Genomic DNA, 144,179 nt, shown 5'->3' on the forward strand with positions numbered 1-144,179 from the left:
TTTCAAAGTAAGATTTTGCCTTAAAACTGCCTTTCCTAAAAAATCTTCTCATACAGCGTTTATCCTATCGACTTCAAACTTGCACAGATTACAGATCAACTCCTTCTAATCAAAAGTTGTGCGTAACTTTTCCATTACTCGCTGTTTGGATTTTGTGGCCTCCATAAGGTGAGATGTCAGAAAAACGCCCTGACGATCTTCCAAAGCTGTCCCATAGGAAATGAATGGCAGCGGGGGGGAGAAAGAGACCAATCTTCGGGCTTTTTCTAGCATTTACAGCGTCTCCATACTTTGTGCTACAGACTCCATTCCAACTCTCAAATGTTGCCACAGGTCTCATCTATTCACTCATGTTTTCATCTTTTTCATATCTTTTACCGTTTTTGATCTGTGCCTCTCAAAGTACCATGAGCAAAAGTGGAGAAATTCTCACTTTACAATGGGTGTGTATTGCATGGAATGCTGTGAGCTAGAGTGGAGAGGGCTCTAAAAATCGTCTAAAACTTTTGTCTTTAACTCGCTGCCATGGCCACAATTTTCACTGTACAGACACAATTTATACCACAAAACGTAGGAAAATTTGTCCTGCTCGCAGATATGTTGACATGGAATCTCTCACACGTACACATTTTTGCTGAGTGGCTCCAAAGCGAAGGGAGCGCCGATTTTTCTCTCATTCACTCCCATGTAAACTCAGAGGAGAAATTTCTGGAAACAGCTTAGGTGCAACACATTTTAAACTCGCTCCCCTGACCACATTTTTGACTCGAGAAATATAAAACGCGACACGTGCGTTCACGAGAAGTGGCTGTCTCTCAAAATCACTTTAATTTCTTGCTTGGACCAACGGTTTGGGCATGCGAAGCATTTGTTCGAGGAGTTAAAACCCATTATAAACAGCCTTTGGTGAGCTGCTCTCCTTAGCTGTCTGTGTGTGCCACAGGTGCTGACAAGTCATTAATCGCCATGACAACGGCTGCACACACACACACATAACCACACGGCTCTCTCTGTCTGTGTGTCTCACAATCTTTAAAGGACAGATTACAGCAGCAGAAACTTCATTTGAAACAGCAAATACACATTATTAACCCCTACAGTGCCAAAATGGGCTCTCTAGCGCCACCTAGACACACTAAAATGGCCACTACAGCCCGTAGGAATGTCGTATCAAGATCAAACCAAAACTGGTGTGTTTGACTTACAAATCACGCATTGACACCCATGACCTGATTCCAACAGGAAGTGAGCTATTTGACCTTTCAAAGTAAGATTCCGCCTCAAACGTGGTCTCAAGAAAACACATCTCCTCCTACACCGTTTATTTTATCAGTTTTAAAGATGCACACATGCCACCTCAACTGCTACTAAACAGATCTTCTGTATAACTTTATCTCTCTCATCATCACATTATTTTCAGGATTGGACCAACAGTTTGGACCAACATTTACACAGTAGATTTATTTTGTTTTGTGTTGTTTTTGTCGTCTCTTCCTCAAAATAAAGGAAGAGGAATCTGATGGGAAGAAATTCGCTCATCTAATTTGCATAATGTGACATCACTTGTACATACCTAGAGCTGCAGAAAGCATTCAAACATCAAAACGTTCAGCTCTGTAAGGATTTTCTGATGTTTGTGGCAATATGTCGACATAAGCTGGGGGCGGAAATGGGCGCGAGTGCGAGGTCCCGCCAAACGCTGCTTGCAGCTTTAATTATTATTGTTTCTTTCTTTCTTTCAGCGTACGCGACTTTCAACTGGAATTTGACCCCCTAAACATGCTCGAAAACTCACCAAAATTGGCATGCCTGTCAGGACTGGCGAAAAATTTTATAAACTGATGAAATTAATCTGAAAAGTGCCAAAATGGGCTCTCTAGCGCCACCTAGAAACACAAAAATGGCCGCTGCAGCCAGTAGGAACGTCGTAGGAAGATCAAACCAAAACAGCCTCGTTCGTCTCATCAAGACCTACAAATCACGCGCTCGCACCCATGACCTAACTCCAACAGGAAGTGAGATATTTCCCTTTCAAAATAAGAGTTTTCCTCAAAAAAAAAAAAATTCCTTTAAAAATCAACTAGTCTGACACCGTTTATCGTATCGGCTTCAAACTCGCACACATTATTCTTCAACGTGTCCTTATCAATTATTGTGCGTAACTTTTTCAATCCTTGACTGGTTTGGATGTTATGACGCGTTTCAGGTGATGTGCGCCAAAACCTCCTGAGGATTTGTTGTGCCACCTAGACACACTAAAATGCCCGGTGCGACGGGTAGGAACCACTTAGAAAGACCAAACCAAAACTGTCTCGTTCGTCTCATAAAGACCTACAAATGTCGCGCTGCAACCCTGACCTAACTCCAACAGGAAGTGAGCTGTCGGTCTTTGAATGTAAGATGGCGTTTTTCACAAATTCTGTCGATCAAAAATTATTTGCTCCTACACCGTTTATCATAACTGCTTCAAACTTGCACAAATTACAGCACTACCCCTGCTGAACATTACTTGTGAAGGACTTTGTCATAACTTGAACGGTTTGGATTTTAGAAGCGTTAGAAGGTGCAGGACACAACTCCTCATGATGATCTCTGGAAGAAAAGATGAGGGCCAACACACTGTAAACCTGTGATTAAGGTCACATTTTTCAGTCCATAGACATACAAGCTTTATATGTTTGCGTTCAGAACAAATTTATCTATCTGGTGATGTTTTCAGATTGAAGATGGGACCCACGGTTTGGCATCTGGAAGCATTTGTTTGAGAAAGTTTCAAGCCATTCTGCTCTGTGTCTGAGCTGCATGCAGTCCTTAATTAGCATAACAAAGGCTTCACTCTGACAGTCTGTGTGTCAGAGTGAAGTGTGTATGTGTGTGGTCACACACACACATGAGGTTTTAAATTACTTTAAAAATGACCTTTAAAGTATTTCCATGTATTTTATCAATTTTATGTCTTTGAACCCAAGAGACTGACCTGGAGGGTTGCAGTAAATCACCTCATTTCAAGTACAAGTCAGTAACAGTGTTACAAACATCAGGAAAGAATATACATCTTTGAGGAAATGTTACATTCAACAATACAGTAGTCTCATCAAACACCTTTCTTTTGATGTAATTGACAGAAAAATTAAATGCTGTGTTTTTGATGCATACAACATTATGTATACTTCGTGCAATCTGTAACTTTGTCTGCCACAAACAGGAAGTATGTGAACATGTGAGATATGTCAATATGTCAGCAAACTCTCTCTCTCTCCCTCCCTGTCCCCCATCTCTCTCTCTCTCTCTCTCTCTCTCTCTCTCTCTCTCGTGTCCTGTTACTGCATGTCAGTAACTCGGCCTCTTCTTCAGAGCCTTTGTGCTCCACTGTCTTGCAGGTTAACTTCTATCACAAACTGTCAAAGTTTCATTAGGTCACATGGCTTATGTCTACAAATTGCAAAATATACGCTCACACCACCTTCATAAGAACCCTTTACAGTTTTTAAAATTGAGTTTGACTTATGATTCTGGCTATTGTGGTACAACATGTGGGAAGTATATATTAATATCTGATGGTATACATATGTGACAATAATCATATGTGTGTAATAACAGGAGAAGTATGGCACACACAGACAGAAACGGACACACACACACACACACACACACACACACACACACACCAGTCCCTATCCTCCCTCTCTCTCTCTCTCTCTCTCTCTCTCTCTCTCTCTCTCTCTCTCTCTCTCTCTCTCTCTCCCCCCTCTGTCCTCTTTCTCCCTCTCTGCATGTTGAGAACTCGGCCGTCTATGTCTGTCTGTCTGTGTTTCTCATACTTCTACTGTTATTATACACATATGATTAGTGTCACATATGTATACAATCAGATATTAATTCAACATATTGTACTATAGTTGCCAGAATTATAATTATAATATTATTACTTTTATTAATGTTGTTGTAAGCTACATTATGTGCAATAAACATTTGGGAGCTGCTATGACAGATTGCCAGTCTGATCCTTGTGCACAGTGTTATTAAATCAAATAAATATAAACACGACAGAGGTTTGATTTGAGCTGAGGATGAATTTGTGCAGTGTAATATTTGAACGTTAAGACAAAAAGTGATGCTCAAAGAAATGACTGATCTGCAAAAATTCAGTAACTTAAGACAGTCCTGAGTAACAAAGAAATGTGCAGCAGGTTAACTTCTATCACAGCGGTGCCTGGCTGGTGACATGTGAGGTTGTGTTGCTGCTGTAGTGTGAAATGCCTCATGCTGATTTTGTTATCATTACTTATTAGTCAAACTGAGCTTGAAGTCACCTAATGACATGGTCATTAATTAGCATAACAATGGCTTCACTCTGACAGACACAAGCCTGTGTGTGTTTGTGTGTGTGATGTTATTTGAATGTAAGGTGACGTTTTTCACAAATTCTGTCGAACAAAAATTATTTGCTCCTACACCGTTTATCATAACTGCTTCAAACTTGCACAAATTACAGCTCTACCCCTGCTGAACATTACTTGTGAAGGACTTTGTCATAACTTGAACAGTTTGGATTTAAGAAGCGTTAGAAGGTGCAGGACACAACTCCTCATGATGATCTCTGGAAGAAAAGATGAGGGCCAACACACTGTAAACTTGTGATTAAGGTGACATTTTTCAGTCCATAGACATACAAGCTTTATATGTTTGCGTTCAGAACAAATTTATCTATCTGGTGATGCTTTCAGATTGAAGATGGGACCCACGGTTTGGAATCTGGAAGGATTTGTTTGAGAAAGTTTCAAGCCATTCTGCTCTGTGTGTGAGATGCAGCTCTCATCAATTAGCATAACAAATGCTTCACTCTGACACACTGTCAGAGTGAAGTGTGTGGTCACACAGACATGACAGTATAACATTTACCAAACTCATTCCTAAAACTTTGTCATACATATGTGACAATAATCATATGTGTATAATAACAGTAGAATTATGGCACACACAGACAGACACGGACACACAGAGACACACAGACAGACAGACACACACACACACACACACACACACACACACACACACACTCCACTCCCTTTTATTATACACATATGATTAGTGTCACATATGTATACAATCAGATATTAATTCAACATATTGTACACCCACTCCACTCCCTGCCCCCCCTCTCTCTTTCTCTGTCTCTCTCTCTCTCCCCCCTCTGTCCTCTTTCTCCCTTTTCTCCCTTTCTGCATGTCTAACTCGGTCGTCTATGTCTGTGTGTGTTATACTTCTACTGTTATTATACACATATGATTATTGTCACATATGTATACTATCAGATATTAATTCAACATATTGTACCACAATTGCTAGAATTATAATTTTAATATTATTGCTTTCATTAATGTTGTTGTAAGCTACTGTCATGATCATCTCTCCTGCATGTCTCTCTGTCTCCCCTTCTGTCTCATGGGGTCCTGAGGACAGAGGGATGTTGTATGCTGTAAAGCCCTGTGAGGCAAATTGTGATTTGTGATATTGATTGATTGATTGATCGATATTTGTTTCTTGACTCAACAGCATTCAGTGACAGTATTTCAGTTACAGATGTAGTAAATTTAAAGACTCTGCAATGTTGCACCATTGCTCACTCAGAAATATTAACAAATAATTTGCAATATTAGGCTATAGGAATTATGTTCCATCAGTGTGACTAATAACATCATTGATAGAGATTATTAGTCATTGATAGTACGTCTTGAAGGCGTCATAAAGATTTTTAAATTGTAAAAAATAAGACATACATATTATGAGAATTAAAATTTTCAGCTATGATCTGACAGAGTTACAGTCTGGTCCTTTTGCAAAGTTTTATTAAAACAAATAAATATAAAAACGACAGAGGTTTGATTTGATCATCACACATGTCAAAGTTTCATTAGGTCACATGGCTTATGTCTATAACTTTCAAAATATACGCTCACACCACCTTCATAAGAACCCTTTACAGTTTTTAAAATTGAGTTTGACTTGTGATTCTGGCTATTGTGGTACAACATGTGGGAAGTATATATTAATATCTGATGGTATACATATGACAATAATCATATGTGTGTAATAACAGGAGAAGTATGGCACACACAGACAGACACGGACACACACAGAGACACACATACACACACACACACACACACACACACACACACACACACACACACACACACTCCACTCCCTATCCCCCCTCTCTCTCTCTCTCTCTCTCTCTCTCTCTCTCCTCCCTCTGTCCACTTTCTCTCGTCTCTCCCTCTCTGCATGTTGAGAACTCGGCCGTCTATGTCTGTCTGTCTGTGTGTGTCATACTTCTAGTGTTATTATACACATATTATTAGTGTCACATATGTATACAATCAGATTTTAATTCAACATTTGTAGGTGTTAGTATATATTTGTGTCTGTTTGCTGCACTTAGATCCTCAAAGCAGCCAGTACACATCACTCAAGCTTTCACTAGGTCACATGATTTCAAATGAATATGGATGTGTTGTTTGATCATCACACATGTCAAAGTTTCATTAGGTCACATGGCTTGTGTCTACAAGTTTCAAATTATAAGCTCACACCACCTTCATAAGAACCTTGCATTTTTAACCCTGCGGGCCCCCCTTCGGAACGGTGTGAACAACAGAAAAATATTAAATATTAACATATTTCTCTACATTTTTTTGCTTAAATCTTTTAAGCAACTTGTTCTCAGATTATGCATATCTAATATTCATTCCTTTTGAGGATTTTCACAATATATTTGCCATTTTATTTACATGAAGTCACTGTTACTTTAATGAAAAAAACATGAATTAAGATTAACTATATAATAAATGTTGGATGGATTTTTTTATTTTATTTATCACAGTCTGTGATATGTGAATGATAAATAACAACACCAATTTTGATGCATTATCATTTTTGGGGGCAGTTTCTATTTTTCAATAAAAATAGACACTGTTCCCCTTCAGGACTTTTTTTTGTCTTTGTTGAAAAACAACCATAAAAATATTAATTTTTTTTTTTTGATTTTTAACTCCTAGTCAGAGTATACATACCAAATATTCATTGTGGGTGTATGTATGAGAGAGAAAGACAGGGAGAGAGAGATAGACAGAGAGAGAGAGACAGAGAGAGAGAGAGAGAGAGAGAGAGAGAGACATGGAGAAAAAAAATAATGTAACCTTAGAGCAACCTGCAGCTCATAATTTGCAAATTTTAGCGACACAATAACACTCACACACACACACACACACACACACAAACACTCCACTCCCTCTCCCCCCTCTCTCTCTCTCTGTCTCTCTTTCTCCCCCCTCTCTCCTCTCTCTCCCTTCTCTCCCTCTCTGCTTGTCACTAACTGCCGTACTGCATATCAGTAACTCGGCCTCTTCTCCAGAGCCTTTGTGTTCCACTGTCTTGCAGGTTAACTTCTATCACAGCGGTGCCTGGATAGTGTGGTGTGTGTGGTTGTGTTGCTGCTGTGGTGTCAAATGCGTCCTGCTGATTCTGTTATCATTAGTCATTAGTCAAACTGAACTTGAAGTGCCTGTGCTGTCACCTAAGTACGTGGTCATTAATTAGCATAACAATGGCTTCACTCTGACAGACACAGGCCTGTGTGTGTTTGTGTGTGTGTGTTGTTTGATCATCGCACATGTCAAAGTTTCATTAGGTCACATGGCTTAGGTCTGCAACTTGAGCTGGGGGACGACGGCGGGGGGCCGAGGTCCCTCCCAACGCTGCTTGCAGCTTTAATTATTATTATTATTATTATTATTATTATTAGGGACCTCGGCCTGAAAGGGCGAGGACCCTCTTGTTCTTGTAGTGTTTATTATTATTATTATTAGGGACCTCGGCCTGAAAGGGCGAGGACCCTCTTGTTCTTGTAGTGTTTATTATTATTATTATTATTATTATTATTATTATTATTGTTTCTTTCTTTCTTTCAGCGTACGCGACTTTCAACTGGAATTTGACCCCCTAAACATGCTCAAAAACTCACCAAAATTGGCACGCATGTCAGGACTGGCGAAAAATTTTATAACATGAAAAAATTAATCTGAAAAGTGCCAAAATGGGCTCCCTAGCGCCACCTATCAGTCTAGGCCACTAAAATGGCCGTTGCAGCCAGTAGGAACATCGTAGGAAGATCAAACTAAAACAGCCGTGTTCGTCTCATCAAGACCTACAAATCACGCACTCGCACCTTTGACCTAAATCCAACAGGAAGTGAGCTATTTCCTTTCAAAGTAAGATTTTTCCTCAAAAAAAGAAATTCCTTTAAAAAACATCTCCTCCTACATCGTTTATCGTATCGGCTTCAAACTCGGACAGATTATTCTTCAACGTGTCCTTATCAATTATTGTGCGTAACTTTTTCAATCCTCGACTGGTTTGGATGTTATGGCGCGTTTCAGGTGATGTGCGCCAAAACCTCCTGAGGATTTGTTGTGCCACCTGGAGCCACGAAAATGCCCGCTGTGACGGGTAGGAACCACTTAGAAAGACCAAACCAAAACTGTCTCGTTCGTCACATCAAGACCTACAAATGTCGCGCTGCAACCCCTGACCTAACTCCAACAGGAAGTGAGCTGTCGGTCTTTGAATGTAAGATGGCGTTTTTCACAAATTCTGTCGATCAAAAATTATTTGCTCCTACACCGTTTATCATAACTGCTTCAAACTTGCACAAATTACAGCTCTACCCCTGCTGAACATTACTTGTGAAGGACTTTGTCATAACTTGAACGGTTTGGATTTTAGAAGCGTTAGAAGGTGCAGGACACAACTCCTCATGATGATCTCTGGAAGAAAAGATGAGGACCAACACACTGTAAACCTGTGATTAAAGTGACATTTTTCAGTCCATAGACATACAAGCTTTATATGTTTGCGTTCAGAACAAATTTATCTATCTGGTGATGTTTTCAGATTTAAGATGGGACCCACGGTTTGGCATCTGGAAGGATTTGTTTGAGAAAGTTTCAAGCCATTCTGCTCTGTGTCTGAGCTGCATGCAGTCCTTAATTAGCATAACAAAGGCTTCACTCTGACAGTCTGTGTGTCAGAGTGAAGTGTGTATGTGTGTCACACACACATAAGGTTTTAAATTACTTTAAAAATGACCTTAAAAGTATTTCCATGTATTTTATCAATTTTATGTCTTTGAACCCAAGAGACTGACCTGGAGGGTTGCAGTAAATCACCTCATTTCAAGTACAAGTCAGTAACAGTGTTACAAACATCAGGAAAGAATATACATCTTTGAGGAAATGTTACATTCAACAACACAGTAGTCTCATCAAACACCTTTCTTTTGATGTAATTGACAGAAAAATTAAATGCTGTGTTTTTGATGCATACAACATTATGTATACTTCGTGCAATCTGTAACTTTGTCTGCCACAAACAGGAAGTATGTGAACATGTGAGATATGTCAATATGTCAGCAAACTCTCTCTCTCTCCCTCCCTGTCCCCATCTCTCTCTCTCTCTCTCTCTCTCTCTCTCTCTCGTGTCCTGTTACTGCATGTCAGTAACTCGGCCTCTTCTTTGGAGCCTTTGTGCTCCACTGTCTTGCAGGTTAACTTCTATCACAAACTGTCAAAGTTTCATTAGGTCACATGGCTTATGTCTACAAATTGCAAAATATACGCTCACACCACCTTCATAAGAACCCTTTACAGTTTTTAAAATTGAGTTTGACTTATGATTCTGGCTATTGTGGTACAACATGTGGGAAGTATATATTAATATCTGATGGTATACATATGTGACAATAATCATATGTGTGTAATAACAGGAGAAGTATGGCACACACAGACAGAAACGGACATACACACACACACACACACACACACACACACACACACACACTCCCCCAGCACCCCACACCCACTCTCTCTCTCTCTCTCTCTCTCTCTCTCTCCCCCCTCTGTCCTCTTTCTCCCTTCTCTCCCTCTCTGCATGTTGAGAACTCGGCCGTCTATGTCTGTCTGTCTGTGTTTCTCATACTTCTACTGTTATTATACACATATGATTAGTGTTACATATGTATACAATCAGATATTAATTCAACATATTGTACTATAGTTGCCAGAATTATAATTATAATATTATTACTTTTATTAATGTTGTTGTAAGCTACATTATGTGCAATAAACATTTGGGAGCTGCTATGACAGATTGCCAGTCTGATCCTTGTGCACAGTGTTATTAAATCAAATAAATATAAAAACGACAGAGGTTTGATTTGAGCTGAGGATGAATTTGTGCAGTGTAATATTTGAACGTTAAGACAAAAAGTGATGCTCAAAGAAATGACTGATCTGCAAAAATTCAGTAACTTAAGACAGTCCTGAGTAACAAAGAAATGTGCAGCAGGTTAACTTCTATCACAGCGGTGCCTGGCTGGTGACATGTGAGGTTGTGTTGCTGCTGTAGTGTGAAATGCCTCATGCTGATTTTGTTATCATTACTTATTAGTCAAACTGAGCTTGAAGTCACCTAATGACATGGTCATTAATTAGCATAACAATGGCTTCACTCTGACAGACACAAGCCTGTGTGTGTGTTTGTGTGTGTGATGTTATTTGAATGTAAGGTGACGTTTTTCACAAATTCTGTCGAACAAAAATTATTTGCTCCTACATTGTTTATCATAACTGCTTCAAACTTGCACAAATTACAGCTCTACCCCTGCTGAACATTACTTGTGAAGGACTTTGTCATAACTTGAACAGTTTGGATTTAAGAAGCGTTAGAAGGTGCAGGACACAACTCCTCATGATGATCTCTGGAAGAAAAGATGAGGGCCAACACACTGTAAACTTGTGATTAAGGTGACATTTTTCAGTCCATGGACATACAAGCTTTATATGTTTGCGTTCAGAACAAATTTATCTATCTGGTGATGCTTTCAGATTGAAGATGGGACCCACGGTTTGGAATCTGGAAGGATTTGTTTGAGAAAGTTTCAAGCCATTCTGCTCTGTGTGTGAGATGCAGCTCTCATCAATTAGCATGACAAATGCTTCACTCTGACACACTGTCAGAGTGAAGTGTGTGTGGTCACACAGACATGACAGTATAACATTTACCAAACTCATTCCTAAAACTTTGTCATACATATGTGACAATAATCATATGTGTATAATAACAGTAGAATTATGGCACACACAGACAGACACGGACACACAGAGACACACAGACAGACAGACACACACACACTCCACTCCCTTTTATTATACACATATGATTAGTGTCACATATGTATACAATCAGATATTAATTCAACATATTGTACACACACTCCACTCCCTATAGGAATTATAGGAATTATGTTCCATCAGTGTGACTAATAACATCATTGATAGAGATTATTAGTCATTGATAGTACGTCTTGGAAGCGTCATAAAGATTTTTAAAATGTAAACAATAAGACCTACATATTATGAGCATTAAACATTTCAGAGCTGATCTGACAGACTGACAGTCTGGTCCTTGTGCACAGTGTTATTAAAACAAATAAATATAAAAACGACAGAGGTTTGATTTGATCATCACACATGTCAACGTTTCATTAGGTCACATGGCTTATGTCTATAACTTTCAAAATATACGCTCACACCACCTTCATAAGAACCCTTTACAGTTTTTAAAATTGAGTTTGACTTATGATCCTGGCTATTGTGGTACAACATGTGGGAAGTATATATTAATATCTGATAGTATACATATGACAATAATCATATGTGTGTAATAACAGGAGAAGTATGGCACACACAGACAGACACGGACACACACAGAGACACACATACACACACACACACACACACACACTCCACTCCCTATCCCCCCTCTCTCTCTCTCTCTCTCCTCCCTCTGTCCACTTTCTCTCTCTCCTCTCTGCATGTTGAGAACTCGGCCGTCTATGTCTGTCTGTCTGTGTGTGTCATACTTCTAGTGTTATTATACACATATTATTAGTGTCACATATGTATACAATCAGATTTTAATTCAACATTTGTAGGTCTTAGTATATATTTGTGTCTGTTTGCTGCACTTAGATCCTCAAAGCAGCCAGTACAAATCACTCAAGCTTTCACTAGGTCACATGATTTCAAATGAATATGGATGTGTTGTTTGATCATCACACATGTCAAAGTTTCATTAGAGGTCACATGACATGTCTTCAAGTTTCAAATTATAAGCTCACACCACCTTCATAAGAACCTTGCATTTTTAACCCTGCGGGCCCCCTTATAAAAAATCACACCTGTCCCCTTCGGAATGGTGTGAACAACAGAAAAATATTAAATATTAACATATTTCTCTACATTTTTTTGCTTAAATCTTTTAAGCAACTTGTTCTCAGATTATGCATATCTAATATTCATTCCTTTTGAGGATTTTCACAATATATTTGCCATTTTATTTACATGAAGTCACTGTTACTTTAATGAAAAAACATGAATTAAGATTAACTATATAATAAATGTTGGATGGATTTTTTTATTTTATTTATCACAGTCTGTGATATGTGAATGATAAATAACAACACCAATTTTGATGCATTATCATTTTTGGGGGCAGTTTCTATTTTTCAATAAAAATAGACACTGTTCCCCTTCAGGACTTTTTTTTGTCTTTGTTGAAAAACAACCATAAAAATATTAATTTTTTTTTTTTTTGATTTTTAACTCCTAGTCAGAGTATACATACCAAATATTCATTGTGGGTGTATGTATGAGAGAGAAAGACAGGGAGAGAGAGATAGACAGAGAGAGAGAGAGAGAGAGAGAGAGAGAGAGAGAGAGACATGGAGAAAAAAAATAATGTAACCTTAGAGCAACCTGCAGCTCATAATTTGCAAATTTTAGCGACACAATAACACTCACACACACACAAACACTCCACTCCCTCTCCCCCCTCTCTCTCTCTGTCTCTCTTTCTCCCCCCTCTCTCCTCTCTCCCTTCTCTCCCTCTCTGCTTGTCACTAACTGCCGTACTGCATATCAGTAACTCGGCCTCTTCTCCAGAGCCTTTGTGTTCCACTGTCTTGCAGGTTAACCTCTATCACAGCGGTGCCTGGATAGTGTGACGTGTGTGGTTGTGTTGCTGCTGTGGTGTCAAATGCGTCCTGCTGATTCTGTTATCATTAGTCATTAGTCAAACTGAACTTGAAGTGCCTGTGCTGTCACCTAAGTACGTGGTCATTAATTAGCATAACAATGGCTTCACTCTGACAGACACAGGCCTGTGTGTGTTTGTGTGTGTGTGTTGTTTGATCATCGCACATGTCAAAGTTTCATTAGGTCACATGGCTTAGGTCTGCAACTTGAGCTGGGGGACGACGGCGGGGGGCCGAGGTCCCTCCCAACGCTACTTGTTTTAATTGCCTTTCTTAATGCAGCATCTCTAGTTTTCATCAGCTTCCGCAAATTTACATTAAACCAAGGTAAATTCTTTTTGTTTTTAGATTTTATCTTAACACTCACATTAAATCTATCCCTCACAGAATTCATTTTGTTGGTGAAAGTGTTTCACCTAAAGCCCAGATCATCAGAGGATAGTACATCATCCCAATTCAAACTTTTGACAGATTTTTTGTCAATTTTCAAGTTAAATTATGATCAGATAAGCCAGTAATTTAATTACAACTTTTAGTTCTTTTATCTGGTTTATTAGTAAATATCGGATCAATTTGTGCATTGAAGCATTTTGCAATCCTAGTTGGGCCTTTTACTAGTTGTTCTAAGTGGAATTTCTTTGTGATAATTTAGTTTTTTCCTCTTGGATTTATCCTCCCAATTCACTTTAAAATCACCCATGAGCAATAATTCTTTGTTGTAATTGCACTCTTTCAAAACTTCTGTGAGTTGATCATAAAAAGTGTCACCTGCAGAGGGAGGCCTATAGACAACTATGATGTTAAAAGACATTTATTTGTTGAGACAAAATAATTTTTATCCAAACATATTCCGAGGTGTTACCCACTTTATAAACCACACATTCACATTTAATGTCTTCTCTCACATAAAAAAGCACCCCTCCTCCCCTTCCATCAGATCTGTCACATCTAAAAACATTGATAACCAGGCTCCGTGAATACACTTGTGGGAGTAGACTGTTTCAACCACGTTTCAGTCAGACAGAGAAAGTCCATGTTTGAGTCAGACAGAAGATGAATTAACTGGTTGCTTTTTGGAGTTATGCTTCTGATGTTGAATTGTCCGCAGAATAGTCCCCTCAGTTTCAGCTTGGGGTCCCATAAAACTGTCGACAGTCTGAAGTTTTGAATAACCTCTGCCTCCTCACTGCTGGGTTACAACGCATGGCAGGGTCAGCAGCAGATTTAGCGGGAGAGACGGTGGACCTATCAAGGTCTGCACAGTCCTGGAGCGAAAAGTTATTCATTAAGTCATCATGCCCGATGTTAAAAGAGTTTAATTTATAAGCCTGTTGCCTGCTGGTAAGGTAAAGATCTCATGTCAAATGGTTGGTTGTCCCTCTCCCTTCTTACTCTTCTTTTTGGGGGGTTCCCTATTCAACTATGGATTCATCACCCTCCTTAGATCATACATCTCTATGGGGTCTAATCGGCAAAGACTTTCCATGTTTTTATTCTTATGCGCACATGTTAATAAATATTCTTTTACTATTAAAAAAAATGAGTATCTCCTAATTAAGCGCTTGTTAGTCGATACATTTATTGTTGGTTTGGACTTGCAGAAAGAAAATTTTAGACGAAAGAATTTTGACACATGTTGGGGAAGTTTCAGTGAAGTTTCACAGTATTTGTCATTAAATACACAAGAATTAATAACTAAGAACTAATAATACTCAAAATACCATAATTTTAAAAACTACACATTGTCATAATCTAAATTTACTGTTGTTCTGGAGGCTCACCTCTGAGTCATTATCCTCATATTCTGAGTGAATTACAGTTATGGTTGTTCAAGTTAAGGGAATCAAAACTACTTTGTTAATATTAGGGAAGGATAATAGTCATGGCTTGAATGTATTGATTATTGTTATTATAATTGGAGTTATTAGAGTAATATAATGTTCATGGAACTGGTACAAAATAGGTAGCTACATTGTAGGGTTTTTTTTTTTCTAACAGCATTTTAAGTAAATCTTCAAATAAAGCTGAATGCTGACCTTGCCTGGTGGACGAGGACAGTATATTACATCATATCAAATATGTGGTTGATCAGTGAAGGTTCTGTATTTGACAAGAAAACCTTATATATTGGCTATTTGTATGATTGGCCATATCCCACCTTCCAATCCATCTCTGCTGAAAGTTCCCTCACTAGACATTCTCTGTGTAGCCGGGTATGCATTTTGTTCATCTTCCTTTTGCCTGTCTTTTTCTCCTCCTGCATGTGTAACATATAGTTCCTGCAGTTCCAAAAATTTCCAAGGATTTGGTTTTTAATCTTTATTGCAGCTCTTCTCCTCCTCAGTAAATCCCTCCATTTTGTTAATGAAGTCTCCATCACAGTAATGAAGCCTTCAGTGTAAATTGTGACACATCTGAGTCTGCATGTGTGCGTGCGTGCGTGCATGCATGCATGTGTGTGTGTGTGTGTGTGTTGATGGGCTTCAGATCTGTGTGTCTATCCAGGTGAGAATGTAACAAAGTTAATAAGTTACTGTTTGCTTTTTTTGTGTAAATAAAAACCTTTTCCCCCAGCCAGTGTCATGTCATTGAAAAGCGCTGTGTCATTGTTAAAATAATAATAATAATAATAATAATAATAATAAAATAATGTGTTTTAATATTTATCTCACGTGTTGAGGCTATGTCGCATCTGCTAAATGACAGTGGGAATTAGGAATGCACCGAAATGAAAATTTGTGGCCGAAGCCGAATAAAATTAAACGCTTTGCCAAATACCAAGTACCGAATACCGTTGTTTAGTTTTTCATTAGTTTTTGCAGATGAACCCCCTCCAGATTAGTGTTGTCACGGTACCAAAATTGGGACCCACCGTACGATACCAGTGAAAATATAACGGTTCTGAGTAGTATCAGGATACCACAGCGAAAATGAGGCAGATGTGCCTTTTGTCATTTGTAAAAAGATAAATCACTTTTCTATAATACATCACTGATATTTCAATGGAATAAATTACTTACTGACTTATTCATACTGCAAAAACAGCATCAACAAGTGATTAACATAGGGGATCAAAATAAAATAAATAAATAAAATAAGAATCAACCAGCCACCTTCCTCCCCTAACAAGTCCCTTCATAAGTAAAGAACAGTCCCTAAAGTGCAGTGAGGTTTGTGGGCCATTACCTGCCACAAAGAGAGAAATGTGAACGGCTTGTTTCTCCTCTGACACCTCACATACCTGTATGCCGCCATGGCTCGGTTGTCCAGGTACTTTGGGCAGTCATGACGTCAAGAAGAGGACATTATATTGCTGTATTTAACAGGTGACCCCAGTTCAACCCACAACCGGCAGGATTCGCCTTTCGTTTCTGCTGCTGGTTGAAATCTGTACTCACACAGCATGCTGAATGATTTATTTTGCTCGCGCAAAACTATTTTTAGTCGCAAATGCAAGTGCAGTGATGGACGGAGTAAAATATTGCCACACTGCCGACATTTTACATTTTACACCGCACGCTGTTTGATTATGTTATCAAAACATTTTTGCAATATTATAACAATATTCGGTAACCGAATATATTTGGTTATTTTTGAGACTGGGTTGTAATAGAACAGGTGGGGCATTTGAAGAACATTCATTATAATATACTTAACATGTGCAATGATGCAATTAGCATCTCTTGTGTTATATTTTCTCATCTTTGTTTGTCCTGATATTCCACAATTTTGTTCCATACACTCTTTATTCTTTTGACAGGAGGACAGGAAAACTCAGATGCGCCTGGCACCGATGAACATGCCACTAAAGGTAACCCAAAGACTAATTTATGCCACTTGGTTAGCACATGCTATATAAGTTATTGTCTTGTATTAATATATGTGTTATTCCTTTAACAGGATCCTCGAGCACTAGGAAAAGATCTCAACCTGAGTCTGAAGTGATGAGCCTCTAACAGGTATCTCTCACAGTAAATGCATTGAATTACACTGGTACTGACTATCATTCAGGCTGTGGAGGTTTGTTGTCAGGTAGCTGCTTTTTTTTATATTGATAGTAACAATAAACATCATTCCTTATTTTAACAGGATCCTTGAGATCTGGAGGATCTGTAGGAAAAAGGAGACCTGTTTATGATGGCTCTAAGAGAGGTATTTCAAACACTGTATGTATAACTACTGTATTACTCACTTATTTCTTAGACAGGGCAGAGAAATCCGGTTACTAAATAGTTGAAAGTAACTTCAGGGAATTTGGAGATTCTTAGTGAGAGGCTCCAGTCTCTGTCAGTCAGCACAGACAGCACAACACTTCCTGCTTCAATTTGTAACCCTTCTGATTCCCAGTTTATTCTACAATATAAGATGCATAACTGTGACTGAGTCATTGCAAGTGATGATAGAGAGAACTTGGTCACAAATGTTGTGTTATTTCTAAGGCTTTGTCATGATATAAAAAAAATCACATTTTAAGTGAATTTAAATCAGATTTTATTAATATGGCATCAAAATATTCCAAACAACAAAGCAGTTGCAAAGAAAAAAATGTTGCCAGTCTAATTACCTGTCTCCTCCCCTGATTTTCTTTTTCCCCATCTTTTCTTTCATAGAAACCTCAAAGAAGAGGAGCTGGTCTATGAATGAAATTCGTGCAGTGGAAAATCCGACTGCACTGCCTGTATCAAGGCTTCACCACAAGCCCTCAAAAATAGAAACTGGACAGCTGTGAAGTTTTACGTAAAAAATCGGATCACTGTCGTTTGGCATTAAAGTTCTTGAATGTGCTGATGCACTTTAGTCACGTTTCCATATTTTGTTATATGCTGATTTACTGTATAATGTTACAGTACTGAGCTTTTGGTACAAAACCGTCTAGTGTGGTAAAGTCCAGTTCAGCTCTCATTGTAAAATGGCTGGGTATTTGTATGTTATCACCATGGTTACTGGTGGACAGCACTTTATTCTTGAATGTGCTGATGCACTTTAGTCTTCTACGTGCACGTTTTCATATTTTGTTATATGATGATTTACTGTATAATGTTACAGTACTGAGCTTTTGGTACAAAACATCTAGTGTGGTAAAGTCCAATTCAGCTCTCATTGTAAAATGGCTGGGTATTTGTATGTTATCACCATGGTTACTGGTGGACAGCAATACAGTCTTTGTAGATTGATTTTAAAAAGTCTGTCTTTTGTCCAGTAACACTTCCTTACAGAGAGGAATGATCCCTCTTAATAGCCACATGAGATGCTGTTCTCTCTTGTTGCTGTTGATCACTGGAGATCTGAGGAACTGCTTCTCTCTGTTTCTTTGAGACTAATAGACATAACATGGCTTGATGGGTAGAGGGGGGGTTACTAGTCCCCATGGGGGGCTAAAAGTCTGACTGAGGCGACAGGTCCCCAGTGGAAGAAAAATTCAGGTGTAAAATTTATGTGAGAGTGTATGATGTTTTAAGTGATTTTCATCCTCACAGGAATTTTTTAAAAAATGTATGAGTTAAAATGGTGTCTCTAGACCATTCAGAAAGGGTGGATCCCACGAGGACCCTCCTGGTCAGTGGACCTCACGGAGTGAGAAAAACAAGTATGTGTGTGCATGTTTGAAATATCTGATTCATTATGTAAACCAACTTTGTTTTTGAAATTTAGCATCATATTTGTAGTGTAAAGTCATGCTTTGAAGTGTGTGCATGTGTGTGGGTGTGTGTTGTGTGGTAGCTGTGATTCATTTTGTAGGCAAACATTGTTTTTGATTTTTTGTTTTTAGTTTACACACCTGTAATTTGAAGTTGCGCATTGAAGTGTGTGTGTGTGTGTGTGTGTGTGTGTGTGTGTGTGTGTGTGTGTGTGTCCATCTGCTGGAAAGCACAATGGTGTGACCCATTTTACAACCGGGTCAAATTGACCCAGGAAAGGCACTTGAGTAGAACACCCACAATTCATTTAAAAGTTGTGAAATAAATTTTATTTGCAAAGGGCATGATAGGGTACCACCCATGTCATTTTGGTGCATGTAGATGAAAAAACACAATTTTTATGATAAAGTGACTGTAGAACTCGGGTTAAATGGACCCGGGCTAAATGGACCTGAGGATAACAGAAGGGATAGTGGGATTTCTGAGAGAGTGTGATAAAATACCTTATTAGACATTTCCAACTAAACTCCCTCCATTTCTGTGAACTGGTACACTTCCATTGATACCTCCATATTGTTGTCCATTCTTCATCTGATATGCATATATAGCCTTCCTTCTCCCATTTCATTTTGACATAATCAGTTGAGCAAGCTTTTAGATTTGACAGACCCTTGTACAAACGTGAGATAATTCCACCACCAGTATCTGAATTATAGGCTTTTCTAAACATTTCTATAAAACATGTTCTGGCCTCGGTAGTCTCTAGATACAGACTCTACATTCAGTGAATGTAGAGTCTGTAGGCAAACCCCGGAGATCTTGCCTCCGGAAGAAGAGCGGAAGAGCCCTGGTGTCCGGTTGTCCATTTTTTTACCTTGACATTAAAATAATACTGCATCTGTAGATATCAAAATAAGTCCTGTTTCTCTTATTATGGCTTCTCTCTAAGCATTTCCAAACTGGACAGTGTTTCTTCTTTTATTACAGTGCACAGAACCGTTATTCCCTTAGCTGTCCAACCCTTAAATCTGTTATCCAAATATATTAGGTTCGAAATCTGAGACATGTATGCACCATTTAAGAATTACAATGTGTCCCTCTCACTTGTATTCTTTAACAACAGTTTTATATGATGTATCAGTTTCATCTGTGCCGCAAAATAATAATCCATAAGAGAAGGTATGCCCTAGTTTCGCCACCAGACAATCAGAGATCTCTGCCTTCTGATAGTCTGGGGACACTCCTTTCTAAAGTGTGTTTAACACACCGGAGAAAATGGCCGGCAACAAAGCAATGCCTCTTGCATTTTTGAAAAGGACACGCCTGCCCGGAAATGTGCGCTTCCCCTTTTCTCGTCCGCAAGGAAACAAATACACAGAGAGCGTGAAAATGGATGCCGAGAGATTTAACTCCGTTTTATCAAACGTGTGCTCAGTCCACAAGATTGTGGAAATGAAGGATTTACAGCGACTTTGTTTAAAACTTTTAACACAGTCAGACTATGTTTACGAGCACAAGAGTTCAGTGAGCCACCAAAGGACCGCCCTGTGGATTTACTATTGGTTCTGCAACGTAGGGAGTTTTTTTAAACTCCATCTCCCCTTTTCTTTGGCCAATTGTAAAATTTGAGACGGACCCTTGGTCTTTTACCTTGCCATATATACCTTGATATGATTTTGTCCCATTCATTGAACTGGTTCTGGTTAACCTCTAGTGGTAGGGTCTGAAATAGATATAACAGTCTAGGCAGTATATTAATTTTGATTGATTCAGTCCTTGAGCTGAGACTGAAGAAAGGAATTAGATTCCATATTGTTATGTCTTCCTTGATTTTTTTTATTTTTTTATGTATAGGTAGATAGTTATATTCCGATATCTTACTAGTATCATTTGGGATACTGATACCTAGGTATTTGAATGACTGTTATGCCATGATAAGGGATACCTGTTCCTAAGTTCTTCTTGTGGGCTATAGTTATATTAAAGTAATTGAGTTTTGCTTATATTTATCTTGTATGCTGATAGTTGACCATATTGTTCAAGTGACTGCGTCAGTTTTTGTAAGGTATTCGTTGGTTGCTCTAGATAGATTAAAATATGATCCGCATAACAGGCCAATTTATGCTCTGTCCCTTTAATGGTAATTCCCCTGATTTCTCTATTTTGTCTGATATATTGAGCTAATGGCTCCATATACAATACAAAGAGTAACGGTGACCATGCACAGCCCTGTCTTGAACCTCTCTCAAGAATAAAACTATTTGATAAATATCCATTAACCTTAATCCGAGCAGTGGGATTGTCATATAAGCTTTGTATAGTTTTAATAATTGTGTCATGTAACCCAAATCTGTGTAGAACTCCAGCTGACTGAATCAAAAAGCTTTTTCAGCATCTACACTCATTACTATTGCTTAGATGTTTTTTTTTGTATATGATCCATGATGTGTAGTGTCTTTCGTATGTTGTCTTGTGTTTGGCATTGTTGTATAAAGCCTGTCTGGTCATTATGAATCAGCGTAGGTAGAAACTTTTCAAATCGTTTAGCGATGATGGAAGTATGTAAGCTATGATCTATACTGAGAACAGATATTGGTCTATATGACCCACATTGCATTTTATCCTTGCCTTCTTTTAATATAGCTGAAATTATCGCCTCCTTCTCTCTTAGAGAGCCCAATTCTTTTAGAGCCTCTTTTAGAGCCCAATTCAGAATTTATAACTCTTCTGAAGGGGATGAGGGCTGTCATCTGAATGCTCTCAATCTCTCTCTGATGCTCTTGTCCTGCTCCTCTCCTGTTCCCCACTGTGTCAGTCCTCCCACCGTGTCCCAGGCAGTATGGGACAGCTGCTCCACTAGGCTCTCCCTTAATGTGATCGCTTTGACGGGAAGACCTCTGTCCTTCATATCTGTAGTCGCCTCCTCCACCATCTGATTCAGCCTCCGCTCCTTCGGGAACATTATTTTCCTTAAATTGTCCCGTCGAGATCTCCCTTCTTGGTCGAGTATTTTATCTTTTTGTTGGCTAATCACTTTTAGCATCTTAGTTAGCACTTGTTCCATGTTTTGGACACGGTCTTCCACCTTTTCAATTTGTGTCTCCGCCTGCTCTATTCTTTGGTCAACTTTGGTACTGTAAGCTCAGATTTGATATCGTTTTGCTGCTCTTTCGTGTCTTTGCGACACGAAAACTTTTGCTAAACTTGCAGCCTCATGCAGCAGGTGAGGATTATCATCGTCATCCTGTGTTGGCCTGTTCTCTGCATTTGTGGGCTCTTCAGCGGTGCTCTTTTTCTGTCTTCCCCATTCTTGCCCCGCGTATTAATTAAAATATCGTCGTAATAAGTCTGTATTTTATTTTGTATTTTTTGGAGGAGCCCCTACCTTAGGCTGCCATTCAGTGCTATGATGTCACCGGAAGTCTGTCATGTTGGTTTTTAAAGCAGTGCAGCCTGAGGGGTCAAGGGTCATGTGCATTCAATGTTGGTTTACAGCCTTGCCCCTTGCATGCAGAGATTTCTTCAGATTATCTGAAATGATATTATGAATTGTAGATGGTGAAATCACTAAATTTCGTTGATTAAAAATTGAAAAAATTCTTAAACTACTGTAAACTGTTCACTTTTCACAAAGTGACCATCCTTGCTTGTGAACACCTAAGTGTTTTAAGGATGCCCCCTTTCATATCTATTTTTGATACCTAATCTTTTATCAATTTACCTGTATAATGTTCCAACATTACACAACAACATGTTTTTAACATTCCACAACTTCCCCAGTCTTTTGTGTGTGTGTGTGTTTGGGTATTAATATCAGTTTGTTTTTTTTATTGTGTACCATTGCATGGTATTTGTGTCGTGTTTTTTTTATGATCTTTTCTTTCTTCTTCAAATGCAAAGCACATTGGGTTTCTTTGTAATGAAATGTGCTCTATAAATAAAGTTGCCTTGCCTTTGTTGCCTCTGTTCCAATGTTTTTGTAATGTATGGCAGGCATCAAATTCAGCCTTAGCGTAGATTGACAAAAAATAATACATTTTATCAGTTTCCACATTAAATTAAGGGTTGTAAACTGAATATGCGCTTGAGAGTATATACGGCATATTAAAATAGTAGACAACTTCAAACAGCAAAATAGAGGTCAAAAACAGAATCCAGAAATGGATCATTTTCTATTAGATATAAATGTCCTATTTATTAGATTTTATTTTAACCCCATTCCTTTTTTTATTTCTTTTTCATAATTCATTTTATGCGTTTTTACATTATTATTGTTATTATATTCTGTACCTTCATGTGAATGTATATATGTGTAGAGGTTTGAATGTACTGTAGTATTACTATAAGACAATAAAAAAGAAACTTGACTTTAATACAAAAATTTCTGAACTCATTCTCTATAGCCCATTTTGGATAAGTAGTGCCCTTTTCAGAGTACTGACAGTGTGGCAGGCGTGGTGCACTATATCCGATGCACAGACATGAGGTTAAAAGCAAACACTTTTCCTTTAAATGAGTTCCACCTGATAGTTACAGGCTTAGTCAAAGTGTTTATTCTTCTATTCAGAGCTCAGGAGAGGACAGTAAACACTGGCACACATTATTTGGGGTAAATGTTGATCCAAGGCGGTGTTAGCCATTCTTAGGACGTCCAGAGCCAGCCAACATACTTCAGTTAGCAACGCTGACAACCATTCAGTTTGTTTAGTCAGCGTTAAGCTCCCATCGTTATGAGTCAAGCTGAACTCTTGACTGAGCATCCCGACTGGAATTCTCTCCATTCTGTCACTCATTCTTCCACAGCAGCAACAAACTGAGGCAAGCACGCTCAGGGTTTCAGGTAGAGAATCGGAGCTGCTGAATGGTCTCATAGAGCAGCTCTGAGGATGTATTTAGATGTGCTGCAGCTGTATTGAGATGTACTGAGCCGTATTAAGATGTAGAGATGGAGTATTGAAGCTGCATTGAGAAGCACTGAGGTTGAATTGAGATGTTTTGAGCCATATTTAAATTTTACTGAAGCTGTATTGAAGCTGTATTGAGATGTATCAGAGCACAGCTAATTGAAGCTGAGCAGCAGAGAATGTTGTGCTTTGTTGCTGGACGGGATTGTCCATGCTGCAGCAGCACGGTATTGTGGTGGAAAGGGATCCTCCATGCTATTGTGGTATAAGGAGATTGTCCACAGTAGAAGGTAAGAAAAGGAGAAAAGCCATGAAGAGAAGGAGCACTCGAGCTGCCAGAGGTGATGTAAGTCTGCTTGGCTGTGTGTTGTCTGTCTGAGCTCTCTGCCCCAGTAGGAGAGCTGGGTACAGATTAAATGTGTCCAGTGTGTGGCCCAGTACAGCCTCGCTGTGTGATGTGTGGCCCGGGCCAGCCTCTCTATTTACTACGTGCATCAGTTTGACCTCCACATTTGATGTGCAGAGCGGCCTAACCCTTCTTTTGTCCTAAAGAAAAGCCTCTAATACTGAGAACAGAGACCTTTACAAGGCCTTGCTCAGGAGTTAGTGTGACACACCAAAACTCTGCCTGATGTTCATACTGAATGGCCATTTGGTTATCACTCCATTAGGCAGTGTAACAATTCAATCAGTGTGGCATCTGAAAAATTCAACAGCTACAGAACACACTGTCAACAATAAAACCTTAAAAGTTCATTTAGGAACAGAAGTTTGACGACCAAACTCCAATGCAACATGCACTTACTAGCTTTTTATAGAGCTTTTAACAATATCATACTGTCTTCATCAGTCCTAAAAGTCCTACTGTTGAAATCAGCAGTCACAGAACTTAAATTTCAGTACAAACCTCTCCATTACAACTGAGTAAACACCATCCTTTGATGCTCCATGAAGACCCAACCCAGTCTCATCCCAACTTGTCAAATATTGCCATTCTCTCTGTGGACATAAATGTCTACATACTACGCAGTAATACACACAGGTGAGTGGAACAAGACACAGGTGAAACACACATGTAAAAAAAAAAACACTAACACAATGAAAACACATTTCAAAATAACACAGGAACTGTACACAAACAAATGAACATAAAGTTGACAGTAACTCACATGTTGTTAGGATTAGGCATTGAAAGCACGTGGTTAGGTTTGGAGAAAAGTATCATGGTTTGGCTCAACATTCATAAAAGAAGCAAACAGGGGGCTGCTGGGTAAAAGTCAATTAATCACATTTTTATATTTATTTTGATTCTGCTTGTACTTATATCTACTGTTGAGATCCTCTTTCCTGATTTTGAGAAGCAGACGTAGTCACGTGTGTTCTATGCCGAAACACTGCCCTCCAATGAATGATTACAGAAAGGTCAAATGAAACAATGATTGAGGAAATGACTGCAAGGTATTAAATCAAAAGATCAAATCAGGAATGAACAAATACTTTTTTCATCATTTATTAGTTCAATCTTGAGACTACTCAAATCAAATATTGGTCAAATTATGTGCAAGAATGAAATAGGGTAGAGAAGTAGAGAGTGTATGGCCCCACAAATGACGTTAAGTCCTTAAAGTAAAATTACATAACTAACTTAAAGTTCCAGGGATTACGTAGGTTTAAGCATGCAGAGTTACTGTGGTTAGGTTTAGGGAAAAGAAACATGGTGAGGACTTACTGTAAAATGACTCAACGTATATTCAAAGTTCACACGGTTCTAAACATGCATATCCCGAAAAAAGTTGTGTGTTTTGTGACCCATCCCCCACCCCAATCTGCCTCTTTACTGCACGGCTGAGGATCGCTTCCTTGTTTACTCCTGTCAGAGTATTGGTCACGTGATCACAGTTTTTTTTTCTTTGGTGAGGGCAGGTGAGGGGGAAGGGAGGGAGAGACAACTGCATAAGTGATGATGATTGGCTGAGGGAGAGTAAAATTTCATCATAAACCAATCAGAGGCAGAGGGTGGGTATTCACAAGCACACAAGCAGGGCTGTCAGGTCTGCTTATTAGCTGTGACTTTGGGCTTGTTTTTTTGTAAAGTCTCTTACAAATACTGGTCGTCACAGGGTGCGTTTTTTTTGGGCTTGTTTCTAAAGTGGAGTTGCTTATTTGGGCTTGCTCTCTAAACGTTGTCTTTCTCTCTATATATCTATCTGATAAGTTATTTAAACGCATGATAGTATGTCGGACTGCAGGACATCTCCACAACTCCGCTCCCTCCGCCCCTCTCCTTCTCCGCATACACTCAGGTGACGGTCAGTCAGTAAGACTTTTCACATTTAAATTGCACGATTAATGGAGGTTCTTTAACTATTTCGCCAACAAGTGGGCGAAATATGGAAAAAATCCAATCAAGATTTGTAGAAAGAGAGAGGATTAAAATCAATCAATCAATCAATCAATTTTATTTATAAAGCCCAATATCACAAATCACAATTTGCCTCACAGGGCTTTACAGCATACGACATCCCTCTGTCCTTAAGACCCTCACAGCGGATAAGGAAAAACTCCCCAAAAAACCCCTTTAACGGGGGAAAAAAAACGGTAGAAACCTCAGGAAGAGCAACTGAGGAGGGATCCCTCTTCCAGGACGGACAGACGTGCAATAGATGTCGTACAGAACAGATCAACATGATAAATTAACAGTAATCCATATGACACAGGGAGAGAGAGAGAGAGAGAGAGAGGGAGAGAGAGAGAGAGCGAGAGAGAGATATGCAGGTAATGACAGTATCTTACAACAACATTAATGGAAGTAATAATATTATAGTTATAGTTCTGGTTACTGCGGTACAATATGTTGAAAGTATGTATTAATACCTGGCAGTATACATGTGTGACAATAATCATATGTGTATAATAACAGAAGAAGTATGACTAATGACTAATGATGGCAGCAGCAGCAGGAGGCATCTGGCGGGACCACGGCAGCAGCACAACCACACACGTCATGCTGTCCAGGCACCGCTGTGATATGAGTTAATCTGAGAGACAGTGGAGCACAAAGGCTCCGGAGAAGAAGCCGAGTTAGTGACATCCAGAATGGTCGGGTTAGCTAGAAAGATTCAACTTCAAGAGGGGGACGATTAAAAGGCAGTGTGCAGATTCAGTTCCACTGTATAATACTGAATTTGTGTGTGTCTGTTACGTTGTCCCACATAACAATGCAGTGTAGTGTAGATAAGTGTACAATGTTTCATAATAATGATTTCTTCTATTAAGTGTCAATTTCATTCTTTAGCATATTCAGTGTTGAGTTTCATTACATACAGTTCTATTAAGGGGGGGGTCCAAGCAAATTGACATATTTGAGAATTTTATAAAAAAGTAAGGCTACAGTTACTTTTCCAGGCAATTAGTTACTTTTATCAATCAATCAATCAATCAATCAATCAATCAATCAATTTTATTTATAAAGCCCAATATCACAAATCACAATTTGCCTCACAGGGCTTTACAGCATACGACATCTCTCTGTCCTTAGGACCCTCACAGCGGATAAGGAAAAACTCCCCCAAAAAAACCCTTTAATGGGGAAAAAAAATGGTAGAAACCTCAGGAAGAGCAACTGAGGAGGGATCCCTCTTCCAGGATGGACAGACGTGCAATAGATAAATTAAATAAAATTAAATAAATAAATTAACAGTTATCCGTATGACACAATGAGACAGAGAGAGAGAGAGAGAGAGAGAGAGAGAGATGCAGGTAATGACAGTAGCTTACAACAACATTAATGAAAGTAATAATATTATGGCCTAAGTCAGGCCTAAGTCAGCCTAACTTGGGGCTGGTACAGGGCAAGCCTGAGCCAGCCCTAATTATAAGCGTTATCAAAGAGGAAAGTCTTAAGTCTAGTCTTAAATGTGGAGACGGTGTCTGCCTCCCGGACCGTAACAGGAAGATGATTTCACAGGAGAGGAGCCTGATAGCTGAAGGCTCTGGCTCCTGATCTACTTTTGGAGACTTTAGGGACCACGAGTAACCCTGCGTTCTCAGAGCGCAGAGTTCTGGTGGGATAATAAGGCACTATGAGCTCTCTAAGATATGATGGAGCTTGACCATTTAGAGCTTTATAAGTTAACAGTAGGATTTTAAATTCAACTCTGGATTTTACAGGGAGCCAGTGCAGAGAAGCTAAAACAGGAGAAATATGATCTCGTTTCTTAGTTCCTGTTAGTACACGTGCTGCTGCATTCTGAATTAGCTGGAGAGTTTTTAAGGACTTACTAGAGCTACCTGATAATAGAGAGTTACAGTAATCCAGCCTAGAGGTAACAAAAGTGTGGACCAATTTTTCTGCATCTTTTCGGGTCAGGATAGGCCTAATTTTTGCAATATTACGCAGATGAAAAAATGCAGTCCGTGAGGTTTGTTTTAAATGAGAATTAAAAGACAGATCTTGATCAAATATCACTTCGAGGTTTCTTACGGTAGTGCTAGAGGCCAGAGCAATGCCATCTAGAGAAACTGTGTCATCAGATAAAGAGTCTCTGAGTTGTTTGGGGCCAATAACAATAACTTCAGTTTTGTCTGAATTTAACATCAGGAAATTGGTGCTCATCCAGGTTTTTATGTCTTTAAGGCAATTATGAAGTTTAACTAATTGATTACTTTCTTCTGGCTTCATCGATAAATACAACTGTGTATCATCCGTATAACAATGGAAATTTATAGAGTGATTTCTAGTGATGTTACCTAAAGGAAGCATACAGTATATAGAGTGAATAGGATTGGTCCGAGCACAGAACCTTGTGGAACTCCAAAACAAACTTTGGTACGTAAGGATGATTCATTATGAACGTCAACAAACTGAAAACGATCAGATAAATAAGATTTAAACCAGCTTAGTGCAGAACCTTTTAAGCCAATTAAGTGATCCGGTCTCTGCAGCAGAATTTGATGGTCAATTGTGTCAAACGCCGCACTAAGATCTAATAAAACAAGTACAGAGACGAGTCCTTTGTCTGAAGCAATCAGAAGGTCATTTGTAATTTTAACTAGAGCTGTCTCAGTGCTATGATGCACTCTAAATCCTGACTGAAATTCCTCAAATAAATTATTATCATGGAGAAAATCACACAGCTGGTCTGCGACTACTTTCTCAAGGATCTTTGACATAAAGGCAAGATTAGATATTGGTCTATAGTTGGCTAACACCTCTGGATCCAGGGTGGGCTTTTTTAGTAGAGGTTTAATTACAGCTACCTTAAAAGACTGCGGTACATAGCCTGTTAATAAAAATATATTGATCATATCTAATATATGAGTCTTAACTAAAGGAAAGACCTCCTTAAGTAGCCTAGTTGGGATGGGGTCTAAGAGACACGTTGATGATTTAGATGAAGAAATCACTGCGGTCAATTGTTGAAGAGAAATTGGGGAGAAGCAATCTAAATATATATTAGGTTTTACAGCTGTGTTTGAGGTTAGATAGGTACTATCTGAGGACAGGAGGTCATGAATTTTGCCTCTAATAGTTAGAATTTTGTCATTAAAAAAGCTCATAAAATCATTACTGCTAAGGGCTAAAGGAATACAAGGCTCAATAGAGCTTTGACTCTCAGTCAGCCTGGCTACAGTGCTGAAAAGGAACCTGGGGTTGTTCTTATTGTCTTCTATTAGAGCTGAGTAATAGTTTGCTCTGGCATTGCGGAGGCCCCTCTTATAAGTTTTGAGACTGTCTGTCCAGATTAAACGAGATTCTTCCAGTTTGGTTAATCGCCAATTCCTTTCAAATTTTCGCGATATTTGTTTTAACTTACGGGTTTGAGAGTTATACCAAGGAGCGAAATTTCTTTGCTTTTTTAACTTCTTTTTAAGAGGAGCTACAGAGTCAGGTGTTGTTCGCAGCGAGCCTACGGCGCTATTGACAAATTCGGGAGAGGTTAAAGTCGGAAAAAGGAAAAAAGAAAAAAAGGAAAGGAAACCTCTGTTACTGAGGGACTTGGTATTGAATTTAACGACGGAGTAATCTTCTTTTACAGTGCAGTAACTCGGTTACTAACTCAGTTACATTTTGGGGAAAGTAACGAGTAACTATAACTAATTACTTTTTTAAAGTAATGTTCCCAACACTGGATATGTACAAATTTTGGTTAGGTTATTACTTTTTGTAGGACAATGTACAAACAGTTTATGAAAACAGCCTGTAAAAAACAAAAGCTGCTGGAAACACAGTGTCAGTCCCTGTAGCCCTTGAGTGGGACCCTGTCCCTGGCCCTGGCCCCTCTCTGTGGGGCAAAAACACAGAGCAATGAGGGGTACTGCGCAAAGGATCACAGTCAGTTGAAACTCCCATCACCAGATATCTTGATGTCCACATATGACCTGAAAAAGATCTGAAAATGTAAGATTCCACAAGTGCATAAAATAAATGTAATGTGTGCCAAATGTGTGAGTAAAAATCATTTATCTATACTCAGTCAATGTTTTTGAGGAGCTATGAGAGTACTCAGCCTTAAATGGCATCAGCTAAGTGAAGTGATTTTTTTTTATTTCACAATGAAGAGCTAAGTGGAGGGAGACTGAATAAGGGAATAATTGCTTTGATAGGATTCTTCCATTGATAGAATGATTATCTATTGACAGTTGACAAGCTTCCATTGTGATCACAGCTTCTGTAGTTGTTATCAGAGGCTGCAGGACACCAGCGCTCACCATGATGAGAGTTTATTTATTGAATCCTGTGTGTACAGTGGTCTCTGTGGAAAAAAAACTCCCCCTGACTGAAATAAAGATGTCAGAGTGAATGAGACAATGAGCCGATTCCCATCTGCTCTGTGTGATTTCATTTCACTTCGCCTTTATCTCTCTGTCTGTCCGCTCTGTTCGTCTGTCTCTTTATTTGTCTGTGAAAAGGCAGAATGCGTCCCTGTCACAATACCATCGTGCTGTGATTACCATGCAAATGTATTTCATTAGGATGTAAATGATCAACATAATGATGATTTTTAATTAGAATGTAAATGATGATTATTTGTATGAAGATATCAGCAGCTGTGGGAAAGGACTGTGACAGCGAGCTGTTGTCTCTCTTACTGACTGACTGAATGGATGGATGGCTGCTTTTTCATTCATCTACTAACAATATTCTGTTCTTCCCTTCTCGTTCATTACTCCCTCTCTCTCTTTCTGTTCTTCCTGCCTAAGGAGGAAGAGCACACACACACACACACACACACACACACATTTGGATGGAGTTCCATTTCGGCTTAACAGGCTAAAACTGTTCCTATACAGAGACTACACTGCTTTAAATAATTAAGGGAGCACTTAATAGTCACAGTATAACACCAGGTCAGTTAAACTTCAGGGATATCAATCTGTCCATTTAGGAAGCACAGGTGATTGTGTATCCGTTTGGTGCAAATGGAAGTGTCAACAGGTGCAATGTAGAGGCAAAAGCAAGACAAGAAAAAGGGAATGGTTTAACATGTGGTGACCACAGACAGTTGGTCTCTCCTTATCCCTCCTGACTGACTCTTCTCTAATTTTGTGTTCTGCTAGTGTCCTTGTCACTACTGGTTGCATGAGGCAGTACTTGCAGCCCAATCAGGTTGTACAGGTAGTCCAGCTCCTCCAGGATGGCACATCCATATGTGCAGTTGCAAGAAGGTTTGCTTTGTGTCCCAGCACAGTCTCAAGAGCATGGATGAGACACCAGCCGTTAAACAAGGAGAGCTGGACGGGGCCATAGAAGGGCATCAACCCAGCAGCAGGACAGGTATCTGCTCCTTAGTGTGAGGAGGAACAGACCAGTTCAGACCAATGATTTGCAACAAGATGAAACGAGATAAAGTTGCAGCTGTGTGAACTAGCTGGTCTGAGCTTGACACAAACCAGCTGATGGTGTCACCTGCAACTCAGCTGGTCAAATTGCTGGCGGCTGGTTTTAGAACATAAATCACATCACCTCTTTCTACAGCCAATCAGCTTGTAGTGAAGTCTGCTGATCTAGTCAAAATGACCACAGAAGCTGTGTTCACTTGCTGCGGCAAGTGCTCTCTCCCCGCCGAGCCCTCTGTTTCCATCCTCACAGTGTGTTGGTGTTGGAAGGTTGGTCGCTGCTGCTGCTTGTTGTATATGCTTCTAATCAAGTGCATAAGAAGACTTACGTGAATCTCAATCTTTTTATGTGAATTTTGAATATTCTTCATGGACAATAAACGAGGACATTCCCTGCATTACCAGTGATGGGGAGATACAGCGAAAGCTGATGGAGCAACATGGCCATTGCCATCTGGTCAGCTACAGTGAAAACACAAAACAGGTCTGCAGTTCAGGTACATGTCTGTATGGGTTATGTACGGTTCTAAGGGTACTATACAGAAAGTGATTTATGGAAACATCTCTTGGCTCTCTCTTCTTATCAAGTAGAATAATACTGGGGCGTTGGTGGCTTGGTGGTGGAGCGGGCACCCCGTGTGCAGGGCTGTTGCCGCGGCGGCCTGGGTTCGACTCCAGCCTGTGGCCCTTTGCTGCATGTCACTCCCTCTCTCTCTCCCCTTTTCACACTTGTCTGTCCTATCCATTAAAGGCTTAAAAATGCCAATAGAAAATCTAAAAACAAAAAGTAGAATAATACTGAGTAAGACAGTGCTAGACCAACATTAGCACTGCATGCAGCCCTCTCATTCATTTCAGTAAGGATACTGCTCATGCATTCCTGACGCAGATGGCACCTTCAAAGAACCAGTGCATCCTCCTGCAAAAAACCTCTTATGTGAATGATGTAAATCTACTGCATTATGCTCAGTGGATGAAATGAGTTATAGAGTCCTGTCTTGTAATATCATAACCCTGCAGACAATGTTTAATCATTTGAAACAAACTCATGGATCTACACTCAAACAGGCCTGCCTCGTGTGTATTTCATTCTCTCACGTGTGCATAAACATTCTTATTCAGTGTGAACACCACCTGATAATGGCTGAAGCCACAGCAGGAGTTCAAACTTACCTAAGAAAGAGAACATTTCACTGAAAACTACAGTGGTATGTGTTGCACACCTGAGCACAAAGAAGACTCTCAGGCATGCATGAGTTTAAGATCCTTTACTTCTGTAAACACAGAAACACAAGCACATCAGCACGACCACATCGCGACATGCAGGCTGGCTGGGGGGTCCACTGATTAATTAGCGCTAGCTTGCACCTCACTTAAACTAACCAGTCCCGTTCCTGACAAACTGACATTAAACAAAATATGCGCTTGTGCTTAAACACTTAGCTAACACACTGATAACATTTAGCACACTCACACAACTCATATTTCAGTAGGTAACGCTTTTGATGTTGTGATTTGCCATTTACTCCTGTTAGGTGAAGCACGTTTTCATCAGACTTTTACTCAACTTGCAAAATGCTGAACAGCAACACACATTTGCATTACAGTCTCTTATTATTACACACTCTGTATGCTCACGTGTCACAACATCATATTTAACATATTTCCATACTTTCAGCTCACCTGTAAACACAGAAACACAAGCACATCAGCACGACCACATCGCAACATGCAGGCTGACTGGGGGGTCCACTGATTAATTAGCGCTAGCTTGCACCTCACTTAAAGGACCCTTAGGCTGCCTCAAAGTGCCTGTGAAGAGCTTTACTCATTTTATACACATTCTAACCCACTGCAAATATTAGCTGATCTTATGCACAAAAATAAGATTACAAATAAATACAAATAATGACAGCCAAATAATGAGAAAATAGTACACACGTAATACAAACTAAGAATGGGGGGTGTCCGCTTATATTGCCCACATTACTATGAGTCCCACATATGACAATAAAAACCCACCTATGCCAGGCCACACAATAATTTAGTTTGTTACAATGATCATTGTGTTAGATAAGGCAAGTGTGAATAATAAATTCTTGCCTCTTTTGGCTGAAGAGATATGACAGACAATACGTTTGTCCCCAACCAGTCATTACTAGGTGTGTGTGATGCCATCAGTGAGAAGGTGCTTTAGAAGAGACTTGCAGGAACAAGAATATAAACAAACAATGCAGTCCAAGCATGTGTGTAATATACTGGATGTTTTGTGTCTGGAAAAGCCTAAAAACTGAAAGAAAACTGACTGTGAACCCATTCTTTGAACACACGGAAAGGACAGTATGGGTTGTCAACCCTATGACACACTACAGCAGATAAAACAATCAATTGTCTTGCCTGATGCCCATTACTGTTCTTGACACAACCCAACGCCCAATGTCTGCTGCGTCTGACTTTAATCAGGCCGAACCATCTTTAGATTACAGTGACAAATGAGAAGAAATGCTTGTTAAGTGCACTCAGCTGGGGCTGTCCATTCAGCACCACAAACCAGACATAGTTTTTCTTATTTTTATGTTTTCAGGTTGTTCGTCTGCCCATTCACCCATTCATTCATTCATTCATTCATTCATTCATTCATTCATCCACCCAACTCTCATGGATGCAAAATCTCAAGAACACCTTCCAGAATGTCTTCAAATTTGGCACAAACGGCCACTTGAGCCCCATTTCCACCAAACAGTTTTGGTATGGTACCTTTGGAACCAAAAGTAACCCTTCAGACATGGTACTTAGGCCTTAGCTAAGCCTTAGCAGTGGCTTAGTGGTAGAGCAGGCGCCCCATGTACAAGGCTGTTGCCGCAGCGGCCCGGGTTCGACTCCAGCCTGTGGCCCTTTGCTGCATGTCCCTCACTCTCTCTCTCCCCCTTTCACACTTGTCTGTCCTATCCATTAAAGGCTAAAAATGCCCCAAAAAATATCTAAAAAAAAAAGAAGTCTGCACCTTGTCCACAGACCAAGGTTGCATGGCAACATTTTTCAGAACAAAATAAAGCAGGCAAGCTTGGGGGTTTAGTGATGCCGTACCCTGACACTACACGACCCTTTTGTTTTCTCCGAGTGAGGATTAGAATATATGCCGTTGACATAACCCTCTCGAAATTAATAAATATAAATGTTTGAAGATCCACTCATTACTAAAAGTGTATGTATATGAACAACTACGCAAGAAAACCGGTCTCACAGTACACACCCTCGCCTACAAAGAGCACATGCACCTCTACAAATCATCACTCAACGAAGGCCGCTCTGTCTACTACTCTGGCATCATTCACTCTGGATCCTCCAACCCACACACTCTGTTTTCCACCATAAATAAACTCCTCAAACCCCAGGACAACATATCATCCTCATTCACCCCAGAGAAATGCAACAACTTCCTATCTTTTTTTCCACTCCAAGATAGAAAGCATCCACAACCAGCTTGCCACCTCCTCTGCCACCACCCCCGACCCGGAACCCCCACCTCCTTCATCCCCTAACCACCAGTCAGCCACAGCGGACATCTCCAAAATACTCTCCACCATGAAATCATCCACCTCCCCCCTGGACCCCATACCCTCTGACCTCGTCAAAGCCTGTTTCACCTCTCTCGCCCCACTTATCACGGACACCATCAACTCCTCCCTTACCTCTGGCATCTTTCCCCCACCTTTTAAGCTCGCTGCCATCACCCCCCTCCTTAAAAAACCTGGCCTTGACCCCGACGACCCAAACAACTTCAGACCCATTTCCAACCTCCCATTCCTCTCAAAACTACTGGAAAGAGACGTCGCGACACAACTCAAGCAATACCTCCTCTCCAATAATCTGTATGAAACATTCCAATCCGGCTTCCGAACCCACCACAGCACTGAAACAGCACTACTCAAAGTTACAAACGACCTTTTACTCTCCTCTGACTCCAGCTCCCTCACCATTCTCCTCCTCCTCGACCTCAGTGCTGCCTTTGACACTGTCAATCACTCCATCCTCCTCAGCCGTCTGCAATCCAGTGGCATCATTGAGTCTGCCCTCTCCTGGTTCACCTCCTACCTGTCTGAAAGATTCCACTACATCTCCATCAACAACCACAATTCCCACACCATCCCTGTCTCACACAGAGACCCTCAAGGCTCAGTGTTTGGTCCGATCCTCTTCATTCTCTACATGCTGCCACTAGGTCACATCATCTGCAGCCATGGTCTTCACTTTCACTGTTATGCGGATGATACCCAGCTCTACATCACCACCACAGCCATTACCCCTGCCATTCTCTCTACCCTCACCAACTGTCTCACCGACATCAAAACCTGGATGAACCACAACTTCCTAAAACTCAACAGCAAAACGGAAATTATCATCTGTGGCCCAAAATCCATCCTCCCCACCTCCCAGGATTTCTCACTCTGCATCGATGGTCACTCTGTCACTCCCTCCCCGCTGGTCAGACACCTTGGCATCATCATGGACCCCACACTCTCCTTCAAGTCACACATTAACCACGTCGCCAAAACATCTTTCTTCTACCTCCGCAACATTGCACGCCTTCGCCCCACTCTCTCCTCTGCCACCGAAACAGTCATCCACGCCTTCATCACCTCCAGACTCGACTATTGCAGTAGCATCCTGTATGACCTCCCTACCACTGTTCTTCAAAAACTGCAGTATGTTCAAAACTCGGCTGCCCGATTTCTCACTCACTCCCCCTCCAGAGAACACATCACTCCCATCCTCCGTCAACTTCACTGGCTTCCCATAAAACAATGCACCAATTTCAAGATCCTCCTCACCACCTACAAAGCCCTAAACAACCTTGCACCCTCATACCTGTCCTATCTCTTCCATCGCCATTCTCCCACTCGCCGCCTCCACTTCTCTGATGCCAACCTTCTCACCCCCATCGCCAAGATCGAGTACCACACCCTGGGGGACAGAGCATTCGCCATCGCCACCCCTACCCTCTGGAACTCCCTGCCCCTGGCCATCCGGAACTCTGATACACTCCTCTCATTCAAGAGTCAGCTTAAGTCCCATCTCTTCAGGATCACCTACAGCATCTGAAAATCCTCCCCCCTTTATCCTCCACCCGCTCTCTGTCTTAATATGTGGTCCCTTTGTAGTGTAGTGTATCGTGTTGTTTATTTGTCTTTTGTTTGAGTGTCTTGTTTGAGTGTCCTTTGATTGAGTGTTTTGTTTGAGTGCCTGTTTCTGTGTGTATTCTTTTGTAAAGCGTCTTTGAGTATCTAGAAAAGCGCTATATAAAACCAATTTATTATTATTATTATTATTATTATTATTGTTATGTCATATAAAAACTAAAGCAATAGTCAGAGTTGTCATATGGAATATTTCAGGTGTGTTGATTGAGTCACGCCTTCAGCTCGTGCATTGAGTAACATCACAAGTTAACGTTCCACATTAAAAATCTCGGCAGTTGGCCCAGTGAATAAAGTTATTTTTTTCTCCGACTCCGGCTGCTGCAAGAGGCAGCAAAACATCCTTATATTTTATAGTTACAGTCTAATAACTAAACTCTCCTCGATATGAACAGTAGCTTCTGACTCAAAACCAGCCACAACTCTGCCCTGAGCAGAGTGACCGTCCTCTATTGACCAATCAACGGACTGCAGTGTTCATAGCTCCACCTTTTAGTATCAGATCTGTGTGCTAGGTACCCCTACAGAAGGGATGCTGAAAATGAGATGGCACCAATCGGTTCCATTGGTACCATCCACAACTTTCCAGAGTGGACACAGAAAAAAAGCGTACCAAACTGAACCGTACCGTACTGCTCGGTGGAAACGGGGCTTTGGACTAAAGCATGAACTGAGAGGTCACTGTGACCTCACCAAACGTGTTTTAGGCCATAACAGAATACATACATACAGGTCAATTTTCACTGTGACATCATAATGATCTACAAAACACAATTCAGTGTCATATCTCAGGAACTGAATAACAATAATAAAAATACATTAGATTTATATAGCGCTTTTCAGGATACTCAAAAGACGCTTTACAAAGAGCAACAACAGCAATAAAAAAAAAAAAAAACTGAATTGGTGACAATAATTTTGAGTGACCACCTTGAAAATGTGCTAATTGTATTGATCTTCTGTGCTGCCAGGGGGAAGATGTGTGTGAAGCAACTATGTTTAAGAATTTGAAGCTTCTTTGCAGCAACATCTGTATTTGAAGCATTGTCAGCTGTCATGGCTAAATTTGAGACTGGACAGACATGCACATAAAATGTAACTGCGAGTTACCTGGTTCATGGAAGCAGACAATCATGAACTTACATCAGCACAATTTGTTAGTGTTGATATGAGCTATATCTCTGTTCATGTAGGTGGTAAAAGAAATGTTTCTGCTCATCTTTACCTTGGCTGGAAACTGAAAAGAAGGTAATGTCAAGAAGACAAATTTGTCTTTCAAACAGCTGGATTGGATTGATCCTCACAGATGTGCACCCCCAGGAATTAAGTGCTGTTCACCCTCTCTACAGCAGCACCGTTGATGGTCAGTGGGGATGGTTGAGTGTGTTCTCTCCTGAAGTCAATAACATCCTCCTTGGTCTTATTTACATTCAGGAGGAGACTGCTGTCCACACACCATGTGGCGAGCTGGCTAATCTCACACCTGTGGTTAGTTTCATCATTGTTGGAGATAATACCCACCACAGTTGTGTCATCCACAAACTTCACGGTGTGATTGGTGCTGAATGTTGGTGAGCAGTTATGGGTCAGCAAGGTGAAGAGGAGGGGGCTGAGCACACATCCTTGCGTTTGGCTACCCTGATGCCATGGGACAGGTTGGCCCTAGCTGTTCTCAGGCCAGCTTCATCCCATCCCCAGCTCTGAAGTCAGCATCTCTGGCTTTCAGTAGTCTGTGGACCTCTCCTGTGACCCATGGTTTCTGGTTAGCCCGAGTGGTGATGGTCCATGTGTGTGTGACATCAGTGATGCATTTGCTGATGTGGTAACAGTCTCTGTGTACTCCTCAGTGTCTGTGTGGTTCTTGTGTGTGGCAGCTTGCTTGACCATGTCCTAGTCTGTGGTGTCAAAGCAGTCCTGTAGAGCAAAGATGGCCCCCTCTGGCCACACACAAACCTTCTTCAAAACAGGTTTGTTGACTTTCACCTTGGGTCTGTATGCTGGTTTTAGCATAACAGTGAGATGGTCAGAAAGGCCGATGTGGGGAAGGGGGAACGCCCTGTAAGTGCCTGTGTGGTTAGTGTATGCCAAGTCCAGAGTGTTCTTTCCTGTGGTTGGGAAATCAATATGCCGGTGAACCTTTGGGAGGAAAGACTTCAGGGTGTGCTGTCTGTTCTTTGCTGATAGCTTGGTGGAGTTCACTCAGTGCTTCCTCTCTAAGTGCGTTGTTGGTGGTGGGAGGGATGTAAACAGCGACCAGCAGGTTTGATGTATATTCCCTCGGCAGATACAAAGGCCGATGCTCCACATGCAGTGTACAGTGTTGACAAACCACCACAGCACCGAGGCACCAGGCATCATCTATGTAAACACACACTCTGCCGCCTCTAGACTTTCTTCACCAGGCCTGTCCATTTGGTTGAAAATTACCCGCTTGAGCTGAATAGTGGAGTCCAGAGTGTGTAGTGTAAGATTTAATCTTTAATCAGGTAGAGGTGTTAAACTGCATAAGTTGATTAAGAGTTAAGTTCATATAACCATGTTTTATGTTATAAGTTCCTATAAAACTGTTTGTTATGCATCTATGTGTGATAAAACAATGTTATACAAGTTTATATATTCATAACACAAGGTTATGTATTCACACTGAAGAGCACACATATACCACACTATGCATTGTTTAATAATAACACACACACTTTCTAAAGTTTGTATTGCATGACACATACTCAAAAGCTCACATTGCATGAAAGCACAGGGGACTATATAGTGAAAGTCCCCAGGTTTCATTTTTTTTAAAAAAAAAAATAAAGTGAAACCAGGCCCGAATCTAATGGTGGGAGAATTTGGGGATTTCCAGGCTCAGAGGTCATGTTTGGACAAGGTCTGCCACCAGTAGATTTGGGCTTAGGTGGGAAGGATTAAAGGAAAAGGGTGGAGATTCTCTCGAATCTTCACCAGCATAAAAGGGAGAACGCAGAGAGCGAAACTTCAGTCTTGCTCCGGAGCCTGACTCATAGAGTTGTATGTGTTGTTGCTTGTGAGCACATTAAACTCGATTGCACCAGATTCTTTTTGACTCCAGTGTTTCTCTAAGTGTCAGCCAACTGAACCTGAGATACTAAATCAACTCAGAGGACGATCTACAGGAGAAGTAGAAGACGAGGTCGGGAGCCATCTGACCCACTTCCAGGCACCGATTTTCGCTTCTACAAGTGTTGGTGTTGATCCATGTCTCAGTAAAAACATAAACACAGCAGTCCCTCACATCATGCTGGGTAGACCACCACAGGCGTATAATCTCCAGTTTATTGTCCAGTGATCGTACGTTTGCCAGGAGAATGGTGGGGATTGCTGGTCGATACAGGTTAGCTGCTAGCCTAGCCCCGAACCCCCTCGCTTGCCCCTCTTCTGCCTCCTCTCACACTGCTTGTGGCGCAGCAGTCAAGTCGGTTGTTGTTGCGGGCCGGCTATGCAGTAAGAGTTTCTGTGCTTATATAGATAGTCCAAACTATACCGTACCGTACGTTGATCTGTGTGTGGCGAGGGAGTAGGAGTATAATATATATATTTAGATTGTTTCTCCCCAATTTCTCTTCAACAATTGACCGCAGTGATTTCTTCATCTAAATCATCAACGTGTCTCTTAGACCCCATCCCAACTAGGCTACTTAAGGAGGTCTTTCCTTTAGTTAAGACTCATATATTAGATATGATCAATATATCCTTATTAACAGGCTATGTACCACAGTCTTTTAAGGTAGCTGTAATTAAACCTCTACTAAAAAAGCCCACCCTGGATCCAGAGGTGTTAGCCAACTATAGACCAATATCTAATCTTGCCTTTATGTCAAAGATCCTTGAGAAAGTAGTCGCAGACCAGCTGTGTGATTTTCTCCATGATAATAATTTATTTGAGGAATTTCAATCAGGATTTAGAGTGCATCATAGCACTGAGACAGCACTAGTTAAAATTACAAATGACCTTCTCATTGCTTCAGACAAAGGACTTGTCTCTGTACTTGTTTTATTAGATCTTAGTGCAGCGTTTGACACTATTGACCATCAAATTCTGCTACAGAGACTGGAACACTTAATTGGCCTAAAAGGTTCTGCACTAAGCTGGTTCAAGAAAGGTTCTGTGCTCGGACCAATCCTATTTACTCTATATATGCTTCCTTTAGGTAACATCATTAGAAATCACTCTATAAATTTCCATTGTTATGCGGATGATACACAGTTGTATTTATCGATGAAGCCAGAAGAAAGTAATCAATTAATTAAACTCCATAACTGCCTTAAAGACATAAAAACCTGGATGAGCACCAATTTCCTGATGTTAAATTCAGACAAAACTGAAGTTATTGTTCTTGGCCCCAAACAACTCAGAGACTCTTTATCTGATGACATAGTTTCTCTAGATGGCATTGCTCTGGCCTCTAGCACTACCATAAGAAACCTCGGAGTAACATTTGATCAAGATTTGTCTTTTAATTCTCATTTAAAACAAACCTCACGGACTGCATTTTTTCATCTGCGTAATATTGCAAAAATTAGGCCTATCCTGACCCGAAAAGATGCAGAAAAATTGATCCATGCTTTTGTTACCTCTAGGCTGGATTACTGTAACTCTCTATTATCAGGTAGCTCTAGTAAGTCCTTAAAAACTCTCCAGCTAATTCAGAATGCAGCAGCACGTGTACTAACAGGAACTAAGAAACGAGATCATATTTCTCCTGTTTTAGCTTCTCTGCACTGGCTCCCTGTAAAATCCAGAATTGAATTTAAAATCCTACTGTTAACTTATAAAGCTCTAAATGTTCAAGCTCTGTCATATCTTAGAGAGCTCATAGTGCCATATAATCCCACCAGAACTCTGCGCTCTGAGAACGCAGGGTTACTCGTGGTCCCTAAAGTCTCCAAAAGTAGATCAGGAGCCAGAGCCTTCAGCTATCAGGCTCCTCTCCTGTGGAATCATCTTCCTGTTACGGTCCGGGAGGCAGACACCGTCTCCACATTTAAGACTAGACTTAAGACTTTCCTCTTTGATAAAGCTTATAATTAGGGCTGGCTCAGGCTTGCCTTGTACCAGCCCCTAGTTAGGCTGACTTAGGCCTAGTCTGCCGGAGGACCCCCTATAATACACCGGGCACCTTCTCTCCTTGTCTCTCTCTCTCTCTCTCTCGTATCCTATTACTGCATCTTGCTAACTCGGCTTCTTCTCCGGAGCCTTTGTGCTCCACTGTCTCTCAGGTTAACTCATATTGCAGCAGTGCCTGGATAGTGTGATGTGTGTGGTTGTGTTGCTGTCGTGGTCCTGCCAGATGCGTTCTGCTGCTGCTGTCATCATTAGTCATACTTCTACTGTTGTTATACACATGATTATTGTCACATATGTATACTGCTAGATATTAATACATACTTTCAACATATTGTACCACAGTAGCCAGAACTATAATTATAATATTATTACTTTCAATAATGTTGTAAGCTACTGTCATTACTGTCTGTCCTGCATCTCTCTCTCTCTCTCTCTGTCTCATTGTGTCATACGGATTACTGTTAATTTACTATGCTGATCTGTTCTGTACGACATCTATTGCACGTCTGTCCGTCTTGGAAGAGGGATCCCTCCTCAGTTGCTCTTCCTGATGTTTCTACTTTTTTTTCCCCCGTTAAAGGGTTTTTTGGGGGAGTTTTTCCTTATCCGCTGTGAGTGTCCAAAGGACAGAGGGATGTTGTATGCTGTAAAGCCCTGTGAGGCAAATTGTGATTTGTGATATTAAGCTTTATAAATAAAATTGATTGATTGATTGATATCTTAGTACTAGTGGTGAGTAGCCAGACAACACCACCTGGGGAGTTTCACCCAAAGAAATACTCTAAGGTAGCTGGAAAATGGTTTATGAAGTTCGATGTTAAGGCACACTGGTTCGTTACTGAGGAAGAGGCGAGACATGTAGTCACTTTTAAAACAGAAATTTTATTTATAATCAGCAAAATAATCAAAGCAAGAAGCAGGGGCTGGAGCTCCAAGGAAGGAAGAAGAAGATTAATAACAAATGAGCAACAACCCAAAAACAGTAGATAAAATTACTTTATTACAATTTATGCTAAAAAAAAGCCTTATTATAAATTCTAAAAAAAAAGTGAATGATATAAAAGTTAAAAATCAGCCCGACATAAGCAAAATTGAAGTAACTAAGAAACTGAGCAGAGGCCACTTGTCGAGAGGCAGACTACACAGGGGTGTGCCAAGGGGTGCTACCACCACTCTCCACAAGTGGGCACAGCAAACAATACAGCAATCCTCAAACAAAAACGGCGCAGTCTATCGTGTTCCAGTGCACCTACTCTCGTGCAAAAGTGAAGGGACCTCACCATGGGTGCCTAGCCTCTCACCAATCTGGCGCTCCACTCCTGAAATAATGAAAACTCAGAGAATAACTAAGAAAAACAAAAAAATGTGTCCCAGCTGGCTCAACAAATGCAAAAATAACTCAAGGCTGAACTATGAAACTCAATGGGGATGACTGACAAAATGATAAGCAAAAATGGGAAAAAAATAAATCACAAGCCAATAGTTCAGCAATAATCAAAGCAATTAGTGACTGAGGAACAAATTAAATAATTAAGGGCAAACAACTAAACTAATAACCAACAAACAATGAAACAATAATGGCAAAGCAGTGAACAAAACAAATGGGCAAAGCAACAGTGGTCAAAAGGGCAGGAGAACCTAAAAGAGGAGAAACCACAATAAGCCGAGCTCACCAAACTATATGCTTGGACTCTGATGAGGAAGCCTACTCACCACCTCAAGCATGGGCTCTAATAATGCAGGAGGGCAGTCAAATGGTACCTGACCAACCAACACATTATACTTGCTAGAACAAAGCTAGCACTGCAATTCAGGTAACATTGTACACAAAAATAGATGCTTTTGGCACATACCTGGTGCAAACAAACAAAAGCAACCACAGCAGGGACAGGGCATGAGGCAGGAAGAGGGATAACAAAGGCCTACAGGTGCCATATATTGTCTAGCCCTGATTAGGAGGTTGGCCAAGGAATGAGTCAGGCCCAGGCTGCGTTCACTCTACGCACACACGTTCTCCTGCATGAGTTAGAGTATTCCCACCACATGTATCAAAGTTGTCTGCTGTACTTTTACTGGTGTGTGTGTGTGTGTGTGTGTGTGTGTGTGTGTGTGTGTGTGTGTGTGTGCGTGCGTGCGTGCGTGCGTGCGTGCGTGCGTGCGTGTGTGTGTGAGAACAATTTCAGCAAACTCTCTCTTGAACGTGCAATAGTAGTAATAGTATTAGTAAAAAAATAGAAATGGATGACGGCGCTCTTAGCATTCACCTGTACTGCCTATGCCACAGGCCAAGAAGCCTTATATAAAGTGACTATATTTAATATTATAATAAAAATAATGATAATATATATATAATAATAATAATATTTCAGTCAAAAGAAGGTATGTTCTGATCATGTTTCTTGCTCCTGGTCTTGATTTACTACTGAGTATATGACTGTACCAAGTCCAGTATTTACATTTATTACAGTTTTATTTCATTCTTATTTTTTTCCACAGAATAGCCTACAGCCACACAGTGCATGCACAGAATAGAGTAAACCTACATTTAAATGAAAACGAGTATGAGTGCAGATCTGTTGGGGCTGAAGGCTTTCAACAGGAGTTTGACAGCCTGTCTTCATCACCGTGATCCTTTTTCAACAGAACTTGTCAGGTTGAGGGGTTACAGTGAAAGTTATATTACCTCAAATAATCATTTCTATCCCTTCAGATTCAATTCAGTTTAAATCGTATTTTCTAAGGGTGTGGCTGATTTAATTAAAATATCCATCACATGTTATAATAAATAAATATGAAATAAGATGCAACAGAAGTCATGTAGGATGTAGTAAAATAAGCTGAATGCTTTAGAAAACCATTTCTTTGCAGGGTGTGGTGCATCACCTTGTGCACAAACACAAACACACACACACACACACACACACACACACACACACACACACACACACACACACACACCCTCAAAGGTACACCCAAATTTAATACTCTACGAATTCAGAAGTGAGGCACTGTTGAAAAGAAAAAAAACTATTCATCTGCCCTCTCCCTGTTTTATTCATTCATTCAGCCCATCATTTCTTTCTGTCTTCTATCGGCCAGCGGGTGGCTGCAAAATGAGAATGGGGTCAACCCCTCCTCATTTACCTAACAAAGGACTGGAAAAAAGAGAGAGAAAGAGGAGCTGACGGCTGTCACAAAGAGAAAGAGAGAGGGGATCCAAGACAGATGACCTGCAGCTTCACTCTGAAAAGTTTCATTCCATTACATCTCACACAATCCACATCATGTCAGCACCTATCAATTACTGTCTGCATCAAACAGCACAATAGGAACTCTAATCATCACAGAGCATTTGGAGAGTGATCAATAATGGCTTCCTACCTTCCACCACTGAAACAAGAGGGATGACAAGATCATTAGGTTATTCTGGTCATAACGGGACAGTGATGTGTGTGTGTGTGTGTGTGTGTGTGTGTGTGTGTGTGTGTGTGCTAATATTACAGTAGCCTATTCTGAATGCCATTTGCTAGATTATTGCCAGTTTTCATCCCTAACCTCACAGAGGCCAACTTCACACAATACCAGTAAAGACTAGACATGAGGAGCTATTGGTTGACTATATAAAAAGTTGGTAGTAAATGCACATTGGTGAAAATATGAAGGAAAACCCTTCATAAACATAAACATTGGGGTAGCTTTGGCTCAGGAAGTAGAGCAGGTCTTCTTATAATCAGAGGATTGGTGGTACAATTCCCAGCTCCTACAGTCCGCATGTTGAAGTATCCTTGCCAAGATACTGAGCCCCAAATTGCTTCCAATGGCTGTGTAAGTGGGTCTGAATCTTTAAAAAACTGAGTAGCAGGTGGCACCTTATATGGTAGCCTCGACCACCAGTGTATAAATGTGTGTGTGAATGGGTGAAAGTGACATAAAGTGTGAAAACGCTTTGAGTGGTCGGAAGGCAGTGTGCAAGTCAATTTACTATTTCCCATAAATTAATTAGTAGGATGTTGTTCCACGACGGTTCCCCAGACAATTAATAAAATATATTTGTCACAGCCCCGGCTGTGAACTTAAGCCCTGTTTCCACCAAACATTTTTGGTATAGCAATTTAGAACCTAAAGTAACCCTTCAGACATGGTACCTAGACCCTAGGTCCGTTTAGCATTTCCACCACAAACAGTGCTCTTAAGTGTGGGCGGGGTTGTTGTCACTCTGCACTCCGGCACGTGCTGTATTTCCTTATCACAGGTAGTAGTCTGCACCTCATAACTTCCACAGAATGAGGTTGCACGCCAACATTTTCAGAACAAAATAGAGCAGTCTGCAGTGAGAGTCTCTCTCCATGGGATATTTAAAAATAGCATCTTTATGCATTTAGTCCTTCTCAGGCAAGCACAGGGGTTTAGCGTTCCTGGAGCCCACAGGAAAGACGCTCTGCAACGTTTTTTGCCCTCCAAGTGAGAATTAGAATATATGCAGTTCACGTAATCTGGTTGAAATTAAGTTTTAAATGCTTGAAGATCCACCATTACTTAAAGTGTATGTCACCCAAGTAAGACAAGAAATACTAATGGAATGGTCAGTGTTGTCAAATTGAAATTTAAGGTGTGTTGATGCACTCTCGCTTCACAGCAAGAGGGTTGCCGGTTCGATCCCAGGCGTGGGAGCCCTTCTGTGCAGAGTTTGCATGTTCTCCCCGTGTCAGCGTGGGTTCTCTCCGGGCACTCCGGCTTCCTCCCACAGTCCAAAGACATGCAGATTGGGGACTAGGTTAATTGATAACTCTAAATTGTCCGTATGTGTGAATGTGAGTGTGAATGGTTGTTTGTCTCTATGTGTCAGCCCTGCGATAGTCTGGCGACCTGTCCAGGGTGTACCCTGCCTTTCGCCTGATGTCAGCTGGGATAGGCTCCAGCCCCCCCGCGACCCTCAAGAGGATGAAGCGGTTAGAAGATGAATGAATGAATGAATGAATGAATGAATAATGAAGTGATGACATTTTATATCCAAAAGGTCAAAGGTCAACATTATAATGTTCTGCATAAAACACATAAAACACTGGGGAAACATTTTGTCAGATGCTGAATTGGTAACACTAATCTTGGGTGTCCACCTTCAAACTGTGAAGATATGGGTGAAGCATATATTTGCACAGACTTGAATGTAAATTGTAAGAGAAACTCAACTGGATCACAGAGGCATACAACTGCAGAGCAGTAATTCTAGTTTTGAATATTAATTCCATGCATATGCATCTCCCACTTTGCAACACAGTATGATAAAGTGTTCATGCCATTTATTAGTTTTTTAGAATAAACTGAATATGGGTAGTTGTGATATTATGAGATGCTATGGGCCAGCAGGCGCTCCCAAAGGCCACTCTGGTTGCAAGAAGATGGAAGACAGTATTTCTCCAAAACAACTTTAGTTTTTTTTCTATTAGATTCTCTAAGTGTGTGTAACTCCTACTGGAGGGATAAACAGCATCCTTCAAAAAGACATTCCCATTTGGAGTTGGTGCTCAAGGGCAACAACCAGCTTCCCAGTGTTGATGTGCATTAATTCTGCAGAAAAGCAGCAATTTTATCCTGTTCACTTCTTCCAGCCTCCATACCTTAACTACTTCCGTACATCTGCATGGTGAGTTCAGTATTTGACAGATGTCACATGACACTACACAATGCAGTGTGGTCTGTGTGTGTTGTAGTTAACACGTTGTTCCAAACTTTCCCAAAGGTGTTTAGTGCATTGAGATAAGGTGACAGCAATTGCTATGATTATTTTCAGTAAGCCCCATATGGAAGCATTCAAGCTTTCAAGCATTTTCCTTTTGTTTGTCACCTGTCTGAAGGTCTATGTAAACACCATTCACTCCCTAAAATCAGGAATTATAAAACAATCAGATTAAAATATTAAAGTTTTAACTAATATTTTTCCCCCTTTTCATATGTACAGAGCTGCATCACTCCCTGTTCCCCCGCAAACCATTCAGCAGGTCATGGAAAACAAGGCTGTATTTAGAAAACTCATTGCACTGGGCAACCTTGTCATCATATCATAACTTGTTAATGTGTTGGCACAGTGCTACCATTAAATATCTTGAAGACAGCAAAGAGCAAAAATGCCTTATGTTGTTGTCCATTGAGTTTATGTGCACAGCATCACTGGCTAGAATGGTTCTGACTTGCCTGTGTTGCTTGGGCCTCGCAATCTTTAGTGTACTGTGTGTTGGTTTTATTCTTTGTGTTGGTTTTGTTTCACTATTTTGTCAAGTTAAGTGAAACAGCAGCGGGCAAAATGGTTAAGTTACAGTTAATTTCAAATCCAGGGCTACACAGATCTGTCCCATTTATGCATTCATATACAGTGGTTACCACTTTGTATTAAAATCCCGTGCTTATATTAATAAGAGTATGATGATATAGATCAATTAAATAGCCTAGACCTTTTAAAGGCCTAAAGAAATACCTTTAGACACAGGGATGATCAAAGTCTGATAATTATGAGACATAGATAAATATCTGTGGGCCTGTGATATAAAACACAATAAACAAATGTTGAGGTTAGTACAACAAACAGAATGGCATGTGATTAAGTCACTGTGATGAGTGAGAATTAAAACTCCAGAACTGGAAGACCCACCTGCCAATTCACAGTGTGCTTGTCAGCTACAACAGCACCAGAGCGAGAGTTATGCATAAGAATGGCTGGTGGATGGGTCGACTTTCAGCACAGCAGTGTTTACCTCTCGTATGAATGTAAAGCCAAACCCTCTTCTTTTTCTTAAACAATAACATGCATGTGTTGTTGAAGGGAAGAAATGTCAATTTGCGGTGTTGTATGGACGTACTGGGTTAATTTTGAAGGAGACTGTATGTTAACAGTATGTTTCCTTTGAAAACAGAAGTGTGTTTTGAAAAAAGATAATGCATGTAACAGGCTAAATTTGGCACGCATTACAGAAGTCGGAGTGAGAATGTATTGTTGTAGATGTTGCAGGTGTATTAATGGAAACACACTGAACATGATAACACACCATACAGCATCACCCAGATGTCCTGATCATCGGCACCCTTCTATAATGTTGTCTGTAATGACATGACAACACATAACAACCTTTGGATATTTTTTCTGGTGGTGTACTGGTGGAAGTAGAACAGTGTGGATCAGTGTAGATAACTTAAAAATGAAAATAATCAACAGTATATTTCAGGTGGTTAACACGTTATGTGACATTGTAAATGTAATAATATTACCCCATATCCTGTTACTAATGCGTTATGTTACTTCTTTTCTGCTGAAACGTAATAAATTACTCAGATGCATTACTTTTGTAACATTGTGTAACAACACCCAACACTTTTGATGGGCATGCCAACTGACTGCTCAGATAAGGAAATACCATCTTTAGCTGCTTTTGATGTCCAGCATTTGTCCCTTTGGGCACGAAGCGTGGTTCATTTTTGTTATGCCACTTTTTGGTGAGAATGTATTCATGTTCATCTTCTTATCTTATCTTACCTTGGTGACTTAATATCTTCACAGTGCAGATGAAACTGTGTCTTTATAAGATGTTCCACCATAAACCTCCAGAACTGGTTCAGTGCCTTTTGTCACAGATTCACCAGGGATGGCTCAACAAATGAAACACATGCTATATATAAATCCTTAACAATAGTATTGAATGTACCAAGGAATATAATTGAAATAACTTTATTATGGAAACCCTCCCAGATCACTGGAGATGACAAATACTTTACACTTTAAAATTAGAAACAGATTTACATCCCAGACACAATCTTATGTTCACTTTTAATAAGCTAGCAAAGTGTTTGTTCTGCATCCAGTCTTTCAGTAGTTGGTTTACTGTTGAACCTCTGGACAAAGGAGCTTTGGAATGAAAACAAACTAAACAGACATAGTTTTCATAGTCAGTGAGTCCATTCTGATTAGCAGATCAAATGCAGGTCAGGGTTTTTACAATACCAAACACATATCACCAGAATCCACATTCTGAAATTCTATACACATACTCCAGGCCGGAGATTTCAGAATCTGCTGATCAAACAAATTCACAGCAGATAGTTCATTTAAGTTCTTCCCTTTATGTTTCAGTCAACATATTTTTGCTACAAATACACCAACATATAAATTAGGAACTGAAAGTGGAGGTAATATGTCTGCACAGAATGTCCAAATGGACACTGAGCAGTTTATTCCTGTCTGGAGTTTAGTGTTACCAAAGGATGGGCAACCTTCCTGAGCATCCTGAGTACAGCTCAGGCTAGTGCTTTTCATTCTGGGCTTGTGCCAAAGTGTCTCCACCAACCAGACTTTGAATTACCGCTGGAGATGATGTGGAGACAGAACTCTCTGTATATTAAAATCCTTAAATCAGAGGAGTGCTCAAACTTCTGTCCTCCTTGTCTCAAGAATTTGGTTTGAACATCTTCTCACAAACATTAATGAGAGTAATTCCTTCGTCTCCATTTGCTGAGGTGCAGTCTGTTTCAGTCACTGACAGGTCCTTTTTGACATTCAAGCTGTTAAGTAGGAATAGGTCACTTTATGTCCCATTCAGTCCAGTTGCAGCAGTGCTGGTGATCACTGCAGGTAAAAACAGTTGCCGTGAAAAATGACATCACTGCAGGCGTGGCCAGTACTGTGACATGTCTGCTTCATTTCCTGGAACTTGGACTGGAACTGAGACACCAGGGGAAATCAGACCTGGTTAAAAAGAGAACAAAGAGGTCATTAGAGCCAACAGATATGATGACTCAACAAGGTTTAAAGGTGTGTTTTGAGTGACCACAAAGCACATTTTAGCAGCAGCAGCAGCAGCACAGTTGCAAATAAAGAGGAGATCTAAGTTTTTCTATACTGAATTCCATACAAACCATTTGTACTGAAGATACAGAGCAGATGTCATAAAAAGAGCTAAGAGAAGGCCTACGTGAGGATGCAACATAGGTTGCAAGCAAACCAACACTCAATAAAAATAATAAAAATAAATATAAAAATAATAATAATAATTTAAATCTAATTTTGTAAAAATGGTTTGTTTGCATCTTTTATTTATAATCTGAAAACCTCTGCTGGACCTTTCATTGGCTCAAACTAACATGTTAAAGCTAAGCATTGTCCAAACCAATGGAACTTCATTTTAATTACTAATGGAGATTCCAAGGTTTCCAAAAAATACCAAAGACAGTCAGTGAATCTTGGGGAAATGTGTATAAAAAGATGCAACATATACAATATTTCCTTTGGATGGAATGCTGCAGAACATTATATCTTGTACTGTGTACTGTGGGTTGGCCTCCAAGTCTTCCTTTTTGTTAGTAATTTGTATTTGGAGCGACCAGTGGGTCGCCAGCTCAAGTCCCCATCCGGATCAAATATGGAGCATGGAATAGTAGCTGGAGAGCTGCCAGTTTGCCTCCTGGACACAACCATGGTGCCTTTGAGCAAGACACCAAACCCCCAACTGCTTGGTGCGTGTTCATGGGCAGCCCCATGGGCATCTTTCCATTTACTGCATGTATAGGTCCTGTTTGTGCGTGTTTGTGTATTTTGGGTAACAGAGTGAAAACTTTGAATTCGCCTTGGGGATTAGTAAAATATATCTTCTTCGTCTTTATGATCCATTCACTGACTGTTTGCTGTTGACTTAAAAAACTGAATCACTTGAAACGACAGTTCAAGATATACAGTTGTTTAAGAGTTTAGGAGTTTTAGGAGTTTAACTTATCAACCTTTAATGTTCTCAATGGGTCTACCAAAGTTTGCCTATTCCAACAATCCTTTCGCACAGTGAAATCTTTAAACCCATTTAATGGATACATCTTTGATCATTAACAGAAGCCTATAAATTTCTGCATTGTCTCATTTAATTAGGTATCAACATGCACTTTATGAACAAAGGCAGAGGGACAGTTATATGGAGAGTCAAACAGTAGTTGGTAACTTCCTACCTGTTGACGACGCTGCAGAGGATGTCATTGACTGGCTGTTGATGTGTGGCTGCATGTGTGGAGGAGTATATGTCTCATAACTTCTTCCATTTACAGTGGGGCTGGTGGGCAGCATGCAGGAATAAGAGGTCTGACTGGATGCCTGGAAATATAATTTAATATAGCAGAATTTAATAACCTGATGGGCTTTTCACCCAGTGGTGCCATGCAAGATTAATAGTGTTGTTATATGAGCTGCAGCCAACATTCATAGAATTAATACAGCAGCAAACCACTATTTGCTATGAAAAGATATAGTGTAGAAACAGCATCCTGAGCAGAGAATGAAGTCACACTCCCTGTGTGTGTGTTGTAATCTGAGTTTCTCTATGGATTAAGTTGTGGCCATGCCAGCAGTGCGTGTTAGTGTGCTGCTCTGCACTGACATTTTGGAAGCATAGTGCTGACCCTCCAGTTTCCCCCGTAGGCTAACAATGTCAGCTCCATCAGCACCGTTGCCATTGTTACTGCTGCTTATGGAGGTAGCACAGTTAGCTACTAGCTGCTGGCTAGTCAGCTCCATGTTGAAAGCCATGTGAACTCAACACAGCCCCTGACTCCACCACAGATATGCTCTGATCGCTGAAAAAAAAGCTCCTTTCTTTAACGTTACAATCAATTTACTTTAATACTACCATTAAACTTTAATTAAAGGCCTAGTCCAAATTAAATGTCCAGTCCCTTTTACTAGCCCAGTGTGGCTACAAGTTTTAAAAAAACAAACAAAGATCTATCTCAATTAATCAATTAATCAGCCTGGTCTGGTTGCCAAGCAATTCACTTTTTTTGTAGAAGTTCTTCAGATGTATAAAAGCTGGTTGTTGGCTACCTCAAATTATGTGTCCATTCCTTGATTACCTGGTAAGTTATTCATATTCGCTTAGTCTGAAAAGGGCCCTCAGATCAAAAGAATCAAAATGGGTTTTCATAAAAAATTAAGGATAAAGTGGTGTTGAGTTGGTATGCCAAGTGCCGTAATCCTCAAGAGGCGTGACTCTCTCTCTCTCTCTCTCTCTCTCTCTGATGCACTTTCTGTCGGAGCTAGATTAAATGAATGATTCATTATTGATGTATTATCTGAAGCCTAATTTTTATACAAGTAATAATTATACTCGTTTAAATAAGCAATTTGATTGTATTTCCATGTCTTTCCAGAGCAACAGTTTTGTGAAAGGAATTAAAGACCTGTCTTATATAGACACCTGTCCCAAACATAGGCCTGTTGATTTCAGTGACTTACGCAAAAAATAGCCTGGGCTATTAATTGAATTTTCATGGTAATTACTCAATTCATAGCAATTTTCCACAGGAGAGGTCATGGTCGATTAGCCACATTAGGGTAAAGAGGCATTTTATCATGCTTTAATCTGACACTTCCTCTGTATGTTCAGTGAGATCCAGCATCACTCTCCAAAATAAAAATGAATACTTGTATTTCCGGAAGACATTCAGCTCTCAGTCCAATATGCCTTCAGCCATGCTGGTGGTCTCAGATCCTTCCAGAATACTAATGTATAAGACACATCATGTAGATTGTCTGGCTCCATAAAGTAGGTGCTCAGACCAAATACAGCACAGTTAAAAACATGCAAGGTGTTGCTTTGGTATGGGCCTGTGGCTACAGGTCAGGCTGTTCTCACATACTGTTTATACTTATATCTATAAAAGTAATGCACTGTAATTCATATGTAACCCATATAAGTATGAGCCAGGGGGCTGTGATCAGGTGACCTTTTTGCTTGAGGCTATCGTCCCCCATATGACAGGAGCAAAGGAGGATGTCATGGTATACAGAGCACCAAAGTGCACATAGGGAGATTGTTGGGGTGGCAGATGGGTCAAACAAATACAGGACTATCACCCAGGAGACAGGGTTTGGGTCCCGTCTGAAACCAAATGTCAATGTTAATATGTAAGTTATGCACATAACGTCCCGTCGTCACCGCACATCATGTCGTCACATTGTCGTCACGCTGTGATGTTACATTAAGTTTATATCGTGACAACATCCAGTACTGATTCTTTTCCTAAACCTAAGCTGACTGGAGGAGGTGCTAGCTTCTGAGATATCATACAAGCAATGTACATAACTTTTTATAAAATATCATATCAACTGCTGTATGAATATATTTTTTACACAAAGGGCAAGTTCTGGAGCTGTAAAATGAAGCCAACATGAAGTGCCATAAACTGCAGTTCCTCTAATGTCCACTTGAGTCTGGCTTTGAAAGTGAGTTAATCCCCATAGACCCCCATGTTAAAATGCCCAACTTTACAGCAGAAATAAACATGTTTATGGCCTGGTAAATAGTTTTGGTCTCTATGGCTTATTTCTCTGTTCATTATAACTGTACAGGGTGTGAATTTTGTACAACTTATCCATTTAAATTTTATTAAGGCTTAAAGTTACTCATAATGGAAGACATGGCCATTTGAGTGACAAATTGTCTGCTAGACTTTAATTCAGGCTCTCAGTAAGATCCATCCCTCACTCTTCCCAGCTCCACCCCCTCATTCATATGTGGTCACTTCTAGCTCCAAAAATCCAAGATGGTGACGGCCAAAATGCCATACTCAACGCTTCAAAATGGTAGTTCACAAACCAATGGGTGACATCACAGTAGCTACATCTGTTATTTTCAAACAGTCCATGGTTGCACAGGTACAGGGGAAAAGATGAAACATGACCCAGGCAGTCTAATTTGAGATGTGCTGTACATCAGCTTATCAGACACCACAACACTGCACAGCGGTGTGAGAATTTTACAACTCTGGAAATTCAGCCACATTTTTTTATCTCCCATCACAATAGCTCTGAGTTAATTGGTAGATTCCCTGTGCAACATCAAAAAGTAATCTACCAAGAATTTGGGCTTGCTCATATTTATTTGGCCAATGCAATGCATTCCCACAAAGTCACATTACAAAAGTTGAGCCAGGCTCAACTCTTGTGCCTGGACTGTCTGACTCTGAATTGCAGGTTCATGATGAGCCATGTCCACCACAAACACTTCCTAAAAGATGTTCTAAGCAACTGTAGTCATCAACAGTTGACAAATATATCAGCCAACCTGAGCTGAAGCCAGAGACTGACACACATGAAGATGCCATCTCTAACTTGAGGTGCTCCGTGCTTGATAAGTTGTTTATTGCGCTGTCTTGTAATATAATCTTACTTGCATAGGCAGGCTGGCAGCCATACTGAAGCTGGGCATGGCTGGTAGACTGTAGCTATTGGACAGAACTGGGTCTGACCTTCCCAACATGGATCCAGATGAGAAGGACACTAAAGAGATAAGGATGGAGAAATAGAGAGATCAAGGAGATTTGTAAGGTATCTCAGACAATATACAGTAACTCACCATATAAGCTAGTACAATATGACATAGGTGGATGAAGGAAGATGGTTGGTCCACGTGATTGTTTTGTAAGTCACAAGTAAATCTCAAGTTATCAAACTCAGAACTCTACCTTCTGAGCTCAAGTTGTGGAGCAGGTAACCCATTAATTGTGGGGTTCATGGTTTTGACTCCTGGCTCCTCCTGACCATGTGTCTAGAGCCAGACACCAAACCCCGAGAAGTGTAAATGGGGAAAATTACAAAAGCATCTGCTGAGTAAATGTAATGCAACTTCATGACTCTGGCCCTTATCAAGATCAAAAGCAGCTGAGTAAGTCCTTAGAACTCCACTACTTAACCCTAGTGTCAGAAATGTTATTGGAATTCATGGTGTACAGTACTTTTACAATACTTTTACTACTTTTATAGGAAAGGTTCTTTTCAGAGAAGTTTATGAGTATGGAGCTTGAGATCTGGTTTCCTCCAGGAAGACTGACAGCTAGAAGAGAGTGAACTATCAATGATGTGTAAATATAATGCAAACTGTAGCAAACTGTGTTTGTGTGACAAACTGTCTGATATAATTAAAAACACACAGCGAACACTTTTAGCACATGCAGTTAGCCAACATCACTGAACAACTGTAAGAGAGGTACATTAGACAATCTGCTAACCATGCTTTGTATTTAGCTATTTTTAAACATCCTGGTCTCACTCCTAAGTCGTTGAAATCCAGCACTTGGTCAGTGACTTCTGGCGTGAGACACTGACACAAAATAATGAAGTAGTGTTGTGGAAATAGCCATACAAGAACTTTGAAATACATTCTAAAACTGGCAACATGATGATGTGAATAATCTGATCAATGAATGGGTATGAATCTGATCAGACATGTGCCTGCTTCTGGTAATTCACATTTTTTCTTCTATGTACTGTTTATACTATGTGACATTTTGGTTGGTGCCAAAACAGACAGAATGAAAATGGTATCCAGGCAGTCACCATGGTCACTACAGGAATCCACATTGTGCATGATAGCTCACTGTCATACTGCCCTTTACTGGGTTTATTGGGACAAAATTCTAAGAAAAAGTTTTTGTGAACTAACAATTAAAATTATGCTAATAGAGGGTGCAGGTCAAATATGCAGTATATGTATTTGCAGCACAAGTCCTCGCTAGTACCTGGAGTAGTAGGTTGTGGTATAGGCTGGTAAACACTGGTGTTGAAGCTGCTGCTTATGGGAATGTGGTTGGAGGAGCTGGACACCTGTCGACGCTGATTTCTCAGCTTCTCTTCTCTTCTCCACTTCGCTCGTCTGTTGGAAAACCAAACCTGCACATGCCAGATAGAAAAGAAAAAAAAAAACATAGGTTGGTATAAGGTTAAAGGGTGGGTTCACATTTTCTCAAGTTTATCTTATGTAAAACAATGCTGACATGTCCACATGTAAACTGGCTTACAAGCCATACATTATTACAACACACACTCACTGACTTGTATGTCTGATCAGTTATATCTAGCAGAGTTTACCTGTATTCTTGCCTCAGGGAGGTCTATTTTGTTGGCAAGACGTTCTCGGGCAAACACATCTGGATAGTGAGTCCTTTCAAACTCTGGAACAAAAACAAATTGTGTCATTACAAGATAACATTAGTTGTGCCATGTCAAATTATTTGCTCTATTTTGTCAGGTGGACATATTTTAATTACATATTAAATTTCTATCCAACCGAGTCAATTAATCCTAACACGAACCAAAAAGGGCCATTTAGGCAGGTCTTTTTTTATGGTTCACTTATACCATTTGTTAACTTACTTTTTGGCATTTCTTTGTAGTGATCTCATTAGTTGTTTTATATTGCTCATTTTAGAGCTTTTTTTTCATTTTGTATTTTTGTTCTGCGTTGTCTGCCTGCAATTTATGTTGCTGTCTGTCATGGCCAGGACACTGAATTGAATAAAAGATTTTTTTTTTCTGGTTAAATAAAGGTTGAATAAAAAAAAAATCACATAAAACTGAGATGGATAGACTATGAGAAATTATATAACTATTGCTAATTGAATTTATGTAATTTACTTAAATAAAGTGAGATGGACAGACACAAAGTGGAAAAGTGTGCTGTGGTCTGATGAGTCCGTCATGGACGTTGTATCCTCTGGGCTAAAGTGGAAAAGGACCATCCAGATTGTTACCAGCTCAAAGTTTAAAGCCAGCATCTATGATGGTATGGGGGTGTCATGGTGCTACGTACAGGTTTTGGAGCAAAATACGCTGCAATCAAACAATGTCTTTTTCTGTCTCCTATTTAAGATGAGTGATGCATTATAAGCACAAAATATGACAATAGAGACCCCGAACTGTTGAGCAACTGAAGTCATATTTAAGCAAGAATGGGAAAGAATTTCATTTACACAGAGCTAAAGCCCTCTTTCCACCAAACAGTTTCGGTATGGTACCTTTGGAACCAAAAGTACCCTTCAGACATGGTACCTAGACCCTAGCGTTTCCACTGCAAACCGTGCCCTTAAATGTGAGCAGGGTTGTTGTCGCTCACTTCTCCGTCCTGCACTTGCTGTATTTCCTCATCATCGGTGAAACAAAGGAAAGTCTGCACCTTGTTTATCGTCCACAGAACTAGGCTGCACACAACATTTTCAGAACAAAATAACTCAAAACAAAACAGGGTGCAGTGAGTCTCTCTCCATGGGATATTTAAAAATAGTGACTTTGTGCACTTAGTCCTTCTCAGGCAAGCTCTGGGGCCCTATTTGTCACAGCAAGAGGTAGAGCACAGGTAGAAAGTGAAAGCAACATGGCGGAGAAGCAGCTGAGACACGGTTCAGAAGTGGATCCTACCACAAAGATAAAGCCTGGACGTTCGGCTGAAGGTCTATTAGCAAAGAAGGAAAGTGACCGACGGAGAAGGCAAATAAGGATTTGTATTGGCGTCACTTTTCCTCTGTGGAGAGCCCTGAAGGAAGAAATTGGGCTGAGGGCAGGCACAGATGTTGCCTTGCTGCTGTTGGATAAGTAAGTGACTTGGTTTATAATTATATTATGAGTAGTATGTGTTGCTGTTACATGTACTGGACCTAGTACTTTATTATTTTCCTGGAAATGGTGCTATGAACGTTGTGTAGCATTGTGTAGCATTGTGTACACGGTGTGAAGCGAGTGTTACTCTGTGTACACGGTGTGTGGCGAGTGTTACTCTGTGTACACGGTGTGTGGCGACTGGCGAGTGTTACTCTGTGTACACGGTGTGTGGCGAGTGTTACTCTGTGTACGTGGAAGTGCCACTGGCTTATTAGTTGTAATAACGCATTATCCGCTGTGAATAATAATAATGACAAATGAAATTGTCTGACCAATCATGGCAACACCGCCCGCACGAGGAGATCCGTCTCCTCAGCTGTAAACGCTCACTCTTCCCAGTTGGTAGGTCCGCCATCTAACTAGCTCTCCGCCCTGCGCTCCAATCGCACCTCTTTTAAAGGGAATGAGAGGTGACACTCTGATTGGCTTATTGAATGATACGCCCAAAACACACCCATGACTAATTCACAGAGTAAGTCCAACCCTTTTAGACTCTCCACCATGGCGCACAGTCTGAAAACGCGCTGTCTAACTAGCAAGTGACTGGGACACACCCATGCGCCGCACGCCTGGTGCTTCGCGTTTTAGACCATCTAAATAGGGCCCATTGGGTTTAGTGTTGCGTTAGCCTGACGCTATGCGACGCTTTTCTTTTCTCCAAGTGAGGATTAGAATATATGCAGTTCACATAAAATAAATACATGTAAACGCTTGAAGATCCACAAATAACTAAAAGTGTATGTCATATAAAAACTAAAGTAATGGTCAAAGATGTAATATAGAATATTTAAGGCGTGTTGATGGAGTCACATTGTCAGCTCATGCATTGAGTAACATTAAGAGTTAATGTTCCATCTTAAAAATCCCAGCAGTCGTGAATGAATGAATGAATTTACTTTTTCCTCCGACTCCGGCTGCTTCAAGAGGCAGCAAAACATCCTTATATTTTATAGTTACAGTCTACTAATTAAACTCTCCCCGATATGAACAGTGGCTTCTGCCTCGAAACCAGCCACAACTCAGCCCTGAGCAGAGTGACCGTCCACTACTGGCCAATCAACGGACTGTAGCGTTCATAGCTCCACCTTTTAGTACCAGATCTGTGTGCTAGGTACCCCAACAGAAGGGGTACCAAAAATGGGGATGGTACGGACTGGTTCCATTGGTACAATCCACAACTTTTCGCAGTGGAAACAACAAAAAAGGGTAATGAACTGAACCATACAATACCGTACTGCTCGGTGATAACGGGGCTTTGGACTAAAGCATGATTAGAATTTGTTGGTCAGAGTTTACTGTGACCTCTGAAGTGTCCTCGGTTCCCAAACATTTACTGAGTGTAAAAAGAAAAGATGATGTCACGCAGTGGCACACGTGCCCCCTGTCCAAACTTTTTGGAGGGTGTTGCAGGCATCAAATTCAGAATGAGTGTATATTTACAAAAAATATAATAAAGTTTATTAGTTTGAACATCAAATATCTTCTCTCTGTACTGTATTCAATTGAATATAGGTCAAAAGGATTTGCAAATCATTCTGTTTTTATTTATATTTTACACAGTGTCTCTGAGACACTGTCTCAACATTTTGGAATTGAGATTGTATTTCAAGTATGCATTTGAATCACAAGTAACAGCTTAATGTGCATTTTGACATATGCAGAGGACTTCTATCTGTTTCAGGACATCGGGAGAGAATCAAGCTGGCCTGGACCAATTACCAAATGTTGACATGACTTGCTGCTCTACAAATTCCAAAACATTGTTAACAACTAGATAGTTTAGGTTAGATTTTACATTTCCATTGTGCAGGCAGCGCCTGGCAGGCACAGAGCCCTCGCTGCAACCCGGCTTGTTGTCGTCGCTGTGCATGCATGCACACATTTCTGTTGCTGTAATATGGCCAGCGCGGCTGCAGGAGGATCAGAGCAGCCAGTTTTGGTCAAAAATGAAGGAAAAAGAGCTCTTTGGAAATATTTAGTAAAGTGAACACAGCACGCTGCAGATGGCAGGTACAGCCCCTCCCCTCACTAGCAGCTGAGCAGCTGGTGTCGCCAGCATCAAATATAAGAAATATAACTTCTAACGTTAATGTGGGAGCTAAGTAGAAAACTTTATCAGTCATGCCCGTCTGTAACATTAATAGACAATGTTAGTTTAACAGGACAACACAATTATGTGTGTCTGAAAAGTTATGTTAACTGTAAAGTCACAGATTGAAGCTGAAAAAACGTTTGGTTTCTCCCGTAAGCCCTGGTTCTCTGATCACATAGTGAGGTAGAAACAGGAGCATCCTGAGCCTAAACTACCAACTCTATTTAATCAGCAACGAAAATATGATGCCAATTCACCAGAAGTACAGAAAATAAACAGGGCTGTAGATAAATACATTTGTATGGACAGATCTTGTTTCTGGTTATTTATTTTGGGGGGATTTTTTTGTTGTTATCATTGATGTTACTGTTCTGATCTTTATTTAAAAAATGACATCTTAATTTTTTGCTGCTGTATAGAAAATGGTATCAAGTATTGAATATCTTCCTGGGTATCGATATCGAGTTTGAAACTTTAGTATCGTGACAACCCTACTGGTATGGAGGAACATGATGTTTGTTATGGACACAATTTAAAATTTCCAAAATTTTGGATAAAACGATACACATACAGAAAAAACTCAACATTTACACAAGAAACAACACTGTAAATCCCATTATTTTGTACTGATGAACCACTCCCAGTTACCTTTCTCCAGTGCCTCTATCTGGTCCTGTGTGAAAGACGTTCTGTTTCTCTGCAGTTTCCTCTTCAGCTGAAGCCTCATCTGAGTCTCCTCTGAGTCTTCACCATTGGAGCTAACTGATATGGTGTTTTCCCCTCCCTCTGTCTGTGGACACTCTGCACCAAGGAAGGAAGGCAGGAAGAAGTTGGGTTGGGCTCAAAGAGGTTTTCACATGTTATAGTACAGAAGAAGAAACTACGTAACACTGTAAAAAATGTTCTACTAGAAATGAAGTATATTAAGATAAAATCTGAATTTTGTTAAATACTTTGGACATAATAGCACTGAAACAGCTTTATTAAAGGTAGTTAATGATCTGAGAAATTCAAGTAATTCCAACAACGTGGCTGTCCTCATTTAAGTTTAAATTTAAATGCTGCATTTGATAGAACTGATCATGGTATTTTAATGCACAGGCTTGAGAACTGGGTAGATTGCCCTTGTATGGGGCTGTACTTTGTAAATAATAGGGGCATATTTTTTAATGTGCATGGTTTGTTGCCCATGTGCTTTGGCCTTTACGCAGATGAATACTGCCTCTGCATATTATCATTCCGAGCTCTCTCTATAATTTTAAAAGTAAATTAAAGACCTGCCTTTTGAATCTGTCTTTCTAATGTGATGTAACATTACAGTCTTGATTTTTAAGTTTTAACCACTGTTTTTTTTAACCTTATTTCCTTCCTCCTCTTTGTTTTTATTTATTTACTTTCTTTTTATTCTAATGACTTTTAATAATATTTTTTTGTTAGTTTGTTCTATTCTATTTGGTTTGCTTTTTTAATATTTGCAAAACTTTATGTTTAATTGTGTTAAATTGTGTCATTCCAGTTTTGCCACGTAAAGTGTTGAATTAAATTGTATGTGGCATTTTAATAAGGTCACACAAACTGGTACTTTTACTTGTTTCTAAGCCTCACACAACCATGTTTTATGTTCCAACAAGAAATGTTAGATCTTCCGCTGTCTTTCCTTTTAAAGTTTCCCACAGCCCAGTCTCACTCCCAGCTTGTCAGATTCCAGTGCTTTGTCAGTGACCCATCAGCACAGACACATGAGGCACTGTTTAGGCAGTATGAGAAAACCCAGGTGGTGGCATTTGTTGGGCAACTACCATAGGATACAGTCCACATACACTACGGCGGGTGAGAGGGGAGGTCGACAGGTCAAACAAACTCTGGACTTTTGTTCGTGTCCAATGTGAAACCAAAACTCAATAGAGGTGTTCTAACAATGATGTAGTGTGCTGGTATTATTTAGCATACTATGCTAGTGATGCATGTCACCACCATGTAACATTATGGTAGGTTAATAATAAGTGTACTTATTTTAAGCCAAACCATGACATGATGGGTTGGCACAAAACAAATGAAAAGCATGGCAGGGACAACACTATGTGGGAGACAAGACAGGTATAAAAAAAAACCATTTGACACAAAAGACCAACACAAGCATATTGCCACATTGGTACAATATTTGTTGAGAGTGTTGAATGGCATTTTGTGTGTGTGTGTGTGTGTGTGTGTGTGTGTGTGTGTGTGTGTGTGTGTGTGTGTGTGTGTGTGTGTGTGTGTGTGCATGTGTGTGTGTCTGTGTGTCTGTGTGTCTGTGTGTGCTGATGAAGTTGATGAAGCAGAAAAACAGGAGAGGAACAGGAGAAAGGAAAAGGGTCAAGGGTATAAATAGATTAAGCAAACTAAAGTTAGAAAAAGAAAGAGAGAACTATAAATTAAAAAGGATAATTTAAAAAATGTAATAGTAAATTTATCATGTGATTTTAACCTGACTTTAAAGGCGCTGTATGTCAGAATGTGGCCAAAACGGTTACTGCACTCAAATTCAAAATACTGCCGCGAGTCGTGTCCGCCCCCCCTCCCCTACAGATTCGAGGTTGCTGGACAGCGGCATGCTGGAGACTGATTTGTTTGCCCACAGGTGGCTGCTGTGGCAGGGCCATGTCGATGCGTCCTTGATCTTCGGTTTTCCAGTGGACCATTCGAGCAAGTCCGGCTTCTCTGTTGCTAACGCTGCTGCCGGGATACAGCTGAGGAGGAGCCGGCTGCTAATGCTATGTACCGGGACACTGCTAATGCTGCTTGCCGTGTTGCTGTAACTCAGTTGTAACTGTAACTGATACTGAGACTCTACTGACTGCGTGACTGGTAGATGGCGGTGGGTGGCGAAACAGGCCAAAACACAAATTCAAAACATAAACATGATTTGCGGACCGTAAAATTTTTTTTAAATGCGAATATTCTGGCTGTACTATTGTTGTCGGTGAGATCAGTATGTTATATGGACATTATTCCTTAGTCTCTGTGACATATTAGGAGGATTTTACGACTATTTACTTTAGATTTCTTACATATAGCGCTTTTAAGTTGGGTTTATTCAAGGTTTTAGTTTTAATCTTTGATATTTATAAAATTGTTCAACTTAATCTTACTGGTACTGTTTGTAATGTTTCATTGTAGTGTTAACATTTTTTTTATCACTTTTTTTTACTCACTACTATTGTTTATTTTCACTTTTCACTTATTTTCACTATTGTATTAAATCTTGTTTTGAAAAGCCCTTAGGTCTGCACCTTTGCATGACAGGTGCTGTACAAACAGTGGCTAACACATTTGCTAGCACGTCTGTCCGTCCTGGAAGAGGGATCCCTCCTCACTTGCTCTTCCTGAGGTTTCTACCATTTTTTTTTCCTGTTAAAGGGTTTTTGGGGGGGATTTTTTCCTAATCCGCTGTGAGGGTCTAAATGACAGGGGGATATTGTATGCTGTAAAGCCCCCAGAGGCAAATTGTGATTTGTGATATTGGGCTTTATAAATACAAAAACAAAAAAACAAAAAATTGTTGCTGCAGCTCAACAGTCATAGTACCGCTAAAGGCCAATTTCCACCAGATGCGTGTTGGTTGCGTCTCCACTCTGGCACGGCAGCAGAGCCGATAGGATTCCATTCTAGTCAATGTGTGTGTTTCCACCGGCTGCGGCTGTGCTGCGTTCCGGCTCTGTCTCAGCTCCGGAGCCCTCCGCAACAGATACGCAGGACTTCTATTTTTGCCAGACGCCGGAGCACAACGCATCAATTCAGCACAGAGCAGATCGTGCGGGGCAGGAAGTCGTGCACAGAAACACGATAAAACATCCGGTTAATTTTCAAAATAAAATACACAGTGTTCACGGCGGATCATATTTCCCTGCACTACACCTTAAAAACTACATAATGGGCAGAGGCAGGCCTGAAGTCAACAGGTCAGAGGTTTTCAGACGTCATTTCACCCCATGAACACCATGGACGAGGAGATATTAATCATGGCAGTGCACTGAGATGTCTTCCGGCGGAGCTGCACCGCACCGCACAGCAAACGCAGCCGGTGGGTATTGACGGACGGCGGAGCACGCAGCGGATAACCAGCGCTGCCATTCCACAACGGACACGTTTCCAGTGGAAATCCGGCGTAATTAATGCAAATAATCAACAATTAGCTGACAATAAAAAAATAGGATTAATGTATGTACTAATTTGCTTTCAGTAACATGTTGTACATGTGTTACAATAATCATATGAATCATTAATCATTAAAAAATACAAATTAATTAGCTCTGAAGAATGTACAAATTAACTTGTTCAAAAGTATAAACAATAAAATAGTATAATAAAATGTACAAATTAACTTTCTAATTGAACTGTGAAACATAACCTTCTTTCACATGAAAACATCTTTTAAAAAATAGTAAAAAAGTCTTTTTACTATGTATGATACATTATAATTCCAGCTCTAAAATCTATTTTATAGTGCTGTGAAAACATCAACACATTTCTCCTTTAATCCTGCTGGATTTTTCCAAGTTTCTCACCAACGGCTTCATTTTACAAGATTACACTGAACACATAGTGAGAACTCGCCTCATACTCATTTTTAATGAGTAGAGCTTAAGCGCTGCACAATGTAAATCAATGCAACCTCCATGAGCTGTTGGTTGCAGCCACTGGCTGCTCAGAGGAAACAATAAATAGCTCCCCTGTTTCTGATTTCATGTTCTTTCTTTCCACATCCACTGCTCTCAGTAGTGTAGTGATAGTTCAGTGGGCACCAAAGAGTTTTTGTTGTTTTGATATGATAAAAATACAGCGTGTTTCAGGGTTCACGTGACACAATCTCAACATTAATAAAACCTGCTTTTAGGATACAGGGCTACATATTCCTCTACACTAATCAGTATAATGTGCCTGCTGTTCTGTAACTGTGAATATTGCAGCTGACTAAATCTTAAGTCTGTGGTTAAAACACATGTGTGTTATCTGGACCATTTAAACCAGGCTTAAATTAGCATGATCTCATTAGCTCTGAGTTGGATCTGTTGGATATCACCCTGGTCTGAATCTGTAAAACTGATCAATTTTGAAACAAAGAAATGCCTACTTTTCTGTGAGTCAAAACTCACAACGTGCTCAAACATGACTGATTGGGCCTTTAATTTGATTGGCCCACGCATATTTTAGTGATACTGTTTTACTCCCGATTATTGTTTATATCTTTTTTCAGTTTATTTTAAAATTAGACTCTTTCGTTTTATACTGTTATTTTCTCTGTCCATTTTAATACATTACATTTTAATACCATATATAACTTGCATAAAATAAAGCCGTATAATGTTTGATGATTGATCCAATAAATGTTTAATTATGTCGCATTGTGTAAATATCAGTATAATATAAGTGCAATATTAAGATAAATTATTCCACACTGAGTGAGACACTGTTTCTGGAAGAACTGCAGGTATTTTTGCAATATCAACTACATTAACAGCGGCAGTACTTCAATAAAACCCAGGCCTTCATCAGAGTAGAAAACACAATATCTAATATTCAAATCCATGAAATGAAACCATGCATGTGAGTTAAAGATGAGCTCTTCAGAGTGGAGATCTCCAGCATGTGATCCCTGAGCAGACAGATGCTTGACTCCAGCTCCCTGTGGAACTCATGTTATTTGTGGTGCTAGCCTAATTATTCATTATCCCCAGCAGACAGAGACTGCAAAACAGAATGAAGCCATTGCTCAGTGTCACAGTCAGTCAGGCAGAAAGAGACACAAATAAGAGCAGACGCCCCTTCTCCCTCCCCTACACACACACTCTGACTCACACACAGGCACAAACATGCTGTGGACTGATGAGGAGGTAGCAGCCGCGGTAGTATAGCATGACTTTGTTTCACTGTTGTAATCCCAGGGTGCTGGAGGAGAAGCAGCAGCATATGAGCCTACTCCTGTACTCCTGAGTCCTCTGTCCTGTATAATGTGAATTCTGAGTAAATTTTGCAAGCAAGCAATTTAGTTTTGTTTTGTTGTTTTTGACATCTTTTTGGCATTTTTGTAAATAATTCAATCCAAAGCAATAACACAATGGGACAAATCTGAGTTGCATGTGATGTGAAATCAAGTCACCAACATATCTGAATTTTGGTATGTTTAAGACAGTACCAGATGTACAGATTTCTGTAACAACAGAAATATCGTTGTCAAAACGATAGTTATCAAAATATTTTCAGTTGTCAGTTTATGTAAAGCAGGCTACACGACTTAGAAAAAAGCTGCACATTAATACAGAGTATCAAAATTACTTCTAATTTGTTTATTTGTTTGTTTGTTTGTTTGTTTTGGTTGGTTGGTTGGTTGTTTTTTTTGTCTGTGATGACTTTTAAATGCAAAGTCTAGCAGGCAGAGTCACACTAACAGTCAGGGGCATGGCACTAAAATCTGGGCCCTGTAATCAGTCTATATGGGCCCCCTGCCCTTACTCTCTTGATCCATGCCTCTCTCATGCACCTTTTGATTCTTTTTTTTTTATTTTATTTTATTACAGCATAAGTTTGCTTTCTTTTTCTTTCTTTACCTCATTTCTTTTCTATTTTGAAACCCTGATTTCCCTTTCTTGGGGAAACACATAAGCTGTGTTTTTTTTGCACCCTCTAATCCATTGTTTTTAATATAAAGGCATGGCAGCAGTGCTCAAATGCTGTTGCAACTCCATTGCGATGTGCATACATTCCCTTGCGCCTATATTTTAAGACATGACGGCTGTGCCCTGAGATAAACTGAGTTCAACTTCTGGAACACAGCAGCAGGCACCTCATGTTATGTGACGAGCAACAACCAATCACAGAACCTGGAGGATGAACATCTCTGAACTCAGGATTGCATGTAAGTAGGCTGGTGCTTGTTATGGTTGCTTAGCAACTTCAGATGCAACCTGCCTCTGCACTTGTGAAAGTTGGCACAGATTATGCACAAGAGTTGCACACAGCGCCTGACCTCGTGTCTTCCAGGCGGTTAAAGACGTGGCATGCGCACAGCCCCAAAGCAGTCACTCATTTAGCTCTAGCTGAGTTTAAAGATGAATCCTAATGTAGGAGTGGACTAAACCATTTTGAGCCTTTCAGGATTGAGAGGGGCCTCAGAGAGCTTTTTTATATACAAAGCTCAGTTTTTTTTTTATATATTGGTTAAAAAAACGGAGCATTTAGCCAATTTTAATTTATTTAAAGCATTAATTATTTAGAAAATTTAAAAATAATAATAATAATTGCAAACAAAACCAAGTTCTTTTGAAGGCCCCCCTCCCATTGGGGCCCTAATCAGTCCCAATACATATGTGTGAATCAGATTTTAAACTGGGGAAATTGAGTACGCACTATTGCATCCAGCTGGCTCTAGTTATGAGAACGTGAGAAAATGAACTAAATGGCTGACAACACAAATGGATATTGCATCATGCGTCTTTCAGAAAATGGTGAATAATCCTGTGACTTTCTTTTTTTCAATTTAAATATTGAGATCAAGAAAATAATATACAACAAAAATAAATGAGTAAAAGTTTAACAAAATAATCGAACTCTGTCTGTCACTTCTAAAGACAATGTGAGATTTAAGTCACACATTATAAGATTTTAAAAAGACCGGGGATCTTGCAGGTCACTTTTTTCACTACCAAAACTGGATTCCTTCTGAGACTATTTCCCATCCTGCTCCTGTGGAATATATCACCCCAAACTCCAAACTTAAAGAAATATGACATATCAACAATTCCTCACATATCCGCAAAAACACATTACTCTAGAAACACAAGATAAAAGGCATCATATGTAGACAGTATTGAGTCATGAGCCATGACTAAAAACTTACAATAATAGCCCTCTCCTTTGGTGTTTCACCTGTTGCTTACAGTCTGGCACCTTGTCGCTACCTTTTTATAAAGCCAAACCCTCACCTGAGCACTGTGGGGATACACACCCATAAATGTCCCAAGTACAGAAAAAAAAAAATTAAAATAAAACTAGAATTGCTGCCCCCAGATGTATGCCTCTGTGCACTAGTCAAGTTTCTCTTACCTTGACCTTTGACCACTAAAATCCAGTTCATCCTTAAGTCCAAGTGAATGTTTGTGCCAAATTTTAAGAAATTCCCTCATGGAGTTCTTGAGATATCACATTTACAAAATAAGACAGACAAGGTCACAGTGACCTTGACCTATAGCCAACAAAATCTAATCAGTTTGTTGTTGAGTCCAAGTGGACATTTGTGCCAAATTTGAAGAAAATTCAATATGCTCTTGAATTATCATGTTAAGGGAAATGAGACAGAACTTTGACCTAGGACCACCAAAACTAATCAGTTCATTGTTGACTGGACATTTGTGCCAAATTTGAAGAAAAGACCTTGAGGCGTTCCTGAGATATCATGTTCACAAGGATGGACAGACAGACGGACAACCCAAAAAAGCAGTCTCTGCAGAAAAATACACCACCACATACTGAGAGTGGACCAACTGTTGATTTAGAAGTATTATTACTCTGTATGAGTCTATACCTTTTTATCTTGGAAAATCCTTCATAGTTTACCTTTAAGACAGCTTGAACTGAGTTTTATTACCGAACTTACACCAAATGATCAAGGTTATGGAAGCGTGCACCAACTAGGAGAAAAACATTCATGATTTTATTCCAATTTTGTAAATTTGTCTGCAACAGTGAAATTGCTTGAAATATCATTTGGTGTAAGGCCAGCGTGAGTAGAGTAGAGTGGTGTATGGTGCTTATGACCACTGAGCCTTGTTTCATGTACCAGTTCCATTTGCTGATAACGACTGTGAGTTGCAGCTGAAAGCTCCAAAAAGTTAGTTAGTGGATCATGATTTATCTTTTTTTTATACAACAGTTAGTTCCGGCCCTGCAATCTGATTGGTCGAGAGACAGTAAAACCATGACGATATTGGAGTACAACATCACGGTTATTTCACTGTGTATGTATCACCCCGCCTCACAGCTGATTGCAATCAACAATCAAATCAAAACTGACGGTTAGTGTCAGTTAGGTCAGCAGTTGCGTTGTAGGCTAATTAATTCATCCACTGTCAAACAGCCAAAAATATGGATTTATTTCCTAAAATAAGTTTTGAATTGAACTATGAATGGTCATCAGAGGAAGATGAGGGAGAGGAGAAGCTGAATCCATCTGAGCACACATCCAGGTTTGTCAGTGTTTCATCAGCGGAGCTCAATGACTTGGAGAAAAGCAACATACTGTCAGATCAGAAGGCAGAGTCAGCTGTGCCTGTGAAGCGACAGTCCACCATGCAGTCACCACAGACTTATTTCACAATTAATGCACAATTAATGGAAATGTGCAGATAAATGTATATAAAGAGTAAGTGCCTGGCGCACCATGTCTGAGTTACATAGCCACGGTGACAGCGGAGTCCTAAGGGAACTATTTTTGTTGGCGGAAGACAAATAAAATGCTTAAATTATCTATTTTGTCCTCATTTTTCAACATTGCTTAATCAGCCTTGCTTATTTAACTGTTGAACTGTTGTATAAAAGCAATATCACACTCGAGCTTGTGATGTTATATTCGTATATCGTCACGTATATGAGTATAACATCACTCCCTCTCGTGTGATATTGCTTAATTATTTTTTGTACTTTTGGTCAACCTAAAGAATTCTATGGCTATTGGCTCCAGAATGAACTTCCATACTCAAAAATACAATTACATCCATGATTTTTTTTTAAATGTCATTTTACCTCACAACTTTTAAAAAGACATTGTCTGCTATGGACAGCATGTTTTAGGTGATGTATACAAACCATTGGGGTGTTTATGTGCTGTATATAGTGTTTCTCTGTGTACTGGGACATGTCAAAATGTCTCCAGTGAAAAGCTCTATTTGTATGCTGTTTTAAAGTAGGATGAAAGGAGCTTGGGTGATTGGTCATTGAGGGCCTGGAGACTGTACTAATGCACTTAGTTTTAGAAAAATAGAGCCCTGAGTATCTCACAGGTGGTAGTGAGTGTAGTCCCAGTACTGTGGCAGGAGTAATGGTGGTAGTAGTAGTAGTAATGGACTGCATTTTTTCATCTGCGTAATATTGCGAAAATTAGGCCTATCCTGACCCAAAAAGATGCAGAAATATTGGTCCACGCTTTTGTTACCTCAAGGCTGGATTACTGCAACTCTCTATTAATTCAGAATGCAGCAGCACGTGTACTAACAGGAACTAAGAAACGAGATCATATTTCTCCTGTTTTAGCTTCTCTGCACTGGCTCCCTGTAAAATCCAGAATTGAATTTAAAATCCTACTGTTAACTTATAAAGCTCTAAATGGTCAAGCTCCGTCAAATCTTAGAGAGCTCATAGTGCCTTATTATCCCACCAGAACACTGCGCTCTGAGAACGCAGGGTTACTCGTGGTCCCTAAAGTCTCCAAAAGTAGATCAGGAGCCAGAGCCTACAGTTATCAGGCTCCTCTCCTGTGGAATCATCTTCCTGTTTCAGTCCGGGAGGCAGACACCGTCTCCACATTTAAGACTAGACTTAAGACTTTCCTCTTTGATAAAGCTTATAGTTAGGGCTGGCTCAGGCTTGCCCTGTACCAGCCCCTAGTTAGGCTGACTTAGGCCTAGTCTGCCAGAGGACCCCCCTATAATACACCGGGCACCTTCTCTGCTTCTCTCTCTCTCTCTCTCTCTCTCTCTCTCTCTCTCTCTCTCTCATATTCTATTACTGCATCTTGCTAACTCAGCCATTCTGGATGTCACTAACTCAGCTTCTTCTCCGGAGCCTTTGTGCTCCACTGTCTCTCAGATTAATTCATATCGCAGCGGTGCCTGGACAGCGTGACGTGTGTGGTTGTGCTGCTGCCGTGGTCCTGCCAGATGCCTCCTGCTGCTGCTGCTGCCATCATTAGTCATTAGTCATACTTCTACTGTTATTATACACATATGACTATTGTCACACTTGTATACTGCTAGATATTAATATATACTTTCAACATATTGTACCACAGTAGCCAGAACTATAACTATAATATTATTACTTTCATTAATGTTGTTGTAAGCTACTGTCATTACCTGCATCTCTCTCTCTCTCTCTCTCTCTCTCTCTCTCTATCTCTCTCTCTCTTTCTGTCTCATTGTGTCATATGGATTACTGTTAATTTGTTATGCTGATCTGTTCTGTACCACATCTATTGCACGTCTGTCCGTCCTGGAAGAGGGATCCCTCCTCAGTTGCTCTTCCTGAGGTTTCTACCGTTTTTTCCCCCGTTAAAGGTTTTTTTTGGGGAGTTTTTCCTTATCCGCTGTGAGGGTCATAAGGACAGAGGGATGTTGTATGCTGTAAAGCCCTGTGAGGCAAATTGTGATTTGTGATATTGGGCTTTATAAATAAAATTGATTGATTGATTGATTGATTGATTGATTGATTGATTGATAAAGAAGAAGTAGTCGTGGAATCAGTTTCTTACCAGTGTTAGTGAGTGTAGTCCCAGCGTACCACCCTGAGCGTCCTCCCCAGGTGGTTTGTCCATTGAGCATCTTGAGTTTGTCAAACATCCCCTCAGCTCCCACTGTTCCCATTTGCTGCTTGTCACTGGCCAGGTTCCTGAGCACTCGATTTATTGATGAAACCTGGTGACAACACAACATGATTACACAAGAGCAACTATGTTGTAGGAAGCCACTGGTTTACAGAAACTACGTAATGGAACCAAACATTGTGAAATGCACTACACCACTGTACTGCTGCCGACACATCACTGACCTACTGTCATCCTTCAGCCTGCCTTGTCATGTCCATTTAAAGAAACACTACAGAAGAGTTCTATTAGACCTGTATGGGTAATTTCAAGTAACCAATGAACCTAACCTACATGTTTCCAGACTGTGGGAGGAAGCTGCAGAACCCAGAGAACACCTATCCTAACACAGGGAGAACATGTAAACTCCACACAAAAGGGCCCCAGGCGGCTGACAGATTGTTCCCAGAACCATCCTGATGTGAGGTGACAGTGCTAACCACTAAACCACCGTCATTTTTCACAGTTCATTTTACATTAGACTATTAACCAGTAGGGTCTAACAGGAGTTCTGTCTGATTGGATAATGACTTTTTAAAGCCCAAAGCCCCACTGTACGCCTGCTGTAACAGCGCACAGTAATAAGCACCAGCATTTAGGTTTAAACTGGCAGGACTTGGCTGAAGAACAGAAGGGTCTTACGCTGGGTATATTGTCGTTGGTGCAGACTCCCTCTGCCAGCAGTCGGTCTCTGATCTCCCAGGCGAAAATAGACGGACACTCTCTCTTGTACTGAGCAATCTTTCCCACCACCTCTGGAGTGGCCACCCTGGGTTTACTCCCTCCTATGGCCCGAGGACGGATTGAGCCTGTCTCGTAATACCTGCCCAAGATCTTACTTACACAGCCGTTAGACACCTGAACACAAGAAGAGCACATGTCACACATATTATTTATAACTGGGCCAAAACAGACTACCATATGCTAAAATTACACACACACACACACACACACACGCCTATGTGTGCAGCAAATGCTTTCTCAAACCCTCCAAATGTAGTTTTTAGAGTAACAGTTAACTGTATTTATGTATGTTAAGCTAAAGCATTGACAGTATGAATGCAACTTCTGTTATAATTGTGCCCAGCACTCCACGATTCAAGCAGTCCATTCCAGCAGTCCACTCTAGCACTTCTATCAGTCTACCAGAATGTAGAGGCTTGTCTCAAAACAACAACGTGTGGCCGTAGTAGGAGCAGGCTGATGGCTGAGCATGCTTAAATGCTCATCATCTTAAAAAAGAATCTTCACATCATGCTCGGACTGCAGTAAGGGGAGAATGTGGAGATGGGAGAGTAGCGGTCGATTTAGTTAAGTGACTGATTTCTGCTCATGTTTTTTCCAAGACGAGCAAGGTAAGGAGAAGGGACACTGAGGTAGACCGGCAATGTTAAGCTTATCAATATACCGTTGCTTCTCTGGTAGGCATAGTGTACTAAAATAATCCTTTGCCATTATATTATTAGCTAATTATTAGCTAGCTATAGCTAATAATTTTAGCTAGCTATCTAGCAATTCAGTCGTGGAGACTTGAAGGCACGGCTGCGAAGGCAGAATGATATGAACGAGCGAAGAAGCGGAGGGGATAGCAGGCCTCGTTTACCCTTTGGGGGCGTGGCTTTCAGATTATGGTGCGTTGCGCTCTGTCTCTATACCAAAGTCACACTGCTTTCTTCTTGTTTCTGTGATGATACAGACGAACAATGCAACTGGATGCTGAACCCCTAACCTCTCACCCTAACCCTATCCATTGTAATGTTTCTACTAAGTCCCTGTTTTCTGCAAAAACTGTGATTCATACTGATGTGGTTCTGCAACCAGCTCATCATTCCTGTCGGTATAGTATATACTACCACTGTCAGTACGACTGCTGAGAGAATCATATGTAAGCATGATGAGTTACCTGTAGTATTCTGGATATGTCACAGGGTCGAGCTCCACTATGTGCCAGCTCCACTATCTTCTGCCTTGTAGAATCAGGTAAAGGTCTCCCGTTCACAAACACACCTCCCAGCTGGTTTACTCCACTGTGACCTATACAAACACACAAAGTTAAAAAAACAACAACAAACAAACCAATGATTCAAAAATTTATTTGATTTAAAGCAGAAAAACAGAAAAGTAATGAAAAGAGAACTCAAACTACGATGAGCTAAAGAACCACACTTATCAGGCACATACAAGGGAAGCATCTGTGTGTGTTTGCAGGAAGGGGGTGGGGGGTGGGGGGGGGGGGGGGGGGGGGATACAGCCAGGAACATAAGTTAGAGGCAACTAAAACAAAAAAGGTATCTTAAGCCAGAAACTAAGGTTACGATATTGTAACCCGAGTTTGATTAGCACAGGCTCTGCCCCCTACTGAACTCTATGGGTAATACTCTCCTCCAATCACCAGAATAAGAATGACTATTACTAATACTTGGCTATTTAGGGTTGCAATATCATAACCTCTGTTCTATCTCACACAGGCTCCACCCTCTACTGGACTCTCTATATAAGATTGGTGGAGCCCGATAAATGAATGCCTTACTACACACTTCCTGACCAGCTAATGGTCAGTTGCTGCAGCCCACTTACTTCTTTATAACCTAGGCTGCCACAGCAGAGAAATAGGGGGCCCCAGCCAACGCAGGTGGAAAGCAACTAAATGGGTCAGTGGGCAAATCGCTGATCACTGAAGAAAAAGGAATGCAGAGACCGAGGGACAGCCCCTATTTACACTGTGGGCTTCGTATGTATTTAAATAGGCACGTCCTGATTAGTTGGCTACGTTTATGTGAATTTCAGTGGGAGAATGAAAGCTTGTGATTGGAGGTGTGTATCACCTGCAGAGTCCAGTAGAGTGTGGAGCCTGTGTGAGATAGAACATGTAGGTTGGTCTGTTGCTATGGAAGATCTTTTGGCCTTTACACTACATGCTACTGTAGATTTGAACATTTTAATATGTTATAATCTGGCTTCTAATGACATGAAAAGCATACTGATACTGCTGATGCTTCAGCTGATGCTGAATTTTATTGGTTATTACAACAATGTTGAGTGATGCTTTGATGCCTTTGGCCCACCCCCTTTGAAAGGACTGAAACTGAATGTTGACAGGCACATTCTAACTCCCAGCTTTCCAAATACTGTCACTTGATCTGTGGCCCTATACCTCAAAATACGATGCTCTAGGTAACCCTAGTGTTAGTTTTGAAAACTCAGGGTGCGTGCGTGCTTGTTACATGCTCCATGTCTTTTCAAAATAAACTTTATGGTTTGACACAAAATAAGGTTACGTTTGTTATTAATGAATGTAAGGTCTTGTAACATACATCACTAGTACGCAACACATACTAGCACACTACGTTGTTATTAAAATAAATCATTTGACCTTTGATTTCACACGGTAAACAAACTGCAATCTCCCAGGTGAAAGGCCAGTCTTTGTTTCACTCATCCACTTCCCCTCCTATCCACCCTGTGCAGACTTTCTCACTCTTTATAAGACGCTGGCTGCTCAGAGCCTCAAAAAAAGTGCATCTCATATCGCCATGAAAAGGTGCCTTAGTGCACCACTATTTGATGCAAAGGGCCACCGACCAAATATCAGTATTTGACAAGTTGGGAGTGAGATGAGGATGAGGCTGATGCCCATTACATTCTCATTCCAACTTGTCAAATGCTGCTGCTTTGTCGGTGGACCTACACATCTAAATCTGATGCCCTAGGTACCTTCCTGCATCAGTTTTGGACATTCAGGGACAGCGAGTCAATTTTTTGCTTGTTCCATGCATTGTGTCTTTTCAAAATACATTTCCATTTTCACAGGAAATGTACAGTTTTTGCTCATTAGATGCATAAAGTCTTCTTCAAAATAAACTTACAATTTTGGTGAAAACCCTCATTTTTAGGTTTACTTCCCTTGGTTTAGGCATCTGTGTCTGATGCCAACATCATTGACAAAGTGGTGGTATTTTATGAGTTGGGAATGCGACCTGGTCTCACTCGTAGAATACCAACTGGACAGTGACTTCCTGCATCCTTTCATGTTGGTGTGATACGTGGCTGGTAGCCATTATTGTGTAACGGTGCCCAGCAGTGTCAGGGGGAAATGTGACAGGACAAAAACTAAAGTTAAGGGGGTGAAAGTCTGAGTGGGGTGGGTGGAAGGAATGGTGGATGGGTCCAACAACTACCAACTTTCGCAAAAGAGGCTGGTGTTTGCTTCCCGTATGACTGTAAGGCCAAACCCTGTTCTTTTTTCCTAAACCCATTTACGTGTGCGTGTTGGCTAAAAGTAACCACATGCATTTGTTGTTGAAGATAAAAAAAGACTGGATGCAAACTGTACATTTCCTGTGAAAACCCAAGTGTATTTTGAAAACACACAATGCATGTAACAGGCAGAAGGTTACATGGCGTTCTTGAATGTCAACAACCAATGCACCCAGGGTACCATGCACATCATATCTCTCAGATGTGGAAAGTCCATGACCAAATGTAGATATCTGACAAGGTCAGAATAAAAATGTGAGGAGGAGTGAGAATGTGCTGTGATGCCATAAATTACCTCTGACATTGCTCTGGCATCTGTTTAGGTTTCTGGCTATATTGAGGTCTACAACTTCATCAATAAATTTTATCTTTAACTTGGTTGAAGGAATATGATCAACATACAGACATCTGACAAAATACTGTTCAGTACATACTCTGTATACTATTCTTTTTCAGAAAGGCCACCAAAAATACAGATGTTGTGTTAATTAATTCATCCAAACTAGCCAGTGAATTTCACATGGATATGGACTCAATTGGAAATAAAGTTTTTTTCTGTGATATAAATTCAGTAACATTTTATCTTACCTTCTATAAAAGGTGTTTTCAAGAAATTATTATGGGATTGCAGACCCAAAAATTCACATACTAACAGAAGTGAAAAGGACTGAGCTGCCCTGACACCTCTATAGGATTTTGTGTGGAGCTTAAAATGCTCTGTCTGCTGATCAACATGTTGCAGGTCTGTCTGACATGTTTCTCTCAGCAGCAGCAGCAGCAGCAGCAGACCACAGTCTGTGCTGTGACACTGTGCAGGTTAAGTAGGGATTTGCACTGAATCAATTGTCTATTGTCTGTTAATGGCTCTGTGGGGGAAAGCATATTGCAGATTTATAAACCTCTCAACAGGACATTAATAAATCATACAACCAGCCAACACACACACGCGCGCACACACACACACACACACACACACACACACACACACACACACACACACACACACACACACACACAGGTTAAGCAATGAAGTGGGGCTGCTGCAAATCAAAAGATCAAAATTGGTTTCCCTATAGGCACTTTGTTCAGTCACCAGGATGACAACAAAAAACATGAATAGCAGCAATATCTTCATGTTTTTTCCACAAAAGAATAAGATATAAGCAGATTGGGAAATATGTCGCAAAATCCCAATTTCATCAAGTAATTTCTGTTCAGTCCTAAAACAATATTATCTGGAGAATTTCACCATTTTTATATAGATATCTGCTTATTCAAACAGTTTTCCAGAGGTGAGTGTCTTTTTCTTTAAACAGAAATTAAAAAGGCACATTGCAGCAATAGAATAGTGAGTGGCTGGCATGCTGACGTTGCTGATCCTTTCCAATGTCCTAAAAAAAATGAGAATGTGCAAATCATTTTAACACGCATGATCTAGTACATGTGTATAGTTAAAAGATATTGTTCATCTCTCACAGACACTGACTGTTGGATCCTTCATGCAGATGATAAGGTTCAAGGCTATCAAATGTTTGAACCTGCACCGACACTGCTGGTGCTAAGGGACTGTTTGTTATTTATGAGGGGAAGGGGGTGGTGCTCTTTCTATGTACTGGGGAGGGACTTGTGTTTTTTTAATATTATTATTATTTTGGCTTAGAAGAGGGGCAAACAAATGTAAATAATTGTATTTTGTAGCATGCCTGTAGATATTCTCATTTATCCAGGTCATAGTTATCTCAAGGCAACTGAATGGAACGCAACTGGACTTAGTTTTTTTCAACTGGACTAGTTCTGACAAGTCAGACTAGTTCCAGCCTAGTCAGACAGGCATGAACTGATGAAGCCTCTTAGATAAGAGGTGAAACGTCTTCTAAGACAAAACTAAGTCCAGTTGCGTTCAATTCAATTGCCTTGGGGTTGTATTTTGTATTTATTTTACTGCTGATTTTTTTAAGAAAACATGCCTTCAACCCCCCTTGCTGTATATTTTGTATAAAAATTGCCAGAAATTACACCATTTATTATGGCCATAAACTGTGAAGACAGAAATTATCATTGGATTTTCAAATTTCCAATGGTATTTGGACACACTGTGTGCGATGAATACTTCTTTCAGAAATAATAACAATACTAATAATAATAATACTAAGAAAATATTTCATCAAAATCACTTCACTCTAGGTCTCTTTAACATTTGTCCAAATTGCTTGCAAAAACTAACCAGTATGCATGACAAGAGTGAATAACTGGGGCAGGATTTTGTCTTCAACTTTTAACTTTCAAACATCAAAGAGTAAGTAAGTAATTTATGGTGCATGGTCGGTCATGTATTTTCTGCCAGTCACTCAGGGAAACTCAAGGAAAAATATATGTAGCTTTGGGGAAAGTCAAAAAGAAAACTGACAAGTAAAGAACAGTCCCTAACCACTGTCATACTGGAATTGCTACAAACAGGCAAAACATAAAAACGGTGGTGGCTGGATGTTCTTCTTAAGAAAACACATACCACGAAGCAAATGCAATTAAAAAAAACTGCAGATAAAAAAATGCAAGGTAAGAAACACATTCACCATACACCAGAAAACTGGCTTACAACACCACAGAAATTTACTGATGGATGCTAAAAACAATGGCATTTAGTTAAGCTAATGTCTGAAAAACTATACCTAAAAACTAGAAGAAACATTGTTAGCTCATTTTTCAACATCACTAATGAGTGTTTTACTTTTTTGAAGTTGCGTGTCTGGTCTCTGATTCTTTAGTTTTAGTGTCCCAGTAATTCTTTTGTTCTGTACAACTAGATGCTTTTACCATTGAGACTGTCCTTGCAAGAAAAGTGATAGCATCCTTTTCTCAAATACGATATATATGACCTGTGTTTATGTTTGGCTGACAGGCAAATGCTAATGAATATGTGAATTATAATAACTGGTTAACAATAAAGGTGGAATAATTGTGTTATTGAGCCACTGCAAACCTGACTGGGTGGAAGTTTGGATAGATGTTTACTCTATGTCAACAAAGCAAGTCATTTGAAAATGGGAGACAGCTGTTTCCTATTTTTCTGCCAACAGTCAACATGACCATGATTGTTCCTAGGCTAGGTGATATGGCTTAAAAATAATATCACAGTATTTTTATCTTAATACACAATAAATATAGTGATATCTTGAATTCCCCTCCAAAGTACTTTAAACCACTAAAACGCAAAATTATTAAACATATTACAGTTACAGTCACTACTGTCATAATAACACAAAGTACTGTTATAATAAAGTTAAATAAAATACTGTTATAATAAAGCTAAATGAAGTACTCTTGTAATTAAGTTAAATAAAGTATTATTATAAGTAAATATATCAAAGTGGAACCACGGGTGCCGGGTTGGCCAGGCCAGAAGTGCTGATGTTTTCGCTAGCAGTTAGCAGTTTGCACAAAGTTAAAAAGTTGCTATTGTGCCTTTAAACTTTGACGATTTACTCACTGTGAGCTGGTAACACACTAACAGCTCTCTAGTCCATATAATAATAGTATCTGAAAGTCACACTGGGGCCACATGGTTGCAAAATTTGACTTAATAGTCACAGTCTGGAACCCTGCAGGTTAGTTATGGGAGGTCTGGCTCTTTTCAAAGATTCGACTCTTTTGGCTTGGCTGCCTAAGAAGAGCCGGCTCTTAAGGCTCCGAAACGGCTACCAAATGGCTCTTCATTTAGTATCATGCAGAGCCTTCTATTTCAGCCTAAGTTAGCAATTATGAATGTTTTGTGTGTTGGTAAGCACTGTCATTCAGTGTTTCCATAAAAGCCTTGTTTTCATGCTTTTTTTTTTGTTGTTACAAAAAAAAAAAAAAAACACAGTTACTATTGTTTAACATTTTAATCAAACCTTTAAATTCACAACTGAACACAGAACCACAGCAAACAAATCAGATGCTGCTTTGTTTTTTGGTTTTTGCTGATTTCTTCACTTTTTCCAGGTGTGCTTGCATTTAAATCTGTCTCCCCCATCTCTCTGTCGCTCTGTGTGTACCTGGCCTGTACCACTACAGTCGTTGTCTTTGGAGGGCTGCCCCCCCTTCCTTCTTTCACATAATGGTATGATCCTAGACTGTCCTTGCATGTGATTGGCCGCCTTGTGTGCCCATCAAAATAAAGTGCCACCCCTGCCTGCATGGCTTCTCAGCAGAGCTGAGCAGGAAGATTTGGCTCGCCCCAACAGGAGTTGGCTCTTCTCGTTCGTACAAATAATCTGCTCTTAGAGCCAGCTCGTTCGCAAACGACGACATAAATATTGCAGGTACAAAGAGACATGCTTACTCTGCTAAGGCTAACATTAATTTCATTAAAAATAAACTGTTACCACGGCGCCATTAAACTTGATGATTTAGGGCTCTAGTTTCACAGACCGGGAGAGGCGAGGGCGCAGTGCACCTGCGCTTCGCCAACTGGTTGTGGCCAGGCGAATTTTGCAAGTTTGGCACACTGTGCGGGCTGGCGCAGCTACTCGTCTGTCCCACCTCCTCTGTTTCTTTTCTTTTGACTTTTCTAAGATGACAGATGTTGAATATATACTCCCTATCTGATGCTGTGGCTGTCTGTGGTTGGCTGAGAGGGATGTGAACTCATTAGTTTGCAGCTGTGTTAATCAAATCAGGTTGGGTTTCCATTACGCGTGCCAAATGTGCCAAACAGTGCCAATCCCCTTTGGTCTGACATCAGATGTGACGGGACAGTCAATATAGAGATACATTTATATGCTGATTGCAGATAGTTGCATTGAATAGTGTTTTTTTGGGGTATTTATTGCATCGTTAATGTGCCTGATATTCTGGAAACCTGCCTGTGAGGTTTTGGTGATGTGTGCGCACTGTCCACTGGTCAGCCAAACTTCGGCTTACAACGGCTGCGCTCCGCCTTTGCTGACAGTAGACGTAGCTTTTAGCGCACCTTCGGCGAAGCCTTTTGGCACGAAACTGTCACTGCGCCAAAATGTGGCTAAATGCTAGAAGCATGTAGTGCTGCCGACAGGCCCATGCTTTGCCTGCTCACATACTGCTGCTCAGGAGAAAATGACCTGCATGGGCAGAGGAGTGTGTGTGAGACTTATCATGTTTGTGAGTCTTTCTTTATGTGTGTGTGTGTGTGTGTGTGTGAGAGAGAGAGATAGAGAGGCATAGGAGAGAGCAGTAGAACCGTAACATTGAAGTGAGTCTCATGCCGGTGGCTCCAAAAAAAAGACATAACTATTTATACTTGGTGTTTGCGATAGATGATCATCTTCGATATTGCACGGGGAGTCTATCAAATACATCACCTACCCCTAACTGTTTCTAACAGTCATGCAAATAATTTTTGTTGCGGCTATTTGCAACAACACTGACAAAGACAGGGTGTTGGTCCGAAAATTTTCATATGTTGGCACACATATGACAATATGGCAACATATTTTGTTACAGGCTGTGTGTGTTGACAAATTGCTGAATGTGTTAATGTGTGTTTTTTTTTTTTAATTTAACACTAGTCAACATCAACAATGGCTGTATAATAGCATTAAAATGGAGCTAAAGGTAATCTGTTTTACTCATTTATATCCATACATAGGGCAGAGGCCCTCACCCCCACCCCCAGTCCCACCTCTCCCCTTCTTTAGAGAAGAAACAGATGGATAACCCTAATCACAGAGGGTTTACTTTCCAACACACCTCACACTGTCATGGCTTTGAACTTCTCTCCTGGTTAATTAAATTATAAGGAGAGTCATGGCCCCCTGTAGAAGCTGCTGTTGACTCTGAGTGTGATGGTGGATTATTTCACCCTCTAACTCTCCTTTGTGCTGCCTCACATCATGTTCACTTTGTGTTCCGGGGTCGATCGCTTCGCTGAAGAAATGTTAATCACAGTGTCATTTCCCAGAGGAACACACCCAGGCTTTCCTCTGCTGACACACAATTAATAGACAGACATATGGAGTCAATTTGGCTGTGGTCCCTGTGTGACTGACACACACACACACACACACACACACACACAGAGAGAGAGAGTAGGTGGGCCCCTAGGTGCAGCTCAGCAGCTTTCACTTTCACACTGAACCTGACTTCAATTAACTTTCACTTTAACCATGGACTGTAATTTTCAGTGAGTTCTCCAAATTAGAATTAAAATATGTTGTTTGTCCATAAAAAGCACTGTCTGTACCTTCAAAAACTGCTACAAATTAGTGTTGAAAAATTCATCATATTCATGATGTGACACTATGGTCACGGTTAACCCAGTCACCAGAAAAAATGTTTGCTTTACACGTTTCTGCAAACCACAGATCAGTTACATTTGTGCGTTATTAAATAGTAGATATTGCTGAAACTTTACACTTCTTAACTGTTTCAACAATGCTGCAGTTAGCATGTGTTTAGGTTCAGAGACAAAAACCACTTAGTTTTGGTTAGGAAGAGATCATGTTTGGGCCTAAAAAAACAATTTAATCACAGCAGGACACAAAAATGTTTCTGTAAAAAACAACTGCCTTCTCAGAGCACTATCTCCAGTGGATAAACAGCAACAGGTCACTAAAAAACACCCAATTTTGGTGCCTGAAATGCACTTGCTAAAAAACAAGCTTTTTTTTTGGTTTGGTTTTGGGTTTGTGGGTTGTTGCCATCCACCATCCCCTCCACCTTCAGATGACAAAGACAGCTCTTACACTACCTCACTTTAGCCCTCTATGATACCCATTATGACGACAGTTGGTAAAAATAAATTAATAAAAATAAAAAATGTTTGTAATGTTTGTTTGTTTTTTTGTCACAAAATAGACAAAATATAAATATGTGCTAATTTGCTTTTAGTAACATGTTGTACATGTGTTATAATAGACATAAATGAATAATTAGCTTGTTCAGAAGAATAAACAATAAAATAATATATGAAATTGTAAAATAATAATATGTACAAATTACTACTTTCTAACTGAACTAGGGATGCACCAATTTTGAAATTCTGGGCCAATATTGATACCAATGTTTAAAATAACAATTTGGCCAATAGCCCATACCAACATTTTTATATTGGTGTTTCTTTTTCTTTTCTTTTTTTGTTTTATTAATTCTTCTTTTGTGCCAGGCAAACACAGAAATCTACATTATAGGCCTACATAAATAAACACTTTTAAAGTCATTCAGTCCTTCATTACACTACCTCTGAATAAGCACAAATTCAATGATACACATTTATGAAACAACCTTTAACATAATCTTCTTTTACCTGAAAAACATCTTTGAAAAATAAGCAGAAAGCATTTTTACTTTATATGATACAACATAATACCCTCTCTAATATCTTTTTTATAGTGCTGTGAAAACATCAACACATCTCTCCTTCAAACAGCTGCATTTTACAAGATTACATTGAACACATCATGAAAACGTTAGAATTTACATTTGCCCAATACTAATTTTTACTGAATAGAATTTGAATGCTTCACAGTGTAAATCAGTGCAATCTTCGTGAACTGTTGGTTGCGGCCACCTGCTCCCTATAAGTAATGATAACGGCAGGAACCCAGAACAAAAGGCCTCTCTATTATTTAGTAGGCTTTGCTATGTAGTTATGTTTTTATGGCCTTATGTAATATTTCAAAAATAATAGTGGCAATAGTATTAGTAATAAATAGTAAAAGATAAATATTTTGATTTGTGGTGTCACCTATTGATGATGGTGCCCTTAGCAGTCGCCTATATTGCCCATGCCATGGGCTGGTACTGTTTAGGGTATACTTTTGGGTATGTTATCTAAAGCAACACCAGAAATTAAAAAAGAGGGTTGTTGTTTGTTTAATTAAATGTATACAGTACTTGTGAAAAATATTCAGAAACCTTTGAGTTTTAACTCCATGTCATTTAATATTGAAAAACATTAGAAATGAACTTTTTCGTAAGTTGGTTTGTCTCAACATTCCCCTCAGACAACAGCCTACCGCTGTGGAACAGCCCAGAGGAATGCATTAGTTAAAGAGCATAAACATATTCCAGCAAACTTTACATCAACAATTTATCAGACTAAACTATCATAACCCTCTTCAAAACAAGATGGTGAGTTATATTTCAGTGTCTGATTATTGGTTTTACATGTTTAACCTGTTTTCAGTGCACTGCTGCAAATGTCCTGCTGCAAATGTTGCCACTATTTGTTGTGTTGCTGCTGGGTTGATAGCAGCGTGTTGTCTTCCAAACAACTAAATTCGTATTCGTCCTCATTAACATCAACTAGTAGCGCTAATTTTACCCTTGTCTTCTTTGAAGAGCCCTAGAACAATTTTGTAATTCTCTAAATGGAAAAAAATGTGTGTAAAATATAGGCATACGGTCTGCTCTGCAGAGAGGATTCACAAAGTACACTGTTACATGAGACTATACAGTGCCAAAGCCTGAACTGTATTTCCACTAACATTATTAAATGTATCCAGGTAAATTTGTTGAGATAAAAAGAAAATAATGATGACTGTGATGTATTTGAACAATATATAAACCTAAACACACAGTACCAATAACTGTCATGGTGGAATTCATAAACGGTGTTGCTTAAGGTAACATTTGCATTTTAACAATTTTCTATGACTTAATTATCAAATAAAGTACATTAAACAATCAAAAATGAAACCTTTCTTATTTATTATTGTGAATCCATTATTTCCAGATTGTAAAATGGCAGAAAAAGATTATTTCAGACCCTTTTTGTGGAGAGAGATGATGGAGCTGAACCATGCAAGGAAGGCCCCAAAAAAGGGACTCAACATTGTCAGAGAGTCATGTGACAGTATAAACAGTACTACTGGTTTCCATGGGGCCCTGGCTCTTTTTTAAGGTATTGCAACATAACTGAGGATGTATTGTGTGTGTATAAACTACCCAAAATAGGTATGTTACACAGATGCAGCACAGTACCATTGAGGATTAGAAACATTGATATGATATTTATAAAATGTATCGTATTCATGATTGCAGATATGTGCAATGCCATCATTTTGTTCTGGCGACTGGACTGTTAGGATTTGGTTGGGCACAACAATGACTTGGTTAGGTTTAGGAAACATTGTGGTTTGGGTAAATATGATTACTTTATTAAAGGTTAGCATAGCTTTGTCATCATGGTTACAATTATTAACACCTGGTTAAAGTTAGGGAACAATTGTGGTCATGCTTAAATATAACCAAAACTCCCAGTGTAAATTCTGATGTTTTGTTGACCAATCCATCCACCCCAAATTTTTTGCTACACAGATTTTGTTGCTGTATAATAGCATCACCTAACTTCCTCCTTTGCTTCCATCAGAATAACTCGGCTCACTAATAAACTTTGTCATTTGGGAACTAGCTTAAGTGAGTGTTGCTGTCATTCCTCTTGAGAGGATAGCCTTGTTATTATACTTTTGTTGGGATTCACAGGCCCACAGATGATTTATCATTTGGTAAAATCTGGACATTTAAAGGCTACCTTTTCTGCATGCTCTTTATTCTTCAAACAAAGACAGCTATTTGACACCCATCTCCAGGATGTCTCGCCTCACACCTCAGTGAGACACAAGTCTCACAACTTGATTGGACAGTACTTTTACAGTGACATGCCCCTCTGTGATGTCATAGGCATCTGTACAAGATCTGCTCCCTTCAGACAGTCTCTCTCTTACTCGGGAACTACGGAGCAGCCCACACCTCTCTTTCCGGCTGGGTGTGGACCAGCCCAGATGCTCAGACCCTTGCTCCTTGCCCTGAACCATCAAAGGTGAGGCAATTCCTCACAGACTCTCTAACCTGAACCAGAAAGTTAGGGGTGCAAGCACAAAGTTTGCAACTAGCTTTCCAGCAACAAGGAGAACTAAGTGAGTTAGCACCCAGCGTCGAACTCTGTAAAGACCTTGAGCGACCAGCTTCCTCAAAGTTCCACCTTTGGAACAAAGGACAAACCAAGATTGCATCTGGAACCACAGCTCTTTTCGGCCTTCTTCCGCCGGCTAACAAAGCAGCACACCACCAAGTGACTCTTTCTTTAATCCATTCAAGGATCGGTAACGTAACAACTGGGCATAGCTTATCACAGCTTTACAGGCTAAGCAAGACTGTTTAACTTGTTGTATGTGATTTAATGCTGTCATTGAGTTATTGTTGTGATTGTTTGCAGTTAGGTCATTGATTGGTTGGCTTCGCCAAAGCTAAGTGTTTAGTTTGCTAATGCTGATCACAAACAGATTCTTGCACACAACTAAACAATCTCTGCACTAATCCAGACCGTTTGCAACACAAATCACATTCACATAGACTCAATAACAAACAGGCTTTCAACAGAGCTACACCCAAACAGGCATCTCAAAGTTCCAGCTTCTTTTCTTTTGTCTTTGTCCTGACCACATGGTCAGACAAACACCTCCCCCGATCTGAAGCCAGCTTTGATTTGGCCATCTTGTAGTTCTCTGTTGTCAGCCATTTTGTTTTGTAGGCCAAACGGCTCTTTGATCACCACACCTACCTTTGTCTTTCTCTCTCGCGCGCGCGCACGCACACACACACACACACAAACACAAACACACACACACACACACACACACACACACACACACACACCAAGCTTGTATATAGTTAGTTAGAATGTGTATGTTTGATTTTGCTTTGCTTACTTTGTGAATAAATATAATTCTTTGGAATCATACCTGCTGTCTGTTTAATATTGCACAAGAGTGAATGAATAGTCAACCTCTGCTGTGTCAAGAACTCCGAAATCCTTCAGGCTTTACTGTTAATTTTGGTTATTGTCATTAATTTAATTATTAATCAAAACTCCAAATTAATAGTTTAGGGTATTTTATGAGACTGATATCTCTGGCTATCATTTTCCCTTTACGGGAATGGTGCCCCACGAGGTGATTTAATGTTAATTATGTCACATTATTTAACAATTATTAATTATTAATAATAATTATTAATTATTTCAGATAGCCAATTGACATACATACAGATCAACATAATTGGTGCCTCTGTATGATGCCCTAAAATATGTTGACCACAACATATTTGGTGCCCCTTGGTGAGGCCTAATATATTGATCACTACACTTTTATAAGCTATATTTCTTATTTTTTCACATCCTACAATATGTATGTCATACTATGTCTAGTCTAAATCATACATTACATTAAACTGAATGATTGCATGTACTGGAGGCAGAGAATGAGTAGCTGCAGATGTGTAGAGACAGTGTTTTCACCTCTGTCGGAATAAAGATGGAAGGATGTGACTGTACAGACAACACTGTCATTCATTTTTTAACATCATTGGGAAAATTCTTGAAACCTATGGAGACAATGAACATTTAAAATCCTTTTAAAAGATTTTCAGTGTTCTTGCATTACACACTGATCAGTCTATGTTGCAACTTATGCCACAATGACATACAATTTCCAACCTATTTACCTCAGAGAACCAAATGATAGACTGTATAAAATGATGGACGTGGCTATGGGTGATGTCACCCATTGGTTTGTAGACTCCCATTCTGAAGCCTTCAGCAATGGATCAGCAACACAGCCATCACCATCTTGATTTTTCTGGAGCCAGAAATGGCCATATTTAGACAAGAGGCTGAAGCTGTGGAGGAGTGAGCGTGTCTTAACAAGCCAAAACACAGCTTGAAAAAATGCTTACATCTCCCACACAAGGACAACAATTCTTTTAAACAAATGTGACAAGCAGTTTGGTTCTGCTCTCACATGCTGTGTGCAGAGAGCGCAAAAGAGGAGAGGAAGAGCGTGGAGATGCAGCTGCTGCATGCATATGTTCTCTGGCATCCTTTAAGAATATTTAAAGCTTATTTAGAAGATAATTAAAGAAATTAGTATGTGACTATTTAAAAAATAAAGTGGAGAAGAAAATGAGGAGAGGAGAAGAGCTAACTGAGAGGAGGAGAGCAAAGGAAAGTTGTTGAAAGTAAAGTGACGAGGAGAGCAGAATGCACTTAGCCTGATTGTTACAACTGAACACAGGCCTACTTTGTAGTTTGGAGGGTAGATATGTTGGTTTATTTATTTATTCAGATAACAGCATTTTAAAATTTTGTGTAAAGATTTGTTGATTGTGATGGTTATTTATTTGATAGAGCACTAAAGTGTGCGCAATATGGCATTGTTTTCTATATTTCCTGTAAATAAATGATAATTGTAAAAAGTGAATGTGTATGTATAATAGCTGCTAGGTGTCTGCAGTGTAGATATTTAGACTCCTCATAATATGAGTAAGCTAGACAGACATTTCCTCTGCTCATTATTGTGCACACATGTTCTGTATGTACTTAGGCCTCAAGAAACCTCCTGGCAGGGTGCATATTGTGTGTGTACTTTTTTTTCTCTCTCTCTTTGGCACCAGCACTTTGAGCAAAAAAAGGGAAGGGATGCCCCTTTTTTAACACCTGCCCTGCAAAATGTCTGTGCACACCACTGCTAGAAGTCAAATTCATCTTTAACTTTGTTTATTGTGCCTTTTGTCTCTTTTTTGGCAATGAATTACACAAAAACAAAACAAAACAAGTGGCGGTGGAGGGAGAGTCTGTAACCACAACTGTACAAAATCTTACAAAAAGAGCAGTTACACTCAATAGATAGTGAAAAGGCAACCAGAGGAGGACAAAGCGAGAATGTAAAGAAATGGAAATGAGTTGAGAAATGCTGGATTATTTACTCTATATTAACATGATATCGATATTGTATTTTTAAATATTGGTTATCATCACTATTTTATTGGGACCCCACTACCCCAAATGTAAATGCATTTGAACTTATACTGACATTAGCATTCTCACTGTGCAATAGTGACTTATGGTAAATTATTATTACTTTTTTTAACATGTAATAATTACTGCAATAATTCACCTGCCACAATAATCTGTGCAATTACTGAACTGTTCAATATTCTTAACACCTCTTAAATGTATACAATTATTCAACATACAATGCAAATAACTGTGCATACATCTTATGTTTATTCTTATTCTTTTTTAGTCTATTGATGTATATATTGTAGTAACCAATATAGCACAACACATATTTTATATTTCAGAATTTACAGAGTAATGTAGCACAATGCACATATTTGTATATTTTTACAGTCTCAGCACAGTGATATGTATTTTATTCCCACTATTGTAAGTACTAGTGTTAACATTGTAGCATAATGAACATTTTATTTCTATTTTATTGAATTTATTACTTTATACTGACATACTACTATTTCATACCCTTATTCTTACTTCTTATAATTCTCTATTCTTTACACCAGAGTGACAGTAACAAATGACACTTTCCCCTCAGGGATCAATAAAGTATATCTGATTATAATTTTGATGTTTTTAGAAAGTTCTCTGTCCACACTGAAAGTTGGGGAAACTGCTTTGAAATTAATTACAATTAACTTTTGTTAATTTTTTTTTTTAATTCAATGCATTATACTTCTGACTTTTACATAATTCCTGATCATATTACTATGTAACTCCTCATCATTCTTTTGTGTTATTGGTTCAGGAGTCTCTATCTATGGTGTATAAAAAAAGAACTTACAACAGCTTTTGTTGGCCTTTTACATTGAAACAGCTTTGCAAAGAACAGCTACACTGAGAGACACTTGAGTGCTCAAGTATGAGGTGCATAATTATTATTGAGAATAGTTTGGGTGCAGACAGGAGCAGATCATGGCAGTGTGCACTGCAGGAGCCTGCTAAGCATGCAAACACTAGTAATAATCAAGCTCAATCCAGTGATAATTTTTAGTTAAGTTGGGTTCTTATACTCTGGCATTCCTGTTATCTGTCATATCTAGTTTTGTTAGATTTTGTTGGCATTTTTGGCATAATGTGTTTGTATCAAATACAGAAGTAGAACAGAAATGTTGTGAGTTACAGAGAAGGGGATGACATGCAACACCAGTTCCCATGCGAATTCTGTTGCTGGTTTGGTTCAGAAATTCAACTGTAATTTATTTTACAGCAACACCTTAATGGTATCATTCAAGTCTACACAGTACTTGGAGAACACATTCCGTCACTCTTGTTACATAAACTAGTCTCTCTCTCTCTCTCTCTCTCTCTCTCTCTCTCTCACACACACACACACACACACACACACACACACACACACAGACTAGCATATATCAAAAAAGAGTTGGGTGCTGCAGAGAATGTCAGCCCTCACTGACTGAACCGACTTTCATTCCAATCAATTCCTAACGTAACCTGTGCTTCATTCACTAATGATCTCAGCAAATGAATATTGGTGTTCACCTTCAGTTACTCCTCAACAACCTCCAGCTGCTCCATTGTCACTAATTGGAATTGATTAAAGTGGAGGTGATATGATAATAGCACCCAGTCTGACATTTACCCCAATGCCAGAAACCTGGCTGAAAACTAATGTCAAGCAGAATCATCTAGAACTGCAGGGTGTAGAGGCAGTGCAGTATGGGACTGATCAGAGGAGAGATGCAGGACAAAGAAACAAGCACAGACACAGAGAGAGAAGTAATCCACACACCTTCACCGCAGACAGCATGGACCTCTTGTCCCGCAGTAAGAAAGAAGAAATCAGGTGGAGTTCATTGTCAGTTCTACCCAAAATATTTTATACAGCCCAGCATTTTGACTTCATCATTTACAATGATATTCAAAGGTCCAATCACTAACTTTGGATGAGTGTCTAAATTTAAGTTACATTCAGATACATGAATGAAAAGTTTGAGCTATTAATGGAAGATCAGCATTTTGTATGCAAATCAGAAATCAAAGTATAGATCTGTTTTACACCATTTTTTTTTCTTTTTACGCAGCAATGGTGCTATTGTGCCACTACAAAGTCCCTTCTTTATGTTGCCTTTACATTTATTACACAGAACCAAATGATGGCAGCATCATGCTGCTCCAGTGGATGATTTTAGACAGCATGCCGGCATTGCAGAGTCAAAAGAGGCGTGACTTAACATATGCGTCAGCAGTACATTATAAACAATAACAATGACATTAACATGGCAATAACAATCATTTACCATTTCTGATATATGGCGGCTGATCTCGTCCTCTCCTCAGAGGGAAAGGAACTCCTAAACCTCATTGTTTTATCAATATGTGGACATTTTCAGCCACTGTTCTTGTTTGAGTTAGCTGCTAACTGCTATCAGCTACTTTATAAATCTCCTGCAGTGGATCGCAAGCATTATGTTGTGTTCAAACTGAGCAAGAATAAAACAATTTGCATAAGCAAAATGCATGTAAAGTCAACATAAAGATGTGATTAGATGTGAATTCCCATGGGGTGGCGCAATGGACGTGATGGACGCAATGCGATGGACATGAAATACGTAAATTAAACAACGTGAATTAAGCAAGTAATGCAATTTCACATCATATGCTTTTGTGTGAGAGTTGAAAACTTTGAACTTCAACAACAAACTCACGCCACCATAGTCAATCACCACTGAGATCCTCCAGGGACATATGATGCCAAGGATGTACTGGCAGAAGTTCATTCATCAATTCAACGATTTCATGCGTGTATGACATGAGTTATTCACACGTATGAAACGAGTCAACACAAAATACTCTAGTGTTCAAACACGCACAAGTACCACAACGCGAAAATTTGCTGTGAACACAACATAACACGCTGTCAAAACGTCACACCTGACCTGCCTACGATCCCGTCCTGACAGTTGTCCTGTTTATACAGACAGCTGTTACTATCTCCCATGGCTGCTTAAAGATGAGACAACTTTGTCCCCCATTCCATGATTATACATTATATTTAGTACAGTTAGACAGAATAACAATGCGATATTCCTGCCTTGGACAGGCAGTGTAAGAGGGGCTGTTATAGTTCATTACAGCTTGGGCCTTATTTTTGTTGTTTTGTCCATGATTCTTATCTGTGATATTAACACTGTATTCATCAATCCACATCATGTACACATCCAGCAGATATGGTCTCTTTAGCTGATAAATGCTCCACTATGTTCAGCATCTAGCCTCACTGTGTCTGTCTGATGTTTACTGTTGAGCTGGTAGTGTAGAGTGAGTTTATCACAGCTTTCTTACTGAAAACAGCAGCTGCTGTGGAAGAGAACCACACTATGACAGGAGTGAAAGTGAGCTGAAGCTCAAAGCTCTGTAAAGTTCAGAGAAACTGCAGACTCTCTGTGGGTTCATCACTACAAGTGACCCTGCATAGATTCTCACATTGTCATTTGATATGTTATCATAAAAATATCCATTATAGCCACTTTAAGACCAGAGTTATAACAAACTGAATTGATTAATGTTAATTGATATCTTACAGCATCAGTAAATATTACTAGCAGATTTTCAGATGGTCCAAATGACCAGTAATGAAACAGAGGTTCCAGTTTTGAATGAGGTGGAGCTATGCTGTGCTTCGCGTTTGATTTTGTCAAATCAGCTTGCCATTTTTATTGAGGGTTGATTTTATTTGACCCGGGCACCTTTGTCCTTGGCAGGCAAAATTTTGTCTGTCCCAACGCATATTTTATTTGAAGAGTATCAATTGTTGCCATCCAACAGGAGATATAGAGTCCCCAAAGTTAGATTAAACAGACTGAGGAACTCTTTTATTCCTCAGTCTATTAAAATGTTGAATAGCTGTTAGTGCAGGGACTTGGAGGCACCACAGCCACTTTGATGTTGGATATAGCACATGTCACATGTCTGATGGTTTATTTGTCTGATGATATGTCTTGTCTGATGGATATTTAATGTTATATTCTTGTAATTTGTAATGAATTTTGTGATGAGAAACAAGTGTGTTGGATGCAAGACAATTTTCAGAATGAATTCTGATAATAAAGTAATCAATCAATCAATCAATCTAGAGGTATAATATAGTTGCAATATTTATGTGGCCCGTTCTCATTCCCACCCCATCAAATACTGTGGCTTTGTCAGTGATTTTGGGGTCACACAAAAAGGCATCTTTCGCCAACACGTTCTCCCTCTGACCTTGTCACATATAGAAATTTGCTCATGGAATTTCCACATTGAGATATAACGTGGAAAGTACCCTGGGTGTGTTGGTTGCTGACGTTCTGGGACATTGTGTCAATTTCAGGCTGTTACATCCACTGTTTGTTTTTAAATTACACTTCTGTTTACTCAGGAAATTTACATTTTGCATACAGTCTCTTTCAAAATAAACACACTACATCAGTACAACTCCGCAAATTGATATTTTTTCCATCAACAACAAAAGCATATGGTTGGGTTTAGGAAAAAAGCACAGGGTTTGGCTTTACAATCTTATGGTAAGCGAACACCCACGTCCCGGGTGAAAGTTGGTGGTTGTTGTTAAACTGCTAAACAACGGCAACTGGCCTCATATCATGCCGACATAAAAGGATGGCTTTTTTTCATCGGTGTGACACTGGAAGTGACTGACCGAGCGCCAGTATTCGATGACTTCAGAGTGAGATCACGTTGCTTTCGCAGCAGTATGTTACACCACAGGGCAGTGTCAGTTTATAACACTGCAGGACAGCATCAGTTTGAAACACCACCAGTAACAATGAAATATAAGGAGCTGGAAAGTCCCTATAGGGTGAGTGGAAGGGGAGGTGGATTGATCCAACAAACACCAAACTTTCGACCTTGAGCCCAGTGTTAACTTCCCATATGAATATTGAGCCAGGATGTTTTTTGGGTTTTTTTTTTAAACCTAACCAGGTGCTTTTGTTGCACAAGGAAATAAATTTTACCGACGTTATAAATGTACTTTTAAAAAGACTGTTCGCATGAACAAGCAGAAACTGTACATTTTCTGTGAAAACGGAAGTGTATTTTGGAAAAAGACAATGCATGTTACAGGCGTTAGCGTCCTTGAACGTCAGCAACAGAGGCAAGAGGTTACCTGGCGCATCATATGTAGATATAGAAGTCCACTGACAATGTGGCGTTATGTGACAAGTTGGGATGAGAACACATTAAAATACAAGTTGTTTATGTATGTATATAATGTATTATTAAAACATTGTTTAATACAGTTATCCACTGCACTTATAGATACAGTAACATGAAAAGCATAAATGATAATAACAACACATGTGTTGAGATGTAACTCACTGTTTTGCATCATGGAGGCCACACCAGTTTCCCAGCTTGTTTGACTTCTGAAATCTGTGCAGAGAGAGAAATACAGTTTTACTGTGTGACAATACATAATACATGGATAGACAGTACAGCTCACACATCTCTCCCTACACACTGAATTAGAGTAAAAGAAGAGACAGCATCCTCTTGAATCTCCACAGATCTACAGCAGTGAGAAAGACAAACACACACACACACACATATATATTTCTTATGTGTCTGTAGGGATTTGGAGAAACTTTTTTTTTGCAGATATAAGCATATGTTGAGGTGAAATGAAACCCTAAAAACTGATTGGAGAGAATGGCCAAATGCCAAGCCATCCTGTGATTGGTTCATATGGTAATATATGCTAATGTCCATAAAGTTATGAGCACAGACTTCGGTCCCACTCTGGTAGTCCAGCTCTCACAGTCACAAAATGAAAAGTACCACAGCTTTTTGTCTCGCACAGACAAGGAGCTGCTTTTATTTTTTTAAAGATTTCTGCACCACTCTGAAGTTTTGAACCACGTTTCTGTCTGTCCTGTTCTATTACCTAACTCGCTGTATTAAACATTTGTATTCTTTCTCTTGAAGACATTACAAACTGTCAATGAAAGACAACCTTTTGTTTATCAGTGCAAGCTGTCCACTTCTGCAGAAGAAATATACTCTTTTTCTGTCAGTTAGAAACTGATTCTGTGTGTGTTGCTGAACAAGTTCTGCACAGCTGCATACATGCCGCATATAAACTAGTATTCCAACACCGTATAGGAATATAGCCGGTTTTGGTAAAGCCTCCTGATAGCACCTTTCTGACTGATAGCTGGCTTGGCCCGGTTTGTCGTGATTGAGATATCAATAACATGAAATAAAATAAAATAAAATAAAATAAAATACATGGTTGTCTCCTGTATATTGTCTTATCTATTTACTTATTTAATTTTCAATTATCTGTTTTTTACTACAAAAATTTGCCAGATATTACTAGGGGCAATTGAAAAAGAAGGAAATCAGAGGTATTTCTTAATGAAATCGAGCTCTATTATTATCATTATTATTATTATTATTAATAATAATAATAATAATAATATCATTATAACAATAATAATTAATAATAATAATAATAATAATGTAGAATTTCCATATTTTGTGCTATTTCTAAACAAATAAATAAATAAATAAATAAATAGAATTAGCCTACTGATAATGAAGAAACTGTCTGTGTTCTGGTAGAATAGTTGTTGAAGTGTGATCGCAAAGTCCCCAGTTCAGTTCCGGTCAACAGCCTTGTTTCCTGCCTCATTCATTCATTCATCTTCTAACCGCTTCATCCTCTTGAGGGTCGCGGGGGGGCTGGAGCCTATCCCAGCTGACATCAGGCGAGAGGCAGGGTACACCCTGGACAGGTCGCCAGACTATCGCAGGGCTGACACATAGAGACAAACAACCATTCACGCTCACATTCACACCTACGGGCAATTTAGAGTCACCAATTAACCTAGTCCCCAATCTGCATGTCTTTGGACTGTGGGAGGAAGCCGGAGTGCCCGGAGTGAACCCACGCTGATACGGGGAGAACATGCAAACTCTGCACAGAAGGGCTCCCATACCCGGGATCGAACCGGCAACCCTCTTGCTGTGAGGCGACAGTGCTAACCACCACCTCTCTATACTATTTTTTTTTGTAAAAAAAAAAAAAAAAAAAAAAAGGCATGACAGACAGATAGTTGAAACAATACAATTGTAAACAATTTATAATTTATAATATTTATAGGCCTATTGTATGTAACGGTCCTCCATTATCACTAAAACTGCACTGTTGTGGAAGGATGATTATAGGCATACCAAGTTCACCAGTTTAGCCATCTTTAGCTATCTTGTCATTAATGGATGTAGAAAGCACATGACATTCATTATACCTCATCTCAATACTCTAAACCAAAGCCCTTTTAGGTTGGCTTAAAAAAAGCTAACCAATAAAGGCTTCAAAGCAGCTACTTCTCTGAAGCTCTTGTCATTAACAACCTGCATAATGAACATGAAGCAGCTCTACACACACACACACACACACGCACACACACACACACACACACACACACAGGCCGGCTATAGGCACCTTCTACCCGCTATAACTCAGCGCCTTTCTGCCTGTGAATGGAGACAAAGAGCCGGAGGAGCGGAGCCGCAGCTCTGCTCGGTAAATACCCGCCAGGCTTTGTGTGTCCGCGGGATTTTGGTGTCGTTGCCTCGTTAGTTGCGGCTCGTTAAAAAACTTGCGACACAAAACCGCGGCGGGGAGCCCAATTTGACCAGTAAAACTGACATAAAGGAGTTCTGTTGAACACACTGATGACAATATAAAAGTTTCATTCAGCCGCATTCAGCGCGCTGATATGAGGAGAAAAGAGCCCAGAGAGACACACAGAGGCTGCTGCTGCCGAGCACTGACCATACTGCTGCTACTGCTGATGAGTTAGCACTGCATCAGTCCCACTGCATGTTCATAATAATGATAATAATAATTATGATTACTTTTTAACATCATGGGGTTATAACACAATGAAGTTTTTCAGCATTAAGATATTTTAGTCAGTTGACAACCTGTTTTAAGAAGTTCAAATCACAAACGTTTCGGAGTAAGATGGAATAAAAATAAATGTTATATCTTAAATAAAATAGGTTGATCACTAAATATCACCCGCTTTTGGATAAATATTAAATTGGTTCAACTTATTTGAGTTTTTCAAGGACATAGCAGATGTTGGTTGTACTTAACTAACTGAATTTGTCAGATTATCAAAGAATCTCAGTAATGCCAGAGTTGGAGCTGCTTAAAAATGATGCATGCAAATTGTTACCTATTTTTTTATTTTTTTGTTAAGTTGAACAACTGGATTCTTTTTAAGAGTGAAGGCTATGCTGCAGGCAATTAGACATTTCAGGTAAAATGGGGCAAATAAGGTTTTTCATCTTGGACTCTTTAAACATCATCAGCCAGTCACCAAACATGTTATTGTGCTGTTACTACAAATGTGCATTTTTCAGAAGTGAGACCAACATGTTTTTGTGCCATGAAATCGTAACTTGTGCTGTTGTGCCCTACAGACAATTTTAAAGTATTTGTTGTCATTTAAAACTGTTAAAGATTATGCAGTGTGTCCCTATCAGCCACAATAGTGCAGAATTAGCCATAATTGTTACACACATTGATGTCCTTGTAGACAATACGGCACCAAGGAAACAGGGAGCAAAGGAACAGGGCAGGAAAGTTAGACGATCTTTTTAAAGGAATAGCCACAGGTTAATGATTTAATGAATTAATGAATTAATTGATAAATAGATTTAACCATTAAAAAACAAACATCTATCTATCTATCTATCTATCTATCACATTTTACCTTAACAGCTGTACAGTGGTGTAAGGAAGTTACGACGGGCCCCAGTGCACACTATTATGACGTGCTCTAGTGCATGCTATCACACAGGTATTGTCTTGACACAAATAGAGACTTGACATTAGACAACATCAACCTATATATAACATATAACATCAATGTATATTTCCCCAAAATACTCACTGCATATCTGACAAAAAGATCAATGTAAGAAATTAATCATTTAATTGAATTATAATATGCTATATTTATAGATTTTATACCTTACATAGAATAATTTTGTTTTAGATAGCTACTGACTCTTCAAGAGAGAAAACCATGCCTTTTTGAGAACATATAATGGCGCCATTCTTAAATTAACAGGCCTAATATTCTTTTTTAAAAATCATTTTTCTTTGAACACAAGTATATTTCAAAGGTGGCAATGGCAATCTGAATCACTTCCAACAGCCGGTTCTCTCTACGGGCCCCTCAACCCCAGTGGCCCCATTGGAATCACACTACCTGCACTGTCTATATTAACACGCCCTTGCAGTTGTCCCATTTCACCTGAACATGTCATTGGAGTGAGGTAGTAGTTCTCTGTGTTTAAACACCCAACATATCTAAATTATTTTACTTGTCAACATATTTTCATCAAAGAAATACAGCAGAGAACCAGAAGAAGATCTAAAAGTAACCCTTAAGGTAATGTTCAGAGTTTGAGGTGGTTTTCTTGATAGTGTCCCACATTACCCGACTTCACCCCATTGTTGGTGTTTTACCTTACATTAGTGGAAGGCCTGTAAGTTATCCAAAATTATGAGCAATTGTGAGCCGTCCAAAAGAAGTGCGCTGGATGTTTTCTCTTCAATGCTAAATCTGCACTGAAAAAGTATAACATTACAAACAAAGAAAAGGTTAGTTAACCTTACTGGGATGTATTAACTTGTATTTGTGTATTTATTTTTTTAAGAAATAGCATTTATTTATTGAGTTTTTCTGCAGTTTTTAATATAATTGTTTCCATGATGCTGCTATGGTGTCCTCAACAAACCAAGTTGCTTAAAACATTTTTTGGACTGATGGCAATACATTTAATCAACCTAACTTCATTTGAAAACAGAACGAAAACAGTAAGAAAATAATAAAAAACTTTTTACAGGGAAATGAAACCAGCTGACTGAGCTGAATGTGAACCTCAGTGGATCAAAGTCAGGCTGTAATGCTATGTATGCTCCACAGTCTTCAGCCTAATCAAGATGAAGAGCTTGGATCACCCAGCGAACTTCAGTGTATTTAAGAGGTCTGTTTCCTACACTTGCAAAGCTGCTGAAAAATGAGCCAGCAAACTGAACAGTTCTGGATGATCAAAGCTTCTATGAAGATAGTCTGGATTTAGATGATGAGGTTATTTTATCGCTGTTTTAAATGTGACATGACATGATATAAAGTAGCAGCCAATAGATCACTTATTCTGTAACTGAGTATTTGATTTAATTTAGTGTTTTAGTGCCCACGCAAATAAGCTTTAGCGAGAATAATTCATTAGCCTAATCTGTATTCAACCAGTGCAACTTTTAATGATAAAATCAAATACAATTTAAACATTTCAAAAGAAAGCCAGTGCAGAGTTCTGAGCTACTTCTGAGCTCTGTGTTGTAACATATTAAAGTGCTTGTCGGTAAGGTTGGATGTCTTCCCTGCTCTGCTCCTCAAAAATAAACCGTGGCTCAGGTGCGCGCGGCAGATACACAGAACATCTCGTGTGTTCACCAGAACATATGGGAGCAACGCGCTCGCGTCCCTCTGACACACACACAAAATGCTCCAGATTCACATGTTGGATGAATTCATTTCTGACCTGATTAATCATGCACTTAATTGGATTCGATTTAATTAAGACGTTAATTAACATCGGGTTTAATTAGATCATCAATTCTTGTAGATTTGCTGGTTGGGGTTTTTAAAAAGAGACCCCCCCCCCCCCCCCCCCCCCAAGACAGCACGCATTGTTGTAGCATTTTCATATTCATAATCACATTTATAAGGATTTTTTTAATGTGATTCCAACACCGAATATTAAAATGTTGTTTAACTTTTCTTCCTTATCACAGAGAGTTCGTGCAGGCCTTTCATTTCTTTCAGTCTAGGCCTCCATAAAATAAAATAAAAAACGGAAGGCCTTCGCTGGATTACCCGATAGCTTATTATAGATTTAAATAAAGTGATGAGGGTTAAGACTTAAACCAGTCAGAGGCTATCCGTTTACATATCAATTCAATCAAATATTTTAGATGACAATAATAAACATGTGACGGTATTTATAAGCTGCAAATGATTTAAATGTGTGAGCTGGAGTTGAGGTCAAATGAAACAGTGTTTCCTCATAATATTAAAGATGAGCTGTTTGCATGTTTTAATAAACAACAGAGCAAAGAAACAGGCCTGCCGACTGCCCGAGAATAGCTGAAAAGGAGTTTCAGAACAGTCACTTGACATTTCGGCTCAGTCTGCACATACAGGCAGGCACTGACAGTGAGTTCATGCCCATATGTAAAATGGGAATTTAGTCATGTAAATAATTTCCTCAGTACAATTGACTAAATGAGATCTAAGGGATGTCCCTGCTGGTATTGTAATGTTTTTTCACTCTTGAATGTCATACATCATGGCTGAATCACTGGCTCAATTATTTTTGATTTTCAAGGATGAATCAGCGTAGTTTTAAAATTGTTTCAACGCTGAAACAAATCTTTCAGAAATCTCAAAGTGGATTTATCAGAATTAACCTTTTTACAACCACAAGATTTAAGCGTTTTTCAATGTTGTTTTAATGTTGAAACAACAACTGACATCATCTCAACCACATTCCAAAGTTGAGTGTCAGTCGTGTGCCAGCTGGGATGATATGAGTCAGGGCGGACGACAGAAATGGTTAGTTAGATATGTATCAGTAAAAGGTGAAATACGACAGTCCTACATGTCGTAAAATCTTTGATAATCGGGTTCAATAAAATCTCCAAACTTGCAATGATCCAGTAATTTTAGTGACAGATTAAAAAGTGGACTCAAAGAGCAATGCAGTGGGAAAACACTCAATACTTAATATGTCTTTAAATATTTAGGTGAAAAATCGCGACAGGCGTTCTCCATGAACGAGGTCTCAAAAAAGAACACACACACGCGCCTATACTTTTCAAAATAGGCTACATTTCGCGTCCTGCGTAACATGGAGTTTCTCCGTTTCCTCCAGCCAGGCCGGCCGTTATAATCCAGCAGAGAACACGCTGTGAGTTTGGGATGAATCCACACTGCTGAATGAGCGGGCGGCGTCACCAAGCGCTCTCAGCACGAACGTCAAAGCGGCAGGAATTCGGGATTGTTTGTTTGTTTTTTTGTTTGTTGTTTTGTTTTGTCAGCCCTGAGTTGTAAATTTGCAAAAATCAGGAAATAACCCCGAACCGAGGACCGCAGTCCGCTGGTGAGAATTAGATGCAAATACAAGAATTCACATATTCACACAACTATCGTCATCTCTGTTTCGCTGCTGATGATGGAAAAGCGACTAGACAGCGCGTGCTGAGCAATTTCTTTAGGTTTTCATGAATGTGCGTGTTCTTTTCAAGGTGATTCAGTATCCTAAGAACTTGTGCAGCTAAGCATCTGCTGATTTCCAGACAGTTGGTGAATTAGTCAAATTAAATAAATTCTGAGGAAATCCAAACTTTTTCCACTTCCTCTGTCGTTGTCTATTTGAATGGTTGCTTCCTGAAACATTTCTGCCACCACAGAGGCAAACTGCCTTTCTTCCCTCCTCATTCCGATTTTGTTTCTCTGTCCTTTAAAAACAGTCACCTGCACCTTCTCTCTTTTCTCCTCTGTTGTTAAAGCTGCTGAAGTGCTCACGTCATATTTAAATTCCTAAATTTATCCTTTTTTATTTTCCCCGTTTCTTTCATTTTTCTGTCTTAAATATTTTTGTCTTTCGTTCTCAGCTAGGTTCCATACATGTCCGTCTTGTTCTTATCTGCTGGATAAACTTTTAAACTCCATGCTCAAAGTGATGGAGTGAGATGAAAAGGTGAGAGAGAGATGAGAGGGATAGAGGGGGAGAGGGAGTGAAAGAGAGAGAGAGGGAGGGAGCGGAAAGAGAGAGCGAGCTTACCTTTCTGTGGCATGCTGTAAAGAAGTAAAGTTTTGGTTCGTTTAGTTTTCCAACAGCTCCTTTCTTCTATTCTTTCCTCCAATTAGTTTCTCCTTGACTGAGGAGACAAGTGCTGAGAGAGACAGAGCTGCTCCTCTGTGGAGGAGGAGGGAGGAGGAGAGAGGGAGGGAGGGAGAGCAAGTGGGAGGGCCGAGAGAGAGGATGGAGAGAGAGGGAGAGAGGAGGGGAGGAAGGGTTTGGATTTGGAGTGGTGAGAGCTGAGAGAGAGAGGGAGAGTGTGTGTGTGTGTGTGTGTGTGTGAGAGAGAGAGAGAGAGAGAGAGAGAGACACTCCTGTGATCACTCTCCCACAATTCATCCCTCGTTCAGCTTCAGTTCACTGTGCTTTAGTGGCGTGAAATAAGTAGGCTAAATATTCAAGGTAAAACACTACAGATACAGTTCAAATACAACTAACAGTATTTAAACATACTAGTAAAAAGTATGCGGACACATGTGCTTGTGTACTTTCAGTCTGGGAGCCTTTTCATGGTTCAGGTCAGGTATCATAAGGTCTCCGTGTGCTTCAAACTAACTACAGTGGCATGCAAAAGTTTGGGCACCCCTGGTCAAAATGTATTTAACTGTGAATAGTTAAGTGAGTAGAAGATGAACTGATCTCCAAAAGGCATACCTCTAAAGATGAAGCAAGCTTTTCAACCTTTTAAGCAAGATTAATGTTTTTTTTGTTTGTTTGTTTGTTTGGTTTTTTTTGTTTTGTTTTGTTTTTTTTTACAGTTTTAGGGTGAAAGAAGGAAAGGAGCACCCTTCAAAATTTTGGCCACCTCAAGACATTTGAGCTCTCAGACAAATTTTACCAGGGTCTCAGACCTTAATTAGCTTGTTAAGGCTCTGGCTTGTTCACAATCATCATTAGAAAAGGCCAGGCGATGCAAAATTTCCAAGCTTTATAAATACTCTGACTCCAGAAACATTGTCCCAACAATCAGCAGCCATGGGCTCCTCTTAACAGCTGCCTTGTACTCTGAAAACTAAAATAACTGATGCCCACAAAACAGGAGAAGACTAAGAAGATAGCAAAGAGTTTTCAGGTAGCTGCTTCCTCAGTTCATGTTGTAATTAAGACATGGCAGTTCACAAGCACTGTGGAGGTCAAATTGAGGTCTGGAAGTCCAAGAAAACTTCCAGAAAGGGCTGCTCAAAGGATTGCTTGAAAGGCAAATCAAAACCCCCGTTTGACTGCAAAAGACCTGCAGGAAGATTTATCAGACTCTAGAGTAGTCATGCTCTGTGCTACTGTGCACCACCACCTGTACAAATATAAAAGACTCATCAGAAGAAAACCTTTTCTGTGTCCTCACCACAAAATTCAGTGTTTCAGAAGTTTACAAAGGAACATAAACAAGCATGATGCTTTTTGGAAATAAGTCCTGTGGACTTGAAATAAAACTTTTTGGAGTGGTGAAGGGTGAATCAATCATGGTTTGGGCTTGTGTTTTACAGTTAGAATGTTTTTTTTACACTTATCAGAGCTGCGAGTACAAGTCGGTACAAGTAGTTTTGACTGTTAATGCATAGCCTGTATTAAGATAATAATAATAATCCAAGATAGATAGATAGATAGATAGACCGCAAATTGGTGTTGCTAAAAGTTTTACATTTTAACAATCAACAATATGTTTGTAATGTTAGCTAATGAAGACGTTAAGGGTATGAGAATAAGTTAATGTTGTCGTGGTTGAATGGTAAAATCGCTAGTATTCTCTGGTAATGTCTTCACGGTGTTAGCAGGCTAATTTAGCAAAGTGATGTTACATTGGTTTTGCTAAAAGAAATAAAAGTAGCCTATGTGATAAAACGACACATCATTCATATTTACATTTGACTGCTGGTTTAGTGTTCGTATAAATGTTTTGTGTGTGTTTGTCTTCATAACAGTTAGTTATTTTTCTTTTTAACTACAGTCAGGCTGCGTGTGTCAGTGTGTGTTGCAATGGATCCTCCAGGAGACATGCTGTCTGCCGAAGCACAGGTGGGTTGCTGTCTGGTCATGCTAACCAAGCTAGTTTGGTAACATTAGCCGTCTTATTTAAATAGCCCCCTTTATCATAAGCCATTTACCCACATAGATAGCACAGTATTGCCACAAAGAAGTGCCTGCCAGGGCCACTGTGCGGTCAAGCTATCCATGGTCAAATTAGCCGCCCCTACATTTCAAGTGCACTCGTATTGGAAACCTTATGGTAACTGTATTGAAACGGATCAGAAAGAGCAGATTGCCTCAATAAGTAACTTCTTTCTTTCCTTTTTCGGACTTTCCAATGACAAGTGTTGCTGTATTCAAGTATTACCTAAGAGGCAGAGGCTACGAAATCTAAACTGTACAAGACGTGAACACAATACATAGGGTGTCAGCAGGGTATATTTTTATTACTAAAAACCATCATTGAGCTCCAGGTAAGTATGGGATTAAAAAATATTGGTTCTGTGTCTATGACATCACTTCTGGGGGCGTGGCTCACCATATTCAACTCCCTCTGCAGTGAACCAAGATGGTAAGTAAAATGACATAGCGTTTTGAGGTGAAAGATGTTAGTATTCTAGAAATTATAAAACTGGTGGATAGTTTGTAACTGTGATATATTTTGTTAAGGGGTGTAATGGTGATTCATAATTTTTAAAAATCACATCCATGTGAATCTTACTCTTTTTTTAAAATGCCATTTTGCTACTGTCCCACTTTAACAAATGGGACTGTGTTATTGGCAAACTGGGACAACACATAAGGAATTTGACTTGGTATGTCAGTGCTGAACAATTAACATAAAGCTGTAAAGATAAACACACAAAATCACACTATACTTTGAGGAGTATAAAACACAAAAATGCAATTAACAATTAAATATAACAACTAAATAGAAATATATATATATATATATATATGTACAGTAGTCATATAAATAGACTTATTGTGCAGTATGTGCAAAGTGTTCTTGTGTTTATTCTAACAGTTCAAGTTCTAATGAGTGAGTAATATAAGTGTAAGAGTTGATGTTCATAGTTTGCATTTTATCATTCACTGAAACATCAATTGTTTTCGGTTATGATTACTGTGCTCCAGTTGACTTTAGGCAGTCATAGTGACGTTACACATGAATTTAATAGTAGCTTAGTACTGTATGCAGTTATTTAGCTACCTATGAAGAGAACATTTCCCCATTAGGATTTCAGGAGGAGGGTAGATAGGTGATGACAGCATTATGTTGCTGAACGACGAGTTATTTTCTGCCACAAGGGGGAGTATACCATTAAGTGAGCGCTTCTGTCATGTGGCAAGCCACATACATTGTACTATTAATTATATTACCAGAAAGCTTAAATTTCACATTTATATACCTAGTATATCAGTATATTAAAGCTGTGCAGAGCCCTAACTTGCCATACATGACACTGTAGTGATATTTACGATCTGTGTTACAGGCTTCAGTACCAACAGCCTGCTTTGAGGCATGGCAGCAGCCCTTTGAAGGTCAGCTGTTAGACAGAATGAAATTGAAAAATGTTTAGTAATTTAAGTTAACCCTTTTTTTTCCCTTTTAAATTTCTTAAAATCTGTTTCACTATTTTTTTAATACTGAAATTTGCCATTAGAACCTGTGTATGTTTAGTGCTGATTTTATAACAAAGTGATACTTCGTGTACACTGTATTTACACTGTAAATGAGTAAGTTGTGGAAATGAATCAATGTTTTTTCTAACGTTTAAACATGGAGAAAAAATGTTAGCCATTTATTAAATATTTTGCAGAGATTATCAATCATAATGTCACCACATTTACCTGTGTGCATAGTGTAACATTAGCAAGAAACAGAGACATTTTGAAGTCATATAATACTTAATTCAATACATTCTACACATTTCTCCTGGACATCTTGTCAGGCTCACAAACCTTGTATATCAGCAGTTCAGTGACAAAAATCCCCATTCCTGCTTAAATTTGCATTTGTAGTACAATCTCATGTGTCAGCAAGAAAAATACATTAACCCTTTGATGCACAACATATGCACACCCCTTCTAATGCACAACATGGGTCAAAAACGACCCATATCCATTTCCCATGTTATTTCATGCTGGCTGAGTGTTTCTTTGCTCTATCTTTTGAAATCAAATTATTTTATGATTGAATATTCCAAGTATTCTTTAAATATCTTGTATTTGATTACAACAGGTCATTATTTCCATTTTTCTTTTCATACTTTATGAACAAAAATAGTTTTTGTATTACTACATCAAGTTTACACACAGATCAAAAATGACCCATTCATCCAAGTGTGATTTAAAATCAAATGACTTAATACAATAATAATAATTTGTTTCAAATAATTACTTCAGCAGTGAGTGGGGCCAAACACTCATACAATATTTGCAACATGTATATTTATCATTTTGTCACATACACATACCTCTGATAACAGATAACATGACTATGTAGAGACAGAAATGACATGCCATGGTGTAAACAAGATAAATGACATGGGGCTATTGAGTTTGTTTAATAAAAGGACAAGTTATAGACATGCTCTATAGGAAAGGTAACCTCAAATGACTTCTGCTGTTATGTGGTGCTAAATATAAAATAAAACTAAATAAAATTAACTTGACCTTCATGGTGGGGTGGGGGTGGTTCATTCTAGAACACGCGCTTCAACTATTATAGCAGCAAAGTCTGGTAGCTCTGCAATTTTACTTAGTTTTACTGAATTTTATTATATGTTTCTCAACTACTAATGGGTACTTCTGTGAAGAGAAGAGTTTATTCAAGAAGAGATTTTTTCGTTGAAACGAAGCAAGTCTGGAGGACACCATCCTATTAAGTTAGTTATTTAACTCCTAGGCTAAGTAGCTTAGCCAACTACTTAGCCAAATAGTTAGATAACGACTTAGCTAACTACAATAGTTTGCTAACTACAAAGAACTAAAATAGAATATGTCAACAGCTAGCTAGCTAACAGTAATTACTTACAAGTAATGTAATCACTCTCAAGGTAACCTAAACCTAATCAAATATAATGTACAACTATATTTCACAATTATCATCATATATTTTATTAGGGTAATGTTTGAACAATTGTAAAACAAGACTAACATGTATCAGATGTACAAAGGGAGCTGTGCTGAGCTGTGAATAGTTGTCCGTGGTAAGTATGTTCTTACTTGCAAACAAACAACTTTCACAGGTTCCTGCCAAATGCTAACCCATGTGTGCAAACTTGATGTAGAAATACAAAAGCTGTGCTTGTTCATAAAATAAGAAAGGAAAAAAATAAAATGATGATTTGTGCTAAACAAAAACAAGATATTTACTGATTACTTGGAATAATAAATGATAAAATACATTTATTTCAAAGATATATCATAGAAACACTCAGCCATACATGAAATATCATAGAAAATGGATATGGGTCATTTTAGACCCATGTTGTGCATTAGAAGGGTAGTGATACAAAAAGGGTTTTTATTAAAAAAGTAAGAAAGGAAAATATAAAATAAGGATGTATAATGATCAAAAACAAGTTAATTGAGGAAAACCTGGAATACTGAATGATGAAGTTAATTTATTGCAAAGATATAGAACATAAAAACTCAGTCGGGTCACTTTAGACCCATGTTGTGCATCAAAGGGTTAAGGTGATGTAATACACTTTTCCTGGAATGTTTAATTTTTTATGATTTATTGTCTTTCCCCATGACAGAGCCTTTAACAAAGACGTATGAACTAACCAAACCCTGTTTTTTTTCTCCTTGTCTTTAGGTCCTTACTGACCCAGATATTGACAGGGAGGGGGCAGTGATGACCCATGAGAGTGGAGTTATGTTCCCTGAATTTGAGTTAAAGTTATGCAGGACAAGAAGACAGCACTTTGGTCTCTGGAAACCCCATATCACCTTTGGATTCACATGGCCACAGTCTGTACTTGGAGATGCTGCAATAGCAGCACATAACACAAACTGCTTTCTACACTGCACAGTACTGTAGTACCAGTCATGGTAACGTCAATGTTCAAAGCCTATAATGGTCTATGTTTATATGCACATGTTATAAACACATGAACAACAGTTATGTACAGTATGTACTTGCTTACAGTGCCTTGTGTTTCATGCAGGTAGTATGAATATTTTTTATTTAAATTCAGTTTTTATACAGGATACTGTGCTTGTACGGGCCAACCTGTTTTTCATGTGTGCTATGCATTCAACCCTTTGCGTGCATACTTTTATGATGCATACCTGTATAGAAAGATACCTCACATAGGGTTAATGTTAATATTTTTCATAATCCTACAGGTTGGTTTTTTCTTTATTTTCTTTTTTTCACCTCACCTATGTAAAGTTGTTATTTTATCTCTTCCAATGTGTGTGTACAGTGTGACACTGTAATTTACCTACAGACACTTGACAGTCTGTAATCAACCTAGGAGTTGGCTCAACATTCAAAAATATCTTTAAGTACATTTTCACAGACAGTATACCCTCCAATTTACTTCTGCCTTCAATCCATCCAGCGTGAAATATGACATTCTGACATTTTCGAATGCAGTAAAACTAACTCCCTCATTTTTGCAGTCTTTACAATAAGTTACACTGGTCAGACCTTACATCACACTGTTTACAGTCAGTTATGATAAAAGTAATGAAACCATGATCAAACTGGATGTGTACTTGTTACGGTGTTTGTCACTTTGTAAGTATTTATTATGTCTGCAATAATGGGGATTTCACGAGTAATTTTCCTGTGTTCTTTTTTCTGATGATAGGTGTCAAAGTAATTTCACTTCATGGGCCACATACTGCCCAGTTTGATCAGGTGTTGGCCAGTCTGGTCAGTCCATTGAATATTAACCAATAAATAACACATTCCAATTTGTTCCCTTTCTTTTAGTGTCAAGAAAAAAAAATAGCCTATATTCTTAAAGTATTAGCCATTTATGAACCATCCATTTACAATAAAAGATATAAAAAAGCCTGACAAGTTGACAATGTGAGACTTTCATTTAAATTGGAATTACTTTTCTGCAATTTTCACAAAACAGTCTCAGTCCGTGGGCTGGGCTACAGAAGTACAGTACAGGCCAAAAGTTTGGACACACCTTCTCATTCAATGCGTTTTCTTTATTTTCATGACTATTTACATTGTAGATTCTCACTGAAGGCATCAAAACTATGAATGAACACGTGGAGTTATGTACTTAACAAAAAAAGGTGAAATAACTGAAAACATGTTTTATATTCTAGTTTCTTCAAAATAGCCACCCTTTGCTCTGGTTACTGCTTTGCACACTCTTGGCATTCTCTCCATGAGCTTCAAGAGGTAGTCACCTGAAATGGTTTCCACTTCACAGGTGTGCCTTATCAGGGTTAATTAGTGGAATTTCTTGCTTTATCAATGGGGTTGGGACCATCAGTCCCAACCCCATTGAGCACATGTGGAGTACATAACTCCACATGTGTTCATTCATAGTTTTGATGCCTTCAGTGAGAATCTACAATGTAAATAGTCATGAAAATAAAGAAAACGCATTGAATGAGAAGGTGTGTCCAAACTTTTGGCCTGTACTGTACATGTATCACAACTATTATGAAAACATGCATGTTTGTATGTCTGTAAGTTTCTTGACGTGACTGTATAAGCATAATACATTTCATGTACAGCACAGCAGTAAAGCCCTTGGAGGCAAATTATAATTTATGAATAAGTTTTCTATGAATTGATTGAACAAAGGCGGCACGGTGTGGTGTGGTGTGGTGGTTAGCACTCTCGCCTCCCAGCCAGAGGGTTGCCGGTTCGATCCCGGGCGTGGGAGCCCTTCTGTGCGGAGTTTGCATGTTCTCCCCGTGTCAGCGTGGGTTCTCTCTTCCTCCCACAGTCCAAAGACATGCAGATTGGGGACTAGGTTAATTGGTAACTCTAAATTGTCCGTAGGTGTGAATGTGAGCGTGAATGGTTGTTTGTCTCTATGTGTCAGCCCTGCGATAGTCTGGCGACCTGTCCAGGGTGTACCCTGCCTCTCGCCCGATGTCAGCTGGGATAGGCTCCAGCCCCCCCGCGACCCTCAAGAGGATGAAGCGGTTAGAAGATGAATGAATGAATGAATGACTTAACAAAATAACACAAAAAACATATGTGTCAAGTAACAGGATAAATATTTATTCAACATTATTATATTGACACAATGAATTGAACATATGGGAATCAGGGCACACACACTCTCTCTTTCTTCTCTCTTCCCTCTCTCTTCATTCATACATTATTGCATTGTGACAATGGGCTATTCAGTTAATTTAAGGAAATTTATTGCCTTAAACCTTTAATGTCGCATTAAAGGATAACTTCGGTATTTTTCAATCTGGGCTCTATTTCCCCATGTGTATGTGTGCATATGATTCATGGGTACCACTCATTCTAAAATTGGTTCAGTATTGAGGCGCGAAACGAGCTAAAACAGTAACGGGGGCAAATGCGTCCCGTATAAAAGTGCTTTTTTTCGCCACTGACCAGTTCAAATCGCAAGTGCTATCTCTGTAGATAGCATATTGTAGCGGCCCTGGGGCAGTGGTGAGTGTGAATGAGTGGAGTCAGCTGTCAGTCAGTATTGGAGCAGAGAGGGGGAGGGCGGCCCCGCTGAGTACTGTAAGTGAGTATGTGTGTATGAAGTGTGTGTTACGCTAGAAGAGTCAGAGTTTGGGACCGAGTCTTTTACGTGCTACCCCCTGGAGTGTTACTGGAGTTTTTGGAGTGCTCAAATAAATGCAAGAACAGGATGTCACGCAACACCCTGTACAGCTTTCACAGGCTGCCTTTGTCGGACGGCGAGATGCTGAAGTCGTGGCTAGTTGTGCTACAAATGGATGCTAAGACTCCTCTCCAGACACTGCGCCTTGCAGACCATCGGGTCTGCAGTGCTCACTTCTCCCAAGATGACTACTGCCAGCCGAAGAAGAGAAGACATCCAATCCCGAAATACCTCTTCCTCAAGAAAACAGCTGCCCCACAAGTAGAGAGAGCTACAGACACTGTGGAGCAAAGCTCGTGACATCACACAGCCCAGAGGTAAGGGAAAGGCTAAGTTAGTATGCTATTTACAGAGATAGCACTGGCGATCTGAACCGGTCAGTGGCGAAAAAACACACACTTCATACACACATACTCACTTACAGTACCCAGCGGGGCAGCCCTCCCTCTCTCTGCTCAAGCACTGACTGACAGCTGACTCCACTCATAGCACTGGCGATCTGAACCAGTCAGTGGCGAAAAAAAGCACTTTTAATGCGTAAACTTATACGGGATGAATTTGCCCCCATTACCGTTTTAGCTTGTTTCGCGGCTCCCAGTTGCATCCGCCTCCCTCAATACTGAACCAATTTTAGAACGAGTTGTACCTATGAATCATACACACACATACACATGGGGAAATAGGGCCCAGGTTGAAAAATACCGAAGTTGTCCTTTAACCTAAAATAAACACTCAAGTCTGACACAACTTAAACAGATTATTTTGTTGAATTCTGAACGCATCTGACTATATAACATTTCAGTAAGTGGCCTTGTTAGGCCTGGGTATCTGAGGCTTCAGCCCTGAGTGTTTTATGAATAGCCTCGGATCCATATAGGCTGAATCAGTGGCGTAAAGTGGTTACGATGGGCCCCAGCGCACGCTATTATGAAGCCACTGTGAAGCAAAGAACACATCCCTCAATGGCTTAAATCTGCAGTAAACAGCGTTAGGCAGGCCAAAAAACACATACAGGCTTAAACATGTAGTCCACTCTGCCACTCTGCAACGCGTTTCGAGCCAAACTCTTCTTCAGGCAGAAATAGTTGATTTACAAAATAGCTGATTTATAGTTAGAAAATAGAAAATAAGCATATAATTTTGTTATTGATGCTATTGACTATTTTACCAAAAAATAAACATATATTTATATATATATAAAGTAAGAGTACACCAATTATTAAAAAAGCCCTGGGTCTAATAAGGTGTCTCTCCATTCATACATGAAAGCTTAAAAAATGTATATATTGTAGATCAAAAATGCAAGTTTTGAGTCCTCTGTGTCATTCAAAGCATTTGATGTCATAAGCAATAATTACTTTCACGTTGCAGCTGGTAGAGGTGGAGCTCATTTTAAATGCTTTTAATACTGCTTTGTAAGTATACATCATCATTTATTAGCTGATTATGTTGTATTATTAATCTAACTTTAAAGCAGACAAATAAATATAGTGAAGTAAAAAGTAGCCTACAATGTTTCTCGCTGAGATGTGGGAAAGTATAAAGTAGCAAATGGAAATACTCAAGCACAAGGGCCTCAAAATTCTATCTTTATCTGCTATCAGAAGAAGTTTTCATGAAAGCAGATGCAATGCATTCTGTTTCTACTCAATACTGATTACTAAAAACTATTAATATATTTAACATCACAATGCATAATTAATCTGGAAAATATAATTGCCACTGATTCACAGCTCTCAAAAAGATAGTTAACTTTTCTCCATTTATTTTTTAACCTATTAATAAAGATTTAAGAAACAAAAGCCCCATAAAAGTAAAAAAAAAAAACTTTATCAGGGGAGAAAAATGGTAGAAACCTCAGGAAGAGCAACTGAGGAGGGATCCCCCTTCCAGGACAGACAGACGTGCAATAGATGTCGTACAGAACAGATCAACATAATAAATTAGCAGTAATCCATATGACACAATGAGACAGAAAGAGAGACAGAGAGAGATGCAGGACAGAGGGTAATGATAATAGCTTACAACAACATTAATTAAAGTAATAATATTATAAGAATAATTCCGGCTCTTGTGGTACAATATGTTGAAAGTATATATTAATATCTGACAGTATACATATGTGACAATAATCATATGTGTATAATAACAGTAGAAGTATGACTAATGATAACAGCAGCAGCAGGAGGCATCAGGCAGGGCCACAGCAGCAGCACAACCACACACATCGCACTATCCACCGCTGCAATATAAGTTAACCTGCGAAACAGTGGAGCGCAAAGGCTCCGGAGAAGAAGCCAAGTTAGTGACATGCAGTACAGCCGAGTTAGCGAGATGCAGTTACAGGACATGAGTGTTAGCAAGGGAGAGAGAGAGAGAGAACGAGAGAAGGTGCTCTGTGTATTATAGGAGGTCCTCCGGTAGACTAGGCCTATGCCAGCCTAACTAGGGGCTGGTACAAGGCAAGTCTGAGCCAGCCTTATCTATAATCTTTATCAAAAAGGAAAGTTTTAAGTCTAGTCTTAAATGTGGAGATGGTGTCTGCCTCCCGGACCGCAACGGGAAGATGATTCCACAGGAAAGGAGCCTGATAGCTGAAGGCTCTGGTTCCTGATCTACTTTTGGAGACTTTAGGGACCACGAGTAACCCTACATTTTCAGAGTGCAGTGTTCTGGTGGGATAATAGGTCACTATGAGCTCTCTAAGATATGACGGAGCCTGACCATTTAAAGCTTTGTAAGTTAACAGTAGGATTTTAAATTCAATTCTGGATTTTACAGGGAGCCAGTGCAGAGAAGCTAAAACAGGAGAAATATGATCTTGTTTCTTAGTTCCTGTTAGTACATGTGCTGCTGCATTCTGAATTAGCTGGAGAGTTTTTAAGGACTTACTAGAGCTACCTAATAATAGAGAGTTACAGTAATCCAGTCTAGAGGTAACAAAAGCATGGACCAATTTTTCTGCATCTTTCCGGGTCAGGATAGGCCTAATTTTCACAATATTACGCAGATGAAAAAACACAGTCCATGAGGTTTGTTTTAAATGAGAATTAAAAGACAAATCTGGGTCAAATATTACTCCAAGGTTTCTTACGGTAGTGCTAGAGGTCAGAACAATGCCATCCAGGGAAACTATATCATCAGATAAAGAGTCTCTGAGTTGTTTGGGGCCAAGAACAATAACTTCAGTTTTGTCTGAATTTAACATCAGGAAATTGGTGCTCATCCAGGTTTTTATGTCTTCAAGGCAGTTATGGAGTTTAGTTAATTGATCAGTTGCTTCTGGCTTTATCGATAAATACAGCTGAGTATCATCCGCATAACAATGGAAATTTACAGAGTGATTTCTAATGATGTTACCTAAGGGAAGCATATATAGAGTGAATAGGATTGGTCCGAGCACAGAACCCTGTGGAACTCCAAAACAAACTTTAGTTCGTAGAGATGATTCATCATTAACACGAACAAACTAGAGCTTAGATCGGGCCCAAAAAATTCAGCCCAACCCGGCCCGAGCCCGTGCACGTTATGCCCGGGACCAGCCCAGCCCATCCAATTAACTGTAATTATGGCCTGAGCCCGATTTAAACCCGACATTTTTCAATAAGTTGGCTGTTATAATTAATGCTAAGGACACACCAAGTGCGTTAGTGCCACAGAAATCCTTGACTGTCCACACAGGCAGCGCATTTCTCCTGCGCTCTCCACGCCGGTTAAACATCGACTCCACTCGTCTGTTCCCGTCAGATTGTGTTGGACTTCTGTACAGTTTTATGAGTTCTTCTACTGGATTTCCATTAGGCGGCTGCTGCTGCTGCTGATGATGATGATGAACCCAACCCCATGCTTTTGTTGCTTAAATCCAACCACATGCGTGTGTTGGTTGAACATGTGCATTTGTTGTTGAAGGAAAAAATGTCAATTTGCGGTGTTGTACTGATGTAGTGCATTTATTTTTGAAAGAGACTGTATGCAAACTGTACATTTCCTGTGAAAACAGACGTGTATTTTGAAAACAGACAATGCATTTAACAGGCAGAACCTGACACAACATCCCGGAATGTCAACCACCAATGCACCCAGGATACCTTGCACGTCAGTTCTCGACATGGAAAGTTCATGACCAAACACTGATACGTGATAAGGTCGGAGTGAGAATGTGTTGGGATTGATGTATAGATTCTATAGATCCCATTAAAGACAGGCATATACTGAAAGGAGAGCTATATACTCTACACTTCACATGCTACATTTCCATTTACCTTTGCAAACTGCTGCTGAGCCACACTGTGGTGACGGTAGCATGGTTCAAAACATGGCTGCATTCAGATCTCAGGGGCACATGGGCTGTTTTCATTTCCAAGGACCTCACTGCAACGATGCTCATAGGGTGTGTGTGTAATGCTACTCTACCCAAAAGTGCTATGTGTAAGTCTGGAAAAAGATTGTTGATTGTTGAGAGTCATTCCCAGGCTGTCAAACAGCAACACTTAAAAGTTGCTAGCCAACCCAAGGTCATCCGTATATGATGACCTGGATGATGACTCATCAATCAAATGTATTTCTCCAGAGTTACACTCAGCATGTTAAATGTACACAAATGTATTTCACAGTCTGATGTAGGTTTTGGTTGATCATCATAAATCTATATTTATTTTTCTATGCATATAAATAGTGACTGTTGGAGCTGTATGAATATATCTGCAGTGATGCAGCCCTAACTTAACTAAGGAATTAAGTGTGTGTTTTTTTTTCCAACCTTTTTTTTTTTACACATGCATGATGAAAAAGAAGGTTTATGCAAATGGTGATTGGAAGACTATGTCATACAGAGTTTAATGCACATTTATGATGACATGGGATTGGACACAATGGTGTGCTGCAAATATAGGTTGGTGTAAGGCTGTTTATGCAAATGTATTCAAATGTACTGCAGAGCAATCACATAGGACTGTAAGACCCTAAGCGTAACACAATGCACATTCATGTTGTGATCTGAATATGTGTGCATGCTAGGGCTGCCCTCGACTAAGAATTTTCCTAATCGACCAGTAGTTTTCATCTAGGATCATTATTCGACTAGTCGCCGGCATGTTTACGCTATTCATTTAATTATTAAATTATATATTTTGAGCAGGGCAACACATTGGTTTGAATTCAAGGTCTGAGAAAGAGTTGTATAGGCAACATTGTTAACACTGTGCTACATTACAGAGAAATACAAAACTGTACCAATGAACCTTAATTAATATAGGCCTATACTATACCTACAAGTGCATGTGACACACTGAGCGAGCCACCTGTTAATTACGCTGTCAGTAAAGCAGTAATGATTGTGCTAAGTGGCTAATGGGCATGTAGCTACTTACGTTTCAGATGATACGTCACGTTTGTAGTCGATGAATGATAGGCAAATGTTTGCCTGCAGAGTTTAGATATCACCTTGGTTTCATCCTTTACCTTCTCTAAATGATCCCACACTTTGGATATCCTGCCCAACATTCAATTTCATCCATCCATCCTCGTAACCGCTTATCCTCTTGAGGGTCACGGGAGGGCTGGAGCCTATCCCAGCTGGCACTGGGTGAGAGGCAGAGTACACCCTGGGCAGGTCACCAGACTATCGCAGGGCTAACACAGACAACCATTCACACTCACATTCACACCTACGGACAATTTAGAGACACCAATTAACCTATCCCCAACCTCCATGTCTTTGGACTGCAGGAGGAAGCTGGAGTACCCGGAGAAAACCCATGCTGACACGGGGAGAACATGCAAACTCTGCACAGAAGGGATCCCTCCTGGGATCGAACCAAGAACCCTCTTGCTTTGAGGCGACAGTGCTAACCACCATACTACCATGCCACCCCCATTCAGTCTCAGTTCAATCAATCAATCAATCAATCAATCAATTCAATTTTATTTATCAAGCCAAATATCACAATCGCAACTCATAAATTCCAGTTTGACCTAGAGGGTTTTACAGCATACGACATCCCTCTGTCCTTGGACCCTCACAGCGGATAAGGAAAAACTCCCCCCCAAAAAAAACCTTTACAGGGAACAAAAGTGGTAGAAACCTCAGGAAGAGCAACTGAGGAGGGATGTTGTGTGTACAGAACAGATCAACATAATAAATTTACAGTAATTCATATGACAAAATGATACACAAAGAGAGACAGAGACAGAGGGAGAAGCAGGGCAAGCAGTAATGACAATAGCTGCAACAAGATTAATTTTAGTAATACTATTATATTAATCAATCAATCACTCAATCATAAACATTAACATAAAAGTTAGTCCTGGGCATGACGTTAAACTGCATCTGACAGTGGGGGGGGCCTAGACCAAGGCCAGGGGACAGAATGAGGGTACCCCAAACCACTGTTACCTCCAGGTGGCCTCTGGCAAAGGCCTAGCCTCTGACAGCCCCCGAACCAGGGTTATGGTGAAGTTCTGGGCAGGTGGGGCTCAGCAGCCTAAGAAGGCAACCTGTCTAGGAGAAGGAAAACTCCAAAACTAAACCTTCACTGCCTTGTGGCTATACCCTTTCATGGGATAGGTTTCGGGAGTCACCCCCAAGAACAAATCAGGAGCTGGAGTCCCTACAGGCAGTCGGCTGCTACCTTCAGCAACGTTCTGGCAACTCCTGTGACGACGTTTGTGCCAAGTTGTATTGGCTTCTGCCTCTCCCCTGGATCCCACCAGCAGAGTAGTCTGGGGCCGTTTAGTAGATGTTTTGTGAAGCAACTGGAACCAGGGCGAGAGAGACAGGATCCGGAATTCGATGGATGTGCCTTTCCGTCAAAATAAAAGCACCAAGCTAATAAAATTGCAGTGAAACCTTTTAATTTAAAGAATATAATTTACAAGAAAAGTCCCAAGCCAAGCCATTACGTTAACCTTTTTCTTTTGTGGTATTTATTTGTGTCACAAGTTATCGTCTATTTCAGTTGTCTGTTTTATTTAATAGGCATTTGATCCTAGTTTTGTACGTTATACCTGTATTTTGTAAATGCATTGTTTTGAGTTTGGGGTGGTGGGGGCGGAAGAGAGAGGAAAACTACGCGATGCTCGCCATGTAACTTTTAGCATGTTCTATCACCTGCAACAACAACAACAACCTTAACAATATGGCATTGCCAACATCGCTGCCTGACAATGTGACACCTGTTAAAACGGTGAAAGAAGATGCGACGAGACGCAAGAGGTTTACTTGTTATATATTTTTATCACATCGTGACATTAACGTGACATGTACCCTAACATTACTTTATAAGAGGTAAAATATATAGTTATTTAACGTTCTAAAGTTATTTAATTTATTTCCTCTTTCATTCTATTTAAAAATTTCGCTACATTTTTACATTTTAATTAAAAAGCAACTAATTAATTATGACAGGCTTTATTTAATTGGGGTAGCCAGTAGTATAGAAAACAAATGAATCTTAACCAACTTTCACATTCCAGTGATGAACACATTAATTCATTAATATAGTAATGTTAGACCGCTAACATGATATAGCCTATGACTCTGACTCCATTATAGACACCAGGGGAGAGATTATTATTACCATACAGTTAACTGGCCATTTATCTGGGTAGTTTTTCGCGAGTAAACTGCATACCGTTGGCCATGATTGAAACACCAAACTTTTGCCATAGCCGGTCGGTAAACATGCAAGGACGTCTCTTTCGTGTATTAAACTCGTCAGGCAAAGCTTCTGTAGCGGCTTTAACAAGGTTATTTTATGTACCCGACAGGTTTCTTGAAGAAACTCCTCTAAAACAAACTGTTCTATGTCCATGTTTAAATGATTAAAATGTATCAATCGTGGCGAGTCTTCTCTCTTCTTTCTTTTCCGATTAAACTTTACATAGTGGAGAAACCGGAGGCGGAAATCGATTTTATTTTGGTGAACACGTTTACTTGGTGAATTCCAGATCCGCTTTCTAGACCGGAACCAGAATCAAGACAAAATTCAGAGTAAATAGACACCAGGCTCTTTGCTTGAAGAGCCTGGTGACACGAGGCTACCAGCAGAGTGGAGAGGGGGGACCTGCTAAGTGGGTTAGGGCTGGTCTCCCATACCTTCAAACCCAGGCTGAGCACTGGAGAGGACACTCCAGCATCGCTTCATTGCAACGGCACAACACGGGGAGTAACAGTCTACTGGTGATAAGCCTCGCTTGACTGGTGTAGCGCGAGGTGCCAGGGGTTGCTCCTGATGGTGGGAGAGATGGCTACATCTCACTGAACAGCTACCGCCCACTTAAGCTGGGCAGCCCCCAGCCTATAAGGTGTTGTTCCGCCACAGTCCACTTGCTTCACTGGGTGCGTGAAGCTTAATGTTATGCCTCACAGGTGGATAGAAATTCTGCACCACGAAAGACAAGAAGAACAGGAAGGCCAGCACTTCAAATAGCTTGCTGGAATGTCAGGACTATGACTCCCGGTCTATAAGATAAAATCCAGGAGATAGACGATGCACGCAAGACAGCAGGGACTGACACCGAACTGCTTAGACTGAAGGTAGACATCGCCGCCCTGCAAGAGACCCATCTAGCTGAATCTGGTACATCGCGTGAAAATAATTACACCTTCTTCTGACCAAATCAGGGAACACAGCGTCGGGTTTGCTGTCAAAAACACTCTGAACACACTGAATATGATAGAGCCTGGCTAAGTAGGATACTCATCATGCGACTGCACACCAAGCTTTACAGAGAGCAAGGAGCATAGGCCAGAAAACAGCTAGGTGCTGTGCAAATGCTTACTTTCTGCAGATCTGCTAGGACAACCAAGCAGCAGCTGATGCAGGCAACATTGGCAGGGTCTACGATGGCATAAAGACAGCTATCAGTCCTATGCTGCAGAAAACTGCACCCCTTAAGTCTTCAACAGGAGAGATCATCAAAGACAAGGGGAAGCAAATGGAGAGATGGGTGGAACATGATTTAGATCTTTACAACAGGGAGAGCACCATCTCCGATTCTACAATGGAGGGAATCAACAGCCTGCCAACCATGGAAGAGCTAGATGAAATACCATCCCTGGAGGAACTAAGCAAACCTTCGATGGTCTACCTTCTAGAAAGGCTCCAGGCCTAGATGGAATCCCACCTGAAGTTGTCAAGTGTGCTAAGGGACCCATGGTACATCACCTGCATGAACTTCTCCTCCAGTGGTGGGAGAAGAGTGCAGAACCAGAAGACATGTGGGACTGCAGCATTGTCACCGTCTATAAGAACAAAGGGGACAGAAGTGACTGCAACAATTATAGAGGCATCTCTCTGCTAAGCATAGTGGGGAAGGTACTGAATAGGCTCCAGAAACTCGCAGAGAGAATCTATCCAGAGTCTCAGCGCAGTTTCAGGTCTGAGCGATCCACGATCGACATGATCTTCTCTCTACCTCAGCTGCAAGAGAAGTGCAGGGTTCAGAAGATGCCCCTGTATATTGCGTTCATTGACCTGACCAAGGCCTTTGATCTGATAAGCCGTGATGGCCTCTTGAACAAAATAGGATGCCCCCCAAAGCTCCTAAACTTGATCCAGTCTTTCCATACAGATATGAGAGGCATTGTCCAGTTTGATGGAGCCTCCTCAGATGCTTTTGACATCCGGAGTGGTGTGAAGCAAGGCTGTGTCCTTGCTCCAACCCTCTTTGGCATCTTTTTTGTTGTAATGCTGCAACACACGTTTGAACAGTCAATTCACCTCCATACAAGATCAGATGGGAAGCTGTTCAGCATTTTACGCTTGAGGGCGAAAACTAAAGTCAGGCGAGCCCTCATCAGGGACATGCTCTTTGCAGATGATTCTGCACTGGTAGCCCACTTGCAAGAGCATCTGCAAAAGCTCATGGATCAGTTCTCTTGGATTACATACTCAAGGCAAGAAAGACGTCTCCATGCATTTCACATGCATAACCGCCGAAGCATCCTTAACATCCAATGGCAAGATCATGTGACAAATGAGGAAGTCCTCAAACAGGCTCAGATGTCCAGCCTCTATACCATGTTGCACCAGCGGCGTCTTAGATGGCTTGGCCATGTCCACCGCATGGCAGACGGGAGGATCCCCAAGAACCTGCTTTATGGAGAGCTTGCCACTGGCACCACTGGAACTGATCCATGAGCTTTTGCAGATGCTCTTGCAAGTGGGCTACCAGTGCAGAATCATCTGCAAAGAGCATGTCCCTGATGAGGACTCGCCTGACTTTAGTTTTCGCCCTCAAGCATAAAATGCTGAACAGCTTCCCATCTGATCTTGTATGGAGGTGAATTGACTGTTCAAACGCGTGTTGCAGCATTACAACAAAAAAGATGCCAAAGAGGGTTGGAGCAAGGACACAGCCTTGCTTCACACCACTCCGGATGTCAAAAGCATCTGAGGAGGCTCCATCAAACTGGACAATGCCTCTCATATCTGTATGGATGTCCAGCCTCTATACCATGTTGCACCAGCGGCGTCTTAGATGGCTTGGCCATGTCCACCGCATGGCAGACGGGAGGATCCCCAAGAACCTGCTTTATGGAGAGCTTGCCACTGGCACCAGGCCAGTGCCCCCCAGTGACATGAGGTTCATGGGCATAAGAGTAGACAACTGGGAGAACAGTGCCAATAACCGTACCAGCTGGAGGCAGGAGGTCCGGAAAGGAATCCAGAAGAGTGAAACTGTGCTGAGTCAAGCAGCAGCAGAAAGGAGAGCACAGCAAAAAGCACCCAAATCAGCCTCAGCAGGCAACACTGTATTCAAGTGTAATCACTGCCAGAGAGTCTGCCATTCGAGAGTGGGACTTATTAGTCATACGAAGCACTGCTCCCTTAGCACCACCTGTTTCAATTCAAGTGCGCATGTGCCATGGTCTCTCAAGACTGAAGGCCACTACTACTGTGAATTATATTTTGAATGCTGGTGTACACAGTCTGGCCTTAGTCTTCTGTCAGAAAAACCGCAGCTACTCCAGAGATTTCTTTAACCCTTCTTTAATGATTTCACACAGCTTGGAATAGTGTACAGTGTTCGTTGTGGTTTCCTGAAGCATACAAATAGATAAAAAATAATTATATTAGTATGGTACAGAAATAAAGTCATATTACTGTGAACTGAACAGACATGTGATACTACACAAAGAAAACTGGCCGCACTGTTATAATGTAACACACAACAACTGTAAGAAACGTGAATATCACCAGATGTAGAGGCCATCCGCGGTAGTAAACACTTAATCGAGACAGTATTATATGTTTAGAACACATATATAAACAAAGGCGGACATATTAACCAGTCTGTGGCAATATATCTAATGTAAACAACTCCGTGTGCGAGAGTACTGATCATAACATGGCGGCCGTTCCGGCTCCACGCCACGTACATCAGAAAACAGCATAACAATAAACACCTACTGTAAACTTACTTTGCACTCACGCACAACGGACACAAGGTGACGGCGTGGGTAGTTATGACGGTACTCCGCTTAACGCTGTCATAACTGTAGAGCAAGTGTGAGGCACTCCACAGGTGTATCACCAGCCCAGCTGCCTTTGGGGCCATTCTGTTGTCCTCGTGTTCCCTCGGGACTACTCGGGGCCTTCCAGTGACGTTCGGCTCCTCCCAAACACGGCAAAGCAGGGAAGTTTGCACAACTACTAACATAAAAGTAACTTTGGTAGCATATGTTGGAAGTATATATTATTATATGATAGTATATGTATGTGACAATAATAATCATATGTGTATAATAATGGTAAAAGTATGCCTAATAATAACAGCAGTAGTGGGAAGCATCAGGCAGGACCACAGCAGCAGCACTTCATTTTATTCGCATTTTATTTTTAATGAAAGTAGGTTGTCTTTAACCATTTAGCACGTTATTAACTAACCTGTGTAATAACCGCAGGTACCAGCCCTATATATTAACGTGACTCCTGTCTGACTGCTGAGTGTCTGTCCTTTCAAATTAAATTCCCATATGGTCGAATTATAGACTTTGATTTATTTTGACATGGTAATGTCCTACTAGAGATTCATGTTTGTTTGTTTGTTTTTTTTGTGACTAATGACCAATGAAATCTTGATGGCTGACCTTTCTTGTCAACTAACTTTTGGGCCACTATTAGGGCCAGTCCTGATGCATACAACATTAATAAGTATTTATTTTTACATAAAGAGTTTTATTTGTAGTTTGTTTATTGGCGTAGTTCCGTTTTTTGTTTTGCACCATGCATGATATTCATTAGTAGTTTACCTTTGAATTATCTGGAGTATTACACCTATTACACCTAAATTTACAGTAATATATATTTGTGATAAGTCTAAAATCTTGTCTTGTGATGAGTTTAAAAAAAACATATACAAAAAATTTATTTTGGATGCATGTATTCTGCAATGTTTATACTCACTCACACATTCTCACTCCAACCTCGTCACATACTGACATTTGGTCAGGGACTTTTCACGTCGACATATGATGTGCAAGGTACCCTGGGTGTGTTGGTTGTTGATGTCCTGGGACACCATGTCAACTTCAGCCTGTTACATGCATTGTCTGTTTTCAAAATGCACTTCCTTTTTCTCAGGAAATGTAGAGTTTGCATACAGTCTCTTTCCAAAATAAACTAATAACACTGTGAATTGACTTTTGTTCTTTCAACAACACACTCACGTGGTTGGGTTTAGGAAAAAAAGATCAGGATTTGGCTCTACAATACCAGAATCCCTGATGAAAGTTGCTGTTTGTTGGACCCATCTGGCACCCCTCCCACCCACCCTACTCGGGCTTCCACCACCTTAACTTATATTGTTGTCCCACCATGTTTCCCCTTACACAACCGGTGCCATTAAACAATAACCAGCCACAAACAGTATCATGCCGATGTGAAAGGATGGCTTTTTCAATCGGTGTCTGATGCCATAGGTCCCTGACCAAGTGTCGTTACTTACTCACACAATTGTAAAAAATACAGTTTGATTAATTAATTGAAGAATTTCTTGTTAAGATTCTCTGCTGGCACTACCTTGCTCCGATCTTTTTAAACTTAACATCAGAATGTATTTTCTACATTTAACTCACTTCCAGTTTAGGTAAGGTTTTCCTCTCTTCTCTTTATAGCTGACAGATTAATAACACCTGCTGCCTGGTGATGTTCATACTAATCACTAATTTACCTTGATGTTTCATGACAACACAGTCTTTACATGATCTATCTATCTATGTATCTATATATATGTGTATATATATATATATATATATATATATATATATATATATACAATCCATGGCACACTTTTGCTCTTCTCTTTACAGTTTACATCTCATTGAGTTTAAAACAGATTATGTTTTAAAATAGCAGTATTTCAATTGTCTACAAGAGCCAGTCAGCCTGTTGTTATATTGATGGGGCTTGGAAACAAAAAGTGTCCTCACAAGTAAAATACTAACATTGGTTCTTGTTACTGCCTGGGGGCTGACACACACAGATGTGTGAATTATAACACCTATAAAGTGTGATGAGCTGAACTGAAACATGAAATGATCAAAGTTGACTTGTTACGTCCAGGACATCAGCAATGTTTCATAAATTTAACTTTTTTTCACTTTAAATGGTCTAGCAGTTTACCATCAGACTGACCGGGCCCAATAATTTGGTCTAAACAGTCATACACCCCAATTATATTAATAATCTGCAGGGGTAAGATGCACCAATTGTCTCACAATGGTGAAACGTATCAACAATAAATCATTTATATATTGTATCATCCTGTAAACTCTTCATGAAAAGTAGATTTTCAGCTGTTTTATTTAACATCCATCTTTGGGGTGTCATTCATACCATTCTTAGTTCCCCTAACACAGTGATTTCAGTGTTCCTTAGCAGTGGGGCAGCTCAACTCAGACTCAGGTCTAAAATCTGCAGCATCAGCTCTCTACACAACTACAGATCCAGTGTGTAGGATTTAGGGGAATATATTGGCAGAGAAGAAATATGATATACGTATGTTTCCTTTAGTGTATAATCACATGAAAATTAGAAATGTTGTGTTTCATTACCCTAGAATGAACCATTTATATCTACACAGGGAGCAGGTCATTCTCCACTGAGTCTGCCATGTTGCACCGCCAGAAGCCCAGAATGGACAAACCAAACACTGACTTTAGATAGAACCATTTGCATTTTCACTTCTGCCATTGTAGTCATCAGCCCATATGCTATGAGCAGTGTCAGAGAAAGACTGAATTTTTAATGTGAAACTGCTTTATTCCTTGTTCCTACAGGTTTAAATCACCTGAGGTGCTTACCACCACCTACTGTGTCAGAGTGTGTAGGATCACAGCATTATGGAGTCATAAAATCTTGCTGTGACTTGTCTGAGAGACATGACAGACTACACGATTGTCCACAACCAATCATCCCTATTCATCTTTCATGACGTGTGTGATGTTATCAGATTATTCTTGTCCTATTTTTATCATTATTAATATTATTTCAGTCACTATGGCTTTTCATGTTCCTGCCAAACTGTTTTCGTAGCAATGTAAAAAGTGCCACAAGATGGCAGGAACTACATTTGAAGTACCCCATGCAAACTATGCAAGTCACTGAATCCTCCACAAGTTCCTACAAATGTTTCACAATAAAAGCCTTTTTAGAAAATGAAGGGATTCTCTCAACTGAAATTATAAGGGGCTTTTAATTTTAAATGGATACAGGAAGCTTTAAATTTGAAATGACGGTATGATGATGTATGATGTCATATCTTATTTTTACTTGAGAATACAAATAACCAGCCCATTCGCACTCCAAACTTGTCAAATACTGCCATTTTGTCAGTGGCATTGGTGTCAGATACCAATGCACAAAGGTACTTTTAGCAGTATTAAGATACTCACCAGGCGGCGGCTATTTCTGGCACTGTCAGCTGCAACAGCAGTATAAAGAGCAAGAAAGACCAAATAGGGCGGGGAGGTGGACGGGACAAACAAACATTAGACTTGAATGTGCTGAAATAACATAATGTAACAGGCTTTCAGTAAAACCTCCTGAATGTCTGGATTAGAATAAAGGTGAGCACACAATAGCAAGTGCTGGGCCAGTGGCCTGTCTCCAAGGTGCCACACAGCATAGGAAAAACACTGATTTGTAATGTGAAACTGCTTTATTCACTGTTTTTAGCAGTTTTAATCACCTGTTCCCTTTGTTTTGGAGAGAAGGAGACCTCTGTGGATAATTCAACTCCAAGTAAAAACACTGAAGGAGAGGTTTCAGCTGGTTGCAATCTGCAATCCTTACAGCTAGACGCCACTAAATCCTTCTTAATCTTACACACTGCTCTAAATAGCAAAACACACAACTTATCCATGCCTAAAACAACACTTAGCAGAGTTTTCCGATCTGACGCCATCAACATCATTTGTCTGTGCCTTCCAAAACTGTCACAAATCACATTTAAATTTAAATCTATTTCATGATGTAACAAAACTATGGTTAAAGTTTGGTTAGACTTAGTCACAAAGACAACTTGGTTAGGTTTAGGGAGATTTCATGGTTTGGGTTAAAACAGCAGTCCACTCCTCCCCACAGGCACTTTGTCACTCTTTAACAGTGCTACCAGGCTTTCTACATTGCCACAGCCACTAGAGGGCTTTGTCCTTTTGTTGCAGGTGCTAAAAGCGACCAAGTCTGTCATTATTCTTTGAAAGACTGTCTCAGTGCTTCTCACAGTCATTTTACACAGCATTTGCATATGCCAGGGGTCGGCCCTGCAGTTAATTTGATTCAGAGCAGCAGTGTTAAAAGCATTACTATAATTGGCAGTTGTGAGGGCGCTCATATTTTAGCCAGTTCATGTCAGCCACACATTGGGATGTGGTCTTCTTCTAGCCGCCTGTCTCTCTAATGTAATGTGAAGCTAATGTATGATCAGATGCTGCTGACCTGAACATTAAACTCTGTCCTGTCTTTTCTATTAGTCTTATTAATGTTTTTTAATTCACGTCTGTAACAGGGTGATATCTCAACATTCCCTCCTCCATCCCTCCCTCCTCATTCTCTACCCTTCCTTCTCTCTTCCTCCATCATTCTCCCCCTCTGTCCATCCATCTCAGCTTTGTACTAGTCCTCACATCAGGATCTGTTATGCAGTGACATCTCTCTGTCCCTTCTTCCTGCTCCGAGGCTGTCACACTGCACACACTGTACAGTGTTTTTGCTATATGGAGCCGTATAAAAACTGATTGAAAAAGACATATGAGAGATACAAAGTGTAAATTTAAAAGAACATTTTGTTTTATTTGAGGGTTTTGTTGTTGTTTTTTCATGTGTTCCATCACTTCTATTTGTCTGGGGCATGATCTGGTACACAACACAATGAAAAGGATGACAGCAGCTAGAGATGACATAGTGTTTGTTTGTGTGCCAAAATACAGAATACAGATTACAGAAACTGTCCGTCCCACTAACATACTTATTTATCTTGACTTCCTGTGTCACCTCACAATTCAGCTTCAGATTTTACACAAAAGTTCAGTTTATTGTTGATGGACAGGCCTATTCATCCTGCAAAAACAGTTGTAGAATTTCTTCTGTGTCTCTGGACAAGCTTTGTTATGTCTGAGAAAATAACCCTTGAGAACTCATAACTCAGTTTTTGCTGGAGAATATAAATAACCAGCCTGTTCTCACTCCGAACTTATGAAATACTGCTGCTTTGTCTGTGATTTTGGTGTCACTTGAACTGTGCAGTGAGGTGAATGGGGATGGCCAACACAGCATCTGTGTAAGGTGTCAAGTCAACCGCCATGTCAGCCACATACCCTGTTTACATGGTTTTGTTTACTTCCAAAAATCTTGTGGTTTTTTTTACAAAACAATGACTAAAATCTGTTCCTTAATACCTCCTGACATTGGACACTTTATCTAATTAATTATTTTCACAAGGTCGAATTTTTAGTATTATTATTAGTTTTTTAAACTGTTGTAACATCTGAGTGCAATACTTACTACAATTTGTAAAAAAGATAATGTTTGGGTGCACATAAAAGAATGTAACACTTGTAGGAATGTAGGCTCAGTCTTAAGTGGTTTTGGTACACGCAGATATGAGAGGAAACTGGCGTTGTTTGTTCACCGCTTCTCCATCTGGATTGAATTTGGATTGAATTTAACTCTTGAGCTGTCTTAGTGCAGGTTAGCACTTTGGCTGACCCTGGCTTTTCTATAGTTTCAACTCTACTTTACTAACAAACATCTGTGTAGATTCTGCCGTTTACTGTTTTGATTGACGTTGCTGTATACCCACCTGTTGCTACCTCGTGCAGCTCTGGCTACACATTGCCACTCTGTATCGCTACTCTGTATCACTGTTCCAACAGCTCCTCGATGCACTTTATTAAATCCACTGCCACCGGCAAATCCTGGCATCTTCTTCGTAATCAGAGTACCCCCTCAAACAACAGTTGATAAGTGCTCCCCTTTTTTGTAATTTTTTAGGAAAAAGTACATGCTATCCACAGAGAACTGGCCATTACTCTATGTCTCTCTGCATCCATTACTTCCAGACTTAACTATTGCAATAGTCTCCCCTATGGTTTGTCAGTCAAACACACACTCCCACATCCGTGACCACTTTACCCCTATCCTTCATAACCTCCTCTGGCTCCCCATCTCCCAGCCTAACTACTTCAAACTCCTCATCATCACTTACAAAGCTCTCCACAACCTGGCTCCTCCCCTACCTGTCTGAGCTCCACCACCGGCACACCAGCACACTCCCTCCCACACTCCTAGGTCTGTTGATGCAAATCTCCATTTTTTTTTTAGGGCAAAACAAAGGACGATGCTGTTAAAAACCTCCACAGATGAGGGCTGGTGGTGGGGCACCCTCCCCAAGGCAGGAGTTGCTAAAAACACTAAAAATGTGTATTTTGCAATACAATATAGAAATAATTATTATTGACATAATAATATTTCTGATCACTAATTATAAAAAGAGGAGTCATGTGATAAGGTTTTAGTCCGTATATTAGTAACACTCTTGTCCCTTGTCTGGTGCAATGGATGTTGAGACTGGAGGAAATGAGGATCTTCATGTGTATGCATGTCTTGTATATGGTTGAGGATCGAATCCCACTTTGCCATTCTTTCCAGCCTGGTGGCTGAGGAAGCTGCAGTCCAGTATATGTGGTTCTTGATGTTTCTAATCCACTCCACTTTCTACAGTACATATAAAATACATTTCTTTTCAGTAAAAAGCCCTAAATTGAGTAATATGTCTAGTACAGCATTTCAAAATCAGAAAGTATGAGGTACCAATAGTTACAGCTTTACACTGCAACTGTAAGGACACCAAGTTTCTTTCATTTGTTACTCAGATTTAATGTGCAATCATATAGAATAATTCTTAATGCCTGATGCACTTGTAGTAGTCACTACTATGCGGATGGACAGGCGATTGCTACAATATACTTTTTGTAAGACAACTATCCATGCAGTCACAATTATATATCTCTTGTTGAAAAAGCAGAGGAAGAAAGCAGAAGTGAAATGGTGAACACATATATACAACACTTTAGGAGGTGTTGTGGGTACATTTCCATCAGAAATAAAATGAATCCACTTGGTCCTCAGTTCCTCAGACATAGGGAGTAAAATAGGCTTCTGTGTTTATTTGTGCAGCCAACAACAAAGTAACTGACATGCTTAGCTCCTGCCTTCAACATCTTTGTTTTACCTGAGCCAGGGAATGAAAGATGGCAGCAAAAAGGCAGATTCAGTGGGCTGTAGGAACACCTAGCTGGGGGAGTGTCATCCACCTGGGTGGGGGAGGTGTTTTTTCCCTGTGTGACGTCAAGCAGGGAAAATCTCAGATTTGCCTGAGTGAGCACAGGGTTTCTGAAAGGTGGAGCATGCAAAAGAAGGAGACCGGCTAGGCAGACATACTATTGTTAGAAACCCATGGTAAAGGTGCATTTTGCATAATATGTGTCCTTTAAGACCTTTTATTGTCATTGTTCTCCACATTCAGATTCTCAGTCCATTGGAATCAACAGAAAAAGTAACACACAATAAGCAATATAATCAAAAAGAGTTTTCTTGCTTAAGATTGCATCTTGAGTAGAAATACACCATTTTTCAATGTGTGTGTGTGTGTGTGTGTGTGTTTAGTACTTATTTGGATTCTGAACAGAATATTATGCTAAATTAAGTTTTACACCGGTTTTTCTTTTTTCTTTTCAAATCCATAGGGGCCAACTGTTATTTGTTCATGCCAGTCACACCCTCAGCTATTAACTGAGACTTTTGCCGTGTCTCAAATCGCGTACTTCTGTACTTACACTCAATATTTGAGTGCATAAGTGCGTTCACACTGAGAAGTATGGAAAAATGCAGTGTACTTTGAGTACCCAGATGGTGCACTCAAAACGGTCAGGAAGCTGAGTGTGGAACTACGGACACTCGGCCTCAATGGTCGCCATCTTGGCTATGTAGCGGAAGGGGAGGCACCACTTTTCAAACTGGAAATAGCGGCCGAGGACTGTGCAACCGCGAATGTCTCTGCATTATACAAATACATGTGTTTTTTGCACTAAGCACCACCATACTGTTGTCGGGTATAAGCCAGCAGTATGTTTATTGGGTTAATTTAACAGTCTGTAATGATTTGGTACCATGAACGATAACCCGAATGCTAATGCTAGTTAGCTAATTTGCAGCCGCCATTATCGGTGAGTGCACAATGGCAGTGTTTGGTCTGAGACAACACTACCCTGTCAAAATTTGTGCACTACACCAATGATCACATACTACACATAGTATACTACATAGAGGTATACTAACGGAAGTATGTGATTTTAGACACACCATCAGATATTATTTTAACACTGTTTATTATTTCTTAACATTACCACCTGACTGTCTCATGACTTGTGAAAAAAACAGCATCATTGCCATTAGAGAGCAGATCAGTAGCCCTGCAATTACTGCTGCTGTCAGAGGTCTGCTTCATCTCTGCAAATGAAGAGGAGATTAATTCAACCGCTCTCTCTGATGGACGGCAGCTGAAAGAAGAGACAGCAACCGCTTGACCCTGGCTGACAGAAACACATGTCAACACTCTGCTCTCTGTCCCTAGCTCCTCCTCCACCTCCTCCTCTGCTTCTCCTTCTCCCCCCATACCCCCACTCCTCCTCCTTTTCCATCACTTCCTCCTTTTTATCCTCCTACTGTCATCTCCCCTCCTAACACCTCTGCCCCTTCCAACTTCTCCTCCATTTCTACCTACCTCCACCTCCATCGTTCTCCCCGTCATCCTCCTCATGTCTCAGAGGCTGAGTTTCTGTCTAGTGCTGACAGCTAACAAGTAATTACAGGTAATCATCTAAATGGACAGTAATTACTTCAAGGAGGGAGGGGCTGGAGTTTGTCTTTACAGTATTGTGAGTTTGAGCCTTGCCCTTGACTTGCTTCTGTGAGTCCTTAATCCAGCAGCAGTGCACATACCTACACACACACACACACACACACACACACACACACACACATACATACACTGCTTGAATCTGACTGATTGTTGTGCACAGCAAATGCCCGCTTTCACACACGTATCTTCATTCAGTCTACTCCACAGACCCTCTGTACCCACTGCAGAGAAAAAATCTTGCCATATTCAGGAAGACGTGGTGACCTCTGTCTTTGTTCAAAGATAGTCTGTAGTGTTGTATGTGAATGTCCTCCTTGATTTTTCTCCAGCCATTCACTGACTCTGACTGATGAGTTACCCATGCCACCTTCCTTGTTGATGCAGCAAGGGTTTGGTCTAATGCAGGCAACTGAGGTTGTCTGTTTCTGCTCTGTTTCTGGTCTTCATTCAGTTTCTTGTCCAAGCTCCTTTTTGTTTCACTGATGTAGTGTTCAACACAGCTGTCTCATGTGATGTTATGATGGATGGATTATTGAACAGGCCTCCTGGGCACAGGCCGAGGAGCCCCGCTGGTCTTCACCTGCAAAATGTCCCTCAAAAAAAACACGTACAACAAATGACCACAAAGAGAAATAAAACAACTACAGAGATGAAAAGCAACTATGAAGAGAAACAAAGTGACCACAAAAATTAATCGAAATACTGTGCCGTGCCTGTGCTAATAATGTTAGCATGTTGTAATGCTTTAGAAAATATGTTTAATATAGGACAGTTGTTTGTTCGTGAACCTTTTGAGCTGTAATGGAGCCAAGTTTTGTAATGTTACCTTTGTCAAATATTGCTGTTGTCCCTGGCTTCATATGAGTAGAAGAAATCTCCATTAGCAGGTAGGCTAGGTTACACAATGTAAAATGCCATAGGCTTGTGCTAAAGAAATTAGTATGTTGTGTTTATGGGGATAATGTGTCCAGCAAATGAGAAATTCTTTGTCTGTGAATCCTGTGAGTTATAAGGTAATTTGTGTACTTGTGTTTGAAATTATTGCTATTAGGCCATGATTAATGTGCTTTTTAGCTGTGTTTTGAATCTGAACTAAACTTGACAGCACTTCACAGAAACCCCACTTCCAACTAGTGAACATTATGCTGCCTGTAACATCACCCAGCATGACTGGTCTGACGGTGGGTCAGTGATGGTTTGAGGAGGCATATCCCTGGAGGGATGCACAGACCTCCATGTCATAGCTAACAGTACCCTGACTGCTGTTAGATACCTCGATGAAATCCTCAGAGCGATTGTCAGACCTTACGCTGGTGCAGTGGGCCCTGGGTTCCTCCAGGTGCAGGGCAATGCTCAGCCTCAAGTGACAAGAGTGTGTTGGCAGACCCATTCAAACATTTTGGACGAAGGACCACATAAAATATCCTCAACCATAGCTCATAACAATCCAGTAACACTGTCTGTGTGTCGGCTCAGAGACCTTTTCTCAGTTGAACTGCCATTGAAATATGAACAATCCATACTGTTTGCCTCATCACTAAAAAAAAAAATCTTACTGTGCTAGAAAGACAGAATTAACCTGTCCGCATCCCAGTGGTGCCTTCTATTATTCAAGTCTACATTTCAACAGACAAATAGCATTAAAAACAACAAATTACTGAAACATTTACATTAGTCTCGTGAAAGGTTTTAAGACAACTACCACTGTCATGTGAAAATATTCTGTCAATGTCAACATTTACTCTCTGTGTGTCTTGGTAAATGCAATCAGACTAATTAAAAAAACATTACATTATACAGAGCTTTCATCAGCTAATCAAGTTTTTTATTTAATAGTTCTAATTTTTTATATGCTGTGATATATCATGTCCAGGTTTTATGTCTTACAGTAAGAAACACATATAGTCATATTGACTAGAAAATGAAATGAACCCAATCAACTCTAACAGCCTCAGAAATATAATTCAATTATTGGTGTCCTTTTTTAAGAATGTAGACAAGATCAGCATGCCATCACCCAGTCAATTACTAATACCATTTGTGTGATATCAATGTTGTTAAGTCCTGAGTGACAACAGGATGAAACAGGCGTGTGTAACCTCCTCTGTATGACTATGAATCGGAGTCACCGGAGGTCAGATTGGACCATTAATGTCAATTGGTCACTGTTGTCGTCAGCAGTTTTGGGGTTTATATACCACCATTTAGAAAATGAATATCATTAATTCATTCATTCATTCATTTTCTGTAATCGCTTATCCAGTCAAGGGTCGTGGGGAGCTGAAGCCTATCCCAGCTGACATTGGGCAAGAGGCGGGGTACATCCTGGACAAGTCACCAGATTATCGCAGGGCTGACACATAGGGACAAACAACAATTCACGCTCAGATTCACACCAACGGGCAATTTAAAGTCACTAATTAACCTGAAGTGCATGAGTTTGGACTGTGGGAGGAAGCCAGTGTACCCGGAGAAAACCCACACTGACACAGGGAGAACATGCAAACTCTGCACAGAAGGACTCCCCTGACCCGGGGAATGTTCTCTAGCGGTGATATAGCTCTTACTGGGCTTAATAAATAAACTGTGACAAACTAGAATTACCGTCCTGCAGTTGTTTCTCATACAGTTTACATGCTTCACATCCATCTCCCTCCCAACAGCTCAAAGGATTAATCAGCACAGTTTCAAGGTGGACACCCAAGATGAGTGTCACCAATTCAGTATCTGACCAAATGTCTCCCCTTCTGTTCCTGAGATATGACATTGTATAATGGCCAAAAAAGCCTTTTTGCAGAACATTATGATGTCACAGTGAAGCTGACCTTTGGCATTTTAGATATAAAATGTCACCACTTCATCATTTTATCCTAGTAGACATTTGCGTGAAGTTTTGTCATAATTAGCATATTAATTCTTTAGTTATGGCCCAAAACATATTTTGTGAGTTAAAAACTGACCATGACCTTTGACCTTCACCACAAATTTCTAATTAGTTTATTCTTCAGTCCAAGTGGACATTTGTGTCAAAATTAACGAAATTCCCTCCCAGTGTTCATGAGCTATCGTGTTCATGAGAATGACACAGATGCAAGGTCACACTGACCTTCATCATTGAGTCCAAGTTAGCCTTTGTGCCAAATTTTAAAAAAAAAAATCCTCAAGGCATTCTTGAGATATCGCATTCACAATAATGAAACAGACAAGGTCATTTCAACCTTGACCTATGACCACCTATGACATTTGGTTATCCAAGTGGACATTTATGCCAATATTTGAAGAAATTCCTTTGAGGTGTTCTTGAGACATCTGTCCATCCCAGGACAGATGTACACACAGATATATGGACAGACATACTGACGGATGGACAACATAATGCCTCTGGCCACAGCTATCGTCTGAGCAGAGGCGTAAAAACTAAAATTGATCTTATCCATTTCATTTTAGTTTCAAGTTAGCACACCTGAAAAGTCATAATCCCTCATTGGACAGAAAAACTATGTGTATATAAGTACAGTAAATACAGTAGGTCGAAATTAAAACTCAGAGTCGGTCAGCAAAACATGATTGATGTTTACAGCAGACAGAGTAGGAGGTAATTTTAATGTTATGCTTTATTTTCTCTTACAAAAGAAGACGTATACAATGGATTGCATATAGCAAAAGTCACCCCTTCTCTCCATTCTACAGTTAAAGTTGCTGTGCACAGTTTCATGAGTACACTGACTAGGGTTGGGACTCATTAGGATTTTAACGATTCCGATTCCTTTCCGATATCTTCTTAACGGTCCAATTCCTTACCGATTCCTCTTACCGATTCCTACATTATATTCATTATACTTGCTCTACTTAAACAAGTATATAATAAACACAAATGCAATCATACAAATACAAAAACTTTATTCTAACTGTTGCACAGTACAATTAGATGAAAATACACATTTGTGTGTGGTGTGTATTTCAGATTTAGAGCTTGTATCATCTCCCTGAGAATATATAACAACAAAAAGTGATTCTCTGATTTCTACAGTAACACTATTACCTCAAATTAACCACAGTAATGTAATAAAAAATACTTATATGCATTCATGCTTGGGCACTGTTATTTACGTGACAACACCTGAACATAACACACACAGACACACATTGGCTGTTTGTTTCTACCACTCCCCTCGCTGGAAGCAGACCTCCCACCGCCAGCCTCCACCTTGATTAAACACTGAAAATTAAATAAAAGAGGGAGACAGGTTTTTCCGATTTTATCTTATTTTGTTATATTTCTCCCTCTCCCCTCGCTGGAAGCGTCAGACCTCCCGTCGCTCGCTCCTGTCGCCCACTCCCGTCTCAAACACGGAGGTCTCCCTCTCCGCAGAGCACCCACGGCGCACGCCCGGCCTGTTAAATAGCCTGTAACCATGACAACTGTGTGACACAAACTCAGTGCTTTAGGGATTTAGTGATTAGATAATGTCGGGCTTGGTTGGGTTTGGACAGAAATATGTGGCCCGTGCCGCACTCTAATGGAAATGCATGTGACGTTTTTTTTTTGTTTTTTTTTTTTTTACAATCTAGGAACCGTTTGCAGGAACCGTTACGCCAAATGTGATGGAACCGGAACTTTGGACCCGGTTCCAAAAAAGAACCGGATCCGGATCCCAACCCTAACACTGACATAAAAAACTGACTGGCAGCAATAGCTGCCAAACAACAACCATAAAATTAAAGTGAAATATCATAATCCAAATACAATGCAAAAACAATGCATTTACGAAAATGTTCATGAAAGGTTTTGCAAAGAAATACCATTATTTTACAGTTCTTATATACAATCAAACACCTTTAATAAAAAGATGGCATTAAAGGTTCAACAGGAAAATACTGTTATTTTACAGATTTTTCCTGAATTGTCAGATCAAATACCTCCAATGAAGTAAAAAAAAAAAAAAAAAAAGTCAAATGACTGGCAGCAGCGGCTGCCAAACACAAATCCTAAAATAAAATATCTTAATTCAAATAAAGTGCAGAAACAATACAATTACAAAAAAAACATTACATGCTTTGCAGAGAAACACTGTTAATTTAAAGATTTTTACCAGAATATAAAGACCAGACACCTTCAATGATGTGATTGCACTATAAGTTTTGCAGAGTAACACTGTCATTTTTACAGATTTTTCCTGAATTATTACAATGAAACACCTTCAGTTAAGTGAAAACACATGCCTAAGAGTGTAAAATAGCAGTCTTATTTTTGAAGACAAAATAAAGTCTCAAAAAATACTATATAAATCATGTCAACCTTCATCTTGCCGTGTTTGTGCTTAGATTTAAATATGTAAGGTCTTTGGAGTAAACTCTTTGGGGGGTATGCAATAAGGATTTGTGACCCATCTTTTCAGTCAAATTGCATTTATCCACATTTACTAAAGACAGTTACAGATTGGATGTTTGGGTTCCTGCAATATGTACTTAAATGGCAAGGCAAGGCAAGGCAAGGCAAGGCAAGTTTATTTGTAGAGCACAATTCGTACACAAAGTAATTCAAAGTGCTTTACAGAACAAGAAAATGCATTAAAATCACAATACAAAATAAAAACATAAATAATCATTATAAAATGAACTTTAAAAGAGAAGAGTGCAGATAAGATAAGATCCTTTCAGTCATATGCACAGTGAATTAGAGCTGTTTTGAGCCTAGATTTGAACATTGTCAGAGTAGAGGCCTGTCTCACATCTTCAGAAAGACTGTTCCAGATTTTAGCTGCATAAAACTGGAATCCTGATTCCCCATGTTTAGTCCTGACTCTGGGCACCAGCAGGAGGCCGGTCCCTGAGGTCCTCAGAGTCCGAGATGGTTCATATGGCACTAACATGTCAGAGATGTACTTTGGTGCTGGGCCGTGGAGAGACTTGCACACAAGCAGAGCTGCTTTAAAGTCTATTCTCTGAGCCACAGGAAGCCAGTGTAGAGACCTGAGCACAGGACTAATGTGCTCGTACTTCCTGGTTTTGGTCAGGACCCGAGCAGCAGCATTCTGGATGTACTGCAACTGTCTTACGGCCCGTTTGGAGAGGCCAGTGAGCAGGCCGTTACAGTAGTCTAACCTACTAGAGACAAATGCATGGATAAGTCTCTCCAAGTCAGGCTTAGACACTATACCTTTGATTTTGGCAATGTTTTTTAGATGGTAAAAAGCTGCTGATGTTATTGATTTGATGTGGCTGTTAAAGTTCAAGTCTGAGTCCATTATTACCCCGAGATTTCTAACCTGATTTGTAGGTTTTAGAGAGAGAGACTGGAGGTGACTGCTGACACTTTCTCTTTGTTTCAGTGGACCAAATACGATGACTTCAGTCTTGTCTGAATTTAGCTGGAGAAAGTTGCATTTCTATTTATGACTGCAGGGAAAATTTTAGTGGTCGGATGACTAGAAAGGCGATATACAAATGCAGGTTCATTTACTATTTACCATTGGTAATGGCTCAGAAAATGAAAATACATTTAGTGATAGCAGTAAAAAATTAATGATATAGACTTATGTTTAAAACTTAGTCTGTTACAACATAAAACAGAAAACATAGAGAGACATAGAGAAATAGAAAAAGTAAAATAAAATATAGAATGGATGAAAACAACACACTAGGTAAAATGGAAACAGGAGGAGGGGTAGAATTAGCAAAATCTAGGTGCAATAAAACAAAAATGAACTGAAAGTATGTTTTGACATGGAGTTACTGTGACTGGAAGGCCTGAGAGATATTGCGTGGTTTTGCTATTTGATCTCTACATAAAGATTTACTTTCACTGGAGAGCTGCATGCAGCATGTTTATTAGCTTTGCCCCTCTTTCTCTCTCTCTCTCCCTCTCTCTCTCTATTTTTCCACATAATGATTATTATGAAACAAAAACAGCCTACACCCGTCTGTACTGGATGCTGGGCAGTTGGAAACAGTAAGTAGTCTAACTCAGCCTGTATTAAAGTTACAGGCAATATTAAAATAATCCCGTTAGATGCTTTCATTTAGATTGAATTATGGCCGTTAAATGACATCTGTAGATACAGACGTTATTTTTCCCATGAAGGGCAATTTATTTGAACAGCTTGCGCGCGCGCGCACACACACACACACACACACACACACACACACACACGCACGCACGCACACTATGAGGGGTCAAACGTATCAGCGAACACACACACACTGCATTCACTGTGTACTTGATACGTGTAAACTGCGTGTGCAACCATCACCGTGTACTTGCTTCGCGTGCACTGCACGTGCATTCACCGTGTACTTGTTACACATGCAATGCGCGTGCAATGCCTGCACACGCCTAGACGTGTGGTTATTAGACATGCCTGCGTAGACATGTCATGTAATCACAGGGGTGAAAAGCGTCGGCTGTTGAAGCAACAACGCATCGTGTTACGGACGTGTGACACGTAGCATCGCTATGCTAACTAGCTTGCTACGCTAATCAGACGTGCATGCGTAGACACGTCATGTAATCAGAGGGGTCAAAAGTGTCAACTCTTGAAGCAACAACGCGTCGTGTTACGGACGTGTGACACGTAGCATCGCTATGCTAACTCTGCTAATCGTACATGCGTGCATAGACACGCAGGTGTAGTGTATGTGTAGCGTTTGTGCACGCGTACTGATAAGACGTGTGAGCGTTTCGTGTGAGTGGAGCGCACAACGCCTGCGTGTCATGTAGCGGGCGTGTGTGTAACACTCGTGTCTCCATAGTAACCCTATGTAAAATGTAGGCGTGCGCTCATGCGGTTTGATTAGATCTGATGTGTGCTAAGTAGGCGCAAGTGACGCGTTGTAGTGTGGTTGGGTGAAACGTTTGACCCCTCATACACAGACACGCATGCACGCACGCGCACACACACACACACACACACAAACACACACACACACACACACACACACACACACACACACATAAAACAAAACAAAACAAAACAAAATACAAAAACATGTAGGGTATCTAATGTATGTAATCTAGTGGTGGTGATACAGAACTGTAGGTCATTTGGGTCAATGTTCTGTAGGATTTAGTGTTGCTAATTTATTGCTATCAAAAAGCTATTTTCATTATTTTGAGATGATGATCTTAATTTATTTTGATTTAAACGTTAATGTATATTTAAGTTATTTGTTTTAAGTCTTTCATTAATGTTAAGAGAATTTTCCATTTTGGGATTTTACAATAAAAATTACATTTAGACTGTAAAAGATGACCTTTAGCAGATTTTTTTATGGCAGCTTTTAATCTTGCATCAAATAGTGAATTGCATACTGTATGCTGACTGTTGCATGTATAACTCACTAGCAGTAAATATTGTACTGGTAGTATTGAACTACAAGAAGCAAGACAGTTGCAAGCCTTCAAAGGTAGAGTTATGTAAAGCTTTTAATGGGTCAGTTAGGTCCTAGAGATGTGGTGACAACAGCTGCACAGGGGGGGCCCAATATAATTTTTTTCTCATGGGGCCCAAAATTCCTGGCGGCCTCATGCGTTTATTATAGAAGGGGGAAAAATGCATCAATTTGCTGTGCCATACGGACATAGCGGGTTTATTTTGAAACAGACTGTATGCAAATGCTACATTTTCTGTGAAAATGAAAGTGTATTTTAAAAACAGACAATGCATGTAACGGGAAGAACTTGACAAGGCGTCCCAGAACCAAAGTCCGTGACCAAACGCAGTTATGTGAGGAGGTCAGAGTAAGAATCTCTTGTTTCATGACTCGGTGTTGGATGTTCACTCCTGCTGTGTTAGCTTGTGCTTACCGGGCAGACAACATGCATCTCAATCTTTTGGAAAAGCTGCCATGAAAGCATGCATATATATATATATATATATATATGTATGTATGTATATACATATATATATATATATATAGTCCTCTGTCAGTCTCACCGGTAACTGCTTCTCTGCAAATGAGATAATGGGTAAGGTTTATTTCATTCTTCCACTGCACAGAACATTCATTTAGCTATTTGCTGTCCCTCCTTTCAGAGCAGTGCTGCCATCTTCATCCATTTCCTTCATTCATGCTCTGTGCTGTCATGCTCTTGACACTGAGAGCCATCATTCATCTTTAGAGCTGTGACATCTGCTGTCTCAGAGTGATGGGTGATCTCTCTCTTCGCTCTAATGACTATTATCTTTAATTCGCAGGGTCTCAATTAGCGGCTTACTGCAGGTCAGTGATTAACAATTAGCTGATAAAGACCCTGACACACTAACAGGACCATAGAAGAGGGCTAAGGGACCACATCACTGAAAATGTTTCAATTGATGGGATTTTTTTTCTAATGTTTACAGTGACAAAGCGCATGTGCATGATTTTCAAAGAAATATATATTTTTTAGCTTTTGTCACAGTTCACTGCTGTGTGTATAACATGGAGGTGCCAAAATCCCCCAACAATCCTCTCAACAGGCCTCTGCATAACTTGACACATACAATTACTTTACTGTGTACTGTTAATAATATATTTTATTTTTTGTTTGTTCATTCTGTTCAACATTTAATGGAGCTTTAATATTTTCAAATTTGTGTTTTTCCAATGGAGATTGAAACACTCTTGATGGGTTATTGTTGTGAGACATTCTAAAGTGCTGCATTGCTCTGATGAGAGAGATCCAGTGACCACTCTGAAGACAATATACCCTTTTTCGGTATGGTACCTTGGAACCAAAAGTAATCCTTCAGACATGGTACCTAGACCCTAGCGTTTCCACTGCAAACAGTACCTTGTGTGGGCGGGGTTGTTGTCACTCACTTCTCCATCCTGCACTCATTGTATTGCAATATTTGCAATGAGAGTCTCTCTCCATGGGATATTTAAAAATAACGGGTTTGTGCATTTAGTCCTTCTCAGCCCAACTCGGGGGTTTAGTGTTGTGTTAGTCCGATGCTACACAACGCTTTTCTTTTCTCCAGGTGAGGATTAGAATATATGCAGTTCACATAACCCGGCCGAAATTAACGAAATACTTGAAGATTCTCATTGCTCTTTTTTTTTTTTTTTTCTTTAAAGATATTTTTGGGGCATTTTCAGCCTTTAATGGATAGGACAGACAAGTGTGAAGGGGGGAGAGAGAGAGAGAGGGAGTGACATGCAGCAAAGGGCCACAGGCTGGAGTCGAACCCCGACCGCTGCGGCAATAGCCTTATACATGGGGTGCCTGCTCTACCACTAAGCCACTGACGCCCCAGAAGATCCTCTCATTGCTGAAAGTGTCTGTCATATAAACACTAAAGTAATGGTCAAAGTTGTAATAAAGAATATTTAAGGTGTGTTGATTGAGTCACATCGTCAGCTCGTGCATTGAGTAAAATTACAAGTTAATGTTCCACCTTAAAAATCCCGGCAGTCGGCCCACTGAATTAAGTTATTTTTTCTCCTACTCCGCTGCTGGAAGAGGCAGCAAAACATCCTTTTATTGCATATTTACAGTTTACTAATTAAACTCTCCATGATATGAACAGTGGCTTCTGCCTCAAAACCAGCCACAACTCTGCTCTGAGCAGACTGACCGTTCGCTGCTGGCCAATCAACGGACTGCAATGTTCATAGCTCCACCTTTTAGTACCAGATCTGTGTGCTAGGTACCCCAACAGAGGGGTGACCAAAAATGGTAACGGTTAGGAACAGTTCCATTGGTACCATCCACAACTTTTCACAGTGGAAACAGAAAAAAAGCGTACCGAACTGAACCGTACCGTACTGCTCGGTGGAAACGGGGCTTTATTTGCCACGGAGACAGAATCGGAACCAGCCAACACAACAACACATAACAAGTGGAGTTGATCATCTCACAGCTCACACTCTGCCTTTTTATATAGTCTTACATTTCATGAGTTCTTTTTCTTTACAATTTCAACACATTCTCACTCCAACGTCGTCACATATCAACATTTGGTTATTAACTTTCCATGTCAAGATACGATGTGCGAGGCAGAGATGGGACCAAGTCACACATGTCTCAACTAAGTCTCAAGTCTTAACCTTCAAGTCTCAAGTAAGTCCCAAGTCATTTTTTCTTGGGCAAGTCAACTCAAGTCAAGTCAAGTCATAGGTTATGTCAAGTCAAGTCAAGTCAAGTCCTGTAACAAGTCAAGTCCAAGTCAAGTCACCTTATTATTGTAATTTTACCTGCAGAATCTGATTTTAATAAAGTGAAAAGACAAGATATAAGTAACTGTCAGTAAACACTGACTTCATCGATGCAATGTTTACTTTGCAGGGACGACCCCCATGCGTGCGCGCACACACACACACACACACACACACACACACACACACTAACCAAGGCAGCGGCCAAAATCACCCATTTAGCTCATTTAACCCTGTGTTGCTCGTTCATAAAACGTACAGCCGGTCTTGTGATGAAAAGGTCGGAATGTTCATTCACGTTTTCTGGGGTTAATGTTAGCAAATAAATTAAAAAACAAGTTCCACAAAACCGGCCCGAAAGCCGAAGATGATAATTCTTGGTACGGCTCCCACTGACATGTTGATGCCTATCTGATATAAGAGGGCGTGTTTGTTTCTCCAATAAACACGTAAGGTAGGTAGAGAGGGTATGACTGATTGACAGGGTAGTGATCCAATCATGACAACGCCATTCTCAGCCTGCGCTCCTACCGGGTAATCGACATTATTTTTTTCATTAATTTTACATTCTAACCGAAAACATGATGTGAATAACACTCAAGTCATTCAAGTCATCATGTCTCAAGTCAAGTCAAGTCCTGAGTCTTTAACTTCCAAGTCCGAGTCAAGTCTCAAGTCTTTTATTTTTTGTCAAGTCACAAGTCATCAAAACAGCGACTTGTGTCAACTCGAGTCCAAGGCACAATGACTCGAGTCCCCATCTCTGGTGCGAGGTACCCTGGTGTGTCAACTTCTGCCTGTTACACGCATTATCTGTTTTCAAAATACACTTTTATTTTCACAGGAAATGAACAGTTTGCATACAGTCTCAAAGTTACAGTTTCAAAACAAACGCACAACGGTACAACAATTTCAGTTTAATTTCAATTTTATTTATAAAGCCCAATATCACAAATCACAATTTGCCTCACAGGGCTTTACAGCATATGACATCCCTCTGTCCTTAGGACCCTCACAGCAGATAAGGAAAAACTCCCCCCAACAAAACCTTTAACGGGGGATACAATGGTAGAAACCTCAGGAAGAGCAACTGAGGAGGGATCCCTCTTCCAGGATGGACAGATGTGCAATAAATGTCGTACAGAACAGATCAACATTATAAATTAACAGTAATCTGTATGACAAAATGATACATAAAGAGAGACAGAGAGAGATGCAGGACAGACAGTAATGATATTAGCTTACAGCAACATTAATTTAAGTAATAATATTATTATAATAATTCCGGCTATTGTGGTACAATATGTTGTAGGTATATATTGACATATGATATTATATGTATGTGACAATAATCATGGGTGTATAATAACAGTAGAAGTATGATTAATGATAACAGCAGCAGTTTTAGGCATCAGGACTACGGCAGCAGCACAACGACAAAGGTCACACTATCCAGGCACCGCTGCGATATAAGTTAACCTGCGAGACAGTAGAGCACAAAGGCCCCGGAGAAGAAGCCGAGTTAGTGACATGCAGTAGAGCCGTGTTAGCGAGATGCAGTAACAGGAAATGAGTGTTAGCAAAGGAGAGAGAAAGAGAGAAGGAGAGAAGGTGCTCATGTATTATAGGAGATGTATTACAGGAAGTCCCCCGGCAGACTAGGCCTATGTCAGCCTAACTAGGGGCTGGTCCAAGGCAAGCCTGAGCCAGCCCTAACGATAAGCTTTATCAAAAAGGAAAGTCTTAAGTCTAGTCTTAAATGTGGAGATGGTGTCTGTGGAGATGGTGTCTGCTTGACAGCTTTTTTTTTTCTTCAACAACAAACACATATGGTTGGGTTTAGGGAAAAAGAAATGTAGCTCA

At 39.9% G+C, this 144,179-nt stretch overlaps 1 protein-coding gene across 1 annotated transcript; it reads right to left on the reverse strand.

Annotated features, from left to right (window-relative positions):
• Positions 1-49,811: 49,811 nt before the first annotated feature.
• On the reverse strand, positions 49,812-102,087 carry LOC125887550 (paired box protein Pax-6-like). The gene is made up of 11 exons (XM_049574486.1): positions 101,956-102,087; positions 94,402-94,455; positions 73,897-74,027; positions 72,636-72,851; positions 71,883-72,045; positions 61,031-61,183; positions 56,725-56,807; positions 56,376-56,526; positions 55,028-55,137; positions 51,813-51,954; positions 49,812-50,565 (listed from the first exon to the last, which is right to left on the reverse strand). The coding sequence occupies exons 1-11, from the start codon at positions 101,966-101,968 to the stop codon at positions 50,480-50,482; spliced, it is 1,302 nt and encodes a 433-aa protein (XP_049430443.1). The 5' UTR covers positions 101,969-102,087; the 3' UTR covers positions 49,812-50,479.
• Positions 102,088-144,179: the final 42,092 nt, after the last annotated feature.

Source organism: Epinephelus fuscoguttatus, linkage group LG4, assembly GCF_011397635.1.
Source record: "Epinephelus fuscoguttatus linkage group LG4, E.fuscoguttatus.final_Chr_v1".
NCBI lineage: Eukaryota > Metazoa > Chordata > Actinopteri > Perciformes > Serranidae > Epinephelus > Epinephelus fuscoguttatus.

Bases quoted from the DNA above. Each gene is read 5' to 3' on its own strand.
- LOC125887550 (XM_049574486.1), bottom strand. The intron at 72,046-72,635 runs GTAAGACCCTTC...TGTTGTCACCAG, and splicing joins CCAACGACAATATACCCAGC to GTTTCATCAATAAATCGAGT. The intron at 50,566-51,812 runs GTAGGAAGTTAC...CTTTTTAACCAG, and splicing joins CTCTGCAGCGTCGTCAACAG to GTCTGATTTCCCCTGGTGTC.